Source organism: Drosophila santomea, chromosome 2L, assembly GCF_016746245.2.
Source record: "Drosophila santomea strain STO CAGO 1482 chromosome 2L, Prin_Dsan_1.1, whole genome shotgun sequence".
NCBI classification, from domain to species: Eukaryota; Metazoa; Arthropoda; class Insecta; order Diptera; family Drosophilidae; genus Drosophila; species Drosophila santomea.
This window is the reverse complement of record NC_053016.2, coordinates 10,181,607-10,287,245: the sequence shown is the minus strand read 5'-3', so window position 1 is coordinate 10,287,245 and position 105,639 is coordinate 10,181,607. Positions and strand designations below refer to the sequence as shown.

At 43.8% G+C, this 105,639-nt stretch overlaps 20 protein-coding genes and 1 non-coding gene across 26 annotated transcripts; 11 read left to right on the top strand and 10 right to left on the bottom strand.

The window, feature by feature from the left end:
* Positions 1–5,601: 5,601 nt before the first annotated feature.
* On the top strand, positions 5,602–10,021 carry LOC120458385. Its single transcript, XM_039646004.1, has 4 exons — positions 5,602–5,764; positions 5,825–8,461; positions 8,578–9,026; positions 9,084–10,021. Exons 1-4 carry the CDS (start codon positions 5,726–5,728, stop codon positions 9,922–9,924), a joined length of 3,966 nt encoding a protein of 1,321 aa, XP_039501938.1. The 5' UTR covers positions 5,602–5,725; the 3' UTR covers positions 9,925–10,021.
* A 7,635-nt stretch (positions 10,022–17,656) lies between these two features.
* Positions 17,657–18,149, bottom strand: LOC120450890. The gene has a single exon (XM_039634134.2). It carries the CDS (start codon positions 18,096–18,098, stop codon positions 17,778–17,780), a length of 321 nt encoding a protein of 106 aa, XP_039490068.1. The 5' UTR covers positions 18,099–18,149; the 3' UTR covers positions 17,657–17,777.
* A 330-nt stretch (positions 18,150–18,479) lies between these two features.
* LOC120452519 lies at positions 18,480–18,927 on the bottom strand. The gene has a single exon (XM_039636778.2). It carries the CDS (start codon positions 18,897–18,899, stop codon positions 18,606–18,608), a length of 294 nt encoding a protein of 97 aa, XP_039492712.1. The 5' UTR covers positions 18,900–18,927; the 3' UTR covers positions 18,480–18,605.
* Positions 18,928–35,448: 16,521 nt separating this feature from the next.
* Positions 35,449–36,881, top strand: LOC120451702 (glycogen synthase kinase-3 alpha). The gene is made up of 2 exons (XM_039635603.1): positions 35,449–35,536; positions 35,605–36,881. Exons 1-2 carry the CDS (start codon positions 35,533–35,535, stop codon positions 36,777–36,779), a joined length of 1,179 nt encoding a protein of 392 aa, XP_039491537.1. The 5' UTR covers positions 35,449–35,532; the 3' UTR covers positions 36,780–36,881.
* Positions 36,882–37,421: 540 nt separating this feature from the next.
* On the top strand, positions 37,422–39,914 carry LOC120458934 (RE1-silencing transcription factor). The gene is made up of 2 exons (XM_039646789.2): positions 37,422–39,037; positions 39,131–39,914. The coding sequence occupies exons 1-2, from the start codon at positions 37,526–37,528 to the stop codon at positions 39,824–39,826; spliced, it is 2,208 nt and encodes a 735-aa protein (XP_039502723.1). The 5' UTR covers positions 37,422–37,525; the 3' UTR covers positions 39,827–39,914.
* Positions 39,915–40,175: 261 nt separating this feature from the next.
* On the bottom strand, positions 40,176–41,940 carry LOC120458386 (dnaJ homolog subfamily A member 2). The gene is made up of 3 exons (XM_039646005.2): positions 41,745–41,940; positions 41,232–41,678; positions 40,176–41,085 (listed from the first exon to the last, which is right to left on the bottom strand). Exons 1-3 carry the CDS (start codon positions 41,811–41,813, stop codon positions 40,432–40,434), a joined length of 1,170 nt encoding a protein of 389 aa, XP_039501939.1. The 5' UTR covers positions 41,814–41,940; the 3' UTR covers positions 40,176–40,431.
* Positions 41,941–42,432: 492 nt separating this feature from the next.
* LOC120444075 (NAD-dependent histone deacetylase sirtuin-1) lies at positions 42,433–46,502 on the top strand. Its single transcript, XM_039623593.2, has 2 exons — positions 42,433–44,077; positions 44,287–46,502. The coding sequence occupies exons 1-2, from the start codon at positions 42,877–42,879 to the stop codon at positions 45,570–45,572; spliced, it is 2,487 nt and encodes an 828-aa protein (XP_039479527.1). The 5' UTR covers positions 42,433–42,876; the 3' UTR covers positions 45,573–46,502.
* Positions 46,503–46,577: 75 nt separating this feature from the next.
* Positions 46,578–53,705, bottom strand: LOC120444073 (polycomb protein Sfmbt). Of its 3 annotated transcripts, none has more exons than XM_039623586.2 (8): positions 53,565–53,705; positions 52,565–52,841; positions 51,297–52,176; positions 49,513–50,811; positions 49,195–49,444; positions 48,622–49,133; positions 48,177–48,535; positions 46,578–47,699 (listed from the first exon to the last, which is right to left on the bottom strand). In XM_039623586.2, exons 2-8 carry the CDS (start codon positions 52,709–52,711, stop codon positions 47,367–47,369), a joined length of 3,780 nt encoding a protein of 1,259 aa, XP_039479520.1. In that variant the 5' UTR covers positions 52,712–52,841; positions 53,565–53,705; the 3' UTR covers positions 46,578–47,366. The 3 variants fall into 3 exon arrangements, with proteins under 3 accessions (XP_039479520.1, XP_039479524.1, XP_039479525.1); XM_039623590.2 differs by having other exon boundaries at positions 48,246–48,535; XM_039623591.1 differs by lacking the exons at positions 51,297–52,176; positions 53,565–53,705 and having other exon boundaries at positions 52,565–52,697.
* LOC120444057 lies at positions 53,488–53,874 on the top strand. Its single transcript, XM_039623564.1, is given in 3 exon segments — positions 53,488–53,619; positions 53,709–53,793; positions 53,852–53,874. Coding segments are annotated over 3 exon segments (240 nt in total).
* Positions 53,875–53,983: 109 nt separating this feature from the next.
* LOC120444076 (sorting nexin-29) lies at positions 53,984–55,928 on the top strand. Its single transcript, XM_039623594.2, has one exon. The coding sequence runs from the start codon at positions 54,191–54,193 to the stop codon at positions 55,751–55,753; it is 1,563 nt and encodes a 520-aa protein (XP_039479528.1). The 5' UTR covers positions 53,984–54,190; the 3' UTR covers positions 55,754–55,928.
* A 214-nt stretch (positions 55,929–56,142) lies between these two features.
* On the top strand, positions 56,143–62,624 carry LOC120444079 (UDP-N-acetylglucosamine--dolichyl-phosphate N-acetylglucosaminephosphotransferase). The gene is made up of 5 exons (XM_039623598.1): positions 56,143–56,530; positions 56,589–56,730; positions 56,793–57,006; positions 57,122–57,356; positions 61,952–62,624. Exons 1-5 carry the CDS (start codon positions 56,385–56,387, stop codon positions 62,442–62,444), a joined length of 1,230 nt encoding a protein of 409 aa, XP_039479532.1. The 5' UTR covers positions 56,143–56,384; the 3' UTR covers positions 62,445–62,624.
* Positions 57,412–59,429, bottom strand: LOC120444077 (beta-1,4-mannosyl-glycoprotein 4-beta-N-acetylglucosaminyltransferase-like). Its single transcript, XM_039623595.2, has one exon. It carries the CDS (start codon positions 59,421–59,423, stop codon positions 57,954–57,956), a length of 1,470 nt encoding a protein of 489 aa, XP_039479529.1. The 5' UTR covers positions 59,424–59,429; the 3' UTR covers positions 57,412–57,953.
* Positions 60,011–61,694, bottom strand: LOC120444078 (beta-1,4-mannosyl-glycoprotein 4-beta-N-acetylglucosaminyltransferase-like). The gene has a single exon (XM_039623596.2). The coding sequence runs from the start codon at positions 61,493–61,495 to the stop codon at positions 60,026–60,028; it is 1,470 nt and encodes a 489-aa protein (XP_039479530.1). The 5' UTR covers positions 61,496–61,694; the 3' UTR covers positions 60,011–60,025.
* On the top strand, positions 62,564–63,850 carry LOC120444080 (radial spoke head 1 homolog). The gene is made up of 2 exons (XM_039623599.2): positions 62,564–62,704; positions 62,815–63,850. Exons 1-2 carry the CDS (start codon positions 62,630–62,632, stop codon positions 63,772–63,774), a joined length of 1,035 nt encoding a protein of 344 aa, XP_039479533.1. The 5' UTR covers positions 62,564–62,629; the 3' UTR covers positions 63,775–63,850.
* A 105-nt stretch (positions 63,851–63,955) lies between these two features.
* Positions 63,956–71,532, bottom strand: LOC120444074. The gene is made up of 5 exons (XM_039623592.2): positions 71,437–71,532; positions 66,545–68,590; positions 66,026–66,318; positions 65,330–65,961; positions 63,956–65,265 (listed from the first exon to the last, which is right to left on the bottom strand). Exons 2-5 carry the CDS (start codon positions 68,543–68,545, stop codon positions 64,418–64,420), a joined length of 3,774 nt encoding a protein of 1,257 aa, XP_039479526.1. The 5' UTR covers positions 68,546–68,590; positions 71,437–71,532; the 3' UTR covers positions 63,956–64,417.
* A 208-nt stretch (positions 71,533–71,740) lies between these two features.
* On the top strand, positions 71,741–76,345 carry LOC120443857 (ER degradation-enhancing alpha-mannosidase-like protein 3). 2 transcript variants are annotated; one of them, XM_039623222.2, is made up of 8 exons: positions 71,741–72,169; positions 72,243–72,636; positions 72,983–73,129; positions 73,184–74,003; positions 74,071–74,464; positions 74,676–74,920; positions 75,116–75,214; positions 75,280–76,345. In XM_039623222.2, the coding sequence occupies exons 2-8, from the start codon at positions 72,485–72,487 to the stop codon at positions 75,799–75,801; spliced, it is 2,379 nt and encodes a 792-aa protein (XP_039479156.1). In that variant the 5' UTR covers positions 71,741–72,169; positions 72,243–72,484; the 3' UTR covers positions 75,802–76,345. The 2 variants fall into 2 exon arrangements, with proteins under 2 accessions (XP_039479156.1, XP_039479153.1); XM_039623219.2 differs by having other exon boundaries at positions 71,742–72,169; positions 74,676–74,947.
* A 623-nt stretch (positions 76,346–76,968) lies between these two features.
* On the bottom strand, positions 76,969–82,827 carry LOC120443856. Its single transcript, XM_039623218.2, has 5 exons — positions 82,115–82,827; positions 80,320–82,035; positions 78,188–80,266; positions 77,920–78,118; positions 76,969–77,857 (listed from the first exon to the last, which is right to left on the bottom strand). The coding sequence occupies exons 1-5, from the start codon at positions 82,572–82,574 to the stop codon at positions 77,131–77,133; spliced, it is 5,181 nt and encodes a 1,726-aa protein (XP_039479152.1). The 5' UTR covers positions 82,575–82,827; the 3' UTR covers positions 76,969–77,130.
* Positions 82,828–83,398: 571 nt separating this feature from the next.
* LOC120450971 (ethanolamine-phosphate cytidylyltransferase) lies at positions 83,399–90,489 on the top strand. 3 transcript variants are annotated; one of them, XM_039634266.1, is made up of 7 exons: positions 83,399–83,921; positions 87,680–87,930; positions 87,991–88,057; positions 88,249–88,361; positions 89,061–89,224; positions 89,291–89,476; positions 89,538–90,489. In XM_039634266.1, exons 1-7 carry the CDS (start codon positions 83,830–83,832, stop codon positions 89,853–89,855), a joined length of 1,191 nt encoding a protein of 396 aa, XP_039490200.1. In that variant the 5' UTR covers positions 83,399–83,829; the 3' UTR covers positions 89,856–90,489. The 3 variants fall into 3 exon arrangements, with proteins under 3 accessions (XP_039490200.1, XP_039490217.1, XP_039490209.1); XM_039634283.1 differs by having other exon boundaries at positions 83,400–83,921; positions 89,118–89,224; XM_039634275.2 differs by having other exon boundaries at positions 83,401–83,921; positions 89,097–89,224.
* LOC120450989 lies at positions 90,421–91,544 on the bottom strand. The gene has a single exon (XM_039634296.2). The coding sequence runs from the start codon at positions 91,439–91,441 to the stop codon at positions 90,500–90,502; it is 942 nt and encodes a 313-aa protein (XP_039490230.1). The 5' UTR covers positions 91,442–91,544; the 3' UTR covers positions 90,421–90,499.
* Positions 91,545–96,739: 5,195 nt separating this feature from the next.
* Positions 96,740–99,607, bottom strand: LOC120458696 (leucine-rich repeat-containing protein 24). The gene is made up of 3 exons (XM_039646440.1): positions 99,518–99,607; positions 97,410–99,223; positions 96,740–97,345 (listed from the first exon to the last, which is right to left on the bottom strand). Exons 2-3 carry the CDS (start codon positions 99,067–99,069, stop codon positions 97,059–97,061), a joined length of 1,947 nt encoding a protein of 648 aa, XP_039502374.1. The 5' UTR covers positions 99,070–99,223; positions 99,518–99,607; the 3' UTR covers positions 96,740–97,058.
* A 563-nt stretch (positions 99,608–100,170) lies between these two features.
* Positions 100,171–100,366, top strand: LOC120444183. The gene has a single exon (XR_005615649.1). It is a non-coding gene; the product is annotated as a U2 spliceosomal RNA (small nuclear RNA).
* Positions 100,367–105,639: the final 5,273 nt, after the last annotated feature.

Sequence of the window (105,639 nt, the reverse complement as noted above, 5' to 3'; positions counted from 1 at the left end):
TGGTTTTCGGCTCGGCGGCAGCTGCCATGTGCATTCAACGCATGGTGCTCCTCTACGGATGTTGTGTCCACTCTTAAGTGGGTAAGGGCATTAAATGATTCCGGCTGGGTATTGAAATCCGTTTCAGAGCTTTCGCACAATTATGTAGATTATATATAATTCAGCGAAATTTGTTTTGCATTGAATTGGACACCTGCCTTTGATTTGTTTTGAATAAATAGTAGTTCTACAAATTTATATTTATTAGAGCAATCTGCGAACGACTTTTCGAGTGCATGTATTTCGGCCAGCCTTTTAACTTTTCCACTCATTTTCCGCAACTTAAATCAATTTGCCTTTACTTTGAGCTGGCAGTATGGGGATTTCTGCCCTCATCGAAGTCTGCAATATAATTTGCAATGCAAACAGGACTCATGTCCTGAATCCCAGCAACAGCATACGTGGGGGAATTATAATGGAGGGCGAAAAATGTATATATATTGGTTGACGATGTCGATGACGATGACGAAGAGTTTCTTTTGTGTCGTTAATAATAACAATAATGGCAACAACGATGGCAGCGCGGAAACCTCCTCCAATAATGAAATTTATATCTTTCGCAGGAGCAAAGCTTAAAATGCCTTCGGAAAATCTGAAAATGTGAACTTCAAAAGCTTGACATGAAATGAAAATTCCTCGAATTGCTAAGTAAATTGGCCTTGGTATGGAATTAGAGGCGGCTTTTTCCGCCACCCAATCATCATTATCGTCGTCATCGAGTCGAGTATAAAATGTAATTTATAGATACTAAGAACTCTGGACAACAGGTTGCCAACTGGTTTTCAAATACGCTTATAAAACCCACCAAGAATTACAATAACGATGAAAAAAGAGCCCCAAAGCGGAAGCGAACACTACAAATTTCATTTACAAACAGTCCTTGAAGACCCCGCGCTGGCCAACAGATACAGATACAGATACAGGTGCAACTGGACAGGTGAGTTCCAATTAGCACATTACATGGAAGGAAAATCTAGCCGGCGAGGGCGAAGAGGGAGCTCTCGACTTGGCTCTCGACTTCGATATTGAAATGAAGAGGCGCTTCGCATAAATCGCATAAATATGTTAATTAGTCAAGTGCCGCACGAACCGAACGTAAACATTCTGCGCTGTTCGCTTGAATTTGTTTAGAATTAATTTCAGCTTCATTTGATTTGCATAAATTGTGTGAATGTTTAATGGACTTGTTTGCCGCACAGCCGAAAGCAGACGAAATAATAAAAAAAAAAAAAAAGCGCGCGACGAAACGGCAGAAAGTAAAAGTTAATTATCGCATAGGACTAGAATCGTCAATTGGGTATCATCTAGAATTGGGTCAATGGAATCGGGGAATCGATGAATGAAAATGGAATCGCTTGAACAACGGCATTGATACGATTTCAAATGGTTTAGTAATTTGAGGAGCCACAAATAGTTCCACAACACACACTTCTTGTGCCCCACAGTTGACCTCCGACAATCGGGCCGTGATTAAGCATACGCAGCGTGGCCGAGTCAGATTGTCTTAGATTCGCTGGAAATGTCTCAAAATACACAAGAAGCTGGGCCAAGGAGAGATAAGCCAGCTCTTTGGAGGATGGAAGAGGTCGCCAGCAGGGGCAAAATTGAAACAAAAACTGCCGCTCATCGCTCGAAAATCTAGTCTTTAACAAAACCAGAAGCCAGGGGCCCACAAAAACCATGATAAGTCGACACACAAAATTAAAGCGGCCCAAGAATCGGATTCCAGCGACAGCGGAAGATTTCCACTCGGCAAACTGATTACGTTTGTTTACTATGTCACTCTATGTTTGTGTCTTCTGGTACAGACGATGGCTCTGTAGGTCTGATTTGATGCCCTTTTCCAGCTCTTAAGTCTCATAATGACAGGAAAATCATTGGCTAAAGTCTTCGTCGCTCTGCTTCCCATTCCCATTTCCCCGATTTCTTATCGATGGAGGGCAAATTGAATTTGGACTGCTGCTTATCTGCCTTTTGTTTAGCAATTCTCACTTATCGGGTATCTGAATGCGAATCGAAATCTCAGCCAACAGATATGGCGACTCTTGTGCCAAATATTTGGCAGATTACAGAGAAGTGGAACCAAGGAGGAGGACGGCACCCAACCCAAAATCCGAACTCCAAAATGCAAGTACGTGCCGAGTGCTGGTTTCTTTGGAGAAGGGCACTTTCCCCTTTGGGGAGCAGAAGTGCAGTGGATTTACGATGGAGCTGCGATTGAGGTCTCGTCGGGTTACGTGGGTTGGTTGGCTTGTTCTGTGTGTGTCACAGGGCGATAAAAATTAACTCGTTGAGCTGAAAAGTTGGAGGCCCTCTAATCCACGTCTCGGGTTTACACGTGCCACCATTTGGCTGTCCATTTCTCGATGAGTTCGGCGTTATCAACGAAACCTGAGCGAAGCTCTGTCGCTTTTTAATTTCGGTTTACGGCGCCCAGTTCCATTGGTTCCACGCTCCTTGGACATGACTCAATGCGGACATTAATCATGCATCCAACCGAGTTTCGGTTAGTCGTACAGATGTATGTGCGTTTTCCAACTAACCAGCCAAACAAAGGGTGTTAGAATGCTTTTTGTTTCAGCATCGCTGAGCAGAGATTTAAGAGTCGCTTTTTGGTGGAGGCTGTCAGGGGATGGGTGAGGCGAAAAAAAAGCAACCGCAAAACAACAATAAAGAAACCAAACGAAAATTACTTTTCTACTAATTGCAACTCTGGAAGTGCTGAGGTCATCAGGTGGATTGCAAACACATCGAGCGACCAGGGGGCAGATCATTTGGCCAACAGTTCAAAACAATGCACAGGAAATTCGCATTTACCCAGTGCCAGAGAAAAGCCAACAATAAACCAACAAAAACGCCATGCCACATCAACGTTTTCCTTTGCCATTGTAGAGCGGAATTTGCACAAAGCCTTGGATTGAATAATGATGCCAGCGGGATCAGAGGAAAACGGAGAAGGAATGGCTTATTTCCAGATTGAAATTCCTTTCTTCGCTTAGGGTTTTAGCAAGTGATATGTACAGCCAACGAGGATATTGAGGGAGTTTTGTCCATTTTATTAAAACATTCTCTTTCCGAAATTTCGTATTTTCAAGAAACAAATTGGTTTTCTCGTTCACCTAACTAATAATACACATAATTGTACAGAAACTCTAAATTAAATAGAATTCCGAACAAATTGATTTAAAGCAATTACACATAACTCTACAGAAACTCTAAATTAAATAGAATTCCTAAAAAATTGATTTAATGAAATTACACATAACTCTACCGATAAATGTAATCAAAACTTATATAACTAATGGAAAAAGTTTCAATTTACTTGTGTACTTTGTGGTTACAACTTTTAAGTACCCAAACTGAAAATCATAGAAATAATACGAGTTACCGTTTTTGCATAGACTTCAAGTGCAACACTAATATAATTCCTATAGTTCTAAAGCATAACTAAGTTTTTCCGTGATTTTTCCAGTCCTCGCCTGCGAGTAGAACCCCAAATCACTGCCCTTCGCCCACATTGCCCCATTGCATCAACGCTGGGTTGCCAATTGACGTGGCAGCTAGCAACCTCTATTGCATAACACCTGACAAATGCAATTCAGGCAAAATGCTCCACGAGGCTGCTGATGATGATGGCCTCAAGTGAAAAACACTCACGCAAACACGCGACGCACTTTGGGCTCTGGATTGGGGATTGGGAATGGGGGTATTAGGTATTAGCTATTGGGTATTTCGTACTTGGTATTGGGCATTGGGTGGCTCCATTCCAATGGGCACTTTAATAAAGTGCAGTCCAAATTGTGGGCAATCCGGTGACGGTGGCCCTGCATTTGCCGGCTTTGTTGTTGCTGTCAGTGGTGCTGATGCGGCGGTGATGCGGTGGTGCTGCAGTTGCAGCCACCGTGGCGTCAATTATCGCCGCTGTACGCAAAGTGGGGCAGGCAAATAATAAAAACGCGCCCAAACGCAGTCGTCAGGCTCAAAGCACTTCATTGTCAAATGAGCTTAAACACCACGCCCCTCGGCCCCGATTCCGCCCCCTTAAGACCCACTCCCCCCGACCCCCGACTCCCATCAGCATCCCCATCTCGATTTCATTTGTGCAGCACTCTTTGCTGCGTTTTCGTTTTCATTTCATATCAGCATCTCACTGTTGCGATACCCTATAATAGGGTTATAACTCTATACAAATTCATTTTGAATGATTTGATTTTTTTAATGTGTTGTTTTTTTAATCTTAAGAAAGGTTTTATGTTGTGCTTTTATTATTTAGTTTTTTAATTTAAAACTGTTTCTAATTTACAATACAATTATTTTGAAATAATATTTTTCCGTAAAATTAATAGTTTTGATTAAGCCACACTATTAATCACAAAAATAAATAATTTAATACAAAATCAAATCTTCCTTAAATAAAAATTTCAAGATACATTATAGATGGCCTTACAGGGTATATAATAGCTTGAACGAAAACCACCTCTCCCTGGCGTATTTTTATGTTTTTCTGCAGTTTGTTCGCCGTTTTCACGCCTCACTTGCCACCTTGTTTGCCTCGTTCGCTGATTTGCTGATTGATGGCGACGTCTGCAATTGAGACGGCAACTGCGACTCCGACTGCGACTGGAACAGCGACTGCGACTGGAACTGAGACTGAGACTGGAACTTCGGTTCCGTCTCCGCGCAGGTGTCGCCGCCTAATTAAATGAAGGCAACGCTCACGCATGCGTAACCTGCAAACACTCCCTGCCCGGCCCATTACCCTGCCCCGCCCCTCGAGCGCCGCCCTTCGCAATGCATTGTTAAGAAAATGGGTCAATATGCAATTATTGCATTTATTTTTTTACATTTTCTTTGCAAGCCCCAAGCGGACTCTGCTTCGTTTGCGTCACTTGCGGAGAGTTGAGAGGCGAGTTCGCAATAATCATAATATGGCTACTTCACTTGGCAAAGCAATCAACCCGAGGCCTCCGAGGTGTTGATTTTGTTAATATTTTTCCTCCTACCCAGAGATGCCCCTCCACTGCTCCACAGTTCTGTGTCCACCGCTCCCGATTCGCGGAACTTGGAAGGGAGCCGATGCATCGGTGGATGTGCAACAGCACCCAGTTCTTTGGGTTAATGAAGCGACGCCAAAGTTGCTTTGCTCTGCTCCAATTTCGAGGTTGATGGCAAAACACTTTAAAGAAACTTTAAATTGATTTCGGGAAGTGCACGATCAACTTTAAGAGAAAAACTATCATCATGCTGAGTAAAAGGTTTTTATACTCCTTCAAGCGAAATTACGGATATGAATAAAAATATGATATGATGAAAATTTAATATTAAGGTGTAAGCGAAATTACTGATAAGAATGAAAATATGATATGATGAAAATTTAATATTAAGGTGTATCATTTAATATGTAAGCGAAATTACTGATAAGAATGAAAATATGATATGATGAAAATTTAATATTAAGGTGTATCATTTAATATGTAAGCGAAATTACTGATAAGAATGAAAATATGATATGATGAAAATTTAATATTAAGGTGTATCCTTTAATATGTATCAATCATGCAAAAGACTTGGCTTTCAGAAAAATGTCTAAACTTTAAGCAATGTTCTTCCTAAAATAAGCACCCCTCCAAAATACAATACCTTTCGGCCCACACCAACTAAATTAGGCCTTGTTTGAAATCGCGAAATGAGGGTTCTTCTGGGCACCAAATGCTTTCTGAACCTCGTAAGTGCCACGTTCTTCTAGACACTTTGAAACTGTCTATCTAAATGTGATCACTACTAGTGTAAGCACCGGATACGATGGCACCACAAGGCCTGTTCCTATCTACCTCCTCAGCAGCTCTACGATGTAGCAAAGAATGTCATCAGGACCCACCAATTAGCACTCTCCGCAAGATTTCTATCAGGCAAAGGAAAACCACCGGAAACTCCAACTTTGGATCTAATTTGTCGGGCATTGGCATCAGCGAAAAACTCTGTTGACGGTGGCAAGCCGAAAGAGCCATTAAAACTTGAATCCATGGGTCAGACATCTACTGGTTCCAGCAGCCAGGCATTTACCAAAAATACTCTTCCTATAAAAGAGGAGAGCAAAACACCATCGAAAAGCGAATTGGAACCGGAGTTGGTGTACTCAAAAGCTCCGGAAGTATTCAACTGCAAGAACTGCTTTGAGTATAGTTCGGAAATATTGATTGTGAACTGTAAAGATTGCATTGGAGATAACAATCAATCCACAGAGTCAGTTATGGGAAAGGGGACGTTAATACTGAAGGACGATAGTACAAACGAACCAACCAGTGCTTTAAAGGAGCCTCCAACTTCTGCATCAAAACCATCGGTTGGCGACTCTCCACCATCTATTGCTGCAAAGAACACATCACTACTACAGGAAAATAGTACAAATCAACAAACTAGTGCTTTAAAAGAGCCTTCAACAAATCAACCAAGAAGTGCTTTAAAAGAGCCTTCAACAAAGCCTGCATCAAAACCATCGGTTGTCGAATCCCAACCATCTGTTGCTGCAAAGAAACCTCAAGTGTCACCAAGTTCAACTTCTCTTATTGAGAGATTTACCATGCCGCAAAAATCCGCTTTTCCCGTGGGAAGAAACCCCTGTACAGACGGCAAAAAAGCTACAAAATCGAAATGTCCGCCACCCAAACCCAAACCTTGCACCTCATCGAAAGATGAACACAAACCACCTGTTAAAAAAAAGCCACCTTCAAAACCCAAACCAAAAGATCCACCTGAAACCGTCGATTCTAGTGCATCAGGTGCACAGAAAAAGGAAAATGATCCTGCAAAGCCAAGGATCGCAAATACACCTTCGAATAAACCTCAATCAGAAAAATCATCTGCAAATCCCAAGGTTGGATTTTCTATGCCGTCGAATACGGCTTTTCCATTGGGCAGAAATCCCTGTGTTGATGGGAAGAATGAAAAGAAAGGACCTAAATGTGCAGCTTCGAATCCAAAGCCACTACAAAAAGCCGAGAAAGACGATAGGAAACAAAAGGAAACTAGCACAAATGCAGCTCCGATTAAAAAAGCAGCTACTGTACCAAGTGGATCACCAAAACCTCCGGAAAGTGTCGTACCAAAAGCCGAACCTCGAAAGAAAAAGTCAATGAGGCAGGGTATTGTCAATCCAAAGGAGCCTACGGTTAAACCAAAGAGTCCTCCGGTTAAAACAAAGAGTCCTCCGGTTAAATACAGTGCTTCTCCTAAGCCGGCTCCTAAATCTATCAAACAACCAAAAAACAAAGAGCTACCAGAGCTGTCAACTTCCCGTTTTTCCATGCCACTTATGTCGGCTTTTCCCATTGGAAGAAATCCATGCCGGGATGGCCCAAGGGGATCAGCCAAGGAAGAAAGTCCATGCGGTAAAAAGGTGGTCAACATTTGCCAATCAGGATCCGATTCCTGTAAAGCTAAAAAGAATAGATCGAATAACGCCAAATTAAACGTTGTTTCGCAAAAAGATGTTAAGAAATCCGATGCATCAGAGACGAAGGCTTCCGTAGAACCACCGCCTCCTCCACCACCAGTCAAGGAAATCCCTGTGACTTCTGATCCGCCTCAGAATAAGGAGAAATCTGCACCCAAAGTTCGCAGTCACACAGCAGAAAAAGCACCAATGCCAAAAGGCATAGAAGCCAAGGAATCTCCAGCTTTACAGCCTTCGCCTGTAACTTCTAAGACAGAAATCAGAACACCTACTGAGCAGGAAGTAAAATCTCCTACACCAGCTTCTCCAGAGCCGAAATATGAAGGACCAAAAAGTTCGAATTGCGAAGTGAAAACACAATGCGCTGCTACAGAAGCCAAGAAAATACCAAAGAAATGCCAGGAATCGAGGGTACGCCACCTAGTCGACGCCAACAATGATCCAAGTACGAAACCCAAGTTAAAAAAGTTTCCAGCACTTCCGCTCAAGCAAAGTATCGCCAGTTATTTAAGCAGTATTGAGCCATTTCTTAGCAAAGAGGAACTCAAAGTGGAACGGAAGGTGACCAAGGAGTTTGTGGACAACGAAGGTACACAACTCCAGGAGCTTCTCGAGAACGAAGCCGAGCGTTCGGACAACTGGCTAACTCCCAGATGGACACGTTCCGCATATTTGACCTATCAGGCTCCATTGACCGTCTTCTCCAGTCCGGGTCTCTCCTTTCCCATTCAGGAGTTTAATGGAACCAATGATTTACTCAACTTCACAGCTAAAGCCATCTACGGTATGTGCGAGTTCAAGCAGCTAGTCGACCAAAACAAAATTCCAGTGGTCAAGATGGGCAAACATTATCTGGACAACAGCCAGTTTGCCAAGATCTTTGGCACGGTTCGCAAGCCAGGTCGATTCTGCGATATCATCGAACAGTACAATGATGCCGATTATATTGTGGTGGTATATAATAATAATGTAAGTAATAATCTTTAATCAGTATTTGGAACTATTAAAATACAGAAATCCTAAAAAGTTAAACTTCTTGATGTATATTTCAACAATTTAATTGGCTTACCTTATCTCGTTCGTAGTACTTTAAGTTGCCCATTTACTCCGAAAGTGGAACATTGTTGCATGTGCATACACTGAGAGACGCGTTGGCGGATATACTTGAATGTCCGCTTGAAGTAGGCGAACACTTTGGCCTTTTGACCCACGACAATAGAAGCAACTGGGCTGAGGCGTATACAGTACTCTGTCGACTTCATGGAAACGCAGATACCGTGGAGACCATTGAGCAGTCCCTGTTCGTGGTCTGTCTGGACAAGTGTGTACCCACTCCGAAGGGCGAGGAGAGGGTTGTCCAGGCCCATCAGCTCCTCCACGGTGGTGGAGTGCGTCAGAACAGCGCCAATCGTTGGATGGACAAGACCATTCAGCTGATAGTCAATCCAAATGGCCTGGCCGGATTTTGCTATGAACATTCGCCCGCGGATTGCCAGCCACTCGCCATGCTGATGGACTTTGTGCAGCAGAAAGTGTAAGTAAATCTATAAAAAATATTTTTACTTAAAGCCAAATATATCTTGTATTTCAGCCATGAGGAGAACTATGGTTGCGGTGGCTGTGAAGCGGACAAGAAGGTCACGTCCACCCTGTTGAAATTTCAGCCAGTGAACGAGTGCATCAATTTGTGGTTGTGCCAGGCGAGGCGAAATATTAAGAGGATCGCCAGTCAGCTGCAGGTGAATGTGATGCAGTTCGAGTGCCATGGCAAGTGCTTCATCAAGGCGCAGGGTCTGAATCCGGATAGCTACATCCAGATGGCCCTCAGTCTGGCCTACCACTCCATGCACCAGAAACTACCCGCTCAGTATGAGTCCGCTCACCTAAGGATTTTCCATGAGGGGCGCACTGAAACCATTAGATCCACGTCCAATGAATCCAAGGCCTTCCTCATGGCCATGCAATCGCAGACGGCCTCAATGAGTGAGAAATTGTCTGCACTTCAAAAGGCGGTGGATGCCCACGAAAGGTTGATCAAAGAGGCCATTAATGGACAGGGCATCGATCGGCATTTGTTTGGCCTACAGGCGATGGCTCTGGAAAAGGGAATGCCACTACCGGCATTCTTTCGGTCCAAGGGTTACGTCAGATCGGTGACCTTTCAACTCTTCACCTCTCAGGTAGCCACCGCCCACGAAGGATTCATGGCATACGGACCACTGCTGTCCGACGGATATGGAGTCTGCTACAACCCACAGGAAAAAAACATCATCTTCGCCATCTCCGCTTGGAAGAGTTGCCCACAAATCAACGTCATACGATTTGGCAAAGCCATCAAGCATTCCCTAAACGTCATGAGAAAACTAATCCTGAACACAGGAGGTGATTCTGTGGGCGAGCATCCATGTAAATGCGAGAAAATACTGCTCTAGAAGGGCATACCCTATAGATTTTTGTTCAGATATCATCTTGTATTACGTTTCATAACAAGGCAAATATACACTCGTTTTTTTCAGTTGTATTAACCAAGCCATTTTAATTGCGTTTGGGTTCAGGGTCGTTGAGAAAACGAACGCATATTACTCACCCCAAAACCATCTCACCTTTGACAAAAAAAACTGGAGACGCGTGAGATTCTCTTCCAGAGTATTAACCTGAGATCATCCGAACTCGCCCACGGGGCTTGTTAATTAAAAAATAAAAACAGTTGGCGAAAGAGTAAGTAAGGTTGGGTGACTCAGTTTATGGGTATAATTGAATCGTAAAGAGTGACCAATATTTGAAATATTTCATTAGAATGAAGTAGTCTTTTGTCAAGTACTCAATAGTTACCAGATCCATTCCGAAGAACTACTGACCCACTTCCAACATGAATGCGTCGCCTTCTTTTCCAGGGGGCAAAAAGTCAAACCGCCTTTTCATGCCTCTTATTTTACTTCAATATCATCTCATATTTGCCTCGCCAGTTCTTATGCAACATTTGCATCGGTTTTCGCGGTGCTCTGCTCTTTGCTGGTTGCAGTTTTATTGCTAAATTAAGTAATTGGTACAAGAAGCCGCCATCTCTTCAACCCCCACCTCTCTTGCCCTGCTGTGATTGCCGCGTATCTGCAGAAGTATCTGAGTATGCGTATCTATTATACCGCTGCATCTGGGCATTGCAGAATGAGAAGTGTGCTCTGTGCTCCTCTCTCTTCTTTACGGTTCTTTGGTATTTCACTTCTGCTTTCCATACTGAATGTGATGTGCAGATGCAGATTTCAATTCAGTCCACAAAAAGGCAGAAAGAGAGGCGTAAACTACACATGATCAAAGTAGTGCAGCTGTACAGATACTTTCACATCTGTGAGGTACATCTCTATATATATCACTAAGACTCTGCAGCAGAACAATCATCATCATTCCAGCGAATTGCGACTTATTTGCCTCCGAATCCTCAGCACTGCATTGCTGTCATTAGCCAAATTGAAGGCATTCTAATTGGCTCACTCCATTTCGCCTCACTTCGATGCACTTCACTTAAATTTAAATCGGTTGAAACTAATTATAAAGTGCACTTAAAAATGCTATACATAAGGGCACTTATTTTTAATTGGTATTTATAATGAATTTGTTTTATTTTAAATATATATTTGACATGTTAATATTATCTTTACTCCTTTACTCCTCCGTATAACAATGTTTTTCAAAGACGAGGAGCTGATGTAGCTAATGAACCGAATTTAGTTTACTTTGCCATACTCATCGTGTGAATCACACGCCTTTCGGAGCAGCTCGGCGGTGGGCGTGGTCCGGCCCTGTCAGCCCTCCTCTCACGTGCTGCTCGTCATCGCCGGTCGCAATCTGATCTCATTTTAATCACAGCTAATGAATGTCAACACTAATTGCCACTTGAGTGCCAACACTCAGTTGGATGGTGGGTGTGGAGGGAAAGGGCGGGGCCCCAAAGGGGTGAACCCCAAAAAGTGATCTCAAACAAAACAAAGTTAACAAGCTGCAAACAGAAAAAGACGCAAACAAAAGGCAAACAAAACTGCGAAAGCCTAATTACTGGTTGTTATAACTATATGGGGCACAAACCTCTCCTTTTTCGGTGGGCTGGTAGAGGGGGGGAAAAAGAGTTGAAGGGCGGAGGAGTGCGTCACTTAAACGACTTGATATTTACAAAAATTTACACAAATTAATTAACCAATTAAGTGAACGTAGAGCAGACACAAGTTCGGTCATTAATCATGGAGTGTTTCTATGACCAACCACAAAGTCCCCTCAAGCTAATGAAGTGGTAAAAACTCAATTCAGAGACGCTTTAATGGGTTTATTCAAGATTGATAGATGGATTAATCGATCTTTGGAATTGTCAAAGCCCTAAGCGTGATTTAACCCTATTAAGAGTTAAGCACTCAATGGGATCTTTGATATTATATGCATATTTTGTACCATGGATTTTTTCCAATGTGAGATTTGTTTATACTATACACAATGCCTATTGGATGAAGTTTAATTACTCGGTATACGGTGTGCAATAAATGTATAACTAGTATTTCTGTATTATTAAATAATCATAGTTATATACATATACATTAATTCAACCAAAAAAGTATCCTACTTCCACGCTTGCAAATGCAGGCAGATGGAATCAAGTTTTTCCACAGGCCACATGGCGTATGAGTAATCAGCGCACAGCCTTAGCCATTTATGGAGCCCCTGCAGCATCGATCTTGACTTGGCTCTAAAACCGCCTCTTGGACAACGAATTCGATTCAACGATTGTTTGTTTGCTTGTTTGTTCGGTTGTTTGGTTGTTTGGTTGTTTGCCTCTTTGGGTGCCTGCTTGGCGTGGCACTCAGCTGCGATTCCGATTTCGAGTTCGAGTTCGTTCCGTGGCCATTTGGTGCCATGTCATGCTCCGCGCTGCAGTTTGCCAGCTTGGGAGGATAGCCTGCGACCAAGTTGGGGTCGCAATTCTTTATTTGTATTCCGAGTAATTGTCGTCGCTGCTGACGCGGTGATGTCATCCGGCAGGTAGATATACATAGGTGCCAAAAGGTGACTTTTTGCAGCAGTCATCGTGGCGAGCTGCTTGTCGTTGATGGATTCGTTGAGGCGAATCTCGGATTGGTTTGGATTGGATTGGATTGGATTGGATTGTATCCGATTGAATTGGTCAGAGTAGGTGCTCTTGTCTTGGCCGCTTGCTGCGCATTTTGACCAATTTTAGCCAAACTCAATTAGTCTTAACTGATGTTTCGTTTGTGCTTTTTATAGAACTCTGAGAAAACAAGGAGCGGGTGCTCATTGGTGCTCATGGGTGCTTTCTGATATCATTGGGGTCAAGGACAGGGTTCAGCAATCCCAATCCCAGAACAGAGATCTCGGAATCGTGGCTGCTGCGCAATTCAAAGAAAGCCGTGCACATAAATTCAGTTGGCTAAATGTGCACATACATCTGAATATACAGCATTCTGAGCTGGCTTCGATCCGGCGTCTTTAATTAGCACTGAAATTAAACTTTTTTCGGCCTGAGCTTTTTTCCTTTCATTTGTCGCATTACCTGAGACTCCATTTACCCAACTCTCGAGAACTCAGTTCGTTTGAGAGTCCCGAAATTCCAGTTTCCAAGGGGCTTCCGCCGATCGACCGACTAATTCTTCTTTAAACAAACCGAGAAGAACCGAAAAATGAGCAGCACCAGCAAAAAAAAAAAAAAAATAAAAGTAAGTTAAGAAATCTTCATAAACACGCTAACAAAAAGTTCTTTTGCCAGCGACCTTGGGAATTTCAGTTCATCTGCTTTGCGTGCTTCATTTTATGGTATCTCACCCCCCATTTTATTTTATTTATTAATTTGTAATGCCATTTTACGTCTGGCCATTTGGATGCCATAACAAGTTTCGGTTCAGTTTCGTATTTCTTTGAATTTTTTTGCTTTGATTCTCGAGAGGAGCGAGATGAGTATGCATATGTGAAAAGAACGATGCCCCAAAAGAATCTTTAGAATGCAAGTAGCAGAAGCGATACCATTTTCTCTGCAGTATCTGGCAAAGTTGCACAACCCACACTCGCATTCTAAGTACTTGCTTTGCTCGCAGCCTGGCCTCTTTGACTTCATTTTCCTTTTGTATATTTACATTATTTTGGTTTTTGCCTCGAACCCGCATTCAGCATACGCCCTGTTGCCCTCACCACTTCGCCAATTGCATCTGCAAAATACATTCGCCATGGAAGGCAGAAGTAGAATGCCAAAGAAGAGCACAGAGCGCGCTTCTTATTGTGTGCCGCTCCGCGATGCCCAGATGCAGATACGAAGCCGCCAGCGGTCTAATAGATACAGATACCCGGCCAGAGATACCCAGATACTCGCACAAAGGCAAACATAGCAGAACATTTAGATTGCAGAATCCAAAGCGAATGCAGTTCTGCCGGAGGAAAGGGATGGGAAAGGGCGGCGGATGTGATGCGAAGGCGGCTTCTTGTACCAATTACTTAATTTAGCAATAAAACTGCAGCCGGCGAAGAGCAGAGAAACGAGAAACGAGAAATCGAGAGCGAACTCAAAAGAATTGCATCTGCAAATGTTGCATAAGAACTGCGGAGGCAAATATGGAATGATAATGGGGCAATATGGGGGGCGGGGCAAGACAGGTTGACTTTTTGCCCTCGGGAGAAGAAGGCGCCGCATTCATGATGCAAGTGGGTCAGTGGTGCATCGAATAGGGGAAACTCTATGGTTATGATTAAGAACTATTTGCTATATGATTCCAATTGGGCGCAGAATCTATTTTAGTCTCTTTCTTTGTATATATATATATATATATATTATAATTGTTCAAGAATAATTGAATAATAATAAGCCACATTAACACCCAGACAGTAGTAAAGTATTTATCTGCGGTCTTTTTCTACAAGTGCTTAGGTTAATTAATTTCCAATGAATATTACATTTGAATAGCCCGACAGTTTAATGATTATTACAAATGCAACACTAGTATCTTCTTCTCCCAGCTTTCAACTCTATTGCATTTATGTGTAAGAAACCGATCTCTTCAGCTGGGCAATAGATTCCAGTAAAATGCAAACCCAACTACAAACTTATACTCCATCGTTCGAATACATGCAGTGTGACTTAGTGCCGCCGCCAACTGGGCTGAGTTATTAATTAGCGAGCAGAGTAAGTGAGCAAGATGAGCTGGACTGGCTGCACTTGACTGATCTGCCGCCGCCCTTTTCTCCGCCTCTGTCCAACCCCCCCCCCACGTTTTCTGACTCACGATCATTTTGGGGCCTTGTCAAAGGTGAGTAATAAGCGGGAGATCGTATATGGATGTTTCGCTGGATGTTTCCACAGAAATTCGCCAAGTTTCGCGGCAAATGTTCACCTTGAACTTGGCCAGAGAAGCGAGCAGAAAGATATTAGCTAGCAGTATGAATTTGAGTTTTCCTATCTATTGCCCCCACTTTTTTGCAGTTGCATCGCGCTGCTCAACGAAGCTGAAAATATTTAAATGCTAAGCAACGTTTTTTTTTCATTTTTTTGTTCCTTTTTTGTGGCGACTAAACAAATATGAATGCGAAATTTGTTTGGCGCTGCGGCTCACCCACGAACTGGTCATGACAATGCCGATGCCGATGCCGATGCCGCTGCTGATGACGATTTTGTTGGCCTGGCAAAAAAGCAGAACCACCACAAAGTAATTACGTCGAAGAGCGAGAGGGAGAGGAACAGCAGGTTATGCAAGTTCAAGGCCAAAAACTCTGCATTAATTATAATTATTTTTGCATTTGTTAATCGCAGAGGGACAACAGCGACAACAACAATCATCAAGCTGCCTGTGTTAATTGTCTGGGCGAATGCAAAAGAGGAAAAACAGGTAAATGCAGAATTTGTTTTGCTCGCATGTGGTAATTAATTGTGGCCAGCAATCGATGGCCCCATCGAATCCCCCAGCAGCCACGGGGTTAATGCCATTCAAAAGAATCGAACCCCCAAGACCAGTAAATTACCTCAAGACGGAGTTTTTATTACTTTGTAATAAAGAACGTATGATTTAGAAAACAAGAATATCATAATACAAATATTCCGTAGAAGTGAAACAACCAAAATCAGGGAATTACCAAAAAACTGAACTTAAAAACAAGAAGCGCTAATGTTTTATTACTCTGAAATGAGGAAAGTATGCAGAACAAAGCGAAGAACAATAGAGAGTATATAAACTAACCTCGTATTTTATTCCACTTTCACCCAAAAGAAAGTGCTTTCAACACACGTACTGCACTTTTGTGCTGCCTCCACTTTTGTTATCAGCAAAGTATTTGGCACAGAGCCAGTATATCTCGTATCATTTGCAGAGATTTGGGATACCCGATAAGCAAGTAAACAAAAGGCTGATAAGCAGCAGTCCAAATTCAATTTGCCCCCCATCGATAAGAAAACAACGAGGGGACATGGAAGCCAAGGGCGACTTAAGCCAACGATTGCTCTGCCATTATGGGTCTTAAGAGCTAGAACAGGCCATAAAGTAAGCTCTTGGAGGAGGGGACACCAGCCATCCATCCAGCCATCCATCCATTTAGTGAGACACAGACTCGGAGTGACATAATAAATAAATTTAATCAGTTGGCTGCGTAAAAGCTCTGCTGATGCTGCTGACTGGAAATGGGAATGGAAATGGGAATGGGAATGGGGGAAGTGGAAACCCAATCCGAATCCGCATCCGTGGCAGCTTTAACTTCTAGTGTCTTTGACTTTCGGATTTAGGAATGTACTTTAAGATTGCCGCCGTCTGTGTCATCAGTTCATATTTCGAGTGCTTAGCGCTTATTTCTTTCAATTCCGCCCTTTTTATGACCTCCACCTCTGCCATCTCCTCAACTGGCTGGCTTATCTCATTGGAAGCCCGATTCTAATTCCGTTCTTGTGTCTGTCGTTGGGCATGGTGACAATGTGGCTGTGCCCACGTTGCGTATACGTAATCGAGTTCTTAAATCCGACTCAAAGGGCAATTGTGTTGTGACACCCAACGAGTTTTCGTAGCCGGCAGCTAACATACTTTTCAAATTATTTCACGTTTATCATTACGTCCTCCAGTTTTAATGCCATTATTACCACATTCTATTTAGCGCGACTCGTCGTGTGAGTTTTCCATGATTTTCCACCCTTTGGAAATTTACATCCTTTCGGCTATTTGTGTGTTTATTTACTTATGAGGATTAAAGCCCCAATTAAAATTCATTTAATATGACTGAGAAAACTCTGCGCTTTCACAAAAGTGTGTGGAAAATGAGGTGAATTTAATAAGGGAAACGTTTAAATATAATTGCAAATTTAAAACAGAAACCTGCTGTTTGTCCTGTGGCAAAAACGCAGCACAATTGTGTGGTTTCCATTATTTACACCTCGAATTCGCTGCTGTAATTCTTATTTTAACTGGGCAAATAATTAGCACAAGCAATCATTTAAATTTAAGTCAAAATGAAAACGTAATATTGTTTAATTATACGAATGCAGTCGTAACTTTGTGCCAAGAGAATTTGCATAGTAATTGATTGCATTGCAATCGAAATAGTTGATTGTTAAATTCGATGTTTGTTTTTGATTGATTTGTCGAGATGGAAATTACGTTGTACTGTGGGTAATTATTTGTCGTTTTGATAAAAGGCCAGTAAAAAAGTAACTAGAATTTTCAGAGGTAAGAGCTAATTAGCTTATTTTTGATAAGGTCTTGTGTAACATTTTCCTCTGATTAGCGCTGAATAAAATGTATTCATGACGCGGAAATCGATTTCATTTCTCTCGATAGCCTTCTTTTAGATATAGTTATGTATAACTGGTTAACGCTATGGCTGAAGACTGAAACTCGGCTATTAACACAGAACGTTGGTTAGACCGTAAAATCGCATAAATATGCTAATTTCTTTTTGTTTTCGTTTTCATCGTCATAGTATTTCTATTCTAAGCTCAAAATTGGTTTCGTTTTTTTTTCTACTTATTATTCATCTAATTAGCATAAGCTGTTCGATTAAATACATTTAGTGAAGGCGCAATTTTAACTCGACAGTAAAAGTGGATATTCTTAATGATTACACAAGCGAAAGTGAGTTGGAAATGGGTCAAGGCTTTTTGGATTTGTTAGAATAGTTTAGGTCATAAAATAATAAATTTGTTAGTTAAAGCAATAAAAGCGATATCTCTTTATTATACCTATTTGTTAATCTTTCACTAAATTTGATTAGAAACATGAAAGAAACATATACTATGTTTAGATTGAGTATTTTAGCATCGTAAAGCTTAGCCTGTGCTTATAAACTGGAATCCACGAGCGGCTTCACTTGAGTCACCACCGGATCTATCGATATCGAATCCAGAACTCCTCGCGGCATCGTTGCCCCAATTATTTCTATCATTGCCATTGTTATCCAATGATTCCAGAAGCTTCAGGGTCCTATCGACATCAGAACTGTGAACGCTATCGCTCCAGTCGAGGTTGCCACCTGAAGATCGTGTTCTTCCTGCTTCGCCACCCAGATTTATATTCTGAAATATACCCGATGCACCGATCGCGGTATAGATCAATCCAAACAGCAGCAGCAGTCGGAGAATGGATTGCATTTTTCTTTCGATTAGCTCTGGCTGCAGTTGACTGAATGTCAGTCGGCTCTTGAGCTTGGCTTTTATAGCCTAGCCCTGGGTTATCAGCAGTTCTAAATGATTGCTTTAAAGGTGATATGTATACTTTTAGACTGAGGTGAGTGTGGGAAATTCCAGCTTTACGACGAACATTGCGAACCAACCACAAGCTAAATTAGTATACTAAGCGAGCTACTGAACTTAATCTATGACTAGTACTTAATGCGTATTTCTATATCAAAATTGCGGATGAGAAAACATTCCATATTCGCTCACTAAAATAAATATTAAAAGTTCTTTAGATTGATTTATAAAAGTATATCGATGTGATGTAAAGTCGTGCGGCTCTTTTTAAAGATAGCATTTTAGAATAGCCATTTCAAATATTTTTATTTTACTTAATAATTATTATTGAAGAACTAGTTTATTCACAGACATGAGGAGAGGGTGAATTAGAAAGACTGACATGCAATACTAATAATTTCAACATTAAATCGCAGGCTGGGTGGTAATATCCGTGAAATCCAAGGTAGTCTCATCGTCATCAACACTTGGGTAGTCGGTTGAGTTCTCATGAGCTGCATCGTACTCCTGCCAGCGTCTGACCAGTTCGTCCATGGCAGTCATGAACTCTTCGGCACTGCTGTAACCACTGCCGGAATCAACCAAGGATTCGTACGTAGAATCTTCCGGATCTTCAATGAGGTCGTGCGGATGGGCAGCAATTAGAGCCGCAAAAGTGATTCCGAGTAGGAGAACCAATGGAATAATGTGGCTCTTCATACTGTTCACTGCTCTGCCGGCAACTGCATATCTAGTTGCAGTTTCTTTCGTTTTTATATGGATCGTGTTGGTCGGTAATAAGTTCAGTGGAATTCTGGAAAATCCAGTCTGGGCTAAGCCCAAGTGGCAAGCTGCTTGGATTTCCTCATTCATATTTATGCGTTGGGCGGTGCTAGAGTCCCCTCATCCATTGAATCTGAATCATCGCAGACCAAGTCAGCAAGCATTGCGCATACGACTCGTTGCCACTTGCGGATCAACAGTCATGCAAATAAGTCTATGATTAATTCGAAATAATTGCAATATCTGTGAAGAAAATTCTCGGCCATGCCAATCATCTGTCAGTTGCTAGAGAAGTGTTAGTAAGCTCGAAATTATAGTCAGAGGTTATACTCTAAATACAAGATCATAAACTTAGCAAAGTGACTGTACTTAGCGACTGATTTCCTTGTGGGCCGCAGTGAGTGCTGCCGGCAACCCTTAAATGACTTGGTTGCGAACATCGAGCACTTTACTCCGCTTCGTTGCCTCAAACCTTGCCTCTTTGGCTCCTCCGGCACTTTATTCAATTTTCCAAAGCGCGCGCACTCGGCTGCCAGTACAAGCGCATTTTGCCACCCCAAAAACCAGGAGCCCATCTACGAAAACCTGTGGTAAAAACATGCAATCTACTCACGAGGCTAATGCCCTTTTATGGCATTGGAGTGTGCCGCATCAGCAAAACGGTGCTGAATCGCTGCTGCCAAAGCTGCAGCATTCAACCTCCTAACCACCAACCTGCGAACAACGCCATTAGATGGGCCACCAGACTCGAATCACGGGGGCTGCAGCTCATTATCCTCCGGGAAAGCACCAAGCCACCCACTCACCCATCCTCCGAATTGCTGGTGGACTTGTCTGCAAATATGTCGCTCATTTGCATCATCATCATTGGAGTCTAAGACTGCGCCATTGAAATCAGCGTTAGCTTTTACACGGATCGTTTTCAGTCATTTTAAAAGCACTCCAGAAAATATTTTATAACTATTGTGCAGTTATTTAATTTTTAATAAGAGATTGGTTTTTATATTTTTGAAATTTAAAATATTTATAATATCTTTAATAATACATATCTTTGTAAATTTCAGACAATTTCTTTAGCCTTTGTTTATTTTCGGCTATCTTCTTGTTCGACTTGTCGGCCAATCTCAGTAAAAACAACTGCGTCAGTCTTTTAAAAATTCCCGATACCAGCGGCGCAGCAAGTTAAACTGGGTTTTGAGTTTTGTTCAGTGTTTTTAAAGCCTTTGTGAATACCCACTTCTAGGTGTATAGAACCTTAGCAAGTGCCATTAAAAAGATACAACTGAAATGGCCCAAGCACTCCGACATAAAAGTACGACAGTCAGTCAAATTAACATTTCAGTCACACAATGACCTTCACCTAGAAGCCATCAAAGCGTACCCAAACGGCGGCCCAGCCCTAGCCTCAAATCCCCAGCCCCAAAACCCCAAGCTCCACCGGAGACCAAAGCCAAAACCAAATCCAAATCCAAAGCCAAAAGCAACTTCAACGCAACGCAACGCGACCAAATAACATAAAAAACCAAAGTCAATCAAAAAAAAAGGAAAAAATAAACATTGTCCATCTGAAGTTTAAATACCCTTTTTGAAATATAGCCGTTCAATATTCAATATATAGAAGTTGTAAAAACGTAACAAAAAAACATATACGCTACAATAAATTACAATAAATTTATTAACTCACAATGATTCTTTGCTTTTTAATTTTTAAAATTATAATAAAAAGTTTAATATCATTTCGATGTTCTTCCATTTCAGCAACTAAATACAAATATAAAATTTTAATAATTAAAATAAACCCTTACCTTAATTTTTGTGTATTTTGTTCAGTGTTACAAATCTCTTTTATAAATTATAAAGCCCTTCGGAAGTGAAGCAGAAAGTTATGAAAAACGATACAAAGTCAAAGCTGGCTTTTGCTCAGTCGGTCGCGTAATTTTGTTTTCGTAGCCACTTGATTAGCACGCTCTGAGCCATGTTTAAACGTGGGCTGTTTAGCCAAACGGCAGCCGATACACCCGACCTGGTCAAAAGCGAACCGTCCAAATAGCAGCGATGGCAACAACAAGAGCTCCGATATCGGCGAACAGAATTCAGCTAAAGACCGCACTAAAGACTTTGACGCAAAAAACGTGCGAGTACGTGCGGCTGATTAGTAAAACAAACAAATTAAATTGGTCTCTGCTTTTTGCCCGATTTTCTTCTATTTTTCGGCTTACGACTTTTGGCTAAGAGCTACACAAAAGAGCCGTGTTGGCTCAAAGAGATTTATAAACTTTTCAAAGAGAACTGTTATGAACTAAAGCCAAGAGAAGTAATTAAAAGTTTCGATCTGCCAGATGAAACAGATGGTATAGTTTTCTAACAATATTTTCTACTAATCTAAGAGTAAGTGAATCAACTTTTTTCTCAATGCTATAAAGTTACTGCCACTTTAAAGCCATCATACTATTTACCTATAATTGCTGGTCTTTAAAGGCTAGGTTAATGAAAAAATATTCCCATTTTCAATGCAGCAAGTGGTTCTTGATCGTGATATTTATAATTCATATTTAAAAGATTAGCTCTTTTGACCATCAAGGTCCACCACAAATCGATTTGATCTCTGCGACTACTGGTCTTGGCTTATTTGCAGGCATGGCACCTGTTGGTGGCCAGCAGATCTATGAGGTAAAATGAATATTTATATAAGAATGGATTGCATTGGCATGAGTAGGCAAACGTCTCGCATTCTTGGCTTTATTACTTGGCCCGTGGAGAAGGAGAGTCAGGTTTGTTAATACATGCCAAATCAATATGCAGGTCGCGACTTTGACTAAATTCTTATTTTGCCCGATACGTCATTATAACCGCAGTGTTTTCGGTTGGCGAGGGGGTTTGCTTGGGCTAAGCCCATTACTGGACACCAGTTGGATAACTGCTGGCGATGCTGCTGGTGCTGCACAGCAAAAAAAAATAAAATTAAAACAAATATTGGTAAGAAAACAGAGCAACAACCAACTTAACAAATACTGATATTTCAGAATGTATTGACATACATTAACAAGATGAAATGGTTATCAACAAAGTCATGATATTCTGGACTTAAACCAATTTCCCTTAACGAAATATCCTCAAATGTGGTTCTATCCTATCAAATGCCTTCTAGCACTATCCAGTTTTTTTTTTCAGTGTACTGCTGCCAGTGCTGCCACTGCTGCATTGTTCTCGGTGGCGTTCTTAACGAGCGCAGCATGCAAAACAAGGCGCAAGACGCCATTTGGCTAACAGAAACACACAGAGGGAATCGCAGAATCGTTTTTATGGCCGCTGCGCCACCTGAATGACAATGATAATCGAGTCCCAACTGGGTGAATCTCTGACTTTGCCCTGTCCAGTGGACTGCAGTCCAGTCGAGACGGGGCTGGGTGCCACTGTGAGTTTTTCTGCCTGATTGTGCGCACGCGCTCATAATCAAAGAGTCGGCTCCTCCCAAACCCTCGAAACCCTCGAAAACCCACCAACTTGGCCAACTCGCTGCTGAGCTGGCCTTTTATGATGGATGGAGCGTTGGCGAGCGATTCGCCTTGACGTTGATGCGCCATCAAGGAAAATTATTGCGTGCGCGCAATTAAAACTAAAATAAAGTTGCAAAAATATGAATCCAAATTTGCATATACCAAAAAAAATGACAGTACTCGTATATATCTGGACAATGCAGCCACTTTGCGCGGACTTCCAATTGTGTCTGCCATTGCGACTTGCATTGTTAAAATGTTTGGAAAAGTATTGTAATTCTGAACCTTAAGTAATCATGTGTTTGTGTGCTTTTTCCAAAAGAAAACTGTTAAGAAATGTAGGTGCAAAATAGTTAACTGAGCAGAACGCACAGTGGCACTTTTAAAAATCATTTTATATCACAACAAAATCAACTGTACAAATTTGTATCTCATACTAAGCCTAATAATTTAGACAAAGAGATTTAGCCCAAATTCATCCGAATGTCTGTTTTAGCAATCCGAAATTTTCATTAAAATTTTACAATTGCAACGTATGCCCAATTAAACTTCTTTTGCACGAAAAATTCTCCCTTCGTTTAACCGTTTACATTGATGACTTTAATCTCATCACGTTTCAGTTGAATGAAAAGCTTTTAATATTTTGTAGTGTGCAATGGAGTTTTCTGCTGAATCTTTTAAGCACCGCTGATTCAATTTGGTCTGTCTGTTCGTACCTTTGAAAAAATAGTTGGGCAATGAAGCGCACAGCTTCGGTTTTCGTTTTTAAAATTTATATTGGTTTTGCGTATATTTATGGAATTTTTAACGTGACGCATGGGGAAAATGCTTCCCTTCCTGTGGAGCGGAAGCCCTTCTCGTTTGGTGACAAAAAAAAGTAAGAGCGACATGGGGCATCCCAAAATCATCGGACTCCGGCGCTTAACAGCGACATTGTTGACATATCTGGACACTTGGATCGCTATGTTTCTGCCACGATATGTTGCCAGTACCATTATATATATTCATACATATATATACATGAAACGAACCCTGTTTGTGTGTAAATTTGTGTTTATTTGCCGGTTTCGCTTTTGAATTTATGGTAGGGAACGAAGTGGTGATGTTGGAGAACTGCCAAACAAGCCTGAAAAGTTGTCAGCTACTTTAGTTGTCAGATACTTTATGTGTATAATACATATATGCTGGAAATGCGTCTGTTAGATTTGTTAGGAAATTCATGTTTTATTGGGACATACGATTAAGGATTGATAGATATTTTTATTTTTATAGGGATTTGTGGTAGGAGGAAATTGTTTAACTTTGGCCTTGCTTAACTAACTCTTATTTAGACCCCCGATATGAAATTTGTGGATATTTCCTTCAACTATGTGGACTATTACGATCCAGGACTTAATTTAAATGAAGTAAGCCATTATTTAAGCCATCTTGTCCTGGACTTTAAAAATTAGTACTTTAAAATGTATATCGATTAAATTTAATGTTAAATCTGGAATGTTATCTGCATCCTAGCTACCACATTCAATTATTTATTTTTCAATTGAATTAAGTGCCAGAAATCGCCTCCACAGCAATTGCTGTATTTTGCGTCACAAGATTCCCGGGAAAATGTACATACATATTTACTATATGTTTGTATATCTACCGGTAATCAAATTATAGAGCAATTCGAGACAAGTCAAGACCACTTTGGGCTGTCAATATTTCATATTATTATCGATTTTGTAACCAAGTATACTGAAGCGGTGCAAAATCATAACAAATTCTGGCCTGGGCCACTAAAGATGGATATCTGGCAAAACATATTGCCGCAGTAACAATATTTTGCTTTCCAGGCCAGGCTCCAAATGACCGAATGACTGACTGACTGGGTAACTGACTGACTGACTGACTGACTGACTGACTGACTGACTGACTGGATGACTGACTGGCATCAAAAACTGAGGGAATACATTGAGCCTGTTTATCAGCAGCCTTAGTTTCAGCATCAACAACGGCGAAAAGCCGGAGGCGAAGCACGCGTTCTCCAAATATTTATGAGCCGCAAAAACAGAAGGAGGACGACCAAATCGGGGTGTGGGATGGGGGATGGGGGATGGGGGAAAGTGGCCAGGGGGACTTTTGGCCAAGTGATTTACCGACTGAGCTTCAAGTAGCCGAAGCAGCTGTCAATCAGCCTGCAATCAGCCTCCACTTTAAGCCTATAAAAACGTCTGCAGTTAGCGGTAAAGCAAAGCCAAGACCCACCAAAAAAAAACATATACATACGAGTACGAGTATATGTATAAATATATCTGAGGCAAAAAGTAAAAGTGGCTTACGGTAAAACCATATTCGACAAAAAGAAAGAAAAGAATTTCATACATTTCATATTGCGCCGCACCCAAGATCTCCATGAAATGGAGACGCGTCCCAAGTGTACAAAGACAATTAGTGACCTCAAAAACGTTTTGCAGTTAAAGATTTTTACCCTGCAGTTGATCTTTTATGAGTGATATGGCTGGGGGCCCTCATAATATCGTCGGCTGCATTTAGTTAATGAGATCTTAAACATTGACGGCCGGATTTTCACTTCTCTTATGGCTAAGAAGACGTGATCGCAGGCCTAAAGTGCTGAGTGGTCCTAAAGAAATATTTTATATGAAATACTTCACATCAGTTCGATTTTTCCATATTTAAAAAACAAATTTTAGCTTTTTATATGCCTATTTTTACGTACATCAATGTGGTAAAAGTAGTTCTTGAAAACCAATGAAATTCTCTTTGCTTTTGCTGTAATTACTCTAAAAACCGTAACTTTAATTGGCGTGTAAATCCGTTAGGCATGTTGTGAAACTTAACTTTAAGACATTACTCACATACCTTGAAGGGTGTGGTTGGGCTGTTGGTTCCCCGAAGAATGGTCATCCAATTTGGGTATCGGTCACGCGGCCAATTTCTACCTGGCCAAAAAATATTTATTTGTATTTGTATATGGCTGTTTCTTTTTTGCAGACCTTCAGTGCGGCCGAACGCAAATAAAATCCCCAAGCAAATTAATGTTGTATTCGTTATTTTATTTATTTTCTTATTTTGTTGTTTTTTTTGTATTTTTTATTGGCCAGCAAGAAACGAAACTGTCAATTGATGTCTTCGGCGCCGGACGAGGCGGCTTTTGGTATTTCCTTGGAATTATCTTAATGTGAAATCTTGAACTATGTTTGGGGCATGGTCACAAGGAGGGCCGGCCGGCGAAAATACCTAAGACCATTTTTAATGGATTTTGGTCTTGACACGACATGGCCGAAACGTCTTAGGGCGCAATTAATTGCAAAGTTTTGTAACATCAACATAGTGTCACCGAAACCTGGCCTACAGCGAAAGCAGACAGGAAAACGAAATACAAACAGGAATCAAACTAATAAGCTGTGCTCCAATCTTTGTGCATATGTACAAATCTACGGCAAAACCTAAAGCAATTTTGGACTCTTATCTTCCTTGGCGTTGCCTTTAAGCCAGATTATGCCCACTTTAGTGAGCCACAGAACCCTTTTCGCATCCCGGCGATTACACATAATTTTCATGTTAATGGCGGCTGGCAAATGCCAAGGTACTATAAGGGGGAAAGCCCTTCAGAACACACAGAAAAGGAGTAATAAAATGGTAAGAATATGAGAGCATATGTGAACTGGCGTGTGCAGCTAAGCGGAAATCTAACCGACATTCCAAACCGAAAAACACAAGCTGAAAGCGAACGTAAAGGAAGGTGATTTCACTTTATTACGACCCTTCAAGACTTTTAAATGCTCTATAAAAGTCGTAAAATTTCAAAAATTTTAAATAGACTAGGTTTCAAAGAAGAAATATTTATTATTAATAAGTTTCTATTGCGAAACTTTAAGGAGAAGTGTTAATAGTCGATAATGTGTAGAAATGTTTAGTAAAAGTTATAATAGGGAATAAACCAATATTGTAGACTTTTGACCTTTTTAAATTAGATAAGTAACGCATTCAGAGTTAAACATTACTAGATAAATACAAGAATTAAGGCCACATAGCTAATAATAGTTTAATAAAATAAGCGCTTATTAAATACAATTTAATTTAAGGACTAAGTGCAGCCATAACAGCTAAGCAATCAGCACAAATCCGACGATTCGTGACCCAATTTCCAATTGAAATAACTTCCAACTATATAGCTTTTATACATCCGCCTTTTATTAGTTTACACCCGGCCATAAGGAAGTAATACTCCAGATTACGTCACTCAGCACGACTCCTTCGGCAGGACAACAAAGTTGGGGCTTTAAAACACCGACGGGATTATATGACCAGACGAAACGAGACCCGGGCTAAGCTGCACGACGAAACCCATAATATCCTGCAGTGGGCCATAAAAAATCGGGAAGGGCAGAGCAAATAAAATGGTCCACAGTCTTGCGATTCAGGTGTGCAGGAGCGGCCTATGGACCAAAATCCACAGACTGACATTTGGTTTTTTTTTCCCCCGCCCCTCGTTCTGCGGTTGTTTGTCTGACTTTTTTTTCTGTTTTCAACAACGCTCGGAAACGGATGCGGATGCGGATACGGATACGGATGCGGATGTCTGCCATAAACGAGCTCATTAGTAGGCACAATGTGCCATGGCTAATGTGCTCCAATAGATACTCTGGCGGCATTCCTCCAGCGACTCAAGCGATTTAAAGTTGAGCTGTTATTTTGGCCACAAGAATATCACGCTGGCACCGAGCATTAAAGCCCACTTTTACAACAGTTTTAAAGTCGTAAACACCCAATGAAATTTTAATGACCGCTGGCAGGTTGTGGCCACGCCCCCATTCACTTACACGCTGAAGCGAGACGTGAAGCAGTAAAATATAAAAAAAAAAAAAAAAAAAAAAGTGAGAATCTGGTCCAGCGATTCTCGCATCCTGTTTAAAGTTGAAAAATCCAGGGCTTATTGATTTTTTCTGTGCATTCGCTGGCGCTCGTTTCGTTTGATTTTGGACAGTTTAATGCTCCATTGAATGTTCCCGGAGTGCGGAGGTGGTGGAGGTGGAGCTGCCCCCATAGGATGTCCATGTTTATGCCTGGCTGCTCCACAACCAGAAGGTCCTGCTGCTCCATCTTACCCTTTCCCTTTATTTCCTGACGGAGATACAGAGTGTGCACAGGAACATCCTTCGCCCTTTCGTAGACTCGATTGGCAACTTTGTTTGGCCAAATTGTCTCCTCACCAGCCTGCACTTTTCACCCACTTTCCCGGCTTTTCCCCCTCGCCGCCGCAGCTTGAAATGTCAATTGCGCTTATTAGGGTAAAAGTTCACTGCGCTCTAAGCGAATTCGAATCCTAGAGATGGGCTATCTGGAAATGCTGAAATAAGCACTAGAAATCTAACTAGCAAGGCAAAAGAATACATTGATATTTAAGGAAATTTCTATTAGTAATTTTCGAATAAATTGCTTCATACATATTTATATTAAATATTTAGGTGGACAAAAGGCAAACTATATATGCAAAATTCAAAAAAATTAGCTTTAATTTTAATTTTAGTATTTAATTTTTTCAAACTAAGAAAAGCTGATCTAATTATATACATATGTCCTTATATTTGGACGTTGATATTTTCACGAAACCATCGCAAACCAGAAAAGGAATACCTAAGTACGTGGAGGGCAGTGGGCGGAAAAGCCGTAGCCAGGCTGACTAACAAAAGTGGAAAACATTCCGCCACTTGACGGAGGTGTTTTCGAAAGTTGTTCAAGTGTGTGGCATATTCCGCTGAAGAAGCCAAAGGATCTGAGCAGCAGCTCCCTACCAATGGAGCGAAATCCCAATGCTGATGAAATAACTAAGTAGTTTGTTAGTCGGCTAATGACAGATTTTAGCTTTTGGCAAGTTGCTGTGTTTGTGGTATGAATAATTTCTACCGGGGCAAAAGCATTAAGACAATCAAATTAGTCAAAGACGGAAGCTTAAAGCCAACTGATAGACATGAACAAAATGACCCAAACAGCTGGCAAAAAGTCGCATCAATTTTTCCATTTCCCGGCAGAAATTGCGTATACGACAGATGCCTTTTGGGGAGTCTTCAACGAAATTTATTTGCCAACCGAAAGTCCGGCCAAGCTGTGACTGAGAACCTCCATTTTGAGTCTGGAAGTCGGGTAAATTGCCTGAAATGTCGCTCGATTTATTTGAAAATGCAAATTACTCCTCAAGGTGGTCCGCAGTCTAATTAAAAAGTTGGGTGGTACTTTAGCCTTTCGAGTAGGCCTAATTACGTTTACATTTTAATCAGAATAAAGTGATTTTTAGCAGTTAAGTAAGAGCTAGAGATAATTGCTAAAAATAAAACTCTTTGCCTCTGCTCATAGAACTTTAGTGTAGACATTTGCAGGAACAAAAACCTTTTCAATTGAACTAATATTTTGTTCAATAAATTTTTAAATGCCTCTATCAATTAGCACTTTGTGTTCGATTTGTATTTGCCTGTGTAAATTTGCGTTATATCCATAGTGTCGTAGTTTTTGCAAAGAAATTTTCATAAATATGCAAAACGGCAATTTCGTGTTGTATGTGTGTGGCCAAAAATGTTGTCGCACATCTTTTTCAATGGCATCTAAAATTCGCGTTGAATATTGCATTTTATGCGATTGAATAATTTGTATTTAAATCGTTTGGGTTCAATACCCTCGAATAGCCAAACAAGTTGGCTCCGCTCGCTTTTTGTTTAAACGCTTTCGTTGCTCGGACGATAAATGTCAGAGGGGATTAGATGCGAAACAAATACATTTTGTGGAGTAAACATGCCTCCCGCTTCCGTTCGCTCCTCTTTCGGTTTTTAGCGCGCAACACGGCGTATGATTAATCTGCGAACGACTAATGCACTTAGCGAGCAGGGCTATGACATTAAAACTTAAGTGTGTGGCCCGCACTTAATTTAAAATGCATGTTAAAACGCCATTAACTTGCAAGCAGGAAGTGCTGATGCCCATATAATGCGACTACTACTACTGTTCTTGATGATCATCTGACCCGGGACTCGGTACAGGGATTTCGGATCCATTTCGCGCGTTTATTGAACTCCAACGAGGGGCAATTGGACAAAGCAATTGGCTACCATGTCACCATGCAGCCAAGCGTTGCATATAAATTGCCAAAAATTATGAAAATCCGATGCCTTAACAGGTAGCTATAATTACAGGGTTCACAGCTCATATGACTAATTAGGTTTTTTTTTCGGCGTTACGCTTGCTTTTTACTTGGTTTTTTTTTGTCGTGGTCTGCGATTGCATTTGTCAGCCAGCTGGTTCCGAGCTCTTGAACCCCGACCACCTCATAAACCAGTCGAAGCAATTAAAAACAGTCTTAAAATACAGAGCAACTTGCAGGCTGCGTGCGATTTGAACGATAAAAAAAGGGGCGAGCAAGAAATTCGTTTCTTGTTCCCCGAAAACACGAAAATTACCTGTTGGCGACTGTCAGTTTGAATTATTAAAGCTTACTTATGCCATACATTCAATCGTTGCAAACTCGATTTTCGCGAAGCTGTTCAAGCACTAAGAGCATCCGATGAAAAGTTAAGAAGAGAAAAATATATATAAGATTATAAACTCAAAATAAACTGAGCAGATGGTACGACTTCTCTTTAGAAAAAATTAACCAAATGTGTTTATTAAAGGAACCACAATTTATGTATACTATTGAAGGACTAATGATCGTGCATTTATACCAAAAAAAAACATATATCGGATCTGATGAAGGTACAGGTGGCCCCTAGGACTACTGCTATTTAGCAAATAGTCCCAAAATGTAAGACAATTTATATTTTGTACCACTCAAGTTAAATTTATACTTTTAGAAATTAAGGAATATTAAACCTGTATTGATCACAGAAAATCCATATATATTCTTCGTCTGAATAAGGTGGATAGAGAAAAAGTTGGCCTTAACATTTTTAACCCAAAATGCAATGCATTGCTTTTTAGTTGACAAGTAAATGTAAGTCCCGCACTTGCAATATGTGTTAACTAAACACTGAATACTTTAGAGATTTCTAAGTAAATTTTAGAATCTTTCTATCCATTTTTTGATGGGGTTCGAGATTTCGAAGTTTGTCAGCAACTCTGTGGGTGGGAACAGTTTGGCTAGCCCCAGTTCGCCTCGAACATGTTCGATCGCAACTTGATTATGATCTTCGCTGCCGTGGAGCAGAGCAACCTTGACCTGGTTCTTGGATCTCGAAAAGGGGCGACAGCGCCAAATGGCAACAAATCGCACAGTTGTCTTTGGCCGCAGCCACATGCAGTTGCAAGCAGGAGGCACTCGGAACCGGTTAGCCGCTCTTTTCCCACCAACCTGCAATTATCTGGCTTTTTTGCAGCTCTTAACTTGGCCGCCGCCCGCGGGGCACTCACGCAATGCGGTGGGCGTGGCACGGCACGTTAAGCAAAATAGGATTTTTTGGCGGTCAACAGGTTGGTGCGTGTAAGGCTGCGTGGGCGTGGCCTCAAATAAAAATAAAAAATAAATAAAAATAAAAAGTCGAGCAGTTAAATAAAAAAAAGAAGCTTTCAAGCCAGGCAAGCTATTTATTTGACAACAAAACAAAAAAAAACATATATGTCTTTAATGCGTGTTTAATTTTTAAATCTGTATAATGTTTTATTACATTTTATCTCAGAGTATCTTAGTATACTGTACATGTTTAACGCACTCCTTTAATAATCTTATGTAACGGGTGTTTTTTTTAGAGGTATAGAACTTTAAGTTGGCATTACTGTTCAAGATGGCGACCGATTTAACAGCTGTCAAGTGATTTATTCTCAGTTTGGTTTGGCAATTCGTCATGCGTGCTTACAAAATCCAACTCGTGCAAGAATTGAAACCAAACGATCATCAAGCAAGGCGTAGATTCGTCGAATGGGCCCAAAACGAGATTGCTGTTGTTCCCGATTTTTCATAAGCCTCCAAGATCTTGTGATTTAACACCGCTAGACTACTTTTTGTGGGGCTATGTAAAGTCATTGGTCTATGCGGATAAGCCACAAACGCTAAACCATTTGGAAGACAACATTCGCCGTGTTATTGCCGATATACGGCCAAATGTTGGAAAAAGTCATTGCAAATTGGACGTCCAGATTGGACTACATCCGAGCCAGCCGTGGCGGTCATATGCCAGAAATCATATTTAAAATGTAATGCCACAAGATTATCTTTCATGTCAATAAAATTCATGTCAATCGAATAATCCATCGTTGTTTTATTGCAATTTAAAGTTCTATACCTCTAAAAAAAACACCCTATATAATTACAGCTTCCTAGGTTTTACCCTATGGCATCACCATATGGCCTAATACCATTTGAATTAATTAAAATTAATATGGCCTAATACCATTTGAATTAATTAAAATTAATCACTGTGCGGAGTGAGGGAGTGCCAAAAATGTAATCTTATTCTGCCCTATTAGCATAGAAGTTCATCATCATAAATGTTACATCATTAATCCTTACCCAAGGGGTTTAATTTAGTGCCTTCTGCTAAATTAAAAATTCCATTTGGGTTGAACTCATTTAATTTAATTACGATTATACACCTAGCGCGTACACTTTGTGCGATTCTGAATTGTTTGATATGTAAATTAGTAGAAATTGATTAACTAATGCATATTAACAGTGAAGAAGTTGCTTCATACGACGATTGGGATAAGGTCCATCACAAAAAGGCTCTTGATTATTTTATAACCATTACTCATTAAAAAAAGTGATTCGATGTAACCACGAAAAGCTTGGAGGAGGAAAAACGGATATAGTAAATTTAAAAGAAAGCACTCGGTATCTGACAGTCGTGTCCACTACTTTTTCTCGTTGGCATTCCGCCAGTAAGCGATTTGAAAGGGCTGAATTGAATTGAAACGATTACTAGATTTTATTGACTGATTATAATACATAGCAAATGTTACCTATACAAATCTCCCACAACAAAATAAATAAGTCGCATCGACGGCAATCATTCCGAGATAGAACCAAACAAACGAGATTAAGGTTCGTTCATTTGAAATTTAAATTCCATGAATATTTGCAGCTTGCCCAGCGTGCAATTGGTTTTCCAGTTTACCCTTCATTAAGCCGCTCTCTTATTGTTGGCATTACCTGGTGCTTGTCGCCGATTTCTTGCGCATTGCCCGTTGCCCATTATTTTGCAGTACAAAGAGCCTCCGAGAGCCGGTAACCGGTTTTGAAGAGCCTCGCATCTAATACCAAGTTCAAGGTCGAGTCCGAGACCGAGACCGATACCGAGAGCACAATGCATCGCAAAGGTGTGACTATATCTACATATACACCATGTATACCAATCCAAAATCACCAGCAACGGCCAAGCCAGCAAGCATTCGACCAAGTTCTAACCTCATGCACTGAGCGAAAACCAATAGCAAGATCATAGTACTTAAGACATCATTAAAATTGTATACAATGTATTCCTTCTTTTTTGCAAAACATTTAATTACCATTTAAGTATTTCTTTAATATTTTTTATTTAAGTATAGTTAAGTACCCTCAGTGTATCATGAGCATTTGAATTTGTTATGGTGGGCGGTGGCAGGCGCGAGACTCATTCTCCTAACTCATTCCCATTCCCCACTCATTCAAATCTTGCTTAATTATACAGTGGGTAAGTCTAAACAGCTTTGTGTTCTGGGGGCAACTGCAATTGAAAGATTTTCCCACGAATTGCGAATTTCCATTAAGCCATTGGCTTTGAGACGTCAAGTGCTTGGCCACGAGAACCGAATACAGCACGTTTTCCAATTGAGCAGCGTCGAAGAATGCTCTCCACCCGAAGGGTACTTACCAATATAAATATTTATTCTGCAGTTAAATTTGGCCTTGCACTGATGACAAAAATAATCGTTTAATAATTTAATATTTATTTTTCAAACTAATAGTTTGCTTTGGCTTATCAAAAATGATAGGCTGTTAATTGCACATTAAGTGAAATCAAACAAAAGATTTACTTATACTTAAATATGTTCTTGAATTCCAGCATTTTTTCTTAAAAAGTTACACTTCATATATCTTTATATTTAACAGAAATTTCCTTTCATTATTGGCCCATATTTTCCAGCCATTTGCCCAAAATGCTGCATGGAAAATAATGCAAATCCTATAGCATATGCTGCCAATTCAAATCTCTCCACGGGTTGCGCACAAATCACATTAAATGCCAACGCATCCGAGTTCGAACAGGGAAAAATATTGATCAAATGGGGGGAGTGGGAGTTCAAATATTGATAAATGACCCGATTTGGATGGAGGAGTAACTTTTTGAGAGGCCACATGTGCGGTTTGATTTATGAACGTACCGGCAAAGAGTTGAGGTTCATTAAGACCGTTTTGATAAATGCGATAGACGTCTAATTTGCATGGTGCTGGCAAAATGCTCCGGCACACATCGAAGCTTCCAAAGCACATCCATTTGAATCCATTTGAACATTTGAATCCATTTGAGTCCATCTGAGCCAGCCACTTAGTAATTATGCTGCCAAAACGCCCCAGAAACCAGTCAGCATTGCAATGGAAGCTGCTCCCTGCGCAAAAAAAGAAGTAAAATCCGCAAATGCCGGAAAAAAGGATGGATAGAGCAGGGAGAAAATGCTATTTAAACGGATATCCTAAATGTCTGGCCGGATGGGCGATGCTCCGCACTTTTGGCCTGACAGTCATTTCCGTTAGCAAGTTTTTCACTGCTTCCCATGGCGATTTAACGGGCGTATGGGGTGCTGAGGTCCTGATGGGAACCTGTTGCGCGGAGACAGATCTATGCCATCGTAAAATATGCCATTTGGATTTGGGAACTTAGTTTTAATTACCAAAAGGGATGCGAACGACGGAAGTGGGAAGTTATGTTTATTTGGGTTTGGTTAGAGATGCTCAATAGTTGCGATTGGTTGTTTGACAAGATAACACACATTATTATTATTAATATTTATTTACAAAATCAAATATGTAAATCTTATATGGGTTTCCTATTTTAGTGGTCGCCCAAAAGTATGCAATGTTTGTATATACAATTAGAGCACAACGCGTTGCAACGTAGGATAACGTTCATTCCGGTTCCGGAAGTCCTTTATAAACAAACTTTTGATTTTGGAATTTGTAATTAAAGAGGACTAATAAACTTTAGGCCCATAGTGTTCATTAATATAACTCACTCATTTAATCTGTCAGCATAGTCGGTGTCACGATAAGGAATCATCACTATCTAAGGATTCCCCCACAGAATCCGTTTGAGCAAATACACCGCCCCCTTCCACGCCCACACACACACACACACACACACACACACACACACACACACAGACATACACGCATCGGCCATTAGTGTGAGTGCTCGTCCTTTTTCTCTTCCAGCGGAAGTTGTCTGTGTTAATGGAATTACATGAATTCCAACTCTGAACCGCAGAGTAAAAGCGAGAATACACTGGCAGGCGACATTTCCGCAAATGCATGGCCCATAAACTTTGACGGAGGGCGGTGTGGTGGGGGTGAAAGCTTTTCCACAAAAGAGCGACAGAGAGGTCTAGTGGCAGCTAAAGCGGAAATGATAATGGCTAGAACCGACCACCGACGACCGACTTTTTATCGCATTACAGACTTTGCCCCATATACATAATCCACTTTTGAGTTTCCGCTTGCAGAAACCAAATCGAAACAAATGTGTCGAATATTTCGAGTTGTTTTCTCCCCTTTTAATTTTATTTAATGTAATTTCAACGAGCTTCAACAAGTTTTTAAATTAATAAAAACGTCAACAGCTGTTAAATTTGCTGATTTTTTGAATACTTAAACAATACCATTTTTAAATCATAGACTAACCATGGTTTGGTTGTTCCTTAATATATTAGATTTAAAACTAAAGTTTCCAACACTTATATTCCCATTCGCAACACCAGTTTTGGAACCTAAAAAGGTGGCAATGCCCAAGGAAATTGACAGTCGGGCTTTAGTACTATTTCCCTAACTTGCTAGTTTTAGTGGAGAAATAAATACAAGTAGTTGCTTTCATCAGTACTTCGATTTTTCGTTAAAAATGGGTATTAAATAAATTTCTCCTGACAATCTCTACTTAGGATTTCTTTCAAATCACTCTTTCCTCCATTAGAAAATAAAGATAAGAAGCTAAAGTCCTCGAAACGCCAGTCCCAAGTTCCCCTCATCATTCCCAAGGACTCGGTGGTCATCACCTATGCCTTCAGTCGGCTAAGCTTGGAACCTGTTCCGGCGAGGATTGAGATTAAGGAACTGATAGGGAGTGGATCCTTTGGCCGGGTGTACCGGGCTCAACTGGACGAGTCCGAGGAGCTGGTGGCCGTGAAACAGACCCTTTACAATCCCAAGTTCTGCCAGCGCGAAGCAGAAATTATGGGTCAGCTAATGGACCACAACAACATAGTCCGGCTCATCATGCACTCCTGCGTGAACTTGGGCGTTCCGCCAATGGACTACATTATGCTGGTCATGGAGTACATGCCGATGACTTTGCTGGACTACATAAACAAACACCTAATGGAGTTGCAGCCCGCAGAGCTCCTAGTCAATGTCCGCATACTTTCGTATCAGATCTTCAGGGGATTGGGATATCTGCATTTATTGGGCATCTGCCACCGGGACATCAAGCCCGAGAATCTGCTGATGGACAACCAGAAGATGGTGCTCAAGCTAAGTGACTTTGGCAGCGCCAAGCATCTGGTGCCCCATGAGCCCAGCCTGAGTTACATTTGCTCCCGGCTATATCGTGCCCCCGAGCTTTTTGCCAAATACGAACTTTATACCTGTGCCGTGGACATCTGGAGTGCTGGCTGCGTCCTGGCGGAGCTGCTCAAGGGATCTCCCCTCTTTTCCAGCCACAAGCACGACCGAAAGCAGCTGCGGCTCATTGTTAATATGCTGGGCAGCGAAGGCTTGGAACGAGCTCCTGAAGTACGCTCAAAGTGTGGGAACTCACTGCATCCTCTGACTACACGCCCCAGTTGGGATCTTCTCCTGAATGCGGCTGTTCCGCTGGATCTGTCCGATCTGCTGAACTCATGTTTGATCTACGAGTCGGCGGCTAGAATCCCACCCTTGGTGGCATGTGGTCATGGCTCTTACGATGAACTGCGCATCATGGACGCCCTGGGGCTGCCCATGCCCAATGGCAATCCGCTGCCGCCTCTGTTCAACTTCAACAGCCAGGAGATGGGTACAGATCCAAAGCTTTGGGTTAAGCTATTACCGATCCATTTGTCTTCGGTGGATGATGAGTATTCGGCCGTGGCAGCCTTTGAGGAAGTCTAGATGACTTGCAAAATAATCTTTGATCCTATTCTTAGTAAGTTAAGTGTCGTCGTAGGACTTAGAGAAACAAATTAAAAAAATAAAACTTTATTTTAAGGTATAGTTTTATATATTCTCTGTGCATAGCTCATATAAAAATAAATAAATACAATAGTTAAATAACATTTCTGTAGACTTAGGTGCAAAAATGATGAAATTGGACATTTCATCAGGCAAAAGTTTAGTACATTTTATTAAAATTATTTTATTAAAATGAACTTATGTTAACATAAAAGAAGTGAACCACTGAACCAAAGCTGAAGCACTACGAAACGTTTCCCATTTTTTTTAAGGCGAATGAACCAAACCTTGAACCGGAACCAAAAGTTTTATATTGACAAAGAAGAAGGGAATCTTAGACTTTAAATGTGGTTATGTGGAGGAAAAAAGATATTTGTATATTTTTATAAACTATTAAATAACTAATAAATAAAACCAGTTGTAAGTGGTCTTATGTTCTTACCCGTAAACTTGGCATGAACTACAAATTTTTTATTTTGAGTTAGTTAAAAAACTTCTTAAATCCCTGAGAACTCTTTTTCTGACATTTAGCCGATACCGAAGTAGCCCTTGAAAGAACTGAAAGAAGTCTAGCAGGACCATTGGAAAAGTGCCTCAGTCTTACAGCAGATCTCGCACCGGACAGCAGAAAAGTGTTGTGTGAAAAATCGAAGGGAAATTTTGGTTTGCTGAGATTTTGTCGAGTCATGGAGTTGCCAACCATGGTGGAGCGTTCGGGTGACCGCCTGGTGGTGCGCAGCTTGGTAAATGGTGCTCCAATTTATCAGTCTTCCTTTGAGGGTGGAGCTGGTGCGGGGCTGCCAATGTCCCTAAGCTTGCAGCCGCTGATTGGTTCAGATTTCTTGGAGCAATACAAGGTGAACAACTTCATGTGCCCGGTGCCCGGTTTTGTTACCGCGGAAACTGCAGAATCAGTGGACTTGGCCAAGGAGAACATGGAAAACTCTCTGCCAGAGGGTAATCCGTCCAACAACGAGGAGGAGCTGCCCCAGTGCAAGATACGGCGTAACTACAGCTGCAACCAGTGCGCCTTCTTTACCCAAAACCCACGCAGTCATCTCTCCCACCTTCGCGATGTCCATGGCGAGCGAATTGTGATCAACGAGTGCAAGTTGTGCCTCTACGCCTCGCGTCACTTCCAGAAGCTGGTGCGGCACATGAAAATGGTGCACGGCTGTTCCGATGATGGCGGCGGAGTGCAGGGATCAGGTGCTCAGACGCGAGGTAAGCGAAATCTCTCCAGGGAGGTGCGCAAGCGCCGTCTGGAGGAGAGCATTGAAGGCCAGGGCGCGACTGGGCAGTCCATAGACCCTAACCTGCAGCGCATGCTCCAGAATGGACCACCACTGGAGCAGCTTAAAATAGAACTGCAGCAGCAAGAGAAGCAGCTACTGGCCAGTGTCCAGGCGTACAATCGGCAGCAGGATATGCTGCAGCTACAGCAGATCGTTGAGAGCCACGACAACATATTCTCCATGGCCTACGAGTACCAGACCAAGCTGATGCCGCCCAAGGAAGCAGAGTCCTTGAAATTGGACCAGCACAACAGCAGCTCCGACTCCGAGGAGCCCCCGAAGAGCCCTTCGCCGGATACCCGTGAACAGCCGCCGGGTGTGGAGCAGTTCCAATGCCAGAAGTGCTCGTATAACACTCCCATCCGTGCCAGATTTAAGAAGCACGTCAAGTACCACTCCATGCCGCTGATCAAGTGCAGCTCATGTGATTTTCACACCCCCTACAAGTGGAATCTGGACCGGCACACCAAGAACCATGGTGCCAATGGTCATTTCAAGTGCTCGGCCTGTGACTTTAGCACGGATATCAAGCAATCGCTGACCATACACGAACTAAACCATCATGTGCCAACGGTGGGTCACCAAATGGGCAACAGACGTCGAGATGAGGCAGAGGATCAGCTGGATCAGCAGCCAAGTGGTTCCAGGAAACCAGAAACGCTTGCAGCAGTGGAATCTCCCCTTCCGCAGCCTTCGGGGATCGTTTGCTCACACTGCCAAAAACGGGTGGCCAACGCCATCCAGTTGATTAACCATCTACAAGTGTGCCCTTCGGCCTTGCAGAACACAACCCAACTGCAGAGTTCGCTCAACGGAGAAGTGGATCTTCCCGATGAGGATTTTCCCAGTGCTCCCACTGATCTCAGCTATTGCGGCGTAGAAACAGCTCCTGGCTATGGAGAGGTACATATGCTCTTAGTATATAAATATGTGGGGTTCTTATACCAGTTTTGGCTTTTATAAACAGAACACCTATCTTATTTATTTTGCTTTCAGGTCACAGAAGTTTTGCCAGAGGAATCCGATGATTCGGCACCATTGAAGAAGGTTTTTAAGTGTCCCCATTGCACTTTTTGGGCCGCCACTGCATCTCGCTTCCATGTCCACATCGTTGGTCATCTGAACAGGAAGCCCTTTGAATGCTCTCTGTGCGCTTATCGCTCCAACTGGCGCTGGGACATCACCAAGCACATCCGCTTGAAGGCCATCCGCGACAGATCCCATAACCAGGCCCAGGTGCTGATGAACGATGAGACCGGGAGGCGCAACTACGCCAAGTACAACCAGTATCTGACTATGATGAAGGTAAGCGCTGAACAGTTGGCCGATTCCAAGGGAATGCGCACGGGTGAGATGATTGCGATGCCGCCCGAGAAGCTAGTCGACCATCATCCAATGGAAACTGAGGAAACCATTGAGATGGTGGACAGTGCTTATTCGACGTCTGCACTGGACTTAAGGAAGCCGAGAGACGACCACTCGGAAGAGTTAGCATGTAACAGCAACAGGAAGCTACAAGAGGGAGCCAAGTGGCATACAAATTTAGAACCAATGTCATTCAAATCGCTGAATTCATCGACCACCAAGCCAAATTCCAAAGAGTCGCCTCTAGATTTGACCAAGTCAGATGGTGGTCAAACAGACGAATCGACATCCACTGATGACTTTCAAGAATCTAATGAAAGCGATTAGAACGGATCCTAATTCTCTGCAACAATATTATATAAATGTTGTATTGCAAATTTGAATAAAACGAATAAACCTTACAACTTTTCAACTAGCCGAAGCTTTAATACCCTTGCGGGTATTCCAAGTAAGTATAATTTATGATAAAAAACAACGAAACTTCTCTTCTATTGTGTTCAATTTTTGTCCGACCATACTGTATAGTAATCTATATTTAAGATTCCTATAAAAGAACTAACAACCTTTCTACGGTGAGATTATTGTGTAGTGGTTTATTGTTTTGTTGGGATTATTAGGGCAAGTTAAGCCAAAAAAAAATATAACAATAAATAAGTAGTTAATAGTGTTAAAACAGTTAATTTAACGTGGCTAATTTATTGATGACACCTCTATTGAAGATCAGATCAGTTAAGCTTTAGTCTCGAATAATAAAACTACGAATTTAGATCACGCGCTTTTCACAGCAAACATTCCTGTATGAAAAATAATACTATGCATATCAGGACGAACAGCGGCACCAGGAAGCAGACTTCATCTACGCTGAAAGTGCCCAATATAAGCCACAAATCAAGGCAGAGAAACCGCGCCTGCAGGAGCCACATCCACAGGCACTAAGCCGTCTGGCACTGTACGCCCTCGAAGTGAGAGGACTGTCCGTCCTCGTCTTCCTGCTGTCGCGGCTGCGGCTTATAGTCCGTCATTTGCACTTCCTCGGCGTTCTTTGGGATCACAATCGGCTGCCTGGGAGGAAGTAAATCCTCCAGCATGGCCAGCTGCGGCGCTGTGGCAAAGTCGTTGTCCGGAAACCTGACCCTAAACTTCATGTAGAGATCTCCACATTCGGTGGCCTTGTTGAAAACGGGCATTCCACTGCCTCGCACCATCTTTATTTGGTTGTGCTGCAACACTTCACCCGGATAGGTGCGCAGACAGACGTTTCGTCCATCCAAGTGCTTGAAGCAATGCGTGTAGCCGCACAACGCCTCCGTGATGTTGATCTCCAGGTCTCGCATGTACAGATTGGCATGGCGGCGCTGAAAATGTGGATGCTCAAGCTGGCCTATTACTACAATCAGATCCCCGAACTCGCCGCCTCGCATTTGGTGTCCCTCATTTGCGAAGGGAACCTTTAGCATGTGCGGTGTCCCTCGCTCCACGACGAGGTCTCGCTTCATCTTCTGCTCTACAAAACCACTGCCCTGGCAGGGGCTGCACTTCTTGTCGTCCCTAATGGTGAAGCCCCTTCCATCGCAAGTTGGACAGGTCTGAAAAAACAAATATTTTAATCATTTAAATTTTGTTATAGGTTTAACTGCTATAATGGGTATGTAGTCCGTTGTGTGGGATTACAGGTATTTTCCGGGTGCGTAGTCAGTGTCGGGTATTCGGGTATATTAGCCATCTGACATACCGTATCGAAGGGGCTGAGACCCATAAAGGTAAATGCGGCCGCACGTCCTGCTCCGCCGCAGGTCTCGCAACTCTCGTGCGCTTCCTTGGGACCACCGTCGCCGTTGCACTTGGAGCACAGCTTCTGGCGCTTGTATTCCACCTTCTTGTTCATGCCGCCGACGTAGATCTCTTCCAGAGTCAGCTCCACCTTCACCACGACTTTGCCATTGCGCCTGCCCCGACCTCCGGGCGAAGCCCTATCGAAAGGGAACCACTGTGCGAAGAACTCGGAGGCATCAGAGAATCCATCGGCGCCCTCTTGCAGGCCCTTTAATCCGTAACGGTCGTAGATGCGACGCTTCTCGGGATCGGACAGTACTTCGTAGGCGAAGGATATTTCCTTGAACTTGTCGCCCGCATCGGGATTCTTGTCTGGATGGAACTCTTTGGCCAATTTTCGGTAGTTCTATTGGAGAAGAGGTGAACACAAAGTATTTACCAACAAATCGAATTGGGACTGTTACATATGTACCTTTTTAATTTCCTCATCAGTTGCATCCGGAGCCACTCCGAGAACCTCGTATAAATTTAGGTTATCCATTTGCTATTGCAGCCCAGTCCCCCTACAAACTAAAATAATTGTACATTGTAAGTGTACGACTTATTAAATAATTTAACAATGTATTTATGACAATATTTTCAAGTCATATTGGGTGGCAAGTATGCCCAAGTGCTACCAATAAACTATAATTTTGGGGAAAGTACCAAATAAATACTTAAAATCGCAGCTTTTTTTGGAACAGTAGGCACTTGAAAGAACTTTCTAGAAATCTGTTTACACATTTTTGTATTTATCAATTTCTAAATACATCATTTGTAATCTTAAATGTGTTTAGTGTGTGAGTATATGCCCTAAAACATGTTTTTTGCTTAGTTTTTAATGCATTAGGTAAGTATTCCAAATAAAAATTTGGTAAAACAAAATTTGAAGCATTGTTTGAATTACATTTTATTTACTTTTTGACCAACTATTCAAACGATGAATTTCACATTTTAATGAAATTGAAATTAGGTTTTGGTCAGTGGGTAGTACCCACTGTAGCAACACGTAATCAACCCTCTGAAATCCCGAAAAATACCAGAAATATACCGAGATGAGTCATGCTGGCGGCTCTTGCCATACAAAAACGCGTTAGCGCTTTCCGCACGACGTGTCAGGGTCCCACCCGAATCACGTCCACTAGCGCACATACACACACAGGCGCAGCTACGTGTGCCATCTTGCTTTTTTCATCGGAAAATTTTCCAGAAATTACGCTCGAAAATTACGAAAAAATCGCGACCAAATGGTTTCGAAATTTTTTTAAAATTTAAGTTTCGTGCAAATACGTGAAATAAAGTCGGGTTGGTTGAAAAAAGCGCCGCCAAAAGATCGCTGGAGAATTTTTTCAATCAAGCCAAATGGGTGCGAAGCTGACGACGTAAAAATTTTTGTGTGTACCAACGAAAGAGCGGAGAAAACGGACGAGGCGAGAGCGCAAAGCGGAAAGACCGAGGAAACACTCGCGCAACAAGAAGAAGAGACAGCAGCAGCACCAACTACGAGAGTTTTCTCTCCGTGAGTCTGTGTGTGTGCGCGTGTGCGCGCGCTTGGGTTGGGAAAAATGATGGAAAATTACGAGGAAATTCGCCTGGGCCATATTAGGTCTAAGGATCTGGGCAACCAGGTTTCAGACACTCCGCAATTCTATCCGCCAGCTAAGTTTGATTTTGGCGCCGAAATTCTGGCCTCAACGTCAACAGAGGCAGAGGCCGAAGCAACAACAACAACCATAGAAACAGCAACAAGCGAACTTGCTGGCAAAGCAAATGGTGAAATCAAAACAAAAACATTGGCTGCCATGGAAGAACAAGAGATTGGCGCCAATTTGGAGCATAAAACCAAAAATCCCACAAAGTCAATGGGCGAGGATGAAGATGATGACGAGGATGATGAAGAGGACGACGAGGAGGAGGAGGACGATGAGGAGGAAGTCACCGGAACAAGCAACGAGGACGAGGACTCTAGCTCCGACTGCTCCTCATCAGTGGGGCCTGACTGGAAGCTGCGCTGGCTGCAACGAGAATTTTACACAGGTCGTGTGCCGCGCCAGGTTATTGCCAGCATCATGCCGCATTTCGCGTCTGGTCTTGCGGCCGACACCGATGACTCCGTGCTGTGGGACTATTTAGCCCACCTGTTGAACGAGCCCAAGCGACGCAACAAGTTGGCCTCCGTGAACACCTTCGACGATGTCATCAGTTTGGTCAAGAAATCACAGAAGATCATTGTGCTAACGGGAGCCGGGGTATCCGTCTCCTGCGGCATTCCGGACTTCCGCTCCACCAATGGCATATATGCGCGGTTGGCCCATGATTTTCCCGATCTGCCCGATCCGCAGGCCATGTTTGATATCAACTACTTTAAGAGGGATCCACGACCGTTCTACAAATTTGCCCGCGAGATATATCCCGGCGAGTTTCAGCCCTCGCCCTGCCATCGGTTCATCAAGATGCTGGAGACCAAGGGCAAACTGTTGCGCAACTACACCCAGAACATCGACACCCTGGAGCGGGTGGCTGGCATTCAACGAGTAATCGAGTGCCACGGCTCCTTTTCAACGGCGTCGTGCACCAAGTGCCGTTTTAAGTGCAACGCTGACGCCCTGCGGGCCGACATATTTGCCCAACGAATTCCGGTGTGCCCGCAGTGCCAGCCCAATAAGGAGCAGAGCGTGGACGCCTCGGTGGCCGTAACCGAGGAGGAGCTGCGCCAGCTGGTCGAGAACGGCATTATGAAGCCGGATATCGTCTTCTTCGGCGAGGGTAGGTGCCATTTTAGTACAGATTTATTATATATTATCAATAGTCTTGCTGAAATAAATGCTAGAGCTTCAAATTCGACGATCAGAATGAGTCTTTATTTCAGTACAAACCATAATTTTTTCAACATTTTAAGTGATAAACTACTTCAAATACAGAATAACGCTATAAACCATATATCATATTGTGTTTTCTTTTCCTATTGCCAACAGGACTGCCGGACGAATACCACACGGTCATGGCCACCGACAAGGACGTCTGCGATCTGCTGATCGTAATCGGTTCCTCGCTGAAGGTCCGACCTGTGGCCCACATTCCCAGCAGCATACCGGCCACGGTGCCGCAGATCCTTATCAATCGCGAGCAGTTGCATCATCTTAAGTTCGACGTGGAGCTGCTGGGCGACTCCGATGTGATTATCAACCAGATTTGCCACAGGTTGTCGGACAATGATGATTGCTGGCAGCAGCTGTGCTGCGATGAGTCAGTGCTTACCGAAAGCAAGGAGCTGATGCCTCCGGAGCACTCTAATCACCACCACCATCATCAAGCCAGTCATCATCTACATCACCACCGCCACTGCAGTTCAGAGAGCGAGCGGCAATCGCAGCTGGACACGGATACGCAATCTATCAAGTCAAATAGTTCGGCGGACTACATTCTGGGCTCAGCTGGCACCTGCTCGGATAGTGGGTTTGAGTCATCCACTTTTAGCTCTGGAAAGCGTTCCAATGCCGCCGAAGCGGCAGCCATTGAACGCATTAAAACAGACATACTGGTGGAACTGAATGAGACCACCGCCCTAAGTTGCGATCGTCTGGGCATCGGAGCCCCTCAGACACCGGTTGAGAGTTATCGCCATCTTTCCATTGATTCCTCTAAGGATAGCGGCATCGAGCAGTGCGACAACGAAGCCACGCCTAGCTACGTGCGACCCAGCAATCTGGTTCAGGAGACCAAGACAGTGGCGCCCAGCCTGACGCCCATTCCGCAACAGAGGGGAAAGCGACAGACAGCAGCCGAGCGTCTGCAGCCTGGAACATTCTATTCCCACACCAACAACTATTCGTATGTGTTTCCAGGAGCTCAGGTTTTCTGGAACAACGATTACAGCGATGATGATGACGAAGAAGAGGAAAGGGCACACAATAGACACAGTGATCTCTTTGGCAATGTGGCGCCCGGCTATAAGGATGAAGATGAGGATGCCTGTGATCTGAACGCCGTTCCATTGTCACCATTGCTCCCGCCTTCACTGGAGGCTCACATAGTCACTGATATAGTGAATGGATCCAACGAACTGGTGCCCAACAGCAGTCCCGGCCAGAAAAGACCCGCCCGCATTATAGAGCAGCAGCCAACGGTCAACCCATCGCCCGCTGTTGAGACGGAAATTCCCCCCCTGAAGAAGCGGCGACCAAGCCAAGAAAATAAGCAGCAGACCCAAATGGAAAGATCTGAGGAGAGTCCGCCTCCAGGACAGTTAGCAGCAGTGTAAACGTAAACTTAGCCCTGCTAGTAGTTTAGTATTTATTTTAAATGCAATTTAAACCAACTTGTAAACACAACAGAATCAATGTCCAGAGTAGCTCCGAAATCGAAGCAGAGGGCCATGTTACCAATTTCATTCCCCGGAAATGTAGTGGAATCGGAAATGATACAACGTTTACTTGTTATTTATTTAAAATATGAAAACACTTCTATTCCGGTATCACGAAGTTTTCAAGAAATGAAACTGGAACTAGAACCACTATTTTACTCAATTCGAGGCTTTAGAGATCTGACCTTCGTTGCTTTACAATCCACCCCCTATGCCCAATCCCGTTTTGATATTTTAAACTCTTAGTTTATTTATTATCTCTTTTCAAAACAAAATGCTGTAAATGTTAGTATTTTATTATATTAAGTTGTTATTGAGGCCTTTTTAGATAAACTAAAAGAGATAAGCGGAAAGTTGAAAATCCTTTAGAAAGCAGGGTTTCTTTGTATTCAAAGAGAAACAGCGCCTCAACTTTAAATCTAGTTCTAAGCGTAATATATTCAAAATTATGCAGCTGCAAACGGAAAAATACGTTAGTTTAAATTAAAAACTAGACACAAACACTCTGTATATAAGCACTCGCCCTTAATTTGTACTGTAAATGATTATTTTTCTACTTTTTTGTGTTATCCTCTTTTCTATTTCTATCGGTTATGGCAAATATTTTTTAACATTAATACACTCGCACCCACATCAAAATTGATAAGCGCATGGATTTACAGATATAAATACAAGTTTGAAATTTGGTGTGCGTGTTTGAAATGTTTATTCAAAACCTAGCATAAATATATAGCCACCAAACGCAGTGTAAACATAGCAGTAAGAATTTAGTCTATATGTCTTAAAAGTGTATTAATATCCAGAATATAAACCAATCTAAAAAAAACACAAGGAAACAACGCATTTTGATTGTTAGATGAAACCATCATAAATCCCGACCAAGATGAAAAGCATTCGGCGATATTTCAATACTTGCAATTTTGAATTCGGTTTTATTAAAGTATTTTGACATTAGCTGGTACCTTAGGGATATCTAAATACATATTTTATCATTAAGGTTGCCTTCTTCAAAAGTTCGCCTTACACCAATAATGCCCTCCTTCTTGCAGAGATGTGGGATACCGGAAAGAAGTTAACCGAAGGAGAGAGCGGCTAGTAATCGTGGATCTTACGGACTAGGAGCGACTTGCAATCGCTTGGATTACGACTGAAAGTTGGACATGTTGCCTGGGTTGTTTGCTTGCGCTTGGTTCTATATAAAATATGATATTCTTGGGTCCTACATAATCGGCGACGGTTTTTATGTACAATTTACAAACCCATGCTGTGCAATCCCCATATATAAAGGTGAATATATGTGTTGCATGCATCGTTATTACTCTTACTTTTATAAAAATATGCGTGATTTAAAAAAATGTCACTGTCCCCAATTCAATGATCTCTATACAATTGTTGATATAGAACTCTGACTGATATAACATGAGCGTACGGCTAAGGTCTACGGTTTACAATGTAATCGGTATAAAATAACGCGCTGTGAGACTTGAGTTAGTTATACAATTGTATCATGAATGGTTGATCCATTCTAGGCAACGTTTGTGTTTCGATTTTCACTGCTAACAAAATACTTCAATATCTATATATATTTGTTATATATATTCTATATGCATAAGCACTAGTGTACACGTATAAAAGTGTGTGTTCTATCGGTGATAACTTTCGTTTCGCTTTGAAAAAAATGAAATCCGCGCACTATAAAAACGGAGATTTGTTGGTCTTGTGGGATCTGGCTCTGCCCGGGTTAACCTTGCACTTAAGCTGTGCAATGAGGTCGGAGATTTTCAAAGCTGGTCCAACCTTCATGCCCAAAAGTGGCATGATATCGTCCTTGGTCAGCTGCAGGAGTCGCTTTCCGTCGATTTTGTTTCGGCTAAAGGTGTCACAGTGGGCTGTGCAATCGTTAACCCGCAAGAACTGGGATACGTCGTACACGTTCCATGTATCCGGGACCAGCTCCAAGTGGGGTTCACTCGAATCGATGTCGGCCAGACGAGGAATGTACTTATTATTCGTCGCACAGGAGTTCTGCAGTGGGGTAAAAAGAGGGGCAATTAGTGTACGTTTAATGTTGTATTCCTTTACGGGTTGATGGCGGATCGATTGGATGTCGGTGTGTTAGGGCTGTTGCAAGTACCAAAAATAACAGTGCGTAAACTAAATTATATACAAATTGGCGTTTTATGAACGATTTCGGTTATATACATTTATGCAGTAGTGTTACGGAGCTTTAGCACAGTGGTTTAGCTTTGGCTTGACAATCTAGTTTATATAAAAGAACAAAAACGAAAGCTTAGCAAAGACTATTAATAAGAAGTAACTGGTACAAAAGTTTGAACGAAAACCATGTCAAATAAAAGAGATGAATTTGGATTTTATATGAAAACGAAAACCACTATGCTTTTTTGTCTCCCTTTTAGATGCATGAGCTGGACTTCAGGCGGGCAAGCAGGCTGGCTGGCTAGATGGATGACTCTACGCACTATTATTCCGCTAAGTACTCACCGCAATGTAGCTAGTGGCTTTGCGGCCCACAGTTGGTGGCGCAGGAGATTTAGTAGTAGATTTCTTTACCGTTTTGTTACTGCCCGTGGCGAGAGTTACCAGTGAGGTGGAGCCACTTCCGCTGCCTGATCCTGCGATCAGATCACTGGAGGACTGTGTCGTGGACTGCTCGGAGATGTGGCTGGTACTTCCGTCGCCGTCGCCATCGCCGTCCGCATCGGGATCCTCCTCGTCGCCCTCCTCCTCGGGCTGATTGTTCTCGTAAAAGGCAGCATTGTGATGCTCCGGCTTTAGCTCCAGCTTGATGCTCAGCTTGGGTAAGTGTGGCGTGGTCTTGAGCGCAATAGTACGGGATTTGACTGGAATGATAATTGAAGATGCATAGATTTGCAATAATGATGTTTTGATTTTCACGGCTTTAATACAATTAAGAAAAAGTACTCACCCGACTGTGTGCTATTGTCGTTTGGAGTTTTGCCTCCGACAGCTCCTTTCTTGGGCTTTCGTTTTCGCTGTATCTTGGGCTTTGGTACCGGTTTCGGGGCCTGCTGATGTGCAACCCTCGGTGGGCCTTCGAGCTTGTGGTTCACCAGTACACACCATCCAACTGGATATATGTCGGCCGATTCGCAATCCAACCACTGGTCATACTCATCCGTCCACCCGTCAAAATGCACTTTGAGTAGTCGACCCACAACTCGCGCCACCGTGGCCACGCAGACGAGACGGGGATCCATGAGATCTGCACACTCCAGACTCATACCCACCTCGAATCCATGGTCAGGAATAATCCGATGAAATAGATGCTGGCCAGCGGCCATGGCTCCCGTGTCCCGCAGATAACCCTCCCAGGTGAATGTGCGAGAGTCATAGCCGTTCGGTGGGGTAACCGAAATGCTGTTGACGGAACAGAATCCAGCCGGAAAGATACACGGACTTTTTTCATGGTAACAGAACCTAAAAAGACAACAGAGGCATGTTGATTTTGCTGATTTTAATTGAAGGCTTTCAAGCTCACCAATCCGACCCTGAGGCATCCGGTTGGTAGGAGTCAATGCGTATCATCATGTACCCGAACTTTAGAACCGCCATCACTGTAGCCGGGCAAATGGATGATAGATTAAGAGGATCCACCGCTTCCAGCTTCATGCCCTCCACAAAGCTATTGGTTTTGCCGTCACTGTAGTATTCGTCGAAGGTGAAGTTCATCTTGAACAGCTCGATTGTGGCGTCGTCCTCATGAACCTCGATCATGGCTTCGCGACCAGCTGAAAGTGGAAAAGTTATAAAAAACGTTATTAAAAAGCTTTATATGAATTTCTAATAGACAACTTACCCAGCATGCGCTCCAAGTAATCCTGCGGGGCAGCCAGATTATGGCCAACTGTGGTTGCCCAGCCGACTGGATGGATGATGGGCGAGTCCTCGTGACACCAAAAGCCATCGTCGGAATCGAAGTAGCGCAGGAAGAGACGCTTTCCCACGATCTTGGTGACGGTGGCCAGGCGCACCTGCGAAATGCGATCCTTGTCCACGCACTCGAGATTCAGGCCAAGGCGGAAGCGCGACTGGAGGCTGTCGTTGATTTTGTTGTAAAAGTTGGAGGGAAGGGTGCGGGCTCCGGATAACCTTCCAACCAGGAAGTCCTTCCAGTCCTTGTACTTGTGCTCGATAGTGCGGGGCGGGATAAGTGGCTTGCCCCGGGTGGCACACCAACCCACCGAATGCACCTCGGCGTTGCAGAGGTTCACCCAGAAGTCGTGCGAGTCCGTATCAAAACCCTCGTAGCTCATTAAAGCCTTATAGCCCTTGATTTCCAGGATGGTGGCCACCCAAAACGAGGTAGGAGTCTGACCCGGTTGGATCACTTCGATGCTATCGCAATCTGTATTTTCCACTTCAACCTTCATGCCCACACCCAAATTGTCCCATACCTCGCAACCGGGTGCATGAGGAAAACAGGTGACAGGTGCCGCATTAAAGTTCTCCTTGCTAAGGCGGGGCAACCAGTCGTAGGAGTGTGTGGGATCGTACATCCGCCGCCGAATGCTGATTATCTTCTCCATTTGCGGACACGGTACCGGAAGACGCTCGTATTTGGGAATTTGCGGCAGATCATCCTGTGGATAGATGTCCTTAAAAAGTCGCAAGGCCTTGGGCGTGGGAGCTGCGCTCAGATAAGAATTGGGTGTGGATGCTCCCTCCTCGTTGCTTCCCGGAGCTGCGGCATCTCCCACAGCTCCGCCGTTCAACGCAGCAATCGTTTCATCTGCTGCCATTTGTACATTATTGGCAGCTGCATCGCCGCCTAGAGACATGGGTTCGCCGAAGCTATTCAACTGGGTAATCTTTGATTGATCCGTAATGCGAAAACGGTAATTGGCATTCTTAATGTGCGCCGCATGCAGATCCAGCTCAATATCCGACTGCGACTGTTGCTGATCGCCAGGCAAATCGGTTGACTCTGAACCCGCTCCAGGATCTGGGGAACTAGTGGTTGCTTGGTCTCCCTCCATCTTAGTATTAAGTACCAACGAATAGAGTTCGCCTCGGGCACAGGCCATGCTGCAAAAACGTCGCGATTTTGTGTAGAATGTGTGCTTCACTCCAATGGCTCCGCAACGTTTACAGACAGCTGTAGAAGAAAAAAATTGATTCGTTTAATTACTTTTACATATAAACGTCAATATGGTATTTCATTTAACTGCTATTCTGCTATACAAACCCAAATTCTTGCAAAACAACCCCAAACCAAACATTAAGATAAGTGAAACTAAACTAGGATTTAAACTAAAAAGCTTGAAAATGAATAACGTGTAGAGTGGGTCGATTGCAGATTTACAGGGACGGTGGTTTTCATTGCTTAAATAACCGAATAATTACCTATTACTTATAAACAAATAACTGTATACGTTGCCACAACATAAACTAGTTTATAGAACAAGCCTTTTAGACAAGGCTTCTATGATTTCAGACAAGTTAAATGCATATTTAATTGATGAATTTTAATGATACATAATACAACTAAGATTTCTACCATTTAGTGTTATTTTAAGTTATACACTCCTCCCACAATGGTCTAATTAGGAATCGACCCACTCTAGTGCACAGCAACCTTACCCATGCCATCTTTCTGTATGGGGATCACCGATGGGTCAATGTTTCCCCTGTAGGCGATGGGTGTCTTCAGCACCAGTCCTGGCCTGTTTACGGGTTCGATCTTGCGCGTCTTGCGTTGCGATCGCAATGCGGAGGACGTGGAGGCACTGCAGCTGGCGGTGGTTGCGGTGGAGTTGGCTCCCTTGGCCGTACTGTAGGTGCGCTGCAATTGCTTGCTGGAGCTCACGCATGGTGCTTCAGAGTTGACCATTATGTTGCCAAAGGCATTGCCATTAAGCGTACCCATCGCAGGTGCCAGGGTTGTGCCCAGGAGCTTGTGGTGCAGCAGGCCATCGGGCAGTGGAACCAAAAGATCGTGCTCGACTCCGGGGACCCCTAAGCCTCCGGGCATCTGTGTCATGCAGGAGGACGAGGACTGCGAAATGTCTTTATCGGAGGAGGTCATGAAGTCGGTGCCATCGTACGAATTATTGTCCTCGTTCATCATCACAAAGTCGTCGATGTTGATAATCTCCTGCTTGGGCTCCAGTTCTGATCCATTATCATCAAAGTTATTGTCCCTCTGACCGTACACTTGATCGTCATCGTCCACAACCGGTTCGCCCACACCCACGCCCATTAGACCACCGCCGTGCGCAGCCAGGCCAACCATGCCGTTGTCCACATCGTTATCCATTGCCTCCGCATAGTTCTGGAAAACTGCCGCTGCTGCCGACTGCTGGAGCAGTTGCTGCTGCAGGCCGCCCATGTGGGCAAATCCGTACAGGTTGTTCGAGTTGGTGGCAATCAGGGTGCCCGGTTGTACACCCAATGCCGCAGCTGCCGCCGCCGCTTGACCAGTGAAATCTCCCCCCATTAGGCTCATCATCGGATTCATGTCCTTTTTTTTTTGAGCAGTGTGGGTTTGGAGATTGGAGGTGGTTCAGGTTGAGGTTCGATCATTGGTTATGTGTGTTTTTGTGTCGAGATTTAAATTGTAACCAATACATAAATCATAGAAAAGAAAGTAGAAGAAATAAGTAAACAAATTCCAATCGGTTTAAACTGAGACAGACAAAAAGATAGTTTGGAAATTTGGCCAATCCCCAAAGAGTACATGTTTAAACCTAAGGAATTTGGGTTTGTTTCCGACTCCGAGGACTATCAAATATAATGGAGAGCCTTATTTAGACACGTTTCTCGTTTTCGCGCTTCCATTTAATAGCAATTTATATTTATTAGTCTTCGAATTGAGAGATTGGCTTCTGAATCAAACCGTCTGCACTCACCAATGTTGGCTGATGGGCGGAGAGGTCCTCCATGACAGAGAGTCCAACAGTGGGATGACCCAACAGAGTGGCCGCATCCTCCAGTGTAATGCGCTCCGAATTGTACTGACTGCTCATCCACATCATGCGCAGCTCGGCTGGATTCATTCTGAGCGAATCGATTCCGGATTTGTCAGTATGGCAAAAGCATTTATGGGACCACTTTCCAGGTTTTCTTTAACAAATGTTGCGTTCTATTGTTGCGCTTTGCGTTCCTTGTTTTTTTAACTCGCATTGGCTGCAAAACAAACATATTTACACAGTTTTTACTATTTTGAAATATTACAACTTAGTACGATTTGAAAAACTTGGCCAAGATATTCCCTATGTATTCCTGCCTAAACATTTTAAAACTTATTTCATTATTACTTAGTCTTTTGTGAACAAATTAGTATTTTTAATTGAATATCCGCAAAGGCAATTTTAAAACTTTTGATATCTAGATATAAGACTGCCAAACGTGAGTATTCCTAATCGAAAACTTATTAGAAGCTGTTGGCTTATTTGGCTGCAGTTCTATGGCAATCCAACGTAAAATGCTCTCCGTTTGTTGAGTTGCGGAAAGCTCCTGGACCCGGCAAATGTTCCGGCCATATGGGCTGTAGATCCCGACCGATTCTCAGTGTTCCTCGTTGTCCGTTTTGTTTGCCTCCTTCTGTTCTCCTCCTTTTTTACTTTTGCTTTTCTGCACGCAGCTGCTGCGCAGGGAGGGAAGGGCACGGAAATGTGATTAAAGCCTTCCGTGGCGGTCGGAACTTAGGGGCTACCTTTGACGGCGCCGCCTCAGGAAATTCCACTTAATTGGCCATTAAATAAAGTTCGAACATATATCCAATTTATCCAAATTTATGGTTACAATTGATGGGTTCACTCTCGAAAAGTCAATGAAGCGTTTGCGCAGACAGCGAACGCGAACACAAAAGAAAATGCACGATGTTGCTGCCACTGGCTGCAAACTTACACTTTTGCACGTTGAACGCGTTCGACTTGGGTTTCCCCAGTTGCTAGCACTTGCGGTACGACATTTCTTTCCCTTTTCAATCGTTTAGGAATGGTTTTCTACAGATTTTTGTGAGCTAACTTCTTTTGCATTTGCGCCGAGCAGGGATGGCAATTAAGTGCCAGGGCTGCACAGTAGCATAACAGCGTTTTGGCATTCTTTTGCCCGCTAAATCGCCAGGGCTGCAAAGGTGGGCACGTTCAGCTAGCAATAAGAAAGAGTGATTTTTCATTACATCTTATCGATAGTTGTACAAAACTGTTTAACATAGCAAAAGCCCAATTTTAATAGAAATTCTTTTACTTTGTTTACCTATGGTAAAATAAGTCAGGTATTCATGATTTTTTGATTACACTGTCAATAGTTTCATAATTTGTAGTCTTTTTAAGTATTTAAAACTATTTCCAAAAGATTTGTTTAATGTGAGTCGCAGAAACCAAAAAGTCACAATCGGAGTGCTGAACGCGCCACTCCAAGAACTTGCAACACTGTTCGGCTTGTTTTGTTGTCAAGCAACCAGTGTTGGCACACAGCCGAGAGAGAAAAATGAGTAGAAAATAATATTAGTAAAATAATAGTCACAAAGAATGCCAGAAAATGCATCCAGCTCAATGCCCACAGAGGCAGGCTTCCGGAGCATGCGCAGCCAACTGGCGGGCAGTACCTTTGGCCAACGACGTGAGGACATCTTTCGTCGTCTCCAGGAAAGTGCGCATCAAATCTCGCAAAAGTTCAGTGGAAAAGAATTGGCCACTGAGCGAGATGAATCTGTTCAGGAGTTTTGCGAATCCTTGGAGGAGCTAATGTCCTACGGACTAAGGCAATCGCCCAGCTCCTCCACCTTCAGTGCCTCCAGTTTCATCCAGAACATGCAGGAAATGGTGTCTGGAAATGCGGGCGGAGGCAGCAACAACAATGACGCCACTTTCTGGGAATTCTGCCAGACGCATTTGACGCCCCACGAACGGCAGAGGTACATGGACCTCAAGCACATCTGGACGAATGTGGGCAGAGGACGTGCCTTCATACGCGCTACGCTGAACGAGAAGCGCCTGCATAGCCATGTCCTCACCTGGCTGAGCGACGAAGAGCAATTGCATCGATTTTACACCCCTTGGTCCCTGCTACTCAACGATGAGGCGGCCAAGAAGCTGCCAGAGATCATAGACTCCCTCAGGGATGTATTGTTCGCCCTCAATGTGGACACCACAGAGCTCAATGCCCCCAGGAGGTCGACGTCAAGTGTTCCCGCCAAAGAGGAACCAATTATATTCACCACCAGTCCAGTGCCAGTGGTGGGACGCCAAAAAAGACCTATAATTGCCGTGGAACGACCCATTGAGGGCGCCAGCTCCACAGAGGATTTGTTGGGTGCTCTAAAGCCCATCGAGGCGGTGGAGGTACAACAAATACTCTCTAAGGAATCCATCGAACAGGAGTTAGCCAAGCCCCCGGAAGAAGTCAACTTGGGTCCCTTCGACCCTATTGAACCCGAGCTGGAGTTTCTCAAGACGCCCTTGCCAGAAATTGGCGCGCATGTTGGAGAGCCAGAGCTCTACGAAGACCGAAGCGACACGTCCTCGCAATGGAGCAAGTCGTCCTCTTCTGCAAACTGCGTGGCTAACAACCAACAGCAAGCGGCGCTGGAGGAGCACGTCAACCAGCTAAACGAAAGATGCGCTCTACTGGAAACCCGCGTGGCGGAGCTCAGCCTACAGAACCGCCTGCTGATTCGAAGGCTCACAAAACAGTTTGAGGAGACCGGCATCGATCCCAGCTCATCGCTGTGCTCCAATTTCCTGATAACCATTCCGCACGTCAAGTTGGCAAAGACACATCGATCTGGTTCCCACTACACCTACGAGGTTTACATCACGATGAGGCAGCGTTTGGAGCACTGGACGTTTTTCAGACGATACAGCGAGTTCAACAAGCTGCACAAGTCACTGCTAAAGACCCACCCAGTGGTGAGCGCGGTGGAGTTTCCGCCAAAGAAGCATTTCGGCAACATGAACCTGGTCTTCGTGGAGGAACGCCGTCAGCAGCTGCAGATCTATCTGCTCAATCTGGTGGAGACCCTGCCGCAGGTGGAGGCCTGCAAGTCAAAGGCGGAGCTGCAAAAGGTCTTCCCCTTCTTCAGGGATAAATAGCAATCTTTTCTAGATCTAAGCTAACCACAACCTCAACCAAGGAAGCTCGAAAAGAACAAGTATTTCGCAACATATTTCATCTATTTTGTTGTAGATATCTTTATCTATATGTGTAATAACGCAGTTGGTGCAAGTGCTGTAATCGATGATATTAAATAAAGTTAAGCCTTTTTCATTTGGTGTAGTTTTTACTTTCGGTCGTAATTTTTTTACCACTCTTTTTTTAATTTTTTGAAAGAAAGAAAATTCCGTTCTCTCACTTTTGATGTGTGGGCGAAATTACATTGAGATTTTTATTCAATAATTAAAAAATTAAGCTGTGGTATTTTATTAAGTTATAATTTTAATTATTATCAGCTGTTTAGTACGTCCAAAGCCCAAAGAACGGGCACACTAGCCGCCGAACAGCTGAGTTTGTTGTTATCAGCAATTCGAGATTCAATTGCGTGTACTTTTGTCGGCGTAGTTGATTTCTGCACCATGGTCGAGTGATTGGCTGGTTATCCACCGCCTCCCAATATCCTGATTCAATCAGCACACTCCGTACGCGTGCCTCCGGCCCATTTCTGGGAACTCAGCACCACCACCTAATTGAATTAGTGCAAGTGGAGGTGGATTTTCAAGGCCGACCATGTCGGGAGTTGCCATAGCCATCAATGCGGCTATTTCGACCGCCGCCTACTGCATGACTGTGCGGATGATTCCGCGCTTCCGGGAGATGTTCATCAAGGCCAATCTCTTTGGCAAGGATCTGTGCAAGAAGGACAAGCCGCAAGTGTAAGTTGGCGCTCCTTGGTGTTGTAGGTTTTCTAATTGAAATGGTTTCTATTTGTAGACCTGAATCCTTTGGGGTGCTGATTGGCTGTGTGTTCCTGGTCTCCTTGTTTCTGTTCATACCGATTCCCTTTGCCTTCGATGAGGCAGCTGCCACGGACGCGATTACTGGAGGCAAACCCGATACCTTTCCACATGATAAGGTATTTATCTAATTGATAGATGTCTTTGTGCGCAACTTTATCGACTGTTATTCCTCGCACAGTTCGTGGAATTGATTGCCGCCCTTCTGTCCATTTGCTGCATGATCTTTCTGGGCTTTGCCGATGACGTGCTCGACCTGCGATGGCGCCACAAGCTCCTATTACCCACTATCGCCACGTTGCCGCTGCTTATGGTGTACTACGTCAACTATAACTCCACTACAGTCATCATGCCCAACTTTGCGAGGGATCTGTTCGGAACCTCTTTGAATATAGGTAGCTAAGATTCCTCAGAAACGAAGATGTCTCTATCAAGTTGCAACTTCAATGGAATTGAGTTTAGAAGAAACGCTTTTAGTTCCCTACTGACAAATATTTTGATTTCTTCAAGGTGCTCTCTACTACGTATTTATGGGCATGCTGGCGGTATTCTGCACAAATGCTATCAACATCCTGGCAGGCATCAATGGCCTGGAGGTGGGACAATCCTTGATAATTGCGGGCTCCATTCTGCTGTTCAATGCCATCGAACTAATGCTCGGTCATCAGGTGGATTCGCATATATTCTCCATTTATTTCATGCTGCCTTTCCTGGCCACCACCCTGGCGCTTTGGAAGTTCAACAAGTAAGTATTCCAATTGATTTTTATTTAGAAATACTGAATTGATCTGGAAGGTTAACAAATTTTCGTCTAATTATAATTAGGGTGCTTAAGTAATAAACTAATAACACAAATATCGCTTCAAAATTGTAACCAAATCTAAATTCGATTTAATTTAGCTTGCCTTCTGATAATTGGTATCAGTATTTAAAGTAAATCTAAAAAGCTTTCTCATACAGATCGTGTGTGTTATATCTTAAAAATAATGCTAAATTCCGTTCAACCCATTTCACAACTTTTTCCAGCAAATTTGAGACTTCGCTCAGTTGGTTGTATCGTATCGACTTCCTCTCATAAATTCATTGTTTAGTTCTGGTTTTTCTTATCACAGATGGCGGGTCTATCTGTCCTGTCTGCTGAGCTGAGATACTAAATTTGGAATTCGCTTGGCCAAAAACACAGAAGGGCATTCGCATGAGTGGATTAGGCAGAGTATGATATGATGATTATGAGATTGTTAGACTTTGTTGGGGACTCAAGCAGGCACATATAAATATATATTCGTAGGTTTATGCTGGTTGGATAGGGTGCCATGCCCAAGTCACACTTTGACAGGCGTAGTTAGTCTTCGTCCTGCAGATCTTCCAAGACGTCCACATCGTATAGGTTCACCAGTAGCTGGCCGTACTGGCTGCTGTGCAGCAGCGCCTCCTCGGGAGCGAAATACTTCTCGCTCTGCTCCCGCAACCGGTGCAGCTGCGTGGTGCCATCGATGTGAACTCCATTGGCTATCAGTTGCTGCATGTAGTTGGCATCGATGTGGGCATTGCGGGTATCGTTAGGTAGCTTTACTGGTAGCTTTCGGTGGCTGGAGCTCTGCAGCAGGAGCACAATCTGCTCAGGAGGCAGACACAGCTCGCAGTGCCATCCGCCGTAGTGGTTGAGATCACCCAATGTGCTGCTCGCCAGCCGGTGAAGCCGGTGGGCGTCCAATTGGGCACTGTGCAGGTGCCCCAAGGAACTTATCACCCCATTCAAGAGGGTCTTCTTCGGATGCTGCCAGTAGAATCCGTAAACGTTGTACTTCAAACGGAATTTCAGCGGCAGCACATCCTTTGCATAGTACTTGAGAAACTTGAGGGCTGCTGGCGCATACACGGTGCCACTGTCCCCGTGGAGCAGCAGATCCTGCGCCTGCATTTGGACACCACACTGCTGCCACAGCTGCCTTCTAAAGTGACTGTAGGCCATTGAGCTGCTGCAGTTGGTCTCGGAAGAGCAGCGGAGTAGGGTGTAGCTCGTTTGGCTGCCCAGCATGGTTTCCAGACTCCGCTCCTTGCTGCCGTTGCTCACATAGTATATGAGAAAGTAGTCCACAACCTCGATGAGGGCTCGAATTTGCAGCTCCAAGAGCTCCAGACTAAGGTGGTCCCAGGCGCCCAGTTCCAGCATATAGAACAGGCGGTGCAGGGAAGTGGAACTGGCCTCGACCAGTTGAAGCGGTGTGCTTCCGCCTCGTTTGCTGGCCCGATTGGACGTCATCAGGGCTCGCCATATGATCTCCGGCTGGCCGCAATCCCTGCCGTGCCAGCCACTTTCACATCTGCACTGCGGCGGCGCCATTAGATAGTCCACATCGTTGAGCCGCTGGCTCTCGTTAATGGTACCTTCGCGATAGCACCAGAGGGCGGGCGTTAAGCCCATCTCCGCGTCCACATAGGCGGGCACGTGGTAGTCGGGCAGGTGGGTTTCGTTCAGTCGTTCCGGCTTCATTTGATAAAAGTCCCTGTCATAGCGATTGACATTGTCCTGCTGATGCGGACAGTGGGTTCCTCCCACAAGGGATGTCTTTTCCCTAGGAGCCTCGCCGCTGGCCACGAAGTTCACCCGTCCGCCAGCCTGGTCCACTGCACTTCGCTGCTGTGACTCCTGTCCACGGCTCATCTGCAGCAGCCATATGCAGCCGATGAAGCCCACCTGCAGCACCAGCACCAACCAGAGCACCAGCTTCTTGGTGATTGCCAGCCGTCCCAGGCCGGCTCCTGGTTGCTGGGTGTGTGTGTGGGTGGCCAGGATTGTGCTTCTCACCATGGTCACTGGTTCACTTTCTGCACTATTTCATGCTCATTCCGTTGCGATTTTCCGTACTTTTCACGCTTTTCTTTCGCTGGCAAACACGCCCAAAAATTTTACGTTACCCCTCACCTCCCCCGCACAGCTGACGCAAATGTCCTCAGTCAGCTGGTCGCCGCTGCAGTTTTAATCTGGCTGCTTCGTTTCGACGGGCCTTACAACACTGGTTTCTACTGTTATCGAAATATTAAGGATATTATTTGAAACTTCGGTATACGTTATAATCTTTTCCCGTCTTCTTAATGTAATGTAATTTTTACATTAGTTGGTTGTATCGTATCGACTTCCTCTCATAAATTCATTGTTTAGTTCTGGTTTTTCTTATCACAGATGGCGGGTCTATCTGTCCTGTCTGCTGAGCTGAGATACTAAATTTGGAATTCGCTTGGCCAAAAACACAGAAGGGCATTCGCATGAGTGGATTAGGCAGAGTATGATATGATGATTATGAGATTGTTAGACTTTGTTGGGGACTCAAGCAGGCACATATAAATATATATTCGTAGGTTTATGCTGGTTGGATAGGGTGCCATGCCCAAGTCACACTTTGACAGGCGTAGTTAGTCTTCGTCCTGCAGATCTTCCAAGACGTCCACATCGTATAGGTTCACCAGTAGCTGGCCGTACTGGCTGCTGTGCAGCAGCGCCTCCTCGGGAGCGAAATACTTCTCGCTCTGCTCCCGCAACCGGTGCAGCTGCGTGGTGCCATCGATGTGAACTCCATTGGCTATCAGTTGCTGCATGTAGTTGGCATCGATGTGGGCATTGCGGGTATCGTTAGGTAGCTTTACTGGTAGCTTTCGGTGGCTGGAGCTCTGCAGCAGGAGCACAATCTGCTCAGGAGGCAGACACAGCTCGCAGTGCCATCCGCCGTAGTGGTTGAGATCACCCAATGTGCTGCTCGCCAGCCGGTGAAGCCGGTGGGCGTCCAATTGGGCACTGTGCAGGTGCCCCAAGGAACTTATCACCCCATTCAAGAGGGTCTTCTTCGGATGCTGCCAGTAGAATCCGTAAACGTTGTACTTCAAACGGAATTTCAGCGGCAGCACATCCTTTGCATAGTACTTGAGAAACTTGAGGGCTGCTGGCGCATACACGGTGCCACTGTCCCCGTGGAGCAGCAGATCCTGCGCCTGCATTTGGACACCACACTGCTGCCACAGCTGCCTTCTAAAGTGACTGTAGGCCATTGAGCTGCTGCAGTTGGTCTCGGAAGAGCAGCGGAGTAGGGTGTAGCTCGTTTGGCTGCCCAGCATGGTTTCCAGACTCCGCTCCTTGCTGCCGTTGCTCACATAGTATATGAGAAAGTAGTCCACAACCTCGATGAGGGCTCGAATTTGCAGCTCCAAGAGCTCCAGACTAAGGTGGTCCCAGGCGCCCAGTTCCAGCATATAGAACAGGCGGTGCAGGGAAGTGGAACTGGCCTCGACCAGTTGAAGCGGTGTGCTTCCGCCTCGTTTGCTGGCCCGATTGGACGTCATCAGGGCTCGCCATATGATCTCCGGCTGGCCGCAATCCCTGCCGTGCCAGCCACTTTCACATCTGCACTGCGGCGGCGCCATTAGATAGTCCACATCGTTGAGCCGCTGGCTCTCGTTAATGGTACCTTCGCGATAGCACCAGAGGGCGGGCGTTAAGCCCATCTCCGCGTCCACATAGGCGGGCACGTGGTAGTCGGGCAGGTGGGTTTCGTTCAGTCGTTCCGGCTTCATTTGATAAAAGTCCCTGTCATAGCGATTGACATTGTCCTGCTGATGCGGACAGTGGGTTCCTCCCACAAGGGATGTCTTTTCCCTAGGAGCCTCGCCGCTGGCCACGAAGTTCACCCGTCCGCCAGCCTGGTCCACTGCACTTCGCTGCTGTGACTCCTGTCCACGGCTCATCTGCAGCAGCCATATGCAGCCGATGAAGCCCACCTGCAGCACCAGCACCAACCAGAGCACCAGCTTCTTGGTGATTGCCAGCCGTCCCAGGCCGGCTCCTGGTTGCTGGGTGTGTGTGTGGGTGGCCAGGATTGTGCTTCTCACCATGGTCACTGGTTCACTTTCTGCACTATTTCATGCTCATTCCGTTGCGATTTTCCGTACTTTTCACGCTTTTCTTTCGCTGGCAAACACGCCCAAAAATTTTACGTTACCCCTCACCTCCCCCGCACAGCTGACGCAAATGTCCTCAGTCAGCTGGTCGCCGCTGCAGTTTTAATCTGGCTGCTTCGTTTCGACGGGCCTTACAACACTGGTTTCTACTGTTATCGAAATATTAAGGATATTATTTGAAACTTCGGTATACGTTATAATCTTTTCCCGTCTTCTTAATGTAATGTAATTTTTACATTAAAGTATTTCTAAAATAAATGGACAGACATTTACAAAAATTTTTCTTTCTTACATCACATTGATTTAAATTATTATTAGAAGTACTTATTCTATTATTTCGGGTTACTAACTTTGCGTTGTAATATTTTTGCCATCGTCCTTATTTTTCAGGTACCCATCTCAGGTGTTTGTTGGCGACACGTACTGCTACTTTGCCGGCATGACTTTTGCCGTGGTCGGAATCCTGGGCCACTTCAGCAAGACCCTGCTCCTCTTCTTCCTGCCGCAGATCCTAAATTTCCTGTACTCCACGCCGCAGCTGTTCCACTTTGTGCCGTGTCCGCGTCACCGGCTGCCCCAGTACGACAGCAAGACGGATCTGCTCCACATCAGCACCACGGAGTTCCGCCTGGAGGATCTCAACGCTCCGGGTCGCCTGATGGTCACAGTATTGCGGAATTTGCGACTGATTAGCTGGCACACCAAAGCGGACGGAGTTGTGAGGACCAACAACTTAACGCTCATTAACTTTGTCCTGGTCGTTTTCGGACCTGTCCACGAGCGAGTGGTCACCCAGATGCTAATGGGATTGCAGGTGCTGTGCACACTGATTGCCCTGACCATTCGATATCCCCTGGCCAACTACTTCTATGCGAAAACGTAGCCCTCGATCCTATCATTCTTCGATTCTGATATTTATTGTAGTAGCCTTCGCTAAGTTAACTATACAAACAGAATACATTTATTTAATGCCTACACTAAATATTTCCCGAAAGTAATTCGTAAGTAAAATTCTGTACTTTACTCGCCAATAAAGAAGCGAAAGAAGCGAGTTAACTCAAAATCACCATGGCCACGACCGAAATGTCGGAGGAGGACCTGTCGGCGCCCGAGGAAGAGGAGGATTTGGGACCCAATATAGGCGTAAGTTGCAAACTGGTTCTGAGTAGGATGGGCTGGCTAAAAGTAGTAGTACAGTTCAAAGGCTCCACTGTGCTCTAACTTTGAAAAGCTGTAATATTCCTCGATCGCAGCTCTACATAGGCGGTCGAAATGCAGCGGGACAGAGACAAGGCAGAGGTTGGGCTATCCTCCCCAACGGAGATCAGTATGATGGGAACTACAGGAAGGGTCGCCGTCACGGCATCGGGCTGTACGTGTTTAAGGATGGATCGCGGTACTACGGACAGTATCGCTGCGGGAAGCGCTGTGGACGTGGCATCTTCATCTATCCGGACGGGTCCGTGTACGAGGGCAACTGGCGAAAGAACTTGAAGCACGGCAAGGGGCGCTACAACTATGTGAATGGGGACAACTACTCGGGGGACTGGTTCAAGGGTCAACGTCATGGTGTGGGAATATATAACATTAACAGTGGAACGGATGGCTGTTGCTTGTCCGTCAGAATGAAGTCCACCTGGAACAGCAATATGCGAACGGGTCCCTTCGAGCTGTATATCGGGAACGAGGACAAGTGCACAATACTCCACGGAATTTGGGATTCCCTATACCCGAGTGGACCGGCCGTGTTTAGCTTCAACAGTCGATACCTCTTGCTGGGCTACTTCCTGCCCGCCAGTTACAATTTGAAGGCGATTAACAACGAAGACGAGATGGAGGATGCTGAGGAGCGGTTGGAGGAAGAAGCGGGCGATGCGGTACCAATGGAGCCAACTTGGTGGTTTGCCCAGGAGATGGCCGTGTATGACTATTCGCTGCTGCCGCAGGAGCCCGTGCCCCTGGCCATTTCCGACTCCGAGCTGTCCGTCTGCTCGCTCTCCACGGAGCCCAGCATGCGCAGCGAGGAGAAGATCAGTTGGTATGGAGAGGGTGAGGAGGCCGAGGGCGAGGAGGGCGGCGAGATGGAGTGCTTCCCCTGCGAATGCGATATCACCGATCTCAGCGAGGTGGAGACGGAGAGCGAGGTGTGCAAAATTGACGCCAATCCATGCTGTATCGAGATCCTCAAGCAGCCAGAGTGTCCAGATCCTTAGGAATGCGGCTTCTAATTTACAAGCTTTTGTTATTGTTATTTTATGTTTCCTGCAAATAAAAGAATATATCAGTATATCTTAATATATAACTTAATATATTTGGCATGGCATGATTTTATCGATTTTTTACGCTTTTGGTAAGCTTGGAAGCCAGAATTCGCCAATTGATATATGCTAAAGGTTTATTTGTTATATACGTTTTTATTTTCATACAGTTCAATTAAAATTTGTCAGTTTCACTTTAAAATACGCCTTGCACTTGACAGTTTTGATGCTTTACATTCGTTAAGTAATGAAATCACAAATGGGGGCTCTTTTCAAGTATTATTGACGTGATACCTTAGCTATAGATTCCAGGTGTGAATTGATCTCATTTTTAAATTCTTTAAGCTTGGTTTTTGATCATCTGTCGGTAGAACTTGTGTCATACGACTTGTTCTGATATTTCCTAATGTTCAGCACTTGAATTCATGTGTTTTGCTAATTAACTCTACATTTAATTATTGTTGTCTGCCTTACCATTATAGCGTAACCATTAACATTAATTTCATTCGCAGATGTGTGTTTGATTCATGTACTTCTATACAGTTTATATCTTCGCTACTTTTCAGTACAATTACTAATTTTAAATTTTAAAAAATCTCTAAGTGCTGGCATGTTTAGGCTTGGTTGCAGTTGATGATAATGAGGCGGCGTTTGCCAGCTTGCTGCTGACCTGGCATACATCGCCGCAACTAGCGGCCATGCTGTTGGACTCACAACTGGACTCGGATGGTGGAGTCTCACTATTTCCTTCACCGGCCTCCGGCTCCGGTTTGCACAACGACGCCGCGCCACATTCGTCCAGGATAATGTTCAGCTTTTCCGTCCTCGCCTGCATCGCAGGTGCAACGGAGGAGGCCAGCGAAGTGGTCTCCACGGGATTTAGGCGAAGCATTTGGTAGGGTGCTTCGCCCTCCTTCTGCAGCTCATGGAGAGTGCTACCATCGCGCTGTTTGGAAACCTTATAAATGGCCGGGCAAGACTTTGAGCTCTTTACATCGTTCAAGTCCTTCAGTTCGGGCACACCAAGTGGCTTAGCACTGATCTTCCTTAGCGGCTGCATCTCCTGCTCTTGATTATTGTCCTCCACGCTTATGAACTGCGATAGAGCTCCTGCTGCCGCCAAAGCCGCCGCCTGACCACTGCTGCTGGCGCCTTCGGGATTCATATAGAGCATGGGAGCATTGTAAAGCAATAGCTGAGGTTCCATTTTAAAATCGTGCTCCAACTGCTTTTGCTGGTCTAGATTCTCATCAATGTAGTTGATGTGGATGGGCGACGTCTGCAGATTAAGTGGCGAACTGTGCAGCAAATCATCGTCTGGTGGGGTATAGTAAAGCGACGCCTTGCTGGCTGAGTAATTGTCAGCTAGGCGCGCTTTGATTTTTTGTATGTGCAGCTCCTTGGAGCCACCAAAGTCCATTTGGCCTTTGAAGTAGCAGTCTATGTCTGATAAAAAAAAAATATTAAATATATATAAATACGTCTTAAAAGTGTTTTGGCAATATTTTACCCTCGGCAATGTCCTCCTCACATCGTCCACGACAGTTCTCGAAGTAGAAACTAGGAAGGTTCTCCAGCACCTTGTTCAGCGTCTGCTGTTGGTACTTGTATCCCTCGCGAAGGCGCAATACCTGATGCGCACTAAACTTCCGGATTTTGTTCCTCTGGAAGACGTAGTTTTCCCGCACCCAGCTCAACTGGCCTGTGGAGTAGTCGCGCACCTTCTTCACCTGATCGTAGTATTGGTCCTTCAGCGTGGTAAGGTGATTCGAGCCTATATCGCGGAACTCGCGAATATGCTTGGCTTGACTGGTGTAGCTGCTCTGGATCCACTCCACCTGCTGGGCGCAGTTCTCCCGGATGCGGTGCACCTGCTGGGTGTAGTTCTCTCTCAGCCTCTCCAATTGCTGGCTCTTATAGGTCTCGATGCTATCGAGCATAGCGTATATTTGGCGTTTGCGCGGTGACTTCTTCTTCCGATTGATACAGCAATAGAAGCGGTTACAGATCTCCCAGCGAGACAGGCAGCTCCTCAATCCCTGCACCATCAGGGTTAGCAGTAAAAATGCGGTAGCCAGTGCCGTGCCAAACAGTATGCTACCGATTTTAACTCGGTAGAACACAATGGGATCGATGTACAGTCTGTGGGAAAGCGGAAAACCCTTTTAATAAGTCTTTAAAAATAATATTAACTATTTAGTCTCACCGTAATCCTGCCGAGGCTTTGCCCATCACATTGAAGGCATAACAAGTGTAAAGCCCACTGTCAATTCTCGAAATATTGTGCACCAACAGCGATCCGTTCTCCACCAGCACCACACGTCTATCCACTAGGCTATTCTGACGTGTCCAGTTCAACGACTGGATGTAACTTTCGTCCATCAGAGCAGCTAGCTCCTGGGCGCTCGGTGGCTGGTGTGCATCCTCCTTGCTGTCGATGATGATCGGTCGCTTGTCAGGGTCAGCATGGTGGCGTAAGATCTTATTGCGGGGAGTAACCTGATGAAGGGTAAACGATTAACTCTCTGCCTCATAAAAAGGTTATGGAAGGTCAATGCATTTAGTCACCTCTAGGAAGGCTAAATGATAAACTGGTTTCCATGAGAAGGGCATTATAAATACTAATATCATAAACGATACCTAAAAATATCCATTTATACTTAGTTATACTTATTTTACGGCTACTATTTTACAATTAATAATGGCTACACTAACAAGGACTCACCCAGATGATGTCCGGCACTGGACTCCCTGATATCTGGCACTCAAGCTTGGCGGTGGAGAGAAGCAGGTGCATCTTTGGCTCGGAGAACTGCACCACCGAGGGCACCGAGCAGTTGAGATTGCTTAGCACGCGGAGCATATCGCCGGGATAACCATACTGACACTTGAGCGCATCTATTTGGTGGTCGATACTCTCGTATGAGTCCAGTGGCGTCTGGCTGGAACTGCCATTGCTGTTATTCTGTGCATGGGGCAGTTGGTGGCGCAGGCTTGTGCTGGTATTAGCCAGCCACGCAGTTAGCCAATACATGCTGCAGTCGCACTGATACTCGTTGCCCAATATATTTAGGTAGTGCAGCTGTCTGAGCTCTTTGATATTTTCGGGCAGCGATCCCAAGCTATTTCCACGTACACTGAGTCGCTGCAATCGCGACAGCCCTGAGATCTGTGTGGGCAGCTGCAGCAATCCGTTCTCGGCCAGCAGCAGCTCCCTTATATTTGGAGTATTGGCGAACAAGGTGGCGGGTAAATGAGTTAGTTTCCGATTCTGCTGCAGGGAAAGGTAACGCAAGCGATGGAGCACTTGCGGATCCACAAGAGACTCATCATAACGCGATATCCAGTTGGTGAACTGCTCTATGGGCGTCTCATCAATGCGTAGCAGCACCAGGGAGCGCTGTCTCTGAAACAGGCCACTGGGCAGCTGCTTGAACTGGTTCCGACTGAGATCCAACTGCCTGAGGGCATGCAGCGACTGGAAGATGATGGATGACAGCAGGGTCAGGTTGTTGCCGGATACGTTCAAGGCGAGCAGGTGATCCAGAGACTCGAACGCCTTTCGATCGATGACGGACAGAGAATTTTGGCTAAGATCCAAATGCCGCAGCTCGCGCAGACTGTACAGACTGTGCTTGCCGATGGACTTTAGCTGATTTCGCTGCAAGTGCAGCTGACGAAGCTGGCCGTTGCGGGCAAAGAAGTTGTCCGGGAAGGAAAGAAGGCGGTTGTCACTCAGGTCCAGCACTTGGAGATCGGCTGCCGTTTGGAAGAGCATAAATGGCAGCACGCTCAGCTGGTTTCCGGATATATATAGCCGCTCCAGCTTCAGGGCTCCCACAAATATATCCCGTGGAAGCTCCGTCAACAAATTCTGGCTGAGGTTCAGCATGCGCAATTCGCTAAGCTCGCCCAGGAAGCGCTGCGGTAAGAAAGTCAGTTCACTTCTGTCCAAGTGCAGCTCCTGCAGTTGCTTCATATGCTGCAGGTTTATCAGACTGCAATTGCTCAGTCGATTACCGCTCATTTTAAGTACTTTCAAGCGACGCACGGCCAGCGGAATGGCCCAATGAAGGCACTCCAGACGATTCTCAATGAGATTCAGCCGTTCCATATACTCAAAGGAGTGCGGCTGGCGGGTGAAGAGTTCCCTGAGCGAATCGTCTTTAAGGTCACTACTCTGCCAGGTGAATTCCCTCACACTTTCGAGCTGCGGCAGCTTCAGGGGATTATTGAGGTCCGCAGGCACATGGGACAGCATTAGCTGGTTGTAGTTAATGTGCGAGCTTCGCTGGGAGAGCAACTCCTGGTTAACTCGCCTCAGGTCCACATGCTCGCAACTAAGCTTAAAAACATTGCCCGAGGTATCGACGTGACCGACCGAAGGAAGTTCATGCTCCTCCACCTCTATGCTCTCTGATCCGGCGTCCGCCGCATCCAGCCACAGACCCTCATCACTGTCACTATCATCTAGATCCGAGTCGACGGCATGGCCGACGAACGGCAGGTGGAACTTGTAGCCCAGCAGTGAGAACTCGTGCTCCTGCCAGGTCCTTGTCCGGGGCCTGATCTGTGGACGATGTTGCTGCGGGCTTTGGGCCAGGTACGCCTCGGCACTGCTGTAAGTGGCCTGACAGTGCTGACTTTCACCACTGACGGCCACAGCGGCGTTGACCACGACAAACAGGGCACACAATATCAGGGAAATCTTCGATATTGCTTCCATTTTTCAGTATGTAATCTCAAATATTTGTACGGTCGCATAGTACACCTGTAAGGTGGGAAGATAAGAGTATTTTGAGAGTATTATTGATTACTAAATTAATAATATCATATTTTTGTTATGCCCATCCTGCAGTTTGTGGATGTCTGGACACTAAATTGGACTAATTCGGGTTTTGGGTCATTATTGATTTTGCTTTTACCCTTCGGAAGCCCAAAAATTGTGTCGCAACTCTCATTTCAGCGGGAGAGGGAAAAAGCAGGACCGTGGAATGAACAAAATCAATAAGTTAGGTAAATAATATAAATAAAACAGTGGTCTAAAGGAGGCGGAGGACGCACAGTCCAGTTGCGTGTCCAAATGGCGACGCACAGAAAATGTGTGAAACCATAAAGTGAGGGAACTTTTGTAGTATTCTTTTTAAATAATGCATTATGATGGTGTCCGTCTGGATGTGAAGGAGTTGCCTCTTCCCCAACGCCAGATTTCCATTCGCACGCAATGAAGATTAAGAACTTTAAGACATGCTAGGAACTACTAACGGGTGTTTTTTTTAGAGGTATAGAACTTTAAGTTGGCATTACTGTTCAAGATGGCGACCGATTTAACAGCTGTCAAGTGATTTATTCTCAGTTTGGTTTGGCAATTCGTCATGCGTGCTTACAAAATCCAACTCGTGCAAGAATTGAAACCAAACGATCATCAAGCAAGGCGTAGATTCGTCGAATGGGCCCAAAACGAGATTGCTGTTGTTCCCGATTTTTCATAAGCCTCCAAGATCTTGTGATTTAACACCGCTAGACTACTTTTTGTGGGGCTATGTAAAGTCATTGGTCTATGCGGATAAGCCACAAACGCTAAACCATTTGGAAGACAACATTCGCCGTATTATTGCCGATATACGGCCAAATGTTGGAAAAAGTCATTGCAAATTGGACGTCCAGATTGGACTACATCCGAGCCAGCCGTGGCGGTCATATGCCAGAAATCATATTTAAAATGTAATGCCACAAGATTATCTTTCATGTCAATAAAATTCATGTCAATCGAATAATCCATCGTTGTTTTATTGCAATTTAAAGTTCTATACCTCTAAAAAAAACACCCTATATATGTGAACCATATTATAAAAAGTGATTATACTTTAGAACTTTTAATGCAAACACTTAAAAAAACCAGTCATAATAACATTTTTGATTAAACTTTTTGTTTTTAATATAAATTATGATATTATGACATGCTTTTGCTGGTTTGCTCTCTGTATGCGTTTCTATTGTTTAAGACCTCGGTTTTATAGGTCTTGAAGCAGTCGTCAAGTTTTATTGAAATAAATGGTCAGGAAAACAATCGTAATAGGCATCGCTGTGAATCAGCAAGTGGCCATTATAATTTAGCATATATCTTAATTTTCCTTAATGCCGCCGCCTTGCATTTGTTTATAAACAAATATATCGAATGAATTGCCGCCCAGCAACCGCAACCTGCACCAACAAAGCAATTACGAATAATATATACTATACTTCAGTTGCCAAGATTATTACTCAATAGGTTTGGGATAAAAAGACTCGAGAACTATAAAGTTGTTCATTGTATAATATAAATATAGCCCATGTCTCGAGTGACTGACCCGATGCCACGTCGATTATATGTATGTAAATGGAATATGGAAGGCGTAAAGCTTTTCTATTTGTTGATAAATTGACAACGGTTAGTGGCCAGCTGTTGGGAAAAGCTGATAAGACCAAATGAGCCCATAAATATGATAAGCCGGCAATTTGCAAAAGTGATCAAGATGGATGGTTGCAGGGGTATTCGAATTAATCTCAAGTTTCAAAGAGCTTGATTCGCAAAGTAAATATGACTGTTGATGGCAAATATTCAACGCACACGTATGTAGATATCTGGCCAAAACAAATGCAAACAAAAAATAACGAAAAACCGATACAAAAATAGCCCAGCACGCAGACAGAAAAAAAAGAGCATACACATGCAAAAATATGGCTAAAAAAAAGTGCCACGAATCTAAGACCATAATTAAATTATATATGTACATATGTACGTTCGCCCCGTAGAGCGAGAAAAAAGTTGCCAAATTGAAGTGTTACCAATAAATAACACCAATCCGCTGATATGGCAGGTTAGCTATGTATATTTTTCCATTAATTTAAATGCCATTTTCGTTGAGCCAAAGAATCGGAGCAGCCCGAAAGAGAGGGAGATAGAGTGGGTTGCATAATCTGTCATGGAATCCGAGCTCAAGACAGGGCGAGAAACAACCGTTTAACTGGGTATATAGTGCGGATACATAATGTACATACGATACATACGCGCGGGCACACACACGCATACGCATACAATTGCAGCACCTGGTGACATGTGAAAAGCCGCTAATGAGTCGGGCTGGCAGCAAAAAGGCCAATTAGCCGAGACTCCCTGCTTCCCGCTGGCAGAATCATTCACCAAAATGGAGATTTCCGAGCCGTTCCGCCCACTCACATAATTCATTCATAGCTTTTCGCCTCCTTTTTACCTTGGGAAAACTCATCTCAAGTGAGTGTGTGTGTGTGAGTACATATGTACGTACATACGTGCATGTAGTGCAGCTGAAGATGTTGCCAAGGGCAACAATTTGAGGCTATGATCCGGGTGATGATAGGGTAATAACAGGGGTTTCTAGTTCTTGGTATTATGAAGCCACCGAAACTTCTGGTTTCGCTTTTTTTTTTCACCCTTTGTGCCTGAAGTAGCCGTTTCAGCTACGCACACACTCGCACCTGCCCACAGTCTCAACTTTTCTCTGGGCTACATAGAAAGTAATTTCTCCGTTTTTTACTCCATCATGTTAGTCACTCAAAAATTATGTCGTGTGGCATTTTGTTTAATTATTATCTCACCGTTGTTTATATTCTCTGCATCTTTTCGCGTCTTTTTTCGTCTGGGTTGCAGTGTGACCGTAAAAGGACCGTTAAAGCACACCAATACGTTTTAGAAAAGAATCCCAAAAGGCAGTTGAAATATACCAAATGCCAGTGCTGTGCAATGATAAAATATAATAAATAAATATAATTGTTATAAACAATTAGGAGAATAATAATAAAATAATTCATGTAATTTAAAGCATTAACAACATTAAATTTAAGGTATTCCAACAATAATAATTTAATGGTGGAGGGCCACACTCTTCCGCTCGTTCACACCTGGTCACACAAAGGGTGCAATCACTTTTTTTCATGATAAAATTAAGGAATCTTGAGTTCATCGTTGATAAGCAGCGATCTGATAATTGCCAGCACAGCAGCGCGGAGAGCTATAAAACCAGACTCAGCTGGATATATAATAGCGAATCGTAATGCCCCACCGATCGGCTGGCAGTAGTAACCTTACGATTCTGACGCTCGGTTTGCAGTCGTGGTGTTTTGTTATTGGAGCAGAAAACATATTCCAAACGAGATTATAAATAGTCACAATGTATGTCGCAGTCGTCGTGGTCGTCGGGAGGATAAATGTGCAATTGCAGATGCCGTAGAAGCACCGCGCTTGAGTTTTATCCAGAGAAACCCGATCTTCTAGTGCCCGTGAAAACCGGGCGAAAAGCAACAAAAAATTAGGTCGACATTTCGGGCACAGGTGAGCCTAATTTCAGTCGAGCAAAATTGTGTGTTAAATTATAAGCTAATTATGAGTTGGCTGTTTCAATTAGGCTACAGAGCCAAATCAAGCGGACCACGGACCCAAAGCGGAGTCAACAAAGAAGCGGCGCAGAGAAACATCGAAACATTGGTTTCATCACCACACGTTCAAAGTGAAGGTCAACGTCACAACGACTCGAGCGGCAAGTCTGGCGGCCGAAACCGAAAGACAGAGCTATCCGCCGTCACCAGCACAACCTCCAGCGCCACGGCCACCACCACAGCCATTGGTAGTCTCCAGATAGCCAGCACCATGTCCGCCACATCCTCCGAATCCTTCGTCCGTGTCCAGCGGCTAATGCTCATCTTCCTGGTGGCCCTGTGCATCGTAGTTGCCTGCGTACTTAGCACCGAGACCACCATGCCCACGCAGAACATGTCCAACAAGGAGCGGGCGGAACTCCGGTAAGTCTAGCTGAGCTAGATAAGGTTCCAACTTCTGCCGGCTATTATTTCTTAGCAAACGACGAAAGATTCGGTTTTATAACACTTTTTATATTCAAACGGAATTTGGGTTTTTGGAGGATCAATGCAACTTATTTAAATCTAACCCATATATGCACCAGAAACTGGAGGTCTAATTAGCATAACTCGTTGGTGATCATAAATGGTTATAAATTTAATGTGGTGCTTGTATTGTATATCCATGACTCTTATATAAATGGGAATATTTAAACGCTTATGTTTAAAAGTTGTTCTGAACAATCACAAAGAAGCTGACTTGTGTGCAACATGTTCTGTTTCATTTCAGGGAAGAAGCTCGCGCTATGTTTTATCATGCATATAACGCCTACATGCAGAACGCCTATCCAGCTGATGAGCTAATGCCGCTCTCCTGCAAAGGACGTTACCGAGGAGTGACGCCATCGCGTGGCGACATGGACGACATTCTCGGAAAGTGAGTTAAAGAAACTCGGGTCTGGCGTTTACATTGATATGGTTTATTTTCTAGCTTTTCCATGACTCTGGTAGATACTCTGGACACCCTGGTGCTGCTAGGTGATTTCGCAGAGTTTGAACACGCGGTGAAGCTAGTTATCCGCGACGTTCAATTCGACAGCGATATTATTGTGTCGGTGTTTGAGACGAACATTCGAATGGTCGGTGGCCTGCTGTCGGCGCACATTCTGGCAGAGTATCTGCAAAAGCATGCGGACACGATGCATTGGTACAAGGGCGAACTGCTGGAGATGTCTCGCGAGCTGGGCTACCGATTGCTACCGGCGTTCAACACATCCACGGGCATTCCGCATGCGCGGGTTAATCTACGTCTGGGTATGAAGGATCCGATGCTAAAGAAGTCCCGTGAAACGTGTACCGCATGTGCTGGTACCATTCTTCTGGAATTTGCGGCTCTGTCGCGGCTTACCGGCGATCCCATTTTCGAGGTGCGAGCCCACGCCGCCATGGACGCGCTGTGGAAGCTAAGGCACCGTGGCTCCGATCTCATGGGCACGGTGCTCAACGTTCATTCTGGCGATTGGGTCCGTCGGGACTCCGGAGTCGGAGCGGGCATAGACAGTTACTATGAGTACCTCTTCAAGTCCTACGTCCTACTGGGGGACGACAAGTACCTCGCCCGCTTTAATCGCCACTACAACGCGGTAATGAAGTACGTCAGTGAAGGACCCATGCTACTCGACGTGCTCATGCACAGGCCACATGCTAAGTCCAAAAACTTTATGGACTCGCTCCTGGCATTCTGGCCGGGTCTGCAGGTGCTTTCTGGCGACCTGAAACCAGCTGTGCAGACACACGAGATGCTCTATCAGGTATGGTTTATCCTTTTCAAATCCGCTTATCGCATTTTATTACAAACCTATTTTATCTTATTTGCAGGTTATGCAGATGCACACCTTCATTCCAGAAGCATTTACCGTAGACTTCCAAATACATTGGGGACAGCATCCCCTGCGACCAGAATTTATAGAGTCCACTTACTTCCTGTACCGCGCCACTGGCGATCATCATTACCTGCAGGTTGGAAAGAAGGCTCTGAAAACACTCCAGCAGTATGCTAAGGTATCTTGCGGCTATGCGGCTGTCAATGATGTGCGGACTGGCAAGCACGAGGATCGCATGGACTCGTTCGTGCTCTCCGAGACGATCAAGTACCTCTACCTCTTGTTTTCCGATCCCCAGGATCTGATCATAAACGTCGATGAGTTCGTCTTCACGACCGAAGCTCACCTGCTGCCGCTCTCTATTGCCCAACTAGGGAATGCCACGTTTAGTAAGTACTTTTGCGTTTTTAATTTGTTTTACGTAATCTCCGCAGCGCTATCAGTAATTCTATCAGAAGAAATAGCTCTTGATAGGTATCAATTGATTGTTTTCAACAGTCTATTTTATCTATGGGCTAATATTGATGTATTGATAGTTAAGAATGTTTTAAAACGTTTGTGGAAAACGGAAGTCTGATTAATTTTTGGTTTCTCTTACAGGCTTTCGCCAGACGGACGAACACAACGTACTCGACTTCATGCGCACCTGCCCCAGTTCAAATAAGCTTTTTCCTGAAAAAGTACGCAAGCCACTGCGCAACTTCATTACGGGCTCGTGCCCTCGCACCACAGCGGGAAAGCGACTCAGCGCCCTGGATTTTCAGGCAAGCAATGCAGATCATCTGCGAGCTGTTTACGACATGGGCATTACCATGGTTTCGGTAGGCGACCGCAGTCAAGGCAAGGTGCGACTGTTTCATAGTTTCTATAATGTAAGTTTTTTTCTGTTCTGCTTTTTGGTTTCGTTTGCATTTCGTTTGACACTCTGGTTGGTTACCTTTTGCGCCACCAGTTTCCTCGATCTTCCGCTACCTCCTCTTCCTTCTCATCATCATCACACATATCGTACAACAAAATAATGTGAATTTGACTTTATTCAGGCAAAAAGTCACGAGGAGGGCGAAATGGGTCTGCAATTTATGCAGGAGATGCTTGAGCTGACCAAGATGCAAAGCATAAATCAGCTTGCGCAACTGCAGGTTTGTATGCGTCATTTTAAATGGAAGCATCATACTAATATTTAAAATGTATCTCTCGTTTCCAGGCCGTAGCCTATGCCACTGACGAGAAGCCACAGGATTGGATCGCCCTGATGGCCGGGCCCTCGCACTTTAGCCCGGAGTTAACTGGCGATCAGTTCGTCCAAGGGGACTTGATACTAGCCAAGCCGCTACGGGCCTGCGATGAGACCCTAGAGAATGCCGAAGAGGCGAAGGGAAAGGTCCTGGTGGCCGAGCGCGGTGATTGCACGTTCGTGAGCAAAGCGCGACTGGCCCAGAAGGTGGGGGCAGCAGCGCTGATTGTCTGTGATAATGTTCCGGGCTCTTCCGGTGAGACGCAGCCGATGTTCGCAATGTCTGGCGACGGCAAGGACGACGTGCTCATTCCAGTCGTCTTCATGTACAGCATGGAGTTCGGCAAGCTGTCGGCGGTTATGCAGCGACGGAAACAGCCTCTGCGTGTTCGCGTCATGCAGATGGTGGAATTCAAGCGCTGGCAACTGGCCAAGGAGCAGCGCCAAAACCAAACTGCATCGGTAGCACAGAAACCAGACAAAGAATTGTAGTGGACTGCTACGTCTGCTGGAGCGCCCTCAGCGTTAACTATTCATTTGGGGCTTTTAACGCCTTGAAATGGTTCTCGCCAAAATAGATATATATATTTTCTATATTCGTAAAATGTACAGTAAGCGATCGTAACTAAATTGGAATTTTCTGTACTTTACTAGACATGTAAGAACGATTTAATGCCACGAGTTTTTGAACTCAGTTAAAGGATCTTTGCATTTCGTGGTTGGTTCTCAGGCAGGCAATTGGCTTCCTAGTGGCAATATTATATCCGAATAGCATCGCATTCGCGTTCATTCTAATTGTATATTTGGTCCACCCCACAATTTTTTCGATGGATTTTACTTTTTATATGTAAGTGAAACTTCTGTATATAAAAGTTTAGAACTTAGAGACTAACAAAATAGTAAATAATGCTTAGTTTTAATAAGATAGTAGTTCATAGGATAGAGAGTCGGAATTGATCGACAACAGAGTAGTTGAAATTGATTAGATATTATACAAAAATTAGTCTAAAATATACGAACTATATTGAAAACCCAAGGCAAAACTTTTAATTAATGGGAATTGTTTTTGATTCCCTATGAGTGAGTATTCCTGGTACCAACAGGAGTTTTCCCTTATTTTCCGATAGACGAAGTTCTCGTTGACGAGCTCATCCACATCAAGATCCAACCAATGATAGGTTAGCCACTGGGCGAAATCTGGATTTATGTAAAGCGGATGTTAAAGCCAAAGGCACTTTCGGAACTAATGCTCAAGTATTATAAGCCAAAATTAAAAACATATCTGTGAATCGACTAATTTTGTAAAGTAATACAATTTCTAATACCACGAAACAAACACATTGTATTTTTAATAGATTTCCTTTTAATGACATTTATTTCTTTCCATTTTGGTGTTTCCATTTAACTAAGAATATGACACTTTTACTTCTGAAGTCGTAATAGGAAATTAAACAGTTGAATTCATAGGCCTAAAACTACGATAGCTTAGGCTAGTTTTGTTTTTCTCTTAGAAAAAATAAAAAGAACAAAAGAAACAAAAACACTTATTCCAAAATAGCGCATAATAAAGGCTATTCTCCGACTTACTTAAGATTAAAGCGAAATGTTTATATTATTAGATGATGATGATTGTTAGGACTACGGGGTATAACACGCAACTTATTATAGTTTCGTATATTTGAACTATATTTGGGCTGACAGCCAGAAGCACATTTATAGATCGGGTATTCTGGGTGATTTTCAACAAGGGTTGTGGTGAAAAAAAACAAAAACTTTGTTCTCCGACGAGATTCTCCACATGTCAAGTTTCCCGACACAGGTCTACGCCGAGTGGGACTGCTGGACTGCCAATTTAAGCATGTGATTGGCGATACTATCTACAGTTAGGGATTGCGGGGACATCTCGATCACCTGGGACTTGTGGCGGGCATAAAAACGCTGCGCTCCATTGATTTGTGGCGCCAAATAGGTGAGCTGTCTAGGATCAGCGGCACTTATCCAGGCCTCGTCGTTCGATGCAGACTTGACGATCAGGTGATCCCCAGTGTTAACTGCGTCTGTAGTATCGTCAAATTGCGGCGATGGTAAGCGGTGTACCTGCAGCAGGCGGTGCGAGGGGGTGGCATGGGACAGCTCACAGGCGATTACATGCACCTCAGCTGGTTTGTTTGGTTCTTTGAGAAGCTGGTAAAGGACCAGCATGCTGCTTTGGTCCATGTCGAGGCTGGGATAGTGCATAGCTGCCAGGCACCGGCCCAGAGGGCGACCCAAGTCGTAGTTCATCAGAGTGTCCCCGCTGCGGTGATCCCAGACGGTGATAAGCGTCTGTCCGTAGCCGATAAGGCGATCCTCTGAAAGGCACTCAATGTGATGCAGCTCGTGGCGCAACTGCTTAAACTCCCGTATGGAGGCCAGTGTATCCAGTGTGGGCGTCAGTGAATACTTGCAGATGCCCGAACGCGGCTTGCCCATCACCAGTTCCTGCTGCCATGCCATAACAAAGTAACGCGAGTCCGCTATAGTTGTGTATATGACATGCGGCCACTCGCTAAATAACGTAAGTTGTTGGTTTAATCATAGAATTTATGCATGCTTTGTAGTCAACCTCACCAATTTACGGCATCCAAGTGCACGGAGTGCATACGGGGTCGTAATTCCTCCTCGCAGAAGTAGTACACATTCACATGGAGAGAGGTGAGCTTCACCTCCCTCTTGTGATGGTCCAGCGGCCTGCTCCGCATTTCAAGGTACACCGGCGTCGAATTGTGCACGCAAATGCGGCTGCCAAAGGGCGTAAAGATCTCTTTCTCTGTAATGGATAAAACACAGAGGCTAGAAAGTTTCCTAAAATATACGTTTCTTAATGATCATAACCCACCTAAAGTTACGCGCCGCACTCTTCCGAGGTAAACCCATCGCGGGCCAACATCCAGCTCCTGCTCGCCGTCTTTGGGCTCGCGCGGATGTTGTTGAGGCAGCTGCGGAGAGGGCGATTTTCGGACACCATCAAAGGAGGGATTATATCGGGGCTGATGCAGGACGTTGAACACTTTGGAGAACTTCCAGAAGGTAATGCAGTTCTCCTGCAGCACAATGAGCTGTTCCAGCTCGTAGTACATGTAGAGAACCTGACCGTGCTTGGCGGAAAGTGGATTTGCTAGCGTCGAGGATCCCTGACTAAGCCGCAGCAGGCCGCCCGGGGGAGTGGCCAGGACTAGGTCAGCCTGATTGATTTTTCCGGCTTGCTGGCGAGGGCGGTGCAGCTCCGTATTTGGTGGCGGTGTTGTTGGGGATGGCGGGTAAATAAGCACGGGCTGTGCATAAGGCGATTGAGCGACGGACGGGGAACAAACCAGGGTTTTATCTGCAGCTTCTTTGGCAGCGGAGCTGACCAGGTGGCTGTGTGTAGGCGCAAAGGCTTTGGGAACTTCTGGCGCCAAATTAGCGAGCCTCAACACAGTGGCATTAGGAACGGCTGACACCGGTTCAGTCACCGTTTCAATAGTCGGGGGCAGTGACTTGGCTCGTACTCGCCTGGTCCGCTTGGGCAGGCGACTAGCCTTCGTTGCACTTGTCGTGGGATTTGTATTCTCCTTGACACCTTTCGTCTTTCGGGGAGTGTTTGGCGGAGCCAATTGCTGCTGCTGCAAACGATGCTGTTCAGGAAGACTTTTATCTGCCTGATCCGGCCTCTTTAACGCCGCCCGTACAGCCTTGGGCATTTGTACCTTTTTGCTGGTTTGTGCTGCTCCGCCAGCAATCCGTTTCGATCGTCCCTGAGCCATTTCATCCGATAGGGCGTAGCTCTTAAGCAGGCTGACCTTGCGGTTACGAAGTAGCTTCGAATTAAGATGCGTGGTGGAGCGAGTAACCAAATCTCGGACGCGAGCCTCCTTTCCGGGGCTGGCAACTCCCACGGTAGTGCGGCGTCGTTGGGTCGCGGCCACAGGTTTGGTGGCTCCATGGGTTTTCCTATGGTTTGGTCTTTTGGGCGTATCAACTGGTAAGGGGACAGGTGACCGAGAATCCTTAGCAGGGCTGGTTATTGTAAGGCTTTTCTTCGCTGGCTGGGAAATAAGTGATGGACGCGGTGCGCTTACGTCACCAAAACCGCCCGTTGAGTGTAAGCGCGCCGGTGAGATGCGAGACTCCTGCCTGGTAGGCGATGGATTCGGAGGCGAGGCATTGCTTGTAGCCTTGATAATATAAATCGATGGCTTGGTCTCACGCGCCTGGCGCAAACGTTGCTGCATGCTCTCCAACAACTTGGACTGGGCAGGTGCGGCAGCCTCAAAGATCTTTGTAAATGCCGCTTCAACAGACTGAGCACGACCGTTCTCAGACTCCTTGTCTATCTCATGTTTCTTGTAAACGTCTCCAGCTATGACGGATCGAGGACATTGCGTCTCCTGTTCTTTGAGCGATGGACACATCTCTCCATCCTTTGAGGATTTGGAAGTGGCTAGAAGGTTGGTGGTTTTGGGCGACTTCTTCGTTGACCATTCTTCCTTTTCCGCAAAACATGTTTTGTAAAAGTGATTCATCTTGCGTTTATGCTCGGTAGCCAATCGAGGGTCGAAGTGAAGATCTTCATCCCCCACCATCCTTGAAACGGATTCTGATGTCTGAGGTGGGGACGGTTCCTCTTTATCGGTGCTTAGCTCACTACTGGTGGTCAGTGGTATTTTCTTGTCCTTATCCTGTTGCCTATCTCGTTCCCTTTCGCGTCGCTTGCCACGCACATCACTACGCATCCTATCTAGTTGCTGTTGCGGTCTTACCCGCAGCGATCGGCGAGCTACAGTGCTGTTGGCTAGCTCCCTCATGGCGGTAGCCACGGCGTTTGCTGTGGACAGTTCAGTGAGGCCCAGATAATTGCAGAATTCCTGCTGCTCGTAAAACATACTATCATTTGGACAGTTGACGTAAGGTCCCTGGTTAGCTGCCATTTGCACCTCTACAAATAAAATGAATAAATGCAAATAAAATAAAACACAAATAAAGTCTTACCTTGGGGAGCCTGGGGGAGTTCCTGGTAGCGATACATCTGTGGCTGCTGCTTCATCTTTTGCTCCATAAATTGCTGCTGCTGTATTGTTTGCACCTGCTGACGCATAACATCTAAAACCGCGCTGCTTAATTGTTGGTCTTCTGAGGGCCTACGGTCGCTTAGGTTCGGCTGCATAAGATCAGCGACACCTTCCAGAGCAGATGGACGAGGTTGAGCCTGGGAAACGGATGCAACCAACTCCAAATTCGCAGCGGTAGGACGTGCCTTTGGCGTAACCGCGCTAGTCTCCAGGTCCGCTGTTGAGGTTTCCTTAGTAAGGTTCCGAAGCTCATAGTTGTGGGAGTCCGTGTTATTTAAGTCGTCGACCCCTGGCAGCACCACCTCGTCTTCCTCCGGTTGTTGATCCTCTTGTAGTTCTTCCTCGGGAATCAAAGTGGTGACAGAGGCTTTTTCCATACCCACCACCTCGTAGCAATCGTCGTCATCGTCATCTAGCACAATTGTCTCCTCGGTGGGCAGGATGTGCAAATAGCGACGATGCACAGGCCGCTCCGCCGACTGGGAGCTGGCTAGTTCTTGAGTGGATTCGTCTGAGGTTTGCATAATGTCACGGCTGATCTTCTCCATGTTCCGGGCCAGTGTTTCACGGAATTCGGGAAAGTTGTGCTGTTTGAGAGATGCCGTTACAGCCTCGTACTGGTTGAAAGCGGCATCAAAGCTTTCCACATCCTCGACAGCGGCCCACTCCTGCCTGGGTGCCGTTTCCCAATTGGAGACTTTTTCGGCGGGACTCATTTGCGGTTGAGCCTGGCAGATGCTTGCCAGTCTTCGATCCATAGCCTCTCCGTGCAAAGTATTCTTCATCAGCGGCGGATACTTGCGCTTCAGCGGCGCCACTTTGGATGGAGAGCGGGCGCCCGTTAACTCGTCTTCAAAGTCATAGTGGTCGCTGGCGTTGGGCATGGAGGATGAGCTGACTGGGAATTCCGTGGGACTGCTGTGTTCGCGAGGGAATTTTCTTTGCAGATTATTTGGCGGCGGCTCCTGTCCCTGTAATGCAATAACGTCTATAGGCTGGTCTGGTTCTTCCGGGATGACTGCGTCCTCGCATTCTTCATCGTCGTGGTCCTCCAGTTCGTGATCATACACCTGACAAATATCTGGGCGTTCCTCCTCCATCGGAGTGTCGTCTAAGAATGTGGCGTTCTCGTTTTCATCGGGCGCCTCGTCGTCCACAAGTTCCTGATGCACTAATGGCTGTTCTAGCGCTGCATCACTAAGGTACACATTGTTTTCATCCGCCAAACGTGCATCACCCTCACCCATATCTTCCACGACCTCCTCGATGTAGGCAGTCCCATTGAGACACTCATTCGCATCACTTTCCTCGGGCAGCAAGCCCAGCAATGCTCCGGTACCGTTTTCGGCCATCAGGATGGCCCTGGCGAACTCCTGCTCGCATGCCACTCCCTGGGTAGCTACTATGATTTCACAGCAGTGCTCTTCCGCTAAGACGAAAATGTTCTCTCCATCCACGGGCTCATAGATCACACACTGCTCTTCTTCCTCGGCCACCTGATCATGTTCAGCCTCATCACTTTCGTGGGACAGCATGTCGAACTGGTCAACATTGCCATTGGTCAGCAGGACGCCGGGACTGCTGACTACAGTTTGCATAAGTGCAATGTTCGGATCCTGGACAGCTTCGGGCGAGTCTAAAAAACAAGGAAGGTATGTGAGTTTAATATTTGAGAAATGAGTGATTCCTCTATATTTATGGTTAATGGAACAAACCGTTGATCTCGATGACCTCGTGGCTGCTGCACGGTCGTTTCGCCGGCGTGCAGCCGGCCCATTCCGGGGCTTGAGGGGCCTCTTCAGCCACCATCATCTGCCGGCGAAGTCCGAATATTAAGGGTTCAGTCTGGGTGACGAAACTGGAAGACGGGTGCTCCTCCGGCCAGCCCTTGAAGCCACTGCCACTTGAGATAAGGCTGTAGATTTCCAAGTCGTCGGAAATCGCGTGCAGCATGCTGTCCACGGCAGGGTCCAGATCTGCTCCCGTTCCTGAAGATCTGGTGCCGGATGCAGGCAGATCCGTGAGACGCTCCCGATCCTCAGCCACGCCCGATGCGGCGCCTGGAGCTTCGCTAGCCTCCGCATCAACCTCGTCGCCTTCCAGCGGCGAGTAGCGGTTCAGCAGGTGCTCCTCCGCCGTCACGTAGGCCATCAGATTGGCTTCTCTCCTGGACATCGCGTTGGTACGGGGAATGGGATTGGGATTATCTCGCCCTCGTCGATTCGTTTAGCAATTGTGGTAGGATTTCTTGTAAATTTAGCACGTGAAATTTAAAAAATATACTTGATGCTGTCAACAAAACAGTGCCCGAACTGACTGTGGACGATCATGATTACATTATCATGGCTTAGTCGGTTTACTTTGATTGTTATTTTATGTATTTCTGCGTGCTTTGCGTTGTATATTTCTTATTTGATAGGCCTAATATTTTAAGTTGCTTTATCCTGTGTGACCGTGGGAAACACCGTAGTATTATCTCACATCGCACTGGTTAAAATACCATTGAAAATACTATCGGTATTATTTTTACAGTGGGATCAATCTGTGAATATTTTGAATTTCTTATATAAACGTTTTGTTATTATAATATTTTTAAGGTGTCTGAGACTGTAACATTGAACATTGTGAAACAAAAAATTCCATTAAAATATTTTCGAGTTAAGTAAACTACATTTTTTTTTATGGAAGCTTGAGTAGTTTAAGATATATTTTATTGTCCTTAAAATAATTCCAAATTAAGTTGGTGAATGATTAATAAGATCTTTGTAGAGCTAGTACCCTCGTACCCTGTACTTTAATACAGCTTAGTGCTCGCCAAATATGAAGCCCATCCTTTAAGTACTAGAAATTTAGTTTATTCCAAAGTATTTCCAGTATCGGGAGTTATCTCGATCAGCTGTTGCTGTTCACAAAATCCGCGTTAGTTGGTATTCATCGCACTTGGCAGATGGTATATTTGGCCAAACGCCAATGCGTTCACTCTACTCTCACGGTACTCGGAATTGTGAGTAAAGAAATGAAAGAATCTAAAAAAAAAATCCAAGCTAAACACACCGCACTTACGCCCCGAAGAAGTTCCCATGCGCCCGCGCGCTGATAACGCAAGTCTGAGAATCCTATACCGATTCCGCTCCGAGTCAGAATACGATTCCGAGTCCGAGTCCAAAACCGATAACGTAAACGAAAACTGAGTAGCTCGGTCGGAAATGGGAATTGATATATAGCGGGCGTCGCCGCAGCTCAGAACAAATAACACACAGCTCTCGAAGCGTGAACGTCGTTGTCGCCGAGTTTCCGCCTTCAAATCGAAATCGAAATCGAGAACTGAAAACAGAAACATCAAAACTATACGTACTCTCCCCGGCATCTAATGTGCGCCTGTTAGCCGGATTCTAAATTAAAGCGATTGCGAAAATTCAATAAGTCAACGATGGAGGACAAGCGGGCCAATGGCGATACCAGCGCCTGCAATGGGCATTCCGGCAAGAAGCAGAAGGATGTTCGCGTCTGGTGCGATGGATGGTGAGTCATCTACGTTTACGCGCCTCCAGAAATTGGGCGCTCAGCTCCCAAACGGTTCTTAGGGCACCCCATTGCGTCACGCCACTCGTTACTCAGTGCTGGCGGGGAAGTGAGTCAAGGCATACCCATTCCAAGACGGTCTCTTCTTTTCCATGCCACATCACGGCGAACCGAACCTTACCATTTCAATTCCAATTCCTATAGCAATACCCGTAATCAGCCGACGATAAACTAAACCCATTTTCAGGCGTGCTAAGAAGCGTTCAGGGTTCCTCAATTGATTAGCAAATCTTTGTGGAACTGTGCCGTCTCGCACCAATTCCCGCTCCAATAGCCACCCATTGCCGTCGTCCGGCTGAAATGTCTACTCAGGTTCAAGGTCTTTCAGATCCGAAATGTCCATATTCTCCACGCTTGACCGGGCCTTTTGCATTATATTTATACGCTACGCAATCTATTTATAAAGGGGTCCGCTAATTGTACACTTCACAGTGGGTATTCTAAAACTAATCACTATGGAATATGCCCATATCCCATATTAGCTTGCAGATTAGTATACATATATAGATATGTGATAACCGGATTTTTGGTTCATCTAATGCAAGCATTTCAGATCCGTGTATAGATACTATTGACGCACTTTGCCTTTTTGGGCACCTTCAAATTGTTCTATAGGCATTGCGCTCCCCCATATATAATTATTTGATTCCGTGCAATGCATCATTGGGAACCGGTTTATCTTTATCGGTAATGACGCGTTAGACTGCGATATGGATGGATGGCCTACCATAACAAGTTTGTCTGCTCAATTGAGGGACAATAGAGATTTCCTCAATTGTGGCTACCGCCAGACAATTCATTAGTAAAAATAAAAATACACCCATTGTTTATATTCTCTCTCGCTGTTCTTCTTATTTGAATGTATTTATACCCGCCGAATAAACAATGGCCCACGCTTAACAAACATAAATACAGTCATTGTACGATTTTGTGTATACAAGTGCTTATATGCTCTGACTATGAAAAACTTTCCGTCCTCTTTTCTTTCGAAAGGGACTTCAATTTTTCGGATGAGGGCTGCGTTTACGTGGCCATTGTTGACTGTGGTTGCCCGCCGGTTGTCCCAAACATCACGTGATTCTGGCCTGCGCATGCCTCCACCTCGCGGTGCCCCACACCACCAGCATTTGCACCACCCTCATTGCCATTGCCTCGCCATTGACCCACAATGCTGTCGTCATCGTCTGGCGGTCTTTCATGTGCCTAATTTAATTGGCATTTCGCTGGGCTTCTCCTGCCCTGAATAATCGCAAGGGATCGCCTTACTTTTAGGATGTTATTTATATCACATCGGTTCATTCAACATGCTTATATTTCTTGTATTCTCCGAGGGCATGTCTGCTCTTTGAAAGCCCAGAAACATATCTAAGACTTAACAAACCAGCTAAAACTTTGCTAAAAAATCAAATACATATAGCTCCTAATTTATTGCTTTAAACTTTGAGCAATTAGGGCGATCAGTACAAGTACATCATGCTCATTGGCGTTTCCGGGTAATTTTTGGCAATCTATGTTCCGTGATGTCCGTTGTCAATGGGTCTCGGCAACCTGCCACCAGTGCGGCAATCCTCTAGCTGTGGCTGATAAGACTGACCTACGTAGTCGCACTCCAACCAGATTAACACCGCTGAAATTCCACATCAGCTGCTCATGGGCAAAAACAAAAGTATAAACAGCATATTTGCGTGGAATCTGCCCAATAACCCGGCAGATGGGCATGTGGGGCACTTGGACCGAAATATTCTAATCAGCGGAGATTGATCATTGACGCAGGCACAAGTGCTCGGCTTGTCTCCTCCTTTCCACCCAAGTCAATGAACCTCTGCCAGCGGAAAAACAAATGAATGGGAAGCGCTGAGCGCTCGTAATAAGAGAGTCGGGGCCTTAAGGCATTCATATGAGTATACGCTTATAAGGGACTATGGCATACTTTACCCCTGCAAGTCAATCCACTTTACTAGGCTGGGGTCCGGTCGTCAGAGCACAAATTCTACGGAGAATCGCGTGATATTTTTTAATCAGCAAACTGGCGTCGGCGTTGCTGTCGCTTGTGTCGCTGCTTTTAGCTTACTCAATTGATTAAGCGGCCCCTGGGTCTGTTCCACATATAGAGTACAATGCTATATGGGTATAGTATGTTCGGCACAGATTTCTTGGTGCTGCAAAAAAATCTCCGGGAGCAAAGGTTTCGCTTCGATTAATGAATGGCCCACGTTTTTACTAGCTGCTTGGTGGTCATCTCTCTGGACTTGTTACTATCTGGACAAATCAAGAAATCAAGAGACTGGCCTGGCCTGCATAATTCAACATTTATTTTTAGGTGCATAGCAGCGGGAATTTTTGGTTCCGCAACTTGCATTCCTATTCTATGTTCTAAAACTATGTTCTTGGCATTCTTGGGAATTCTCTAATCTTCAATGGAAACGGTACTTAAAATAATTTCCGTCTACCTATTTCAAATGAACTCCCCCACAATCGATTACTGAAGAACCAATGGGTGTGATAATGGTGACGGTATTATTTCTTATCATATACGCAATTTAGTGAAGTGGTTACCTGCTGCATTATATGTTAAAAAATGATTACTTAAAGCCCGTTTGGTGAATCATTTCATAACAAGTCACCAAAAGAGCTGGTTCCAATTAATTTAAGGAAAAAATATTTAAAATAATTCATTTCCGATTTAACTACACATTTCAATAACAATTACAATTCAAATTACTTATGGTTTCAAAATTGCGTTCCGCAGTAAATACCTTCGTAATTGGTGTTAAGTGCAATTTGAGCCACGACTCACGTCCCTCGGATGCTATTATCGCTTTCCCAAGCCAAACAAAAACCAGGCCAGGGCACGTGTGCCTATAGCTATAATGCCTAGAATCGGCGGAGAATGTAAACAACCGAATGGCGCTGAATTTGCGCTGTTTGTGGCCACTGAAAAGCTGACGCAGCAGCGCTCATAATTGCAATTAGAATTGCAAAACAGCAAGCAGCAAACACAGTTTCATTGATATCCCCTGTCTCGGTTGCTTCATCTCTCGGCATATTTGGCGTTCCTACTCTCATGATCGAGTCCAAAGATCAATCTTGACCAATGCTGGGCAAAAGTGGATCACACAAACCGCTTGTGTATGATCACCGGTGGTCAGTCCGTCAGCTACTGGTCATTAAAAGCACTCGGCCAGACATCACTGTTTATGTAAACTATGTAAATGGCTTGCTCAAACCACTTTATTGCTTTGTGGTGGTCTGGGTCATTAGTAGTACTGCTTCGACGGGATTACCTGGCTTCCATCATCAACCAAATGGCCAGGATTGCAGTTGACCGTCAAGATAAATGGACTTTTGTTGGAACTAAGGTTTATTATTTGTACATTCCAAGCAATAATTGTTTTTCTTCTTGGCGAGTCACGTCTTTAAACACGGCTTATCTTGCGAGTTCGAAAAATTGCTAATTTTAGGAAATATATGCCATTTTCTGAGTCATATTGCTATAGGCAAGATCGTTTCCATTAGCTAATCGACAAGGTCGCCGCAATCGGTGCAGTCACAGTTATCTCAGAATATGTTAAACTTCGACGAATGGGAGACAACATTTCCGGTGGCAATTAACGCGGCCATGTTTTGATAAGGGCTTGTTCTCGGCACGCGTTTGTAAACAGATATCTAATAATTATACTTCCTCCCATCCTCAACAGCTATGATATGGTGCACTTCGGGCATGCCAACTCTCTGCGACAAGCCAAAGCTCTTGGCGATAAAGTAATTGTGGGCATTCACACCGACGAGGAGATCACCAAGCACAAGGGACCACCGGTCTTCACCGAGGAGGAGCGCGTCAAGATGGTCAAGGGCATCAAATGGGTGGATGAAGTGGTGCTCGGTGCTCCGTATGTGACCACACTGGAGGTGCTCGACCAGAACAACTGTGATTTCTGTGTGCATGGAGGTGGGTACCAATGAATACAAATATCTGTGGATGTTACCTAATCGAATTGATATTTTGCAGACGACATTACCATGACAGCCGAAGGAGTGGACACATATCATTTGGTCAAGTCAGCTAATCGCTACAAGTGAGTATGAATGATATAATTTTCAGACATTTTTGGCGGTTTATAAAAAATATTTTGAAATTTGAAATCTACATACGACACATACGATTTGTATACGTTGCCGTGACCTTTAATTAACCGCTAGCTGTCTTGTAACGCACGTACTATATTTTCCCAATTACTGACATCAAATTTTCTTATGCAATCCGCAGGGAAGTAAAACGCACAGCTGGAGTTTCGACCACCGACCTTGTGGGCCGCATGTTGCTCCTGACACGCAACCACTTCCGTCAGGGATCCGCCGAATATGACATCGAGAAAGAAGGTAGCTTAAGCTTGTTTCAACGCTTTTCCGGCACATTCAAGTTTCATTTTAATGTTCCTAAATCACAGAGCTCAGAATTTCAGTCTTGTGCGCCAAATTCATTGTTTTTAACCATTACTAACTTTAATTTTAAGACAACTTTCTTTGCACACTTTTATTTTTTGTCTTTCATTTCCTTTTGTTGAACTTGTCTATTGCTCTTGCATGCTGTGCATAAACCAAAGTCGATCAATCAGTTACAAGTATGAACAATATTATACAGATATATTTAGTTTATACATGGGCTACGCACGATTAGTTTATGCATTTTCCTCACTAGATCCCTTTTAACGAGTTCAACTTTTAATTTGCTATAGTTGAACGCAAATAACTCCTTGGTTTATGTTGCTCTCTACAACTTTACTATTTCTCTTCTTTTTATTTCTATGTACGCACTGTTTACCACTAACCAAAATATAATCTAATGTACAATGTACCTATGAAAACTATGCTAAACCTCAATATGCCAAATGTTTTGTGCGTGTGCGCGCCCGCGAAATGAATCCAAATGCCAAACCCAACGACCAACCTGCAATCAAAATATCCAAATCCGAATCCAAATCGAAATCAAATCCTAAACGTAAATTTTCGCTCTCAAATACACTCTTGCTCATTTGTCTGCGTTGCTTTACAATACAATTATCAACAAAACCAAAACAGTGTCAATTCTAAAACGACAAATAAAATCCCATCCAGGTTCTTCGAACATGGGCCAAGATTCGGCAGCCAAAAGTCCATGGACCGGTTGTAGTCAGTTCTTGCCGACTACCCAAAAGATCATACAGTTCAGTGATGGCAAGTCCCCGAATCCCGGCGATAAGATTGTAAGTTTAGCCTTCATTGTGCTATTGCGCTGTATATTTATTATTCATAATGGTCGGTATTTCCAGGTTTATGTGGCTGGCGCCTTCGATCTCTTCCATGTGGGTCACCTGGACTTTCTGGAAAAGGCAAAAAAACTGGGTGACTACCTGATTGTTGGCCTGCACACAGATCCCGTGGTGAACTCTTACAAGGGCAGCAACTATCCCATTATGAATCTGCACGAGCGCGTGCTCAGCGTTTTGGCCTGCAAGGTAAGATTGCAGTTGACACTTTTAAAAGGTTATCTCAATCGATTTTTTCCAATTTCCCCAGTTTGTCAATGAGGTGGTCATTGGAGCTCCCTACTGCGTTACCGAAGAGCTGCTTGAACACTTCAAAATCGATGTCGTCTGCCACGGACGCACACCCATTGCGCTGGAGAATGGCAAGATCGATCCATATGCCGTTCCCAAGACGCGAGCTATCTTTGAGCTGATTGATTCCGGCAACGAGATGACCACGGAGCGTATCGTGGAGCGCATTATTTCGCACCGGCTGGAATATGAGCGCCGCAACCAGGCCAAAGAAAAGAAGGAAATCGAAGCCTTTGAGGCACTTCAACGCCAAAAACAGACCCAAAAGGCCGGCTAGCCGGAACTCAATTCCGACCTCTCACACTAGACGGATGTTTCATATTTTGTAGTTTGTTTTGCTTAGTCTGTCGTCCCCGTTAAGATGGCGCTTTTATTTTGTTGCGTTAAAAGCGATGCGACGCTGCCTGAGGTGCCGTGCGGCCAGTATCTTTTAAAATCCTCGGATGCAGCGTAACGCTCGCTTGTTTTTTAGTACAATTTTTGAATATCTGCACATGCGCCACTTAGAAAGCCTTAATGATATAAGGTTATACACATAATTATATATTTGTAATACCATATATATAGCATATTTAAAATCTAAATTGTATGTATGTAAGCTCAAAATTTGTAAATTCTTTTTCATATGCTGTAAGTGTTGAGGAACAACAAAACTGTACGACTAGCAAAGATAAATTGTGACATGTTATCCAAACGGTTGGCAAGAAAAAATCCTTGTACGAATTGTATATATATATAGCAATGTATCGCAAGTAGGATGTCCGGATCGGAAATAGCTGCTTTTATCAAATGTAATCTCTGATACTTTGCCCTAATTTATTAATGCGTATACTAAGTGCAAGTTCAAGTTTTATGTTTCAATGTTTAATCTTAGTCTTAAATACATGGCCAAAAATATTGCAAATTCCAAATATATTTCAATTATATTCTTGCCTCGCTGATCACTTTCAGTTCGACGGTAAGCAATTGTTGCCACACATCTAAATCCATCAGAGGTCGAAGGTCCTCTAAGCTGATGAGGATCACGTTGCTATCGGTCTTGATGAACTCACTGGAGGATTGGTTCGACGACAATGGCAGCATCGGACGAGCTTTTATCTGCTTTGTGTAGTAACGTGCCGAGTTGGCCGGTTGGACCAGCAGCCGCAGAGTGATGGCCACGCCGTGCAAAGGGGTAGCCACCCAGATGGCCAGGACCTCGTGTTTGACACGCTTCCTCTCCCACAGCACCGAGTGCATGGTGCGGCAGGCGAAGATCATGAGGGCGCTATGCTGCGAGAAGCAGCGGTACTCCAGCGGCAGATGGGTGTTTCGGTGGCATTTCAGGGGGTTGAGGCCAATGCGCCGATAGCAATAGACCCCCAACAGAGAATTGACATCTCTTTCCAGACTGCTGACATGACATGTTAGGGATACTCGCTTGCCCATTTCCAGCTCTAAGAACGGAATCCCCATTCCCGGCAGATGGTCACTTAAATAGTGACCTAGTACAGCGGTGGGCTCAACCGAGCATAGGCATCCGTGACATGGGCATGCCACCAGGCGCAGTCGGGTCCACGGCGAGTCGCTGGAGGCGTTCACAGGGAGCGGGTTTTTCCTGCTGCTGGGCGGCTGCTTGGTAAGCGAATCAAAGTTCTGCAGCTGCAGTTGGAGCAGCTGATCTTCGGGAGGTGGGACAGCCATCGACACAGGCAGTCTGTAGTTCGAAAAGTGTTTCGTGTACAGCAAATTTTGCATTTCGTGCAGGCGCTGCTTTCGCCTCTCCTGACGCTTCCGATTCCGGCTCAATACATGGATGGAAGCAGATAGATCCTTGGCGGAATCTATAGCCTGCTTGGCACGGGAGGTGGATGGCGCACTCATCGTGGTGCACAGATTAAGAAATCAGGATTCGGTAAAACTACATAATTTTGACACGAGATCAACAAATTGTGAAATTTGTATTGACAAGTAGGGCAATTTTTCAATAGTCTAATATTTATTATTCAGTTGGGCGGAAGTCCCGGCGGTACTTATACTTTGTAAATTATATGTTATTTATTTAACTATCATTAATATTTTTTTACATCTGATATATTCAAAATTTAACAATTTAACAATTTAAAAAAAAAAGGTATTTATGCATAACTCCTTTAAAATTGTCCGTTACAAAATGAAGAGAGTTCCTTTTATTTGCTCCGCAGACTACCCCTAAAAGCAGGCTATTCTTACTGAATATCTGTTGCGTTGAGTCATTTTTCAAGTGCGCACACTTAGAATTCCCAACTAGTTCTGGCCGTTTGCTCATGGAGACCCTGCTCGTTTCCCACGCACGGCTTTGAGGCTAAGATCAAAGTGTAGCTTAACATCTGATAGTTCCTCCATTGGACCATTTTTATACCCGTTACTCGTAGAGTAAAAGGGTATACTAGATTCGTTGAAAAGTATGTAACAGGCAGAAGGAAGCGTTTCCGACCATATAAAGTATATATATTCTTGATCAGGATCAGTAGCCGAGTCGATCTGGACATGTCCGTCTGTCCGTCCGTCTGTCTGTCCGTCTGTCCGTCTGTCCGTATGAACGTCGAGATCTCAGGAACTACAAAAGCTAGAAAGTTGAGATTGAGTATACAGACTCCAGGGACATAGACGCAGCGCAAGTTTGTCGATTTAGGTTGCCACGCCCACTCTAACGCCCACAAACCGCCCAAAACTGCCACGCCCACATTTTTGAAAAATGTTTTAATATTTTTTCATTTTTGTATTGGTCTTGTAAATTTCTATCGATTTGCCAAAAAACTTTTGGCCACGCCCACTCTAACGCCCACAAACCGCCAAAAACTGTCCTTCGCTCTTACACTAGCTGAGTAACGGGTATCAGATAGTCGGGGAACTCGACTATAGCGTTCTCTCTTGTTCAACTTTTATTCTTGTTTTAATTTGCTTATTACTGTTTCAACTTTATTTTTTAATATTTATTTTATTGGTATTTTATTCATATATTCTCATTTTTAAGTATTTTTATTGTTTAATTGGAGGGAGCTCCACTTGACAGTGTGAACTGCCTGATCCCGGATACATGCTCCACACAAATGTCCCGGGACCACCTGATGGTGTCGGCCACCATCAGTCTGCGCATCAGGCCAGCATAAAACTTGGAGACAACCAAAGTCTTGAGGACCCTTTCGTTCCTAGGGTCCCACGAGCCTAAGGCTCCGACATTTAATGCCTCCAGTTTTACCTGGTATCCCAAGGCGCGCAGGGCTTCAGCTAGGGGGCGGTATTTTTCTTCCTTCTCGCCCCTCGCGGTATCAAACTCTTCAGCCCCGTTCTCGAACGGAACATACTAAGTTCGTCGCGCCATTCCAGGTCCGGCCTGAGGGCCGCCATGTCCTCGGCGACCCCTTCCACGCGGCAGTTCACCCTGGGGCTCCCCTAGCCGTGAACCAGCCTTGGCGAGGCGTTCCATTACCGCGTTGTGCCTCTGCTGCATTGCGTTTGAGTGGTGCATGCAGTGGCACAACACGTGTGGAATGCTCTCCAGACTCCTGTTAACTCTCTCTCTCCTGATATCCATAGACCCGGCAGCGCTTGTCGCCGCTGCCCCATCGAATCGCTCCGGACTGGGAGGACTCCCAGTCGGGCTCTGTGGTAAAGCTACCGTTGCGTATAAATGCGTTACTGACTGGGGTTAGCCACTGGTCGGTTTCTTTGGCCTCTGCACTCAACCAGTAGCTCATCTCCTCTCCAGGCCCAACGCACTGCCAGATGCACAGCTTGCCTTTTGGTGGCCATCCTCACCCTCCACCAGAATCCGGGGTCGCCAAAGCTGGCTGTCTCCCCGGATAGAGTGGAGCCTGAGAGAAACAGGGCCATCTCGTAGACGGATGGCTCCCGGTTTATTTTTCGTTTCACCGATTCTCTCAGGCCCTCTCTTGCAATCCGGGAGACGGCCTCCCCAGGGCAGGACATCATGCGGTGAGCCTGGGAGATGGCCGATATACTGGCCAAGATAGATGAAGGTAGTATACCCGCTCCACCTTTTCTCAGCGGGGTGAATACTACCTCCGCGCTCGCTCTCTGCGCCAGATACAGCCATTTTTTCACGTATTTCTTTACGGCTGTATCAAGATGACGCAGCGGGGCCCGCAATGTGTCACCACTTCGTAGCGTGAAGTCAAGCTTCGGTGCCACGAAGGTGCGGGCCGCGTCGATCTTTTGCCACGGGGCGAGCAGCGAGCCATCTATCTTGGCGATGTCCCCGACTATCGCTTCCATCGCTGCCCTGGGTGTTTGGTCCACGTCTAGACCCCTCTGTCATGGCCGGTATTGGCGTGCCATGGACGAGGAAGCCGGTCTGCACTGCCCTCCGCAAGGATTTCTTCTCCGTGAGGTGCAGGGTCGCGCACTTCCCGAAATTGATGTGCAGACCGGCTTATATTGCGGCGTTGTCCGCAGCACGCAGCAAGGACCTCATCTCCTCTGGGGAGCTCGGCATTAGCACCAAGTCATCGGCGTACGCCAGCGTGCTAATGCGGCTCCCGTAGAGCAGGTACCCCGCATTGACGGTTTTGATTTTGCGAAGTACCCGGTCTATTGCCATGTTGAAGAGGATTGGGCTGGCTGGGCAGCCCTGTCTGACCCCGCTTCGATCGGGATCTCTTCCGACATTCTATCAATGGTTTTAGCGGTGGTCGCGGCGCCGGCGGCCAGCTGGTGGATTATGGTCCGGATCCTCGAAGGGATCCCCATACCGCGTCCATGATGGTGGCATGCGGAATCGACCCGAACGCGTTGGACAGGTCCAGCCAGCCCATGACGAGTTCCTTGCCTTGACGTCTGCTTTCCTCCAGCACTTGGCCAAGAAAAAAATTGTGTTCATGGCAGCCTTCGTGCTGGAGGAAGCCTTTTTGCTCCTCACTGAGCCTTCCTCCGTTTGTGAGGAACGCCGTCAGCCTGTCCGCCATGACGGCCGCGAACAGTTTGGGGATGGTCAGGTCAGTTCTGTCCCCTTTCTTGTGGATTAAGACCGTTCTGGACTTTTTCCACAGATCGGGGACATGACCTGTCCTCAGGCAGGCGTTAAATTGCAGGTTATGCTGGGCTATTGACAGGGGAGGTTTGGGTGGCTATTGAACGGTTTAACAGTGGCCGTGACTTTCCCGGCCTGCCCGCTGTGGCGGTGCTGCTGAGTCTTTCGGGGGTCCTTCTGCTTGAACCAGATGGGGCCGAGACTCCCAGACCGGTGAGGGAGGGGTCGCCATCCTGGTGGTGATCGGCGAACGGGCCGGCTCGGACGAGTTCGTCGAACGGGCCGGTACAGACGAGGTCGACGGCTGGTTGCCGCTTCTCAGGAGCCGTCTCGTCACACCCGTTATTTGACCCGGGGCAGGGGGAACGTTGCGGGCAAGCGGCCGTTGCGGGGCTGGTGATGGTGTCCTTGTTGTACAGCAGGGTTCGGGGCTGTGGATGCCTCCACGAGCATCCCGTGGGCGTCTATGGTGGTTCGGTCTCGCTTGATCTTAGCCATAAGGCCGAGGAGCGGTCTACACTTTGATCTTAGCCATACGGCCGAGAAGCGATGATCTTAGCCATTAGGCCGAGGAGCGATGATCTTAGCCATAAGGACGAGAAGCGATGATCTTAGCCATAAGGCTGAGAAGCGATCTACACTTTGATTTTAGCCATACGGCCGAGAAGCGATGATCTTAGCCATTAGGCCGAGGAGCGATGATCTTAGCCATAAGGACGAGAAGCGATGATCTTAGCCATTAGGCCGAGGAGCGATGATCTTAGCCATACGGCCGAGAAGCGATGATCTTAGCCATTAGGCCGAGGAGCGATGATCTTAGCCATACGGCCGAGAAGCGATGATCTTAGCCATTAGGCCGAGGAGCGATGATCTTAGCCATTAGGCCGAGGAGCGATGATCTTAGCCATTAGGCCGAGGAGCGATGATCTTAGCCATACGGCCGAGAAGCGATGATCTTAGCCATTAGGCCGAGGAGCGATGATCTTAGCCATTAGGCCGAGGAGCGATGATCTTAGCCATACGGCCGAGAAGCGATGATCTTAGCCATAAGGCTGAGAAGCGATCTACACTTTGATTTTAGCCATACGACCGAGAAGCGATGATCTTAGCCATTAGGCCGAGGAGCGATGATCTTAGCCATAAGGACGAGAAGCGATGATCTTAGCCATACGGCCGAGAAGCGATGATCTTAGCCATTAGGCCGAGGAGCGATGATCTTAGCCATACGGCCGAGAAGCGATGATCTTAGCCATTAGGCCGAGGAGCGATGATCTTAGCCATTAGGCCGAGGAGCGATGATCTTAGCCATACGGCCGAGAAGCGATGATCTTAGCCATTAGGCCGAGGAGCGATGATCTTAGCCATACGGCCGAGAAGCGATGATCTTAGCCATTAGGCCGAGGAGCGATGATCTTAGCCATTAGGCCGAGGAGCGATGATCTTAGCCATTAGGCCGAGGAGCGATGATCTTAGCCATTAGGCCGAGGAGCGATGATCTTAGCCATACGGCCGAGAAGCGATGATCTTAGCCATTAGGCCGAGGAGCGATGATCTTAGCCATTAGGCCGAGGAGCGATGATCTTAGCCATACGGCCGAGAAGCGATGATCTTAGCCATAAGGCTGAGAAGCGATCTACACTTTGATTTTAGCCATACGGCCGAGAAGCGATGATCTTAGCCATTAGGCCGAGGAGCGATGATCTTAGCCATAAGGACGAGAAGCGATGATCTTAGCCATACGGCCGGGAAGCGATGATCTTAGCCATTAGACCGAGGAGCGATGATCTTAGCCATAAGGACGAGAAGCGATGATCTTAGCCATAAGGCTGAGAAGCGATCAACACTTTGATCTTAGCCATACTCCCGAGAGGCGATAACTTGAAACGAAAACGGGCAGGGTCTCCATGAGCAAACGACCAGAACTAATTGGGAATTATAGACATATGTACGGGAATGAGTCTGGGGTAGGTCAGGAATGGTGGAAAGTAGGGCCAGGTAAAGAAACTTACTACAATTGTCCTTTAGAATCACATAACGAAGGAAGATTTCCTAAAACGGAAACCAAAAATCTAGCAAAAATATCCCTTGAATATACTATTTCATCAATATGATAATAAAAATGCGTCTCCTTTTTCATTTAAAGGCATCACTTAAAACTTTTTTATTACATTCCTTTCACCTAAAGTGCGTGGGTTAAAACACTTAGAACTGTGTAAATAAATATTCTTATGTTAGTACCCTTTTAAAATACATAATTTACTATCAGAAATAAGGCGAGGTACATTTCTTCTTGATTAGGACTCAAGGAAGGTTATTCTCTTATGTCCTCTTTTCTCCTGGATGTCCAAGAGAGGTAGGGCTAGATAAGATTCAAAATCCAGGGACATACTAAAATTTCAATGGCTGGGGGTTACGGTGGCTTTGCAACAGTAAAAGGTGGGAAATGCCATATTATAAAAGGTAAATATATTATGATGAGGTATTATCACCACTAATGGGGCTATTACTGCTGTTATTCTTTATTCTAACGCTGCCGTACTTTTCCTTTAGGTACTTTTGCACATTCGTATTGTACTTGCTTCGGGGGTTAACTTCTCCTTTTTTAGATGGTGGACCGAAAGGTTCATTAATCATTTTTAAGGCAGTGGGTTCAGTGGAAGGCAACAGATCCGGTTGGAGTTCTTCGATTTGTCCCTTCTGTTTTGAGCGGCCTGTTGATTGCGAGGAACTCAGCCGGGAATCCTTATCGAGCTCATCTAAGTGGTGGAAAAACAAAAATGAGTTCAAATTCAAACACATTGGTATTTTGCATTCTATTGCCTTTCTGTTTAGGCGCTCCTTTTTCCTGGACTCCCGCAATATGAGAATAGAGCTCCCGATTCCGCGATGAAGTGGACTCCGTCTGATTGTCAAGATTTTCAATATAACTATTGCTTTTTAACCTTACGTCTTCATAATTTCTCGTGCCTGGGTAAATTTCGCCATTCGGACTGGATGCTATAATAAAATTGTAGTTACTTGATGGTCCACCAGTAGCACTTAATGGATCCAGCGCGATCTTGCTTTCCCGTAAAACTCCAGAACTAAGGGCGCTGATGGCGGTAGCATCTTCACTACCGGGTGACTGCACGGGAAAACTAGTGGGTTGCAAATAAGTGTGCTGGCCGGGATGAAACTGCTTGAATCTCTTGAAAATCAGGCAAGTGACCAACGAAAAGAGGATCGACATGCTGAGAAAACCCACGGCTATAAGGCATACTATCGCAAAGAAGTTGCTGTCGAGCAGGGAAATGTGTTTCAGGTCCTTTTGGACGACCACACTTATGTGAACCGAGTCCCTGCCACCGGGATTCTCCGCCAGACAGGTATAGACGCCCTCATCGCTCTTCCTGGCATTAACTATCGTAAGACGTGACACAAAAACATCATGTCCGAATTTCCGAACCTTTGGTTCATCCTCCCGCAACAGTTCTATGTAAACACGCTGCTTTTGCAGACTTTTCACCGGCTTGGAGCGGGTCTCGTATACTTCATTGCTGTAGTCCCAGGCAATAACCGTATTAGGAGATCCGTGGACGCGACATATAAGCGTTACGTTCTCCTTGGAAGAGTTGATGGAAGTACTGAGCGTCGGATAGACTATTTTCGGCTTGCAGGCAAACGCCTCCGGCTGATCCTCGATCCACAGACGACCACGTAGCTGCAAAGGATAATGGCAGGATGTGGGCGGGGTGTATAGGTTCATACCTATAACGAAGTCACGAAACATCTGAAGATCGCAGGTACAGTTCCAGGGATTCTCGACTAGCGATAATGCTGTAAGCTTGTTCAAGTCCTGGAAACTCTCCACTCTCAGTTTGGTCAGCTCATTGTTGTCCAGATAGATCTGCGAGAGAAGTGGTACTCCCACAAAAGCCTGGGCATCTATGCTAACCAAGCGATTGCGCTTTATTTCGATCTTGTGCAAATACTTGAGATTGCGGAAGACTCCATTGCGAAGTGCTTGCAACAGGTTGCCATTCAGCAATATAGCCCGTACTTTCGAAAGACAGTCGAACACATTGGGTAGCAAGTCTAGAAGTAGATTGTTGGACAAGTCGAGCTCTATTAGGATCTGCAGTTGGGTGAAACTCCGCTGGTTGATGTGTTTGAGGGTGCCATTTCGTATGAGTAGCTTCTGGAGATTTTGCAAGTTTGTGGTCAGGAAAGCGTTCTCCTCCAGGTAGAATATATGGTTGTGTGACAAATCCAGCACTTGAACCTCCGGACTGAGGTACTCTGGCACTCCACTTAGGCTCAAATTGCGGCAGTCGGCAGTCTTTTTGCCAGAGTTCCATTTGCAGTGACAGTTTCCACAGTCCATTAGCCAATCGGCAGTGACACTTTGGAGTATGAGTGCCAAACAGTATATCTTAAGTAGGAATACCGACAGGTGTTTACAGGAAGTACTACATGGATCGAAGCTAAGCTTGATGGCCATTGAGATTTTTCTAAGGAACGGAACGTCTAGCACATCCCAGTTAGTCTGGGTTATTGTTTGTTGCACATTTAAATGGTTGGGTTTAATTATCCCTCATGTCCAGTGTCCGTAGTCATTAAATCTTCCGTCTTGCATTACAATTCTAAAATCCATCCTGGAAAGTACAAAGAAAAAGATGTGTATCGGTTTACTTTAATTAAATGTACGGGCTTAAGCTTATTCAGCCTATAACTTATACACGGGACTGTCATTTTCACAAAAAAGCACTTTAAACTTATCTTGATGATATATTGGCTGACAAGGAGTTCCCATTACCTGACCCAAGGGAACTGACTCTTCAAGGCCACTTTTCCCATTTTCCCTTTAACAGTATCGCATGAACATGAAAAATCGCGTGAAAAGCTGGCTGACACTGGCCGTGGAAAAATGCTGCACTTTGTTGGCTTACCAGATATAGAAAAACAATATAAATTTATTATCCCGCCACGCCTTAAGCTCGCTTCGAAAATGTTCTTCCAGGTGCCTCGGCGTATATCCATCAACTGTTTTTCTATTTTGGTACTGCCCCACTGACCAGCGTGTTAACAGTATTTCGGCGCATGTCAAGTAGATTTTGGACTTTTTCCTCTTTTTATGTAAATTAACATTGGGATTTTGTCGTTTTCAATAATTTTTGTAAATAATATGTTATTTATTTAACTATCAGCAGCTTAAATTAAATTTTTTTTACATCTGATATATTCAAAATTGACATTCTTACATTAAAAATAACGATTAAAAAAAGCCACGGCTTCCATATTTTATGCCGGTTTTGAATGCCGTGTACGTTATTTATATTTCTTAATATAAGGCACAAGTCTTTCCGTTTCAAAATAATAACGTATACATATGACTACAGTTTTTATGTAAGTTAAAAAACAAAAAAAGTATTTAACTAAATTTTCCGTTACAAAATGAAGAGAGTTCCTTTTATTTGCTCCGCAAACTACCCCTAAAAGCAGGCTATTATTACTGAGTTATTTTTCGAGTGCGCGTACTTATAATTCCCAACTATTTCTGGTCGTTTGCTCATGGAGACCCTGCTTGTTTTCGTTTAAAGTTATCGCTTCTCGGCCTTATGGCTAAGATCAAAGTGTAGTATCTGTTCTTATCAGCTTAACATCTGATAGTTCCTCCATTGGAGGACAACAAATGTTAAACTGATTTTTGGAATCAGACGGAGTGCTAGGAGCTTGCTCCACCTCTGTCGCGGGTTGGCCCGGTATTGCAGTACCGCCGGGATTTCGGCCCAACTGAATAATAAATATAAAAGAAAATTTAAATAGATAAAACTGATTAAGTTCCAAAATCAGTTGGTTAAAAAAAAACTAAATTTAAAGTCAAACTGTGTTTTCAAAAAAACATATTTTTTTCACATTTTTTGCAATTTTTGATGATGGTTTCGGATTTTTGCCGAAAATCGATTTTCTGTGTTTTTGCGATTATAAATATCAGTATTTTGATCAGAACATTCAAAATATAGCTCCAAATATGGAATGTCATACCTCGTTGAGTTCGTAATTAAATTTCCAATCGAACTGTGTTTTCAAAAAAACATTATATTTTTTTCACATTTTTTGCAATTTTTGATGATGATTTTGAATTTTTGCCGAAAATCGATTTTCTGTGTTTTTGCGATTATAAATATCAGTATTTTGATCAGAACATTCAAAATATAGCTCCAAATATGGAATGTCATACCTCGTTGAGTTCGTAATTAAATTTCCAATCGAACTGTGTTTTCAAAAAAACATATTTTTTTCACATTTTTTGCAATTTTTGATGATTTTGGATTTTTGCCGAAAATTGATTTTCTGTGTTTTTGCGATTATAAATATCAGTATTTTGATCAGAACATTCAAAATATAGCTCCAAATATGGAATGTCATACCTCGTTGAGTTCGTAATTAAATTTCCAATCGAACTGTGTTTTCAAAAAAACATTATATTTTTTTCACATTTTTTGCAATTTTTGATGATGATTTTGAATTTTTGCCGAAAATCGATTTTCTGTGTTTTTGCGATTATAAATATCAGTATTTTGATCAGAACATTCAAAATATAGCTCCAAATATGGAATGTCATACCTCGTTGAGTTCGTAATTAAATTTCCAATCGAACTGTGTTTTCAAAAAAACATTATATTTTTTTCACATTTTTTTGCAATTTTTGATGATGATTTTGGATTTTTGCCAAAAATCGATTTTCTGTGTGTTTGCGATTATAAATATCAGTATTTTGATCAGAACATTCAAAATATAGCTCCAAATATGGAATGTCATACCTCGTTGAGTTCGTAATTAAATTTCCAATCGAACTGTGTTTTCAAAAAAACATTATATTTTTTTCACATTTTTTGCAATTTTTGATGATGGTTTCGGATTTTTGCCGAAAATCGATTTTCTGTGTTTTTGCGATTATAAATATCAGTATTTTGATCAGAACATTCAAAATATAGCTCCAAATATGGAATGTCATGCCTCGTTGAGTTCGTAATTAAATTTCCAATCGAACTGTGTTTTCAAAAAAACATTATATTTTTTTCACATTTTTTGCAATTTTTGATGATGATTTTGAATTTTTGCCGAAAATCGATTTTCTGTGTTTTTGCGATTATAAATATCAGTATTTTGATCAGAACATTCAAAATATAGCTCCAAATATGGAATGTCATGCCTCGTTGAGTTCGTAATTAAATTTCCAATCGAACTGTGTTTTCAAAAAAACATTATATTTTTTTTACATTTTTTGCAATTTTTGATGATGATTTTGGATTTTTGCCGAAAATCGATTTTCTGTGTTTTTGCGATTATAAATATCAGTATTTTGATCAGAACATTCAAAATATAGCTCCAAATATGGAATGTCATACCTCGTTGAGTTCGTAATTAAATTTCCAATCGAACTGTGTTTTCAAAAAAACATTATATTTTTTTCACATTTTTTGCAATTTTTGATGATGGTTTTGAATTTTTGCCGAAAATCGATTTTCTGTGTTTTTGCGATTATAAATATCAGTATTTTGATCAGAACATTCAAAATATAGCTCCAAATATGGAATGTCATACCTCGTTGAGTTCGTAATTAAATTTCCAATCGAACTGTGTTTTCAAAAAACATTATATTTTTTTCACATTTTTTGCAATTTTTGATGATGATTTTAGATTTTTGCCAAAAGTCGATTTTCTGTGTTTTTGCGATTATAAATATCAGTATTTTGATCAGAACATTTAAAATATAGCTCCAAATATGGAATGTCATACCTCGTTGAGTTCGTAATTAAATTTCCAATCGAACTGTGTTTTCAAAAAAACATTATATTTTTTTCACATTTTTTGCAATTTTTGATGATGATTTTGAATTTTTGCCGAAAATCGATTTTCTGTGTTTTTGCGATTATAAATATCAGTATTTTGATCAGAACATTCAAAATATAGCTCCAAATATGGAATGTCATACCTCGTTGAGTTCGTAATTAAATTTCCAATCGAACTGTGTTTTCAAAAAACATTATATTTTTTTCACATTTTTTGCAATTTTTGATGATGGTTTCGGATTTTTGCCGAAAATCGATTTTCTGTGTTTTTGCGATTATAAATATCAGTATTTTGATCAGAACATTCAAAATATAGCTCCAAATATGGAATGTCATACCTCGTTGAGTTCGTAATTAAATTTCCAATCGAACTGTGTTTTCAAAAAAACATTATATTTTTTTCACATTTTTTGCAATTTTTGATGATGATTTTGGATTTTTGCCAAAAGTCGATTTTCTGTGTTTTTGCGATTATAAATATCAGTATTTTGATCAGAACATTCAAAATATAGCTCCAAATATGGAATGTCATACCTCGTTGAGTTCGTAATTAAATTTCCAATCGAACTGTTTTCAAAAAAACATTATATTTTTTTCACATTTTTTGCAATTTTTGATGATGATTTTGAATTTTTGCCGAAAATCGATTTTCTGTGTTTTTGCGATTATAAATATCAGTATTTTGATCAGAACATTCAAAATATAGCTCCAAATATGGAATGTCATACCTCGTTGAGTTCGTAATTAAATTTCCAATCAAACTGTGTTTTCAAAAAAACATTATATTTTTTTCACATTTTTTGCAATTTTTGATGATGATTTTGGATTTTTGCCGAAAATCGATTTTCTGTGTTTTTGCGATTATAAATATCAGTATTTTGATCAGAACATTCAAAATATAGCTCCAAATATGGAATGTCATACCTCGTTGAGTTCGTAATTAAATTTCCAATCGAACTGTGTTTTCAAAAAAACATTATATTTTTTTCACATTTTTTGCAATTTTTGATGATGATTTTGAATTTTTGCCGAAAATCGATTTTCTGTGTTTTTGCGATTATAAATATCAGTATTTTGATCAGAACATTCAAAATATAGCTCCAAATATGGAATGTCATACCTCGTTGAGTTCGTAATTAAATTTCCAATCGAACTGTGTTTTCAAAAAAACATTATATTTTTTCACATTTTTTGCAATTTTTGATGATGATTTTGGATTTTTGCCAAAATCGATTTTCTGTGTGTTTGCGATTATAAATATCAGTATTTTGATCAGAACATTCAAAATATAGCTCCAAATATGGAATGTCATACCTCGTTGAGTTCGTAATTAAATTTCCAATCGAACTGTGTTTTCAAAAAAACATTATATTTTTTTCACATTTTTTGCAATTTTTGATGATGGTTTCGGATTTTTGCCGAAAATCGATTTTCTGTGTTTTTGCGATTATAAATATCAGTATTTTGATCAGAACATTCAAAATATAGCTCCAAATATGGAATGTCATGCCTCGTTGAGTTCGTAATTAAATTTCCAATCGAACTGTGTTTTCAAAAAAACATTATATTTTTTTCACATTTTTTGCAATTTTTGATGATGATTTTGAATTTTTGCCGAAAATCGATTTTCTGTGTTTTTGCGATTATAAATATCAGTATTTTGATCAGAACATTCAAAATATAGCTCCAAATATGGAATGTCATGCCTCGTTGAGTTCGTAATTAATATTCCAATCGAATTGTGTTTTCAAAAAAAATTCTATTTTTTTCACATTGTTTGCAATTTTTGATGATGATTTTGGATTTTTGCCAAAAATCGATTTTCTGTGTTTTTGCGATAATAGATATCAGTATTTTGATCAGAACATTCAAAATATAGCTCCAAATATGGAATGTCATACCTCGTTGAGTTCGTAATTAAATTTCCAATCGAACTGTGTTTTCAAAAAACATTATATTTTTTTCACATTTTTGCAATTTTTGATGATGGTTTCGGATTTTGCCGAAAATCGATTTTCTGTGTTTTTGCGATTATAAATATCAGTATTTTGATCAGAACATTCAAAATATAGCTCCAAATATGGAATGTCATGCCTCGTTGAGTTCGTAATTAAATTTCCAATCGAACTGTGTTTTCAAAAAAACATTATATTTTTTTCACATTTTTTGCAATTTTTGATGATGATTTTGAATTTTTGCCGAAAATCGATTTTCTGTGTTTTTGCGATTATAAATATCAGTATTTTGATCAGAACATTCAAATATAGCTCCAAATATGGAATGTCATGCCTCGTTGAGTTCGTAATTAAATTTCCAATCGAACTGTGTTTTCAAAAAACATTATATTTTTTTCACATTTTTTGCAATTTTTGATGATGATTTTGGATTTTTGCCGAAAATCGATTTTCTGTGTTTTTGCGATTATAAATATCAGTATTTTGATCAGAACATTCAAAATATAGCTCCAAATATGGAATGTCATACCTCGTTGAGTTCGTAATTAAATTTCCAATCGAACTGTGTTTTCAAAAAAACATTATATTTTTTTCACATTTTTTGCAATTTTTGATGATGATTTTGGATTTTTGCCGAAAATCGATTTTCTGTGTTTTTGCGATTATAAATATCAGTATTTTGATCAGAACATTCAAAATATAGCTCCAAATATGGAATGTCATACCTCGTTGAGTTCGTAATTAAATTTCCAATCGAACTGTGTTTTCAAAAAAACATTATATTTTTTTCACATTTTTTGCAATTTTTGATGATGATTTTGGATTTTTGCCAAAAGTCGATTTTCTGTGTTTTTGCGATTATAAATATCAGTATTTTGATCAGAACATTCAAAATATAGCTCCAAATATGGAATGTCATACCTCGTTGAGTTCGTAATTAAATTTCCAATCGAACTGTGTTTTCAAAAAAACATATTTTTTTCACATTTTTTGCAATTTTTGATGATGATTTTGAATTTTTGCCGAAAATCGATTTTCTGTGTTTTTGCGATTATAAATATCAGTATTTTGATCAGAACATTCAAAATATAGCTCCAAATATGGAATGTCATACCTCGTTGAGTTCGTAATTAAATTTCCAATCGAACTGTGTTTTCAAAAAAACATTATATTTTTTTTACATTTTTTGCAATTTTTGATGATGATTTTGAATTTTTGCCGAAAATCGATTTTCTGTGTTTTTGCGATTATAAATATCAG

Coding starts and splice junctions, on each gene's coding strand:
- LOC120458385 (XM_039646004.1), top strand. CDS start 5,726: ATGAGGGTTCTTCTGGGCACCAAATGCTTTCTGAACCTC. Junction 5,765..5,824: donor CCAAATGCTTTCTGAACCTC/GTAAGTGCCACG, acceptor GATCACTACTAG/TGTAAGCACCGGATACGATG. Junction 9,027..9,083: donor GACTTTGTGCAGCAGAAAGT/GTAAGTAAATCT, acceptor CTTGTATTTCAG/CCATGAGGAGAACTATGGTT.
- LOC120450890 (XM_039634134.2), bottom strand. CDS start 18,098: ATGCAATCCATTCTCCGACTGCTGCTGCTGTTTGGATTGATCTATACC.
- LOC120452519 (XM_039636778.2), bottom strand. CDS start 18,899: ATGAAGAGCCACATTATTCCATTGGTTCTCCTACTCGGAATCACTTTT.
- LOC120458934 (XM_039646789.2), top strand. CDS start 37,526: ATGGAGTTGCCAACCATGGTGGAGCGTTCGGGTGACCGCCTGGTGGTG. Junction 39,038..39,130: donor CAGCTCCTGGCTATGGAGAG/GTACATATGCTC, acceptor TTTTGCTTTCAG/GTCACAGAAGTTTTGCCAGA.
- LOC120458386 (XM_039646005.2), bottom strand. CDS start 41,813: ATGGATAACCTAAATTTATACGAGGTTCTCGGAGTGGCTCCGGATGCA. Junction 41,679..41,744: donor CTGATGAGGAAATTAAAAAG/GTACATATGTAA, acceptor CTTCTCCAATAG/AACTACCGAAAATTGGCCAA. Junction 41,086..41,231: donor GTCTCAGCCCCTTCGATACG/GTATGTCAGATG, acceptor TTGTTTTTTCAG/ACCTGTCCAACTTGCGATGG.
- LOC120444075 (XM_039623593.2), top strand. CDS start 42,877: ATGATGGAAAATTACGAGGAAATTCGCCTGGGCCATATTAGGTCTAAG. Junction 44,078..44,286: donor TATCGTCTTCTTCGGCGAGG/GTAGGTGCCATT, acceptor TATTGCCAACAG/GACTGCCGGACGAATACCAC.
- LOC120444073 (XM_039623586.2), bottom strand. CDS start 52,711: ATGAATCCAGCCGAGCTGCGCATGATGTGGATGAGCAGTCAGTACAAT. Junction 52,177..52,564: donor CCGCCCATCAGCCAACATTG/GTGAGTGCAGAC, acceptor CAAAAAAAAAAG/GACATGAATCCGATGATGAG. Junction 49,134..49,194: donor GATGCCTCAGGGTCGGATTG/GTGAGCTTGAAA, acceptor TTGTCTTTTTAG/GTTCTGTTACCATGAAAAAA.
- LOC120444076 (XM_039623594.2), top strand. CDS start 54,191: ATGCCAGAAAATGCATCCAGCTCAATGCCCACAGAGGCAGGCTTCCGG.
- LOC120444079 (XM_039623598.1), top strand. CDS start 56,385: ATGTCGGGAGTTGCCATAGCCATCAATGCGGCTATTTCGACCGCCGCC. Junction 56,731..56,792: donor ATACCTTTCCACATGATAAG/GTATTTATCTAA, acceptor TTCCTCGCACAG/TTCGTGGAATTGATTGCCGC. Junction 57,007..57,121: donor CGGAACCTCTTTGAATATAG/GTAGCTAAGATT, acceptor GATTTCTTCAAG/GTGCTCTCTACTACGTATTT.
- LOC120444077 (XM_039623595.2), bottom strand. CDS start 59,423: ATGGTGAGAAGCACAATCCTGGCCACCCACACACACACCCAGCAACCA.
- LOC120444078 (XM_039623596.2), bottom strand. CDS start 61,495: ATGGTGAGAAGCACAATCCTGGCCACCCACACACACACCCAGCAACCA.
- LOC120444080 (XM_039623599.2), top strand. CDS start 62,630: ATGGCCACGACCGAAATGTCGGAGGAGGACCTGTCGGCGCCCGAGGAA. Junction 62,705..62,814: donor ATTTGGGACCCAATATAGGC/GTAAGTTGCAAA, acceptor CCTCGATCGCAG/CTCTACATAGGCGGTCGAAA.
- LOC120444074 (XM_039623592.2), bottom strand. CDS start 68,545: ATGGAAGCAATATCGAAGATTTCCCTGATATTGTGTGCCCTGTTTGTC. Junction 65,962..66,025: donor AAAGCCTCGGCAGGATTACG/GTGAGACTAAAT, acceptor GCTTTCCCACAG/ACTGTACATCGATCCCATTG. Junction 65,266..65,329: donor TGAGGAGGACATTGCCGAGG/GTAAAATATTGC, acceptor TTTTTTTATCAG/ACATAGACTGCTACTTCAAA.
- LOC120443857 (XM_039623219.2), top strand. CDS start 72,485: ATGTCCGCCACATCCTCCGAATCCTTCGTCCGTGTCCAGCGGCTAATG. Junction 72,637..72,982: donor AAGGAGCGGGCGGAACTCCG/GTAAGTCTAGCT, acceptor GTTTCATTTCAG/GGAAGAAGCTCGCGCTATGT. Junction 74,465..74,675: donor ACTAGGGAATGCCACGTTTA/GTAAGTACTTTT, acceptor TTTCTCTTACAG/GCTTTCGCCAGACGGACGAA.
- LOC120443856 (XM_039623218.2), bottom strand. CDS start 82,574: ATGTCCAGGAGAGAAGCCAATCTGATGGCCTACGTGACGGCGGAGGAG. Junction 82,036..82,114: donor CGAGGTCATCGAGATCAACG/GTTTGTTCCATT, acceptor CTTGTTTTTTAG/ACTCGCCCGAAGCTGTCCAG. Junction 78,119..78,187: donor AGTGCGGCGCGTAACTTTAG/GTGGGTTATGAT, acceptor TATCCATTACAG/AGAAAGAGATCTTTACGCCC.
- LOC120450971 (XM_039634266.1), top strand. CDS start 83,830: ATGGAGGACAAGCGGGCCAATGGCGATACCAGCGCCTGCAATGGGCAT. Junction 88,058..88,248: donor AAGTCAGCTAATCGCTACAA/GTGAGTATGAAT, acceptor TGCAATCCGCAG/GGAAGTAAAACGCACAGCTG. Junction 88,362..89,060: donor ATATGACATCGAGAAAGAAG/GTAGCTTAAGCT, acceptor AAACCAAAACAG/TGTCAATTCTAAAACGACAA.
- LOC120450989 (XM_039634296.2), bottom strand. CDS start 91,441: ATGAGTGCGCCATCCACCTCCCGTGCCAAGCAGGCTATAGATTCCGCC.
- LOC120458696 (XM_039646440.1), bottom strand. CDS start 99,069: ATGGCCATCAAGCTTAGCTTCGATCCATGTAGTACTTCCTGTAAACAC. Junction 97,346..97,409: donor AGGAGCGCCTAAACAGAAAG/GCAATAGAATGC, acceptor TCCACCACTTAG/ATGAGCTCGATAAGGATTCC.